Source organism: Limanda limanda, chromosome 4 (assembly GCF_963576545.1).
Source record: "Limanda limanda chromosome 4, fLimLim1.1, whole genome shotgun sequence".
Classification (NCBI taxonomy): domain Eukaryota; kingdom Metazoa; phylum Chordata; class Actinopteri; order Pleuronectiformes; family Pleuronectidae; genus Limanda; species Limanda limanda.
Window position 1 is genome coordinate 29326256 of NC_083639.1, and position 131633 is coordinate 29457888.

The 131633-nt window shown below is 43.8% G+C and overlaps 2 protein-coding genes and 1 pseudogene across 2 annotated transcripts in view; 1 reads left to right on the plus strand and 2 right to left on the minus strand.

Moving 5' to 3' along the window:
• Nucleotides 1–10407, plus strand: part of rspo4 (R-spondin 4) — a 15062-nt gene extending 4655 nt beyond the window's left edge. The window contains exons 2-5 of the mRNA XM_061070025.1: nucleotides 1435–1623; nucleotides 2331–2468; nucleotides 4927–5121; nucleotides 10292–10407. Of these exons, the coding sequence (XP_060926008.1) occupies nucleotides 1435–1623; nucleotides 2331–2468; nucleotides 4927–5121; nucleotides 10292–10407 (638 nt within the window). The remainder of the gene's footprint in view (nucleotides 1–1434; nucleotides 1624–2330; nucleotides 2469–4926; nucleotides 5122–10291) is intronic.
• Nucleotides 10408–17833: 7426 nt separating this feature from the next.
• LOC133000156 (cilia- and flagella-associated protein 251-like) lies at nucleotides 17834–21256 on the minus strand (annotated as a pseudogene).
• Nucleotides 21257–24728: 3472 nt separating this feature from the next.
• Nucleotides 24729–109310, minus strand: chd6 (chromodomain helicase DNA binding protein 6). The gene is made up of 46 exons (XM_061070027.1): nucleotides 109244–109310; nucleotides 96228–96277; nucleotides 72347–72971; nucleotides 70318–70441; nucleotides 66640–66793; nucleotides 65643–65792; nucleotides 63330–63395; nucleotides 62847–62908; nucleotides 60961–61078; nucleotides 60077–60163; nucleotides 59315–59452; nucleotides 58360–58481; nucleotides 58002–58245; nucleotides 56444–56620; nucleotides 55769–55912; nucleotides 55521–55619; nucleotides 54717–54873; nucleotides 54406–54616; nucleotides 54059–54254; nucleotides 51680–51844; nucleotides 51361–51540; nucleotides 51143–51253; nucleotides 49528–49730; nucleotides 48967–49047; nucleotides 48687–48805; nucleotides 48122–48281; nucleotides 47247–47336; nucleotides 47023–47126; nucleotides 46482–46611; nucleotides 43197–43275; nucleotides 42989–43046; nucleotides 41889–42267; nucleotides 41474–41682; nucleotides 41081–41178; nucleotides 40108–40923; nucleotides 38437–38691; nucleotides 37446–37773; nucleotides 35499–36800; nucleotides 34135–34283; nucleotides 33619–33900; nucleotides 31529–32128; nucleotides 31175–31414; nucleotides 30943–31083; nucleotides 29447–29551; nucleotides 28241–29329; nucleotides 24729–24797 (listed from the first exon to the last, which is right to left on the minus strand). The coding sequence occupies exons 2-46, from the start codon at nucleotides 96255–96257 to the stop codon at nucleotides 24729–24731; spliced, it is 10446 nt and encodes a 3481-aa protein (XP_060926010.1). The 5' UTR covers nucleotides 96258–96277; nucleotides 109244–109310.
• Between the last annotated feature and the right edge of the window lie 22323 nt (nucleotides 109311–131633).

Below are 131633 nucleotides of genomic sequence, written 5' to 3' on the forward strand. Positions count from 1 at the left end.
CTCATGTTCTCTCTCTGCAGTGCATCAATTAACTGGTTCATTTACCTGTGACCTTTATTCTATCAATGACAAGGAAAGTCTGTACGTCTGTGAATCCCTTTGTCCTCAGAGACTTGGAAACACTTCCTGAGACAGAAGGAGTGAATCTGCCGAACAGGAGACGACTCAGATGAGCAACAGATTCTCACAGATTGGTTTAGTGAGAATAGCAGCAGAGCTCAAACCTCTGGCCGGGAGCTCGTCTCCCAACGAGGAACAAAGACATGAAAGAAACATCTTAAATCCTGCTCTCTGTCCCAATATGAGCCAACATTTAATCACAGCAGCAGAAAATAGACCACACCCCCCATGGTAAGCTAATTTAAAGTCCACTCTATTGATGATGACTCATTGTCTCAACTGTCATTTCACTTTTTTCCCTGCAGCCTCAGACATTGAAATATTAGGTTCTGTCTCTGGATCCTCATCAGCTTCAATTTCGAAATCTCCTCTCTCTTCCTCGAACAAACAACAAACCCGAACTTTAATTAAGTTAATGAGCAGTTGGAATTCAAGGCTTCCTGTGGAGTGGGTCCTTTTCTCTCTAGGATCTGAAACACGGTGCCCGCTCTGTGCAGTTGCATGTACTCGCCTGCAGGTGGTTGTGTCAATCAGCCGAAGTCGGGGGGGGGGGGGCGGCTGACGGACAAACTGACCGTGAGAGGTTTTTTATCGTTCACCCAACTTGTTACTGGAAAGTTCAGCATCGATCTGTGATGTTCGATCTCTATTGAAACCTTTTCTGATTCATTCTGCTCGTTAGTGAGTCCGTGATGAACCTGGTGAACCGCTGCCTCATTAGCTACTATTTATTTTCTGCCTTTCCCAGAATGTCTTAAACTTTATGGGCTGTCGGGGGGGAGCAGCAGTAAAGTTTGGAACAAGCAGTAACGTGTATGTGTATACAGCGAGTATATATGTATTTATATATATGTAACATGAGCTTTAAATCAAAGTTTCTTCTTTTACCTGAGCAAATTTGTTGAAGTAAATAGTTTTGCTACTTAGCTCCAGTTCCAGTTCCTTTTCTTTCATGTGCATGTTTTAATATAAGAACATTTAAATCTTTGACATCAGTTCTCATCAGAAGAAGTAATGAACAGTACATGAGCTTCATGAACTGTGACCTTTAATGACCTCTACTGTCGATCTGGTTCCCTCAGAGGCCGACAGTCGCACACTTTGAGGAGCAGACGATTGTTTAGACTCACAAACACTCAGTGTGTTTAGTGTCTCCTCCTCTGCAGATTTAGTTACTCCTTCCATCCCTCTCTCCATCGTTCCATCCTTCTCTCCATCCCTCTCTCCGTCGTTCCATCCTTCTCTCCACGTACTGCAAGAGAAAGTCAAAGTGACCCTTGTCACCACATTCCTAATCCGCGGTGTGTCCTGCAGCTCCCAGAGAAACATCGGACGACTGTCGGAGCTGTCTGGAGTGTTCCCGTGACAACGGCTGCGTGCGTTGCCCCGAGCGACTCTTCCTGTTCCTGCAGCGGGACGGGATGTCTCACCACGGGACCTGTGTCCACGCCTGCCCAGCTGGACACTACGGACAGAGAGGGAAGGACATCAACCGCTGCACCAGTACGTTCTCACACAGGTCGTTCCACAGATCGGACTCTTTGAGACTCGAGGTCCCGCCCCCTGCAAGTGCTCGACCAATAGCAAGCCGGTTTCAGCCGTCAATCATTGAACATGAGCCGTTGATCATACATCAGTCTAATCTGTATAACAGGACCATCTTTGAGAAATATATATTTAGAGAAATTACTTTTAACAATCTGTTCTTTTTTCTTGCTCAAATCAAATCTTAACCTGAAATCTTATTGATATAAACATGGAATCAGAATCAGAAGCAGAAGCAGAATCAGAAGGTATTTATTGCCAGTTAGGTTTACACCTACATGGAATTTGCTCTGGTTATTGGTGCATACAATGAACACAGAAACATAAAAACACAATAAATACACCAAACATAAGCAAAACAAAATAAAACAATATATATTTACTCCCTGTTTACTTCTTATTTAATCACTTTTTCTAATATTTATACAAAGTAACATTTATTTAGACATAAACATATCTATATAAAAATATATATATAAAGATAAAAGATATAAAAGTGAAATGCAAAATGCAACATGCAAAACAGTGAACTGTGTCAAATTGCAATATGCAATGTAATGCAGTATAATATAACATGTGTAATATAATAAAATCTCCAGAGTGACAGCTGACGATCAAGACTCAGATTTATGATGTTTAATATTTGTTTCTCTCCCTCCTCCCAGAATGCCGCTCTCTGGACTGCGAGCACTGTTTCAGCCGGGACTTCTGCACCAAGTGTAAATCCGGCTTCCTGCTGCACAAAGGAAAGTGTCTGACGAGCTGCCCCAAGGAAACGTTCGCCCACCAAACCGACTGCGTAGGTGAGTCGGACACGTCACGGCCGACCACCGGAGGACACAGAGTCGAGAGAATCCCCCCCGACAAGCTGCAGCAGCTCAGAACGTGTGGAAGCTTCTCCTCGAAAATATTATCTAAAGGGCGTATTCCTGTCCTGCCACAGTTTCATAAATAACCAATAGATGTTCTGCTCCATTCCCGCATCGTGTGGCTCAGTGCAAAGCAGCCTTTCACCCAGAAAGTTGTTGTCATCCATGCAGATGACGTGAAAGCAACGTTCTGGATCTGCATGGACATGTTAAGGGGTTGTTTCCTGACCCATGTCGCATCCCTACAAATTGAACTGTAAACCATTTTGCTTAATCCTGCAAACTATGACAAAAACCAAAGTGGAGATAATCTTTTTAAAGTACAGTTTTCTGTCAATGAAACTGTGCTTATTGTCGTTATGCCGATCAGAGGCACATCCATCGCTCTGTATAACAGAAGAAGCAACGGAAACCAGAGCAGATTCCTTCTCTCATGACGAGGAAACTGGGCAGAAACGACCGACACAGCAAGACACACAGATAATAAGAATGATCTTGTCTCCTGGAGCACGAACAACCCGGTTCCTTGTGAAATGCCGCTCTCCACACACCTCAGGAAACCAGGTGTTTGTACACCATCGCCCAACCCACAATTCACTGCCTAACACCTGTGTGACCTTTCGTGACTCGTGTCCCGTCTTAATGGTCGTGTCAGGTTCCCGTCTGCCAGGAGGAGAAAGCCCGTTGACCTCAGGCAGCATTAAAACTCTGTGAGCTTCAGGGGAGAACGAGTTTAATGAGCTGCAGACCTGCTGCTTTTATCTGCGTGTTCACGTCTCCGCTGGGTTTCATGTGGAAGTCCAGGGTCCCACTCGGTTGGTGTCGGAGGATTTTTCTTTGCTTCACATCGAGCTGCAGTTTTCTTTGGGGGGTGAAATAATGGCTGTTGATCGATCGCACCTGTTTGAGGAAACTCGGTCCAGGACAGACGATGAAAGAAGAGACGCAACCTTGAAGTAATTCAGTCATTTCAGATGTTGGCTCTGGAGGAAGTGGTTTTATCCAAGTTTAAAGCGTTTGTAGCTCAAACGCTGATGATGGGTTTCTGGCGTTTATTCTTTATTTATGTTAAATGTGTGTGACAGCGGTTGGATGTCAAGGTTAAAAAGAAACACAAAATAAACTCTACGCACATCTAAGCTCCAAATTCTGACTTGAAATATTGAAAGGTTTCTTCTGAGAACTGTAAAGAACGTATCTCTCTCTTTCTATTTATCTTCCAGGTAAATCTTTTCAGATACGGAGCCGAACTCTCAGTGAAACACATCGATCTTCACATGTGGTTGTGTATCAAGTCGAAGGCAGTGAGATCTATGGTTGAGCTCCTCTGTAGGTGTAGATCTAGCGGCCCCGGTTGTTTCTGATTCTCTTCTGCTTCACGGTGACGTTGAGGAGTTCCACATCCGACCGGTGCTGCAAACCTCCAGCAAAATGTATTTCATTCGAGCTCCGACCACGATAATGATGATTATCTAAGGATGATTTTCTGATCTTGGCCGAAAGCCGCTGGTTTTTCCTTTGTGGAAAATGTTGCAGTGGCTGATTTCTCTGTGGGTGACATCACTCATCAGCAACCAGCCGGCGTAATGTCCCGTACGGTTCTTCAGCTGACAGGCAGATGGAACCCGGACAGCCTGGTCGCCGCGGGTCTGAAGGAAAATAATTTGTCTCAATAGAGTCTGGGCTGTAATTTATTGTTTTCTTCATTTCTCTGAACTTTGTATCCCTGCAGGGAAAAGCACATCAGGCCAGATCCTTACTTTCAATTAAGAGAAAACTTTCTCCAGTTAAAGTTCAGAGTCTGAACACTTTCCACCAGAAAAGGGTCAGGACCAGGGTATTGTTTGATTTTTACTGGTTTATACCGGTGCTAGATGATACTTTTAAAACAGTTGTGGTTTCTAAAAGGTGTTAGAACCCAGGTCCGGGACCCCCAAGCTGCCGGCCCATGGGCTCGACTTGGGGGCACACACGATGTCGAGTGTCACTCGTTGGAACCAGATTTAAAACAACCAATAACCTTGTGAGCCAGGGACAAAAAATCACAAACTCAGTGCAGATTAGGTTAATATATCGAGCTCAGGTCGGGATTGGACCCAAAGAAACACAGGAATTGCACCGAAATCTAAATTGGGATTCGATCCAGTTTACATTGGCCGTGTAGGAAGCGCTGACTTGATCCAGATTCTGATCCACAACTCTCATCTGGACCTGAAAGTGCTCGAGGCCTTTTCCTCTTTCCCGATATCATCGTCTTCTTCATCCTCAGGAACCTTAATGCTCCCTAATGGATTCAGAACATGTGAAAGGGATTAAAGCGTTTATGCTCTTTAAAAAATTTGGTTTTGTCAGATAAAGTAAATGTGGGTCTGTTGTGTGTTTTCTCTCTTAGACAACTGTCTCTTTGCTCCGCTGGGAGACTGGAGCGAGTGGAGCGTCTGCCTCCGGGATGGCGCCCCCTGTGGCTTCAGGTGGGGCAGGCAGACCAGGACTCGGGGGGGCAGGACGCCGGAGGAGAACGCCGCTCTGCTCTGTCCGTCGCACAACGAGACACAAAGGTGCAGGATGAAGAAAAAGTGTCCCACAGGTGAGAAGGGGGGGGACGGACGGGTTCAAAAGATTCAACAGCTGCTATTTATCATTTCAAAATGGAAGCTTCGGCAGAAACCAGTTCTAATCAGTTCAGTCTGATACAACCGATCATCTAGTTGATTTATTCTTTATTGTGTTGGACGGCCGACATCTGTGGATTCCCTGCGTGGTTGTGTCTCGTGTTGTGAGCTGGTCGGATACACGTGTGTATTTTATAATGCCAAGCACGAGAGAGAATGGATCATATAAAAAAAAAACAAAAAAAAAAACATGCCCCACTTCCAGTTGTGGGCGGAAGTTTCCACCGTCCAGTAACATCAGAGGAGAGAGTTTTCAAAAGTCCAGGATTATTGGTGATAAGTGAGAAAAATCATGTAACCAAACTTCAGAAGGACTTTTAATTAAATCTAAAATCATAGATATCATGATATCAGCTGAGCTCCACCAGGAATACAGAGACTGGAGGAGACTGAGGAAGAGGAGGAAGATGAGGGTCACAGCGAATCACTGAGAGGACGACAGATTTAAAGTTTGACAGCAGCAACACGATTGGCTGATCGAGCTCAAGGTCAAATCTGATTGGATCTCCGTAAAATTGACCATTTGAAAAGATGCATCAACATCCCGAGCGGTCGCTGAGGTCATCAGAGGACACACACCTCAAGCGTTTTTATGATGCTGTTTAATTTGATCCTAAACAAACGTCTCCACTCCCATCAAGACTTTGTCCTGAGATCTGAAGATGATGAAGAGCTCACCCTCGTCCTCCTCTCTCCGCTGAAAGGGAGGACTTGCATTTCTTTGTGTTGGCGGCTCCGGGGCTGAGATATCATCTTAAGCCATCGCACCTCCTGAGCTTCACCTCGAGGTGGAAGCGTTTCACGTTACCTCCGTCCAAGGACATCCAGCCTCAAGGATTTTAGTTTAACTCGCAGAAATAGGCCGAGTCGTGTCAGGGGCGTAATTCTCATCATGTGTTCTGTGTGTTTCTCGACCTGAAAATAGACTCTGAGCTCCGTTGTGGAGATGCTGATTTCAGTCCCTTATTTTTAGAATTTGCTTCGTCAGCAGTTTGTGTCTGGATCTTGTTTTTTAACTCTGCGTTAAATTAATGATGAACTTCTTTGCGAATTTAAACCCTAAATTGGCGGCGATTTCTGCTCCTCCACTAAAACCCAGTCGTTGTTTATTGTTCCATTTCGTTCCACTTTGCACAAACAGCGGGAGAAGCTGATAAAAGAATTTGAACGTGCAGAGGAATGTACGCAGACGTGTTCTATTTCACTTTTTCCAAAGTGGCGAGAAAGCCAAACGGTAATTTCTCTTTAGAGCTCCGCAAATATTGTGTGTGTGCGCTTGTGTGCTTGTGTGTGTGTGTGTGTGTGTGTGCATGCCTGTGTGTTTTCCACAATGGAAGCCATGTCATTTGAAGTAATCATCATTATCATTGTCAGATCGTATGTCCGGTGGCATTAGCGCAGGAAGAAATCCGATCCAGCGGAGTCTGGCGCTGGGATCAGACCCGTGAACCTAATCGCACACATGTGGGATGAAAGGCTGCTGTGGCATCTCCTTGACATTCCTCCGTTGGTCCCGATTAGACGACTCTGCCCGGGTGTCGTCTCATTGTTTTCAGATGACGAGTCTTATCTCTCATTCACTCTCTTTTCTCTCACTTGTCCCATGAGAGCGAAAACCCGGCCGAGGGTTCGTCGCCCGATTTCCAGAACAATTTGGCGTTTTCAGAGCTCAGCCGTTATCTTATCAGAGATGTTTCATGAGCGGGGGGGCCCAGCGGTCACAGGTTCAAGTCCCAGGGTTGGGAGGTGGTGGAGTTTCAGGTGGTGCTGCCCCGGTTCCCTGCAGAAACTCTATGGCTCTGGTTAGACGTGCTCAGTGTTAGCACATCTTCATTCAGTTTGTCAGCGTGCTAACATCGGGGGGGGGTCGTAAAGCAAAGTACAGTTACAAAGAACAAAGAACAGTTCAGAGGTCAGAGGTCACCGAGGGGATCACCATTCATCCCCCAGAGAGAGACTCGCGTTTCTGCAGAAAAATCTCATGGCAATAAATGTGATGGACGAGCTGTTTGTCTGCAGATGTTCACCTCGGGGGGGCAGTAGAGGGACAGTGGACAGATCACAGAGGTCGTTAGGACACATCGCCATGGGAACCGTTAACGTCTGGACAGGAAGATCACAGCGAGGGAGACATTCAAATCTGAGCTGAAGACAGATTTGTCCCCATAGACTGGAGGAGAGACTTGAGAGGACATGAGGAGACTTGAGGAGACATGAGGGGACGTGAAGAGACATGAGGAGACGTGAGGAGACTTGAGGAGACATGAGGACACGTGAAGAGACATTAGGAGACGTGAAGAGACGTGAAGAGACATGAAGAGACATGAGGAGACGTGAGGAGACTTAAGGAGACATGAGGAGACATGAGGGGACGTGAGGAGACATGAGGAGACATGAGGGGACGTGAGGAGACATGAAGAGACATGAGGAGACTTGAGGAGACTTGAGGAGACATGAGGAGACGTGAGGAGACTTGAGGAGACATGAGGAGACGTGAGGAGACATGAGGGGACGTGAGGAGACATGAAGAGACATGAGGAGACGTGAGGAGACTTGAGGAGACATGAGGAGACGTGAAGAGACATTAGGAGACATGAGGAGACTTGAGGAGATATGAGGAGATATGAGGAGACTTGAGGAGACATGAGGAGACGTGAGGAGACATGAGGGGACGTGAGGAGACATGAAGAGACATGAGGAGACGTGAGGAGACTTGAGGAGACATGAGGAGACGTGAAGAGACATTATGAGACATGAGGAGACTTGAGGAGACATGAGGGGACGTGAGGAGACATGAAGAGACATGAGGAGATGTGAGGAGACTTGAGGAGACATGAGGAGACATGAGGGGACGTGAGGAGACATGAGGGGACGTGAGGAGACATGAAGAGACATGAGGAGACGTGAGGAGACTTGAGGAGACATGAGGAGACTTGAGGAGACTTGAGGAGACATGAGGAGACGTGAGGAGACATGAGGGGACGTGAGGAGACATGAAGAGACATGAGGAGACATGAGGAGACTTGAGGAGACATGAGGAGACGTGAAGAGACATTAGGAGACATGAGGAGACTTGAGGAGACATGAGGAGACTTCAGGAGACTTGAAGAGACTTCAGGAGATATGAGGAGACATGAGGGGACATGAGGAGACCTGAGGGGACGTGAGGAGACATGAAGAGACTTGAGGAGACGTGAGGAGACGTGAGGAGACACAAGGAGACATGAGGAGACGTGAAGAGACATGAGGAGACATGATGGGACATGAGGAGACATGAGGAGACATGAGGAGACATGAGGAGACATGATGGGACATGAGGGGACATGAGGAGACATGAGGAGACATGATGGGACATGAGGGGACATGAGGAGACATGATGGGACGTGAGGAGACATGAGGAGACATGAGGAGACATGAGGAGACATGATGGAACATGAGGAGACATGATGGGACATGAGGGGACATGAGGAGACATGATGGGACAGGTGAGCAGGATCACAGAAAACACCAGATCGGAGCCTGGAGGCATCGATCAGGATTTGGTTGTTCAGCATTTCCCCTTTTAGCTCTTTGTTTTTGTTTCTGTGGAGGTGGAGGAGACCAAACCTGGAGCTAAGAGGGACTGAGATGGATCAGGAGACACTGGCATCACTCTGCTGAGGAGGTGTCTTGTGTGAACTGGATGAATGAAAAGGGCAGAAATCGACCAAATTATGAATCAAAGCAGCTTTAAAAAAATCGTTTCATTTCAAGCGTTTCCTACACGTGTGCATTCGAACAGAAAGAATACGACTAATATGAAATCAGAAGAGAATAATGTTCGGTTCTTAAGGAGACATCTAGAGACTTGAGGAGACATGAGGAGACGTGAGGAGACATGAGGAGAGATGAGGAGACATGAGGAGACATGAGGAGACGTGAGGAGACGTGAGGGGACATGAGGGGACGTGAGGAGACATGAAGAGACATGAGGAGACGTGAGGAGACATGAGGGGACATGAGGGGACGTGAGGAGACATGAAGAGACATGAGGGGACGTGAGGAGACATGAAGAGACATGAGGAGACTTGAGGAGACATGAGGAGACATGATGGGACATGAGGAGACATGAGGAGACATGAGGAGACATGAGGAGACATGAGGAGACATGATGGGACATGAGGGGACATGAGGAGACGTGAGGAGACATGAGGGGACGTGAGGAGACATGAAGAGACATGAGGAGACGTGAGGAGACGTGAGGGGACATGAGGGGACGTGAGGAGACATGAAGAGACATGAGGAGACGTGAGGAGACGTGAGGGGACATGAGGAGACATGAGGAGACGTGAGGGGACATGAGGGGACATGAGGAGACGTGAGGGGACATGAGGAGACATGAGGAGACATGAGGAGACATGAGGAGACTTGAGGAGACATAATGGGACATGAGGGGACATGAGGGGACGTGAGGAGACATGAAGAGACATGAGGAGACGTGAGGAGACGTGAGGGGACATGAGGAGACATGAGGAGACGTGAGGGGACATGAGGGGACATGAGGAGACGTGAGGGGACATGAGGAGACATGAGGAGACATGAGGAGACATGAGGAGACATGAGGAGACTTGAGGAGACATAATGGGACATGAGGGGACATGAGGAGACGTGAGGGGACATGAGGGGACATGAGGGGACATGAGGGGACGTGAGGAGGTGTCTTGTGTGAACTGGATGAATGAAAAGGGCAGAAATCGACCAAATTATGAATCAAAGCAGCTTTAAAAAAAATCGTTTCATTTCAAGCGTTTCCTACACGTGTGCATTCGAACAGAAAGAATACGACTAATATAAAATCAGAAGAGAATAATGTTCGGTACCAAACGTTTCCCGAGACACTGATGGGATCATTAACAAAGCAGACAAACACCAGATCGGAGCCTGGAGGCATCGATCAGCATTTCACCTTTACTGCAGTTTGAAAACCAGGGTTTGGTCTCGTCCACGTGTGGCTGCTTCCCCCGGTCTCGTCTTCGGCTCCTCCACTTGTCCCACGCGGCAGCAGACACATGCTTGGTGTTAGTGTGAACGCTTATTAAGTTGTAGTTTACGGCGGTGATAATCAGAACGGACTGATTCACTCGGCTCCCGGCCGCGGCGCCGCAGCTCTCACTCAGGACGCCATGCGTTTCCTCGGCTATAAAAGAGAGGAGGCTGCATAGCTGGTGTTTTACGACTCGGAGCAACACTCACGCAAACAGGAGGAGAAGAGTTCAGCAGCATCTGTCTCACATCTATATTACACTCTGTCAAATAATCCATCCTTCATTATTACTCCATTAGTGCAGCAGGGGATTGTTTTAAAAACTCTGCTGAGTAGAAATGACACAAGTCACAACAGGAATCCAAATTTCCCTTAAAGCCTCTGGAAGCTGCTCATTCCTCTCGGGAGGAGAATCCTGCTCCGGCCGAGCGTCAGCGTCTAATGAAGTAAATGAAATAATAAAAAGTTTCTGCACGCTACAGGCAGCTCGCCAAGAACCAGCTCAACACACACACAGGGCTGAGAGCAACACACACAGGGCTGAGAACAACACACACAGGGCTGAGAACAACACACACAGGGCTGAGAGCAACACACACAGGGCTGAGAGCAACACACACAGGGCTGAGAACAACACACACAGGGCTGAGAACAACACACACAGGGCTGAGAACAACACACACAGGGCTGAATGCAACACACACAGGGCTGAGAGCAACACACACAGGGCTGAGAACAACACACACAGGGCTGAGAACAACACACAGAGCTCAGAGCAACACACACAGGGCTGAGAGCAACACACACAGGGCTGAGAACAACACACACAGGGCTGAGAACAACACACACAGAGCTGAGAACAACACACACAGGGCTGAGAGCAACACACACAGGGCTGAGAACAACACACACAGGGCTCAGAGCAACACACACAGGGCTGAGAACAACACACACAGGGCTGAGAACAACACACACAGGGCTGAGAGCAACACACACAGGGCTGAGAGCAACACACACAGGGCTGAGAACAACACACACAGAGCTGAGAACAACACACACAGGGCTGAGAGCAACACACACAGGGCTGAGAACAACACACACAGGGCTGAGAGCAACACACACAGGGCTGAGAACAACACACACAGGGCTGAGAACAACACACACAGGGCTGAGAACAACACACACAGGGCTGAGAACAACACACACAGGGCTGAGAACAACACACACAGGGCTGAGAGCAACACACACAGGGCTGAGAGCAACACACACAGAGCTGAGAACAACACACGGAGCAGGACGCTGCTCAGTCAGAAATCACTAACATCCCATAATACCACCAGGAAATGACCCGGTGAAATGTGAAAAGAAAATCAGTGATATTACCCAGATCAGTTTTTTTATGGCCGGTGGGAATGAGCTCATTTTCTGCTTTGGAACCTTCAGCAGAAAATATGAACTGAACTTTACGGTGAAGACCTGAGCTGAGTTGTCCTGTTGGATCTCCAGGTTGTGACCGGGATGTTTGACTGATCAACTCCTGCTGTGAAGGGACAAACGTGACAATTTACATTCTAACAGTTTAGAGGAGAAGGAAAAGTCGGAAAATGGACGTAAAAAAGAAAGAAGCCGATGAAGGAAGTGGATGAAATAACTCAGAGTCTTAATCTCTGGTCCTGTTTGATGCATCCGATGTTCAGACGAAGGAGAGTGAGCCTGTAGTGTCACACAGGAGGAGGGGGTGAGGAGGAGGAGGAGGAGGAGGAGGAGGAGGAGGAGGAGGAGGAGGAGGAGGAGGAGGAGGAGGAGGAGGTTAGGAGGAGGAGGAGGAGGCAAGGAGGAGGAGGAGGTGAGGAGGAGGTGAGGAGGAGGAGGAGGAGGAGGTTAGGAGGAGGAGGAGAAGGAGGAGGAGGAGGAGGAGGAGGCAAGGAGGAGGTGAGGAGGAGGTGAGGAGGAGGAGGAGGAGGCAAGGAGGAGGAGGAGGTGAGGAGGAGGAGGAGGAGGTTAGGAGGAGGAGGAGAAGGAGGAGGAGGAGGAGGAGGAGGCAAGGAGGAGGTGAGGAGGAGGTGAGGAGGAGGAGGAGGAGGTGAGGAGGAGGGGAGGAGGAGGAGGAGGAGGTGAGGAGGAGGAGGAGGAGGTGAGGAGGAGGTTAGGAGGAGGAGGTGAGGAGGAGGAGGTTAGGAGGAGGTGAGGAGGAGGAGGAGGAGGTGAGGAGGAGGAGGAGGTGAGGAGGAGGAGGTGAGGAGGAGGAGGTTAGGAGGAGGTGAGGAGGAGGAGGAGGAGGAGGTGAGGAGGAGGAGGTGAGGAGGAGGAGGTTAGGAGGAGGTGAGGAGGAGGAGGAGGAGGTGAGGAGGAGGTTAGGAGGAGGTGAGGAGGAGGCAAGGAGGAGCAGGAGGTGAGGAGGAGGAGGAGGAGGAGGAGGAGGAGGAGGAGAAGGAGGAGGAGGAGCAGGAGGAGGAGGAGGTGAGGAGGAGGAGGAGGAGGAGGAGGAGGAGCAGGCAAGGAGGAGGAGGAGGAGGAGAAGAAGCAGGAGGAGGAGGAGAAGAAGCAGGAGGAGGAGGCGTGTGTTTCTCTATTTTCTTTGGATTTTGTCTATAAAGTCCTTTGAAGAAACACAGAGACTTCCTGTCCTTATCAACGCTGTTATACATAATTAATATATATATATATAATGTAAACATCTATAAGTTTACATTGCCTCTATAGAGCAGCAGGTGTCTTTGGTCCTTGAGATTTATTCTGCTCAACGTCTCCTCAGCTGTGTTTATTATCATTCAGATATTTATATATATTTTATTATGAATATATAACGCCTCCCACTGCACCTGATGCTTTATATTTACTTTTACCTTCGGTGTCATTTGGTCAGAGTATAGATAATATTGATATGATGTGATTATTTGTGTGATATGAGACGGAGGTGACTCAGGGGGGAGACTGGGGTTGTTGTTGTTGTTGTTGTTGTTGTTGTTGTTGTTGTTGTTGTTGATGGCAGGGTTGGCAGTTTGACCTCTGGTGACCTTCAAGAGTCTTATTCAGTATCCTGAGGTAAAATCTTCAGTTATATAACTGATCCACTCAATGGGATTCAGCTGTCATTCAGAAACATTTATCTGTAGCTTATTATCTTTTTTTATATTTATATATTTATAATCTATCTATCAAATATCTTACTCATCTTTAGAGACTGAGAAACAAGTGATTCGTTTTGTACTTGAATTGAAATTTCATTCAATAAATATATGATATTAGGAGGTAAAACATTTCTCGTGTGACTAATATTAGAAGATTTCGCATTTCCGATGCCTTGAGAGAGAGAAATGCAATTGAGGCTTAATCATTATATATAAATGAAAAGAAAACACAAATACAACTACGTATAAATACATCGTCAATAAAATAATAATTAACACTTTTTACATGAAGTTTAATTGCACATAACTGTTTCTGGTCTGAGGCTCCAATTGGCTGATTTCTATGAATCTCAATCATCTCAACAACCATCGGACAGAAAGTCGTGATTTGTTTCCTTTCGTTGTCGCCAGAATTCAGAATTCAGATGATCTCATTTCCTCTGTGATGAAGCAGCTTCACTCTGTGGATCATCTCAGCTTCTAAGTGATTTATTGAAGCCAAACGTTGCTCAGACGCTAACTTCTGCCAGAGGACGAGTCCCGATGCTCTCTGTGATTCTCTGTTTCTCCTGGAGCTCAAACATCAGGTTCACGTTTACGGCTCCGAGTGAAACGCCGCGGCGACTCGGATGGATTCATATGAAACGTGTTATTGACGTTCGCAATTCCTCGGGATGAATTCAGAAACCCAGTTCGTCCTCGTGGTGTTTTCCATCCGCGTCAACGTCGGGACAAGATTTTTTCACTTTGCAAGCAAAATAACTGACGACATCTGAATCAGCTCCGCGTCATTTAGCATCAGCTAACCATCAGCGCGTTAGCATCGTTGCTATGTGCACGTTAGCACGACCTCCAGGGCTTTTCCTCTGAAGTGGGACTTCGTGCAGATGAATCTTTTTCAGTCAAGGTCGTCCGGTGAAACTTTGGAATTGGTGTTGTGTGTTTGTGTTTCCCGTCAGGCTGCATGTTTGTTGTGTGAGTCGGCCCACATGGTTCCACGCTGCTTTGTAATGCTGATTTATCTCCGTCATGCTGATACACACACACACACACACACACACACACACACACACACACACACACACACACACACACCCCTCTGCAACATGTGGTTCTGAGCGCAGCTCCGCGTTGTGCAAGGAGCCGGTTCAGGCTCAAGAGGATAAGGCCGACATTTTTTGAAAAATCTTGCAGCTTTTCGTCTTTGTCGAGTAAATGTTCGGCTGCAGAGACGACAAATATTGTCTTGATTTAAAGGGTCCGTGGAGTCGTATCAGATCCTCTAATGTTTTCCAGCCACACAGAGAATCAGAGGAAGATAGAATCGTGCTGCTGATGTTCACAGCTCGGGAGAAACTGAAAGTCAAATCTTTGTGCCTGCAGTTAAAGACAGAAATGTTTTATTGGTCAAATGTTTTAAATATAAAATAAAAAAAAGAAAATCTATTGTAAAATTACAGTCTTTTCTTAAAGACAGTCTGTCCTTGGTTTTTAAAATGAAAAAAAGGCTGTGAACTACAAATACAAATTCTATTCAATACCAATATAGTTATTTCGGATTCTGTAGTTATTGTATAATCCCTTTACATTTATTTATAATGTATGCATTCCAGTTTGAACCACTTAAGTTAAAACAACCATGGAACTCTTGTTTTTTCAAATTGTTTTTTATATTTCTGCGATTCACCTCTAGTTGTCAAAGCTGTTAAATGTTACGTTTGAATTTTATAGAATTCTATCCATGTGTTATGGTTGTAAATACAGTTTTATACTCGTTTTGTAAGGTCACGATTTAATTCCATATTCAGACCTGCTTCAGGTTAACGTCGCGTTCACAGTTAAAAATAAATTGCTTTTCAATAATTTGATTAAAAAACTTTGATGAATGTCGCACTTTGTTGGTGAAGATCTCCGATGTTTCCTCAGCACGAAGGAGGAAAGTTATCTGCGGTCGCTTGTAGACTCGGACTCATTGTGTATTTTTAAAAGCCAATATTCATATCTTATAATATCTGTTTTTCATTAAAGTGAGATTATCTGACTTTTATAAAGAAGAAATAACATTTTTTCCTCTCACAGATGAAAAGTGGATTTGGCTGCTGCCGTCGTGTTTCGTCTGGTGATGCAGAAAAAAAAAACAGTTTTCAGACTTTTCATATATTTTTCTACCTTATAACTCATTAAACTGCAAAGTGCTGTCGAGGGCCGCGTGCACTTACTGTTGTGTAATCATTTTCTGTGCGTGTGTAAATCGTCTTTATGAATAAAATCTGTGTGCCATTATTCCTCTAGTTATTATTATTAACTGCCCCATAAACACTGGACGTCTGCGGCAGCGACCCGTGACTTCCCGGGGGAGTCGCTCTCTCTCTTCTCGTTTTACCGACATCACGTACGATTTCTCATTAGCAAATTCCTGTCGTCACGAAAAAAAAACAAAAACACACAAACGGGCCCACGAACAAACAAATGTAAATGTACGTCACCGTTTCGGAGCGGAGACGTTTTGAAACGAAGACACAGGAGACACATGGAAGAGCTCAGCGCCTGTGTGTGTGTGTGTGTGTGTGTGTGTGTGTGTGTGTGTGTTTGTGTGTGTGTCTGTGTGTGTGTGTGTGTGTGGTTAGAGCCGTTTTCCAGCGCAGCACTTGATTCAGTAAAGATGTCCGAGGGATGTTCTCTCTCACACGGCAGCAAAGAGTGATAAAGACTTAAGATGAATTTAAGTGCAATTAAAACGACTGAACACATCTACACATCTACACATCTACACATCTACTCATCTACTCATCTACACATCTACACATCTACACATCTACACATCTGCACATCTACACATCTACTCATCTACACATCTACACATCTACACATCTACACATCTACACATCTACTCATCTACACATCTTCACATCTACACATCTACACATCTACTCATCTACACATCTACACATCTACACATCTACACATCTACACATCTACACATCTACACATCTACACATCTACTCATCTACACATCTACACATCTACACATCTACACATCCACATCTACACATCTACACATCTACACATCTACACATCTACACATCTACTCATCTACACATCTACACATCTACACATCTACATATCTACACATCTACACATCTACACATCCACATCTACACATCTACACATCTACACATCTACACATCTACACATCTACTCATCTACACATCTACTCATCTACACATCTACACATCTACACATCTACACATCTACACATCTACTCATCTACACATCTACACATCTACACATCTACACATCTACTCATCTACACATCTACACATCTACAGATTTACACATCTACACATCTACTCATCTACACATCTCCACATCTCCACATCTACACATCTACACATCTACACATCTACACATCCACATCTACACATCTACACATCTACACATCTACTCATCTACACATCTACACATCTACACATCTACACATCTACACATCTACTCATCTACACATCTACACATCTACACATCTTCACATCTACACATCTACACATCTACACATCTACAAATCTACACATCTACACATCTACACATCTACACATCTACACATCTACACATCTACACATCTACACATCTCCACATCTACACATCTACACATCTACACATCTACACATCTCCACATCTGCACATCTGCACATCTACACATCTACACATCTACACATCTGCACATCTACACATCTACTCATCTACACATCTCCACATCTCCACATCTACACATCTACACATCTACACATCTACTCATCTACTCATCTACACATCTACTCATCTACACATCTACACATCTACACATCTACACATCTACACATCTACACATCTACTCATCTACACATCTACACATCTACACATCTACACATCTACTCATCTACACATCTACAGATTTACACATCTACACATCTACTCATCTACACATCTACACATCTACACATCTACACATCTGCACATCTACACATCTACTCATCTACACATCTACTCATCTACACATCTACACATCTACACATCTACACATCTACACATCTACACATCTACTCATCTACACATCTACACATCTACACATCTACACATCTACTCATCTACACATCTACACATCTACAGATTTACACATCTACACATCTACTCATCTACACATCTACACATCTACACATCTACACATCTGCACATCTGCACATCTACACATCTGCACATCTACACATCTGCACATCTACACATCTACACATCTACACATCTACACATCTACTCATCTACACATCTACACATCTACACATCTACTCATCTACTCATCTACACATCTACTCATCTACACATCTACTCATCTACACATCTACACATCTACACATCTACACATCTACACATCTACTCATCTACACATCTACACATCTACACATCTACTCATCTACACATCTACACATCTACACATCTACACATCTACACATCTACACTCGGGTTCTGAGGAACACACGAGCAGCACATGTCCCGCTAACACTCTAATGTGTAGCAAATGTAAACGTGCACCAGGAGCATCCAGAGTGAAAGTGACAGCCAGTGAAGGAGGGATCGTGATGAGGAGGAGGAGAAGGCTGGAGAGGAGGAGAAGGCTGGAGAGGAGGAGAAGGCTGGAGAGGAGGAGAAGGCTGGAGAGGAGGAGAAGGAGGAGGGACGGCCATGGAGAAGGAGAGAAGAGTTTGACTTGAGGGCGAGAGGAGACGGGCGCTCGTCTCTAATGAAGGACAGAGGAGAGGAGGTCTGGTGTGAGCAGAGCTGAACCTCTTCCTCCTCTTCTTCCTCTTCCTCCTCCTCCTCTTCTTCCTCCTCCTCCTTCTCTTCTTCCTCCTCTTCCTCCTCCTCCCCCTCTTCCTCTTCCACCTCTTCCTACTCCTCTTCCTCCTCCTCCTCCTCTTCTTCCTCCTCCTCCTTCACATCATTTTTCACCTAATCCTCCTCCTCCTCTTCCACTAATCCTCCTTCACCTCCTTCCTCACCTCCTCTTCCACCTAATCCTCCTCCTCCTCCACCTCTTCTTCCTCCTCTTCTTCCTCTTCCTCCTCCTCTTCCTCTTCCTCCTCTTCCTTCTCCTCCTCTTCCTCTTCCACCTCTTCCTACTCCTCCTCTTCCACCTAATCCTCCTTCACCTCCTTCCTCACCTCCTCTTCCACCTAATCCTCCTCCACCTCTTCTTCCTCCTCTTCTTCCTCCCACTCCTCCTCTTCTTCCTCTTCCTCCTCCTCCTCTTCCTCTTCCACCTCCTCCTCCTCCTCCTCCTTTTCTTCGTCCTCTTCTTCCTCCTCCACCTCTTCTTCCTCTTCCTCCTCCTCTTCCTCTTCCTCCTCTTCCTTCTCCTCCTCTTCCTCTTCCACCTCTTCCTACTCCTTCTCTTCCACCTAATCCTCCTTCACCTCCTTCCTCACCTCCTCTTCCACCTAATCCTCCTCCTCCTCCACCTCTTCTTCCTCCTCTTCTTTCTCCCACTCCTCCTCCTCCTCTTCTTCCTCTTCCTCCTCCTCTTCCTCCTCTTCCTTCTCCTCCTCTTCCTCCTCATCCTCTTCCACCTCTTCCTACTCCTCCTCCTCCTCTTCCACCTAATCCTCCTTCACCTCCTTCCTCACCTCCTCTTCCACCTAATCCTCCTCCTCCCCCTCCTCCTCCTCCTCCTCTTCCTCCTCCACCACCTCCTCCTCCTCCTTTTCTTCGTCCTCTTTTTCCTCCTCTTCCACCTCCTCCTCCTCCTCCTCCTCCTCCTCCTCCTCTCAAATATGATTCAAAGCAACGTGTGAGAAGCAATCAACAAACGACCTCCAGCCCGGAATTAAGTTCATGCGTCTGGCTTGAAATCATGATGTCACTCTGCACTGGTTTGTGGCTGGAACACATTGTGTGTGTAGATATCAACACAACATCATGTGTTTCCTTCACACGTCACGTTGCTCAGCGCCACAGGTTCGATACCTGAACACACGTCATTCTTTCCCTTATTCTCTCTGGAGATAAATACAGAAGTAGATGTGAGGGAAGCTTTATTTCACAACATGACACAGAGGGAAATAAAATATTCTTAAAAACGAGCAAATGGAATTTACTTCCAGATCCAAACAAGGTTTTAAAAGTGGGCGTTCACGGTTCCGCTTCATCAGAAAGTCCAAAGCTCTTCCAGTCTTTGGTTCTCCTCCTTCCTCTGTCTTCTTCTCCTCTTTCTCTCTGAAGTCGATGGACGTCTGAATTCAACTCGCTGCTTCATACACAAAACTTTTAAACTCCGGCCAAAACTACTGAAGCTCTTCTGCATCAAAAGCACATTTTCTATCATGAGACAGTTCCACACACATGCATCACCTACGTGTGTGTGTGTGTGTGTGTGTGTGTGTGTGACCTGATGTCATTGTGTTCATGTTTTCACTGAATTAAAAAAGCCACAAGTTTTGTTCTAAAACCTCAGACTTTTTGAAAAACCCGGCAGAGAATCCGATGCGTCCGGGACTCGGATCCGTTTCGTCACGTCTTCGCTGACCAGAGTTTAAAAGCGTTTTCTTTTTCTCTCCCTCTTCCTCAAACTCGAGGCCCAGTTTCCCGTCTCCCAGCAGCAATACATCAGTGAGAATATTTCACTGACACTGAACCATAAACCTGCAGAATCCAACGTTCAGCTCACAGGTTTCATCCTGGATCAGAACCTGAGGATCACAAACACCTCAGCCACATTTTCCCAGCTTGAAACAAAAAAAGCTTTTCTCTGGTTTTACACATTTTTCCCGATGTTGTTTTGATGAAACGTGAACGAAGGAATGTGTAACTCCCAGAATCTCGGTTGTGTGTATTCGAACATGTGAAGCTGGAGGAGCAGAGCAGCTGTTCCAACACGACTCAGGTCCGAGGTCGTTGTTAGTGTCAAACTAACACAAGACAGAGTTACTGCATTTGAAGGTGAACACATGTGATGTGTGAGATATGAGGTCACTTCTCCTCCTTCACACTCGGAGGGTTCTCACACCAGCGATGCTCCTTCTCCTTCCAAAGTTCCCCCCCCCCCCCCCGAGGAAACAGAACTGAAACACACAGAACGAGCCTCAGGAGGAACAGGCGTCCTGACCTGGAAGAGCTGCGAGTGGGAACAGAAACCGCTGAGTCAGCAGCTCCTCTACATTCTCTGGAACGTTTCCTGCTGCCCCCTAGTGGAACATCTGGGAAATGGATTCACAGATAAATAGGAAATAAATACAAACACCAGAAAACTCTCAATGGTAATAAAAGACTCTTGGATCAAACACTTTGTCCTGACCCCCCCCCCCTGAAAGTGTCAGAATTCTGTCATCATCTAAATCTCATCCTTCCAGCAAGTGTGATGTGTAATCCACCCAGGAGTGTTGTTGTAATCCTGCTCACAAACCAACAAACAGACCAACATATGGAAAAGTTCTTTGTATTTGTTGAATGTAAAAGCTTTTTAGCTTAGCTCTCCAGCTTCAGTTATTTAAATCCAGAATTTATTGGACCTGAGCCACAAAACAAAGCTGGGATTCAAACCCACAACCCACCTTTCCCCCAGAGATCCGAACAGGTACAGATCCGGGGTCAGCGGGTCAGCGGGTCAGCGGGTCAGCGGGTCACAGACCGAATGTAGACGAGCAAAGACAAAAACAAAAGCATTTTCACCATTTAACGTTTTTCTCTTTCGTTTTTTCCCTTTAATCTTTTATCCGTCAGAAAGAAGACAGAATACAAAAGGCCTTGGCAGAAAGCGGGAGAGGAAACGCCTCCGGCTCCTCGGCGGCGCCGGTGGCGACTCGCCGGGAGGAAGCTGAGCAGGTGACGGGCGAGCGGCGAGACGAGCGGCTCAGCGCGACACGTGTCGGCCATTTCAACCTGAGACCAGATCCGTGTTTGTGGATGTTTCCGATCAGACTGCTCGTTATTAAAAACATCAGAACGTTGTTTACTGGAAACTTCAGTCGATGCTATGACTAAGAGATTCTGTGAGTAACGATTTCCAGAGACGCTGGTGACTCGTCAGCAAACATCCGCCCCCCCGAGGATCCAGAGTTTATCTGGAGTCCGACCACGGAGACGGATCCCGGTTCCCAGTCACAGAATATTAAAGTTTGATCCGTGCGTTTGTATTTAAAAGAGAGAAAAACAAAGTTGTGTGAAGAACTTTTCCTGCAAATCAAACTGTAATTAAGTGGCTGATGTGTTTTATTTCAATGTTAAAGTTTTATTTCCTGATCTTCTTTTTCCACCGTTTGCTTCTGTCCGTTTTATATTTAACAATATCTCTAAGACGAAATGGGATTTTATTCCACAACATGAATGTACGTGTCACTAAATGTAAATATGGTTGATGAGCTGACTGCAGATCTGTAGCTTCTTGAATTTGTAACTTTCTGTTTGTGACGTTAAGATTGTGAGTAAAACGCTTCCTGTGTGTTTGTCTCCGGGTTTCGTGATTCGGCCCAAGAGGGATCATCGTCTTCGAGTTCGTTAAAATATATATATACACGTATAAAATATGATCCCCCCAAAAAAATAAAATATAAGTCAGAAAATCACATTATTCATCGTTCTTTCTGAGCAGAGGTTTAAAAAACAAAAAATGTAAGTTTATATGAAAAAGGTTTTAATGGATTTATACCCACAAATTTGTATCTAATTATATTAACGAGTTTCTAAAGAGTTGTTGTTGTGTTTTTGGTGAAATATCACAACTTCAAATCCCTTAAAATTTGCATCTCAGCAGCAAACACAGAAAACGAGAGAGTGAACAACATGATGACGTTTATAACTTTTTATAAAAACTCTGATCAAACAAACGGAGCTAAAAGTTAAAAAATGAAAAAAAAAGGTCGATATAAGTCGAGGGAAAGTTGAAAGTCATCTTTTATTGCACAATAAAAGATCACACATACCATGTTCTGACTCATGATTGGTCCACACGGGAACACAGAGAGATATAGTTACAAAGAAGAACCAAAGAAAGAGGGAAGGAAAGAAAGATAAAAACCAACCACGTGAACGTTTCCACTTTCCACATTTTCTTTTTGTGTTGAGGTCGATTCACAGACACGTGATGAAGCGTTTGTGTTGAAGGACTGAGATCTGTGTGTATTTGTATTTAAAGGACTCAGATCTGTGAGTATTTGTATTTAAAGGACTCAGATCTGTGTGTATTTGTATTTAAAGGACTCAGATCTGTGAGTATTTGTATTTAAAGGACTCAGATCTGTGAGTATTTGTATTTTAATGACTCAGATCTGTGTGTATTTGTATTTAAAGGACTCAGATCTGTGAGTATTTGTATTTAAAGGACTCAGATCTGTGAGTATTTGTATTTAAAGGACTCAGATCTGTGAGTATTTGTATTTAAAGGACTCAGATCTGTGTGTATTTGTATTTAAAGGACTCAGATCTGTGTGTATTTGTATTTAAAGGACTCAGATCTGTGAGTATTTGTATTTAAAGGACTGAGATCTGTGAGTATTTGTATTTAAAGGACTCATATCTGTGAGTATTTGTATTTAATGACTCAGATCTGTGAGTATTTGTATTTAAATGACTCAGATCTGTGTGTATTTGTATTTAAAGGACTCAGTTCTGTTTGTATTTGTATTTAAAGGACTCAGATCTGTGTGCATTTGTATTTAAAGGACTCAGATCTGTGAGTATTTGTATTTAAAGGACTCAGATCTGTGAGTATTTGTATTTAAAGGACTCAGATCTGTGAGTATTTGTATTTAAAGGACTCAGAACTGTGAGTATTTGTATTTAATGACTCAGATCTGTGAGTATTTGCTGTATCCTGATAGAATTGAAGAGTTTTGACGTAGGGAGGAGCTTCGTTTCTAATTCTATATTCACGTCTTTCACCAGGATCATATCTTAGTGTCGGTGAAACCAGGAAAATTTCGTACTCACACAATTTTCTCGCTTTTACAAGATTCTCTAAACGAAGAAGTCAATCCTGTTTGAGGCCGTGCACGTGTGAGAGGTTTCGTCCGTCTAAGGTCAAAGGTCAGCAACAGATCAGCTCTTAAAGCGACAGGAGCTAAAACCAAGAGTTTGAGACAGAGGCTGAAAAGAGGAGCTGCAGCGATGGACAGTTTGATTAAACTGATTTTCTGAACTTCAGTGCATGAAAACATAATAATAAAACAATAATCTCCTTTAAGAATATGTGACAGGACAATTCTGGATGTTGAAGACAATTTAAATCCAATGGAACTGGATCTATGGGAGAAATGATCCAAATATTCTAATGGAAAAAGGGAAAACACAAAGAAAAACAAAGCACATATTTGCTGTATTATATGAAATCTGTGTGAGTTTCTGCTGTTGTTCAGCTTCTGTGTCTGTTTCAGAAACTTTTAGTCAAACTTCAGTCAAAAAAACAAAACATAAACGTACTTTTTTTAATTCGGAGCGACTCTCGGCTCGTTGACAGAGACACTGCAGGTTTATTTCAGCCCGATAATCTTCAGGTCACATTATTGTGAGTCTCAGACGAGTCGTTCTCCGGACTCGTTATCGACTCTGAAACCAGACGAGCAGGAGACGAGGGTCACAAAGAAAAGGTCGATTCTTGAACTTCCACTTGAACCAAAACAAACCATCGATCCGTCGAGAACTGCACAAGAAATACGTTATTTAGGATGAAGGTTTACATTTTGTTTCTTTTTTGTTGAGGTGAACGTTTTGAGAATCATGGAACCAAAAAAAACCACTGTTAGAGAAGGCTCGTGACATGAGAACGACCTCCACCTGCGGCTTCCATTCAAGTTCTGACAAGTTTTTTAACTTTTAAAACTTTCTGATAATTGAGCTGTGGGTTAGACGGCCGGCTCCCCCTAATGGCTCAGTGATGGAACAGCAACCAACACGCGAGAACAGGCAAATACTTAAATAATACGTGAATAAAGATGGACGACATGGCGGCTCGCAAAGTGAAGCCAAAACGTCTCAATCCCCCCCTGGTGGCTGGTTGTGGTATAGGTCGTATGAGCCGCCTCCTCCGAGTTAGTGGATGAGACGAACTGAAGAAAAAAATGTAATCAAAGTAGTCGTTAATTAAATGTTTCTCAAAGATGATTTGTCATTTTAGGTCGTTCTCCTCACACTGATCATGTTTCCGATTAGTTTGGTTTTAATTACGTGTTAATTGACAGCTGAGACCGACTCACGATTGGCCGAGGGCTAACGAGGCTCCACGATCACACCTGCACAGAATTAAAATGACGTCACTGGTGTAAGAGATGTTGGCTTCATGTCTGGATGTTGGGAGGAGGTGAAGATGCATTGTCCATCTTCATGTCAGTCTATGGATTTAACAGCCGTCCACTCAGGCAAATGTAAAGTTCTCCACCTTCACACGAGAACGTCGTGGATGAGCGGAAAGAGCGTGAACCTCCTGAAAACACCAAGAAAAAACCACAGAAGAAGAAAGTTCTCTGGATATTCCTGCCGCTGCCGTCGCAGAATCTGTCTCCGTGTTGTGGATCTTTTCACTCAGAACATTCTGCAAATTGTGTCACTTTGTTATTTCAGATTTCAGTCAGAGTCGAGTTCATTTGAATGAGCAACAACATTTTCTACCAGTTTCAGAAAAATTAAAGATCGGAGTTTCTTCCAGAGACACGTTCGACCTCAACATCAACATCCAGGATCCTTCAGGTCATGTCCGGCGTCACGTCGGAAAGGCTCCAGAGAAAAAACACCGTGTGTTGAAGTTAAATTTCTTTTAATCGGGGGTGGGGGGGGGGGGGGGGTTATTTATAAAACAGCTACAACAGTCACATGATGAACAGTGGACGACAAAGGGGGGGGGGGTTCAGTTCAAATTAAAAAACAGCTGGAGGAGGCTCACACCCTTCGCTCTCATCTTTAACGTTTTCCCTTTAACGAAACCGCGATCTGCGAAGAGTGAAAACCCAACGAAGATCGCTTTCCCACCAAGGGGCGGGGGGGGGGGGTGAAGTTTACGTCTTGTGCAGGCCACGCCCACAACAAAGAGGAAACTCATTTAAAGTCATTTAAATCGAGGCACTGATAAGGAAACAGTCACTTTTCTTTTTTTTTTGTTCACTCTCCGTTTTGTGCTTTGAGCGACGACTGATTGACTTCAGGTGGGTAGGGGGGGGGGGTGTGGGGGGGGCGCAGTGGTTGGGCCAGTGGTTCCTTTGCTGTTCAACACAATGCACATCACCTGTGAACGCTTAACGGACCGAGCACGAAAACACACAACATGACGAGATGTAACAGGACATCGATACAAAGAAACACTAGCTAAATAAGGCATTTTTACTTTTATTAATACATCATGAAACTAAGAGAGAAAGAACAAAAAAAAATAAAGAACAAAATAAAGAAAAATAAAGAGTCATATTTGGTGAAAGTTTGGCAAAGCAAGAAGAAAAGTAGAATAAATTATATGGAGCCACAAACTTGTGACAAGGCAACAACCATGTTTGTTTCTTTTCCCAATGAGAAATGTGACCTGTAGAAACACAATGAGACGTGTGCGCATGCATGCACACAGACACACACAGACACACAAAGACACACACACTCTCCCATCATCACACACTCGCTCTCTCTCTCACAAACACAAACACACACACACAGACAGACAGAAACACACACACAGGGGGGGGGGGAGAAAAGATAGAAACAGGTGAACACTCACAAAAAAAAAGACATTGTGCAAAAATGATGTTTCCATGTATGAAAACAAAAGTTGTGAACGTTGAACCATGTGACGCTCGGACCCTGTTGTGTGTGTGTGTTGTGTGTGTGTTGTGTTGAAACCAGCCACTTGCCTCCATTGAATGTACAGTGCAGTCTGTGTGGTGGACGACACGGGGACCACACAGTGCAGTCTGTGTGGTGCACCACACGGGGACCGACCTCAAGTCCTTCTCGCATGTGTCAAGTATTATTTTTTTTTTTTTTCCCATCGGAGAAACAAAAAAACAAAAAGGCGAAAAAAGAAATAAATGGTGCACTTAAACACATATATATATATATATAAAAAAAAAAAAAAAAACTGAAATATACAGCGATAGATTTACATATTTAGAAACTCTTAGTATGAACTGCTATTAAAACTAATCGTAGGAAAAGAGACGAGACAAGGACTGAGTCACACCACTTTGTTTCCCTTCCTGTGTTCTCTGCTGCTCGTCCCTGGAGACAGACGTTTCCCTTTGGACAGATGGAGGACACGTCTCACACATTGTCACCGTGGAAACAAAGAAGACGACGTCTGGTCAAACATCAAAAAGTATAAATGTATATGAAGTGAAATGATGCTACAGGTCATGATTGGAGTTGTTGTTTCATCTGATTCACGGTGAGTTGATGTCATTTGGGACTTAAAAAAATTAAAAACACCTCCTTTCCTCTTTCCTCCCTCTCTCCGTCTCAATGTGTGATGGACAGCATGGAATCAAACCGGCCTCCTACTGCCCCCTGGTGGTTTGGCTGAGCTCCTTAAAAAAAAGAAAAACTCTAAAGGGACGTTTCTCTCAAAGTGACTTTGTGTCTGAGCTAGAAAATCTTAACATGATCTTAAAAAAGGGATAAAACAACTTAATCTCATTAAATTAATCTCTTTTCAACACAAAAGAAAATAAAAAAGGTGGTGTTCTTCTTCTGAAAATCTGTTTTTACACAACATCTCCTCCTCTTGGATTCTTCTGGAGTGAAGGTGAAATAAACTTCTTAAAAAGAAGTTAGAGCAGCATTGATTATAGATAATTTATAGCCAAAATAAAAGCATGAAGTAGATCTAAAGCTTAAGATACAACATCCTGGCATTTTGCATTGTGGCTTCAGGTCCCTTTAACGGCCACAGATCTTTTGACTTTAACACGTAAAAAACGATCAAAACATTTTAGTTTTTCTGATTTGGCGTCTTTCTGACGTCTACCTCATGTACTTGTTTTCTTAAGAGTCCCATCAAGATAATTTAGGGATTTTAAAAGTCTACGATTCTGTACCGTTTCATTTGAACTCTTAGGCTACATCCATTTTTTATTTCCAAACATCTCAGAAGGAGTTTTTTAACTAAAACGGAGTCGGCAAAGTTTCCAATCGTCCAGAGAAGATCGGACGCTGCTTGTGTAGCAGATATTAATGTCACGGAGATGTTTAAGTGTTTCTTGGGACACCGCTTAAGATTCTCTAAGGTTAATTCGGCCGAACAGTTTTCCTCCGCTCGATCTTCTACGAGTTTCAGAACGAGTTAAGAAAACCACCTCCTTTAAATCTTGTGTTTGTGCAAAACACAACAAACTAAAGCTGTGCGTCCAAAACATCAACAAACACTCCCTTCTGGGTCAGAGGATCTAGCCTGCTGTGTGTGTGTGTGTGTGTCTGTGTGTGTGTGTGTGTGTGCGTGTGTGTGTGTGCGTGTGTGTGTGTGTGTGTGTGTGTGTGTGTGGACTCAGTCTCGATGCAGAATGAAGGGGAAGAATACACAGAAGAATCGTTTCTTACACTTGTTTGTATACAAGGAGGGAGTGAAGAGGGCGGGGGGGCGGGGGGGGTCTTGGTTTATAAACATGACCAAGTTGAATATAATCATCATCATCATCATCATCATCGTTATTATTAGTCATCGTCATAATAAAAGTCTTTACATGGACATTGACTGACAGACACGGCACAAACTTTACACGGTTGCTCAGTCGAGAGAAAAGGAGCGACAGAGCAGACGGAGGAGAGACGGAGGAGAGGAAGTCTCTCAGTCTGTCTCCTCCTCCTCTACACCCCCCCCTCCTCTCCCTCCTCCTGTCTCTGCTCCTCAGCTTCCTGCTTCTCCTCCGATCCTCCCGCCTCCTCCTCCTCTGCTGCTGCTGCTCCCTCGGGGTGGGGGTGCGGGTGGGGGGCGGAGTCTGATTCCTCCGGGTCTCCCTGCCCGGCCGGGGGGTCTTCAGTCGGGGGGGGTCCGGGGTCCGGAGCCGAGGTAGAGGGGGCGGAGGGAGAGACGGAGGAGGCCGGGTGGGAGGCGACGCCGACCTTAACTGTACTTTCTCTCTCCTCCTCCCTCTCCCCCTCCTCCCTCCCTCTCTTCCTCCTCCTCTTGGGGCTTCCCGGGGAAGCGTCCATCACGCCGTGCGGCATGGCGGGCAGCGCCATGATGCCCCCCCCGTGCTGCAGGAACATGTGCGGGTACAGCAGGCCGTGGGACATGCCCGGGATCAGGAAGGGGTTGAAGGTCAGATGGCTGCCGGCGCTCGCCCCCCCGAGGTGCATGGCGCCGAGATGGGCCCGGCTGGTGGAGGTGATGATGGCCGCCGCCTCCATCGCTCCCGGCCTCTTGTTGGCGTCCGCCGCTCCTTTCTCCTCCTGGCTCCAGTCCTTTTCGCCGCCGGCCGCCGGAGAGGCGGAGCTCTCTCGGTCGGCCGGCGTCGTGGAGGAGGGGCTGGCCTCAGAGGTGGAGGGCGCCATCGTCGTGGTGACCTTCGGCGCTGACAGAGAAGAAGAGGAGGAGGAGCTCGGGTGAGGCTGCGCGTGAGCCATCATCGCTCCGACGCTGAACAAGGCGTGCTGAGGGATCCCGGCGCCGTGGGGGTGCGGGATGCCGTGCAGCATCATGGGTAACATGCTCATCCCGTTCTTGGCGTCCTCCGCCGACCCTCCGGCTCCGCCCCCCTGGGAGGAGAAGCCGTGAGGGAATCCAGCCGCCATGATCCCCGAGATGGGGATCCCAGAAATACTGCCACGGAGGTTCTGCATGGCGACCATGGAGTCCATGCTGCCGATCAGACCGCCGTTCATGAAGAGAGGGGGGCCGAGGCCCGAGGAGGAGGAGTCAGAGACGGAGAGGAGGGGCTTGGGCATCTCGCTGCGAGGCCGACGCCCACGGCGACGAGAGTTCGGGTCTCGGTTAACGGGTTCCGTCAGGATCCGAGAGAACTTCCCTTCAGGGAGGAAACCCTGCAGGTCGAAGAGGAGCAAAGATTAGAATCAAGGTAAAAGATAAAAAACTACAAAGTAAAATCATCTCTCAATGTTTTAACGTCATGATCCTGCAGGTTTTTAAGTTCTACTCACGGAGTGTTTGACCACGTCAGCCCAGTCCGGAGCCACGTAGTACTCCGAGTTGGCGTCCAACCACCGGGACAGCTCCTTGATGGCAGGAGCCATAGCGCCCCCCAGCTGTGAGGTGAGGGAAACCAGAACAACAAATCAATCACGAATGTGGGAGTTCTCGTGTTTATCTGGTTAACTATACCACAGCGCCACCAGGCTGCAGCAAAGTGTAACGCAGCAGGACACTGATGTTTGTCTTTGTCCAAAAACACAGTAAAATGTAGATGAACTGATGGTTTGAGTCAAGGGTGTTCAACTGGTTTTGTCCCAGGGACCATTCTGACTAGAAAGTAATCCGCGGACCACTGATGTGCCTACGTGTGTGCGTGTGCGTGTGCGTGTAGATAGAAGGAAGTTTAAACATTTGGTTTTCCATGTTGGTTTTGTTTTAAAACCTCAAACAAATATTACGTTACTCAGATTAGTTAATGTAATGGAATACGTTACAGATTACATTTTTGGGCATGTATTCTGTATTCTGTAACGGAATACGTTTTGAAAGTATCCTTCCCAACACTGTGTGTGTGTGTGTCTGTGCGTGCGTGTGGATAGAAGGAAGTTTATTTAAAAACCTCAAACAAATCCAGAAAAATCTGTGAAAACAACAAAAACGGTTGATTTTCAGTGCTTAAGAACTGAAAACTAAATTAAAATGCAGTTTGTAGTTGTACTGCATCTCAGAACCATATGAACATCAATATATAACGTTCATGACTTAAATGTACAGACATGTAGCTGACATGTCGAGAGAACGTTAAAGTAACGGTGATCGATAACAATCAACATAAACTGGGGCTACAACTGAAGAGGGAAGATGACAAAGTAATGCAGAATATGTCACAAATGATAATCATACAATATCACACAAACAATTGAGGCCTACTGAAGTTTAACCTCATGATCACCAGCACCTTTATATTATTTTAGACATGTTTTTCTTATTTAAATATTTTTCACGATATTCAAGAGTAATCTGGAAATGTGTTGAAATATCAAAGCAAATTTCGCGGACCCCCTGCAATGCCGTCGCGGACCACCAGGGGGCCGCGGACCCCCGGTTGAACACCCCTGGTGTAAGTGATCTGTGTGAAGGTGTGTGTGTGTGTGTAGGTGTGTGAAGGTGTGTGAGTGTGTGTGTGTGTGTAGGTGTGTGTGTGAAGGTGTGTGAAGGTGTGTGAAGGTGTGTGTGTGTGAAGGTGTGTGTGTGTGTGAAGGTGTGTGTGTGTGTGAAGGTGTGTGTGTGTGAAGGTGTGTGTGTGTGAAGGTGTGTGTGTGTGAAGGTGTGTGTGTGTGTGTGAAGGGGTGTGTGTGTGTGTGAAGGGGTGTGTGTGTGTGAAGGTGTGTGTGTGTGTGTGGAGGTCTGTGTGTGTGTGAAGGTGTGTGTTTGTGTGTGTGTGTGTGTGTGTGTGTGTGTGTGTGTGTGTGTCTGTCTGTGTGTGTGTGTGTGTGTTGTGTACCCTGCGTCCGGTGCCGCGGTGCACCACGGGCACCCGCTCCTCCCCCGTCAGAGAGTTGATGTCCAGCTTGGTCGGGTCTTTGCAGCGATGCCTCCTCTGCTTGGGACGCTCCACGAAGCCGTGCAGCAGACCTGCTCCGGACTGAGGAGAGGACATCAACACACACGAGCGTTATTTATAAACACACAAACAAATGTGGCGTTGTCGTATCGACGGCGTGTTCCTGACGTACGTGAGCGAACGTGGGCAGGTCCATGCTGTAGCCCGGGTTCTGCCTCAGCCACTCGATCAGACCTTTGTTCGCCGCCTCCCTGTCGATCGCCACGATCTCCGGCTGAGGAGGCGTCTGCGTGGGGGTGGGCGTGGAGGAGGTGGAGGGAGTGGGAGGAGCCGCGGGTCTCTCTGAGGGGGAGGGGGACGGCGAGGAGGTGGAGGAGGAGACGGAGGAGTGGCTGATCATATCCACCCGGCCCTGCAGGGAACACATACACACAGATGTTTTAGCTTGATGTTGAACACTCCCTCTTTCAGACTCCGCCCCCCGCCCCCGGTGAAGCTCCTCCTCCTGAGGCACACGCTGACCCACCTGTGTCTCAGGGAGGTGCAGTCCTCGGCTCTTGGTGAACTCAGAGTACAGCGCCTCCACGTTTCTCCTCCTCCCTCTCCTCCTCCTCAGGGAGTCGTCTCCTCTCAGGCTCCCGTTCACGATCTGTCCCGTGACCGGGTGGATGAGCCCGGCCTGCAGGATGCCCGCCATGTCCATCCCCACGGCGCCAGAGAGCGGCGCCGTGATGGGCGGCGGCGGCAGCTTGTGGCCGCTGCTGCCCGACGCCGCCTCGCCCGGGCCGCTCGTGGTGCTGATCTCTGTGGACGACTTGGTGAGATCGATGGCGGCGTCTTGCCAGCCGTTCATCAACATGGTGCCCGTGCGGTGAGAGGGCGGAGCCACCACCGGGCCCTTCTCACCGCTGGAGCTAGTGGCGGCGGCAGCGTGGCACGCCGACGCCGACTTCCCGGCTAAAGCCTTGGCGGCGGCGGCGGCCGCGGCCTCGTAGTCGAACGACCTTCGACCTCCGGTGCGTTTGAGCTCGGGGAGGTAGGGAGGAGCCACCAGCCTCTCCTGTAAGAGAGGCAAGGAGGTGAGGCGCCAAGCTCCGCGCCCGCATGCGCCGCCCCGAGGCAAGTACTGTCAGGGTGGGCAGGGTGGGTGAGGGGTGGGTGAGGGGTGGGTGAGGGGGAGACAAGGATGGGAGAGAGATGATGGCTTCATTAAACACACACATGGACTGAGACACAACACAGTGGCGCCTGGCGACCGGACCCGGGGAGAACCACCTCAACTCGGTAGTTCATCAGCTCTCGGTTCTGATGAGTCATCGTAGGACCTAACCTGACATTAATGAGTTATTTGATGCCATAGAATCAGGTGGAACATCGTGATTGACAGCTCAACTGAAGTCTGAGCTGTCAATCACGATGATCACTACTGCACGAGAGCAGCTTTCAAATAACAGATACTTAGGCTTCACTGATGGCTAGCAGGAGGAGGTGGAGCCTCAAGAGCAGCTCGGGCTCGAAAGATGATTCAAGCCTAAATAATATTATTTTAAACTTTTATTCAGAGGGCTCTGGTTTCCAAACCCTTTATTTACCATCTGTGGTTCGTGGCATCACGTGATTAGGGTTAAAACAATCAGCTGAGTCGACAGAAAAGTTACTTTGAGCTGTTTGAACTATTCCATGTCTATTGTTCCAAATTCTTTTAATAATAACTTCTTCACAAGCGATTTTCTGACTCGTTCACCTCAGATTATGAGATATTAGTCTATAAATATGTCGCACGCCGTCAGTCCCCTGGTTTATGGTGTGTACAATTTTTTAAGTGTGATAATCAGTTAAATTGGCTCTAAAATAACAAATAATTTTTGATTTTTCTCTTAATCTCTCTCCCTGAGTAAAAGCAAAAGTAATTTCCCTCATATATGAGGTTTAAATCAATCTTTAGCTCTATGACTACATGTCCAGGTCTGATATCCACATGTATAATATCAACAGTACACAATACAGACACTTTACGAGAAAGCAATGATGAATCTGTGAAGTGAACCAGAGGTGCCCAGTGTCATCTGACAAACCTCATATTGTACAAATTAGAAACTAATCAGATGATTCTTACTCACTCAAACCAACAAAGATAAATTACATGCTTAATTTGTATGTGAAAATTAGGGCTGGGCAAGTTAACTTGTTTTAATCGAGTTAACTCAAGTGATGAGTTAACTCGATTGTTTATCCGCCAATTATTTTCTTTTTTCCTGTTCTGCAGCATTCAGCAACAGACTTTCACAAAATAAAAGCCTGACTTTCACAATAAAACAATAAATAATCAAACCTGAGTTAATGGGAGATAAAATAATTAATCGAGTTAACTCATCACTTGAGTTAACTCGATTAAACGAGTTAACTTGCCCAGCCCTAGTGAAAATACTTTATAAACTGTAATTTAAAGTTCTCCTTTGAGGAGAATGAACCTCATCAGCAGTTTGAACTGGACACCACTCGTATGAATCGTGATATGAGACGATGGAAGTCAATGTAGACGGATGAGAGAAACCCTGATGTGGACAGAGAAGGGTTGAGAGCTGTTCATTCATCAGGTCACAGGTTCATTCTCACCTTAGGTAGTCTGGTCAGAGGCGGAGGGATCTGGAACGACAGTCCCGGGTTCGTCTGCTGACCTCTGACCTGTCCCTGGCCGGAGCTGGAGGCCGTGGGGGGGAGGAACGCCCCCCGGTGGTGGTGCTGGTGCTGGTGCTGGTGCTGCTGGGCCAAGCTGCTGGCCAGGCAGGAGTTGGCGCTGAGGGAACCGGGCGCGTCGTGCTGCTCGCTGGGCCACGGCCACTTCCCCTTCAGGATGGCGTGACAGATGCTGTCCAGGCGGTTGATGATCACCCGGTCCTACAGGGGCAGAGAGAACGAGACGGGAATTCAAAACCTGAGGGAGGAACAGTGAGGAGAGGAACACAGAGGTGCCACAAATACACAAGAAAGAGAGGGAGAGAGAGAGGGCAAATAAACAGCAACAAATCTGTACAAACTGAAACGACAACTCGAAGCAACCGAACGTTCACAGCTTTGAAATGTGTCTCGTGTTAAACTGATTCCGTTTGGACGGAAACGACCACTCGGTACCTTGGGCCATTCTGAAAAGGAGTAGAGAGCTTTCTCCTGGAGCAGCTGAGCGATGGTCGGCTCCCGGGCGTCGTGGAGGTCAGGAAGGTCACACATGGAGATGGGGGCTGCAAACCGGGGGCTGCCGGCGTACCCTTCCACCACAGAGACTAGAGGACCGAGGAGGACACGTGTGAAAGCAACAGTTTGTCTCACAGGAAACATGTCGTGTGGATTTAACATCATCAGGATTCAAGCAGTTAATCAAGCAACTGATTAGTCGACAGAAAGTGAATTATGAGATATTATACCTTGACTTCTTCCAGGTCTGTTATTCTAAATTCTTTTGCCCTCTGAACCAAACCAAGATTAAGGGTCCTCTGGTGTGTTATTAAGGTTTTTGTGAATTAACAGCACTGACACACTGGATTCTAAAGGTCTCTACAGGCATCAAGTGAAGATATTGGAAGAAACGTTTGTCTAATTAATACAATAACCTCATAGTTAGTTAATCTGTAGACTTCAAGCATATTCTCAAGTATTAAACATGTATTTAAACTAGGGATGCACCGATCCGCTTTTTTCACCTCCGATAACGATACCGATATCTGAGGTTTAGTATCGGCCGATACCGATCCGATACTAATTAAACAGTCGGATTCCCCTGGTCCGCACCAGTTCTAAGTCACCCGCGGGCGAGTTCACCAACTTTGCAGCTCCGCCTGTTCCGTTCAAACTGAGCAGGGCGGGAGATCCGGACCGGGAGCCGGACCCGGACCGGTAGCCGGACCGGGAGCGGCACCGGGAGCCGGACCGGGAGCCGGACCGGGGTTCACAGCCGCCCCGGGGAAGCTAGCCGCGGCGGCGGGCGGAGTGGGCAAAGTTCCGGCTCCCGGTCCGGGTCCCGGTCCCGGGGCAGCAGCACCAGCAGCCCGGCTCCGGGGAGCCCCGCGGCCCCGGTGGAGGCGGCTCGGCTCGCACCGGGGTCGCGGGGAGAGGCGCCGGACACTGTCGGCTCCGCACGGCGTGTTGCTTGCGTATGACGTAACTCCCAGCGCACAGCATAGAATTACACTGAATAGATCAGCCGATATGGATCGGCCCATTGTCACCGATACCCGATCTAGAAATTTCTTCAATATCGGTACCGATACCGATACAAATATCGGATCGGTGCATCCCTAATTTAAACTCTTGTCATCTACCTCAGAGGTCTCTTCCCCAATATATTTTATAAAAGGCAAAGCTTGTACCACACCAGAGTGTTAAACGCACCGTTCAAATAAACTGTTTCCTATATTTTGTCAGTGTAAAGCATGTAAACCTTTTCAAGTGAGAACACTAATTAAAAGCAGGAGCTATATATCTTGTTTGAGGATTCCTACCTGGAGAACTGGGCCTCTCCTCCTTCACCTGGCCTCTCTCCACCAGGCCCTCGGACGAGTCCACCAGCCCGTCCGCCTGCTCCAGCTTCGGGGTCAGCACCGTGCTGTCGGCCTCCAGCGGCTCCTGCTTCGTCTCACATTTGATCTCCGTGAACTCCGGGTCCTCGGGCTTGGCCTCGGGTTTGACCTCCGAGCTGTCCGGGTAGGCGTCGAGCTCCAGGACGTCCGGCTTGGCCTCGGGTTTGATGGCGGACGTGTCGGGGAAAGCCGCCTCGCTCTTGAGCCTGGAGACGTCCGGGTAGGAAGCGAACTCCAGAGCCACGGGTTTGGCTTCGGGTTTGACTTCCACGCCGTCGGAGAAGGCCGCGAACTGGAGAACTTCCGGTTTGCGGTCCACGCGCTCGGGCTTCATGGAGAAGCTGAGATCTTCGGGTACCGACTGCAGCGTTTCTTCTTTCAGGGGAAAATCCAACTGCTCTGCTTTGGTCACCAGCTTCTCTGACTTGACGGGGTACGAGAGAAACTTTGCACGCTTGACTTCGGAGCTGTCGGGGTAGACGGGTAACGCCTCCTCAACGACCTCCATCTTCGTCTCCTCCACCTTGATTGGCTGCTCCAGTTGAGACAGTTTCTTCTCAACATCATCGTCTGGAATCGGAAATTTAACATCGGGTGTTTCGGCGTCCACGCTGTTTTCAGGCAGAGCGGCGACAGGTCGGATCTTGTTGTGTTGAAGCAGATTGTCTTTGCTGTCCTGATATGAGAAGCTCTTACAGTCTTCACCTGGACCTTCGTAATCTTCCTGGTCTGTGGAGACTTCAGTTTTCCCACCGTTCTTTGCGTCGGAAGTTGATGTGTCCGAAGGGAGAGAAGCTGAAGAGCAGCTCGACTGTTTCACTGGAACGTCCTCATCCACTGGATCTGACGGATCCGTGGGCTCCATCGAATCATCCCCTCTGGAGTTTTCTGCTATTTCTCCCGCTTGCAGGAACTCTTCAGATTCATCTACTATCAAAGCTCCAGACTTTTCACTCGTCTGATACAACATCAACCCGTCCACCTCCTCCACCTCCTCCTCCTCCTCCTCCTCCTCCGGCTCTTCAATGGACTCGGGACACTGCTCGATCTTCCCCAGATAAGGAAGCTCGACTCGGGGAAAACCTGATTTACTCTCTCCTCGCTCAAAGCTCTGCTGGAAGTCTGAGGACAGATGGTTGGACACCTCCATCCTCTCGTCCTGATCTTCTGGATCTAACTCGTCCATCTGTTCCATGTGTGGATTCAAGACTCCCAAACGTTGGGCTGCAAATACAAGTCAGAAGGAATTCAAATCAGGAGGAAAGGGAAAGCAGGAAGTTTATTGTGTAAAGCCCAGGTCACAAGATCACAGGTCCCACTTACTACGTACTTACTAAGTATATATTCATATTTTTTAATTTAATATTCCCCACTCCTTCACCCGGTAAACTGCTGCTTCATTTTTCTATGTTATATGTTATATGTTATATGGTTCTTTTTTTTATTTTGTAAAGCCCGTCTACTAAGTAGATGTTTCCTGCCAGGTCACAAGATCACAGGTCACACTTAACAGGTCCTTACTTCACATATATTCATATTATTTAATTTAATATTCCCCACTCCTTCACCATGTAAACTGCTGCTTCATTTTGCTATGTTATATGTTATTTTTAAATGTTTTGTAAAGCCTGTCTATGTCGTAGATGCTGCCCGCCATGTCCCAAGAATTTCACCTCCGCTGTCATTGGTGCATGTGACAATAAACTTTGATTTGATTTGATTATAGCATCTTTATATGTTTTCTGACGGCTCATGTTTATTAGAAACTGTCTGGATTTACCCACATGATCTGAAAGTAGAAACATCTCGTTCCCACACGTCTTCCAAACCACGAGACCAATAAAACCGTCATAGTTTTATGTCAAGTACCTTGTTGTGCGTCTCTCTGTTCTCCTTCCAGACTCCGACCTCCTGCTGTGCCGCCGCTCGCCTCCATGTTCCCCCCCGACAAGTCCTCCACATCTTCCTCGTCCTTCTCATCGAACTCAAACCCAGCGCCTCCGTCCCGCTCCTCCTCCTCCTCCTCGTCCACGGGATTGGTCAGGCTCTCGGCGACGTGGGCGTGGCCCAGCCTATCCTGTGGCTCGTGGGCGGTGATGTCAGACAGAGAGAGGGGTGGGGGGGGGACGTACGGCGGAGGGGGGCTCGCTGACAGGTCGGTTTGATCTGCGCTGGGTTCCTCGCTCACACCGATGTCCTAAACAAAACAACAACACATTAATGTTTAAAGAACTTCCTTCTAAAAATCTTTCAGAGCACTTGTTCTGTGTGAGTTGTGGATTTGTTACAGCCGGGGATCGTGGGTAATATCCGTCTGAATTGAGACTCGTCATCTAACGGAATGAATCACCACGTGTGCCAGCAGGAGGCGCTGTTGCTCTGTCAAAGTCACATAGTGCTGCTTTAAAACTATATTTACTTCATGAATATTTCCACTGATCTTTAAACAGCTTTTAAAAGACGTGTTCTCTCATTGGGTCGAAACCGGAAACATTGTCTGTTTAATAATGATTTCAGCAGCAAATATAAAGTAGTTAATATATGTTCTTTACAATTTAATGGCATTTAATTGCTAAATAGTAAAGTAATATTCCTCTGGTAGACGTCAGTAACAGCTCGAGTGGGCGTTTTGAGAAAAGGAAAAAGGAAAAAGAAATTAAATGAGTTTCAAAGTAATTTACTCGATGTTTGTCCTCGGCCTGCTGCACTGAAAACATTAAAATACAAATGGTTTCAGATTAATGTTTCCACAGGGGTTGTGATTACACAGCCATGTTTTTAAAATGCTTTTTGAAAATCATCATTATTTTCTCTGCGAGCTGCTAAAGTCGTCCTGAAGGAACCGGACGGTGAACCTCACCTTGAAGAGCATAAAGCTGGAGGACAGCGGCTCCACCGAGTCTCCTGCAGACGGGTGGGAGGGGGAGGAGGAGGGCGGGAGGCCCAGACACTCCTCCAGGGTCCCGCCCTCCTCCGCTCCTCGGTCTCCCGCCTGCGTCTCCTCGTCCTCCTCCTCCAGGAAGCCGGCCTCCAGAGCGGAGGGACCCAGGATGGGGTCGGACTCGTTGAACATGTGGTGAGCAGGACTGGAGTGATCGGTTCCGTCCCAGGGAGCCTGCAGGGACAGGGGGGGGGGGGCGGGCGGGGTAAGATCATATTGTTGATTTTATGTTTTGTAACTGTTTTAAACATGTTGATACACTTGTTTAAATTGTGTGACCTAACTTGTTTGTTTTATAGGGCTGCTTTAGCAGAATAGTTACGGTCCCGGTTTTTTCCCAACTTTAGATTTCATTAAGATAACTTATATCTTACTGGCACTATCACCAATCTCTGCACCTTAGCACAGCACCTGCCCATAACTCTTTTACTCTGTTACTGTATATATGTATATACTTTATTCTACTGTATATTCAAAAAGCAAATAATGAAACACTTGGGTACAACATACTTGTGACACTAGATGGTGCTGGACTGTACATAAATGTGTAGGACTCCATTACATGGTTTGACGTTTTCACTTCTATGGAATTACCTATCAGTATTTTATATCATGACAAAGGTAAAACTGCATATAACCACTAACTTATTTTTGATATTTGTAACATATAATTGTATGATCATTATTCAATGTATTTTAACTTTTGATATTTGTAATTTAACGTATGTTTTAAATATTTGATATAGGTATTGTAATGTATGTTTTAAATGTTTGATATCTGTATGTATGTCTTCTATGTGGACCCCACTAAAAGTAGCTCTGTCTTAGGGTAGAGCTAATGGGGATCCTTCTAAATAAACAAATAAACAAATAAACAAATACTTTATTCTATTTTATTTTATATTATTCTATTTCTTATATATTGTTGTTTTTTCTTATATTGTTGTTTTTATGTTCAGTGCACCAACGACACCAAGTCAATTTCCTATATGTGCAAACATACCTGGCAAATAAAAGAATTCTGATTCTGAAGATTACTTGGCCTTGTTTTATTTTAGTTTCTTTCTGGTTATTTGGTTTGATTATTGGTTTCTTTGTTTAATTTAATTTAATTTTGTTTTATGGCAATGTGCAATATTTATGGTTGACTGGGACTGTGCACTCAGGGTGTAAGGACTTGAATAATGTTTGATTATATATCTCTTGCAGTGTGTTTTAAACTTTTTTAAAAACGTTTGTTTTAATGCATGATGTTTTAGCGTTGTATAATTGGGTCTGGAGCCTTTAATTTCTCTCCTTTGAATCTGTTATTTATATCAAGTCCAGGCCAGTCCTTCAACCTTTGCACATGTCACTGTCTTTTAAATAAATAAATTGTATATTTCTGAAATCTCAGCCTCCCGTCCTGGTTATTCTGGATAGAAGCGGTGAACCACGTTGACATTTAACTGTCACCTGTGAACCATTTTAAACACTACAGAATTCTCTAGCAGCCCAATAAAAAAGAGATCATATTACATGTTTAGATTTGATTGTTTGTTTGTTGCTGTCACTTCATATAAGACCTTCATTGAAAAGGAGAACACGAACCTGCAGCTGGTCCAGCTCCACTGACGGCGCCATCAGCCCAGTTTCCTCAGATGAACCCTGCTCGCCCACCAGCACGTCGCTCCTCAGTTTTGAATCCAGGTCGGCTCCGCCCACTCCGTACGAGTTGAGCATACTCTGACCTCCTGCGGCCGAGTTGAACGGGAAACCGTTGAGGGCGTCTTTGGATGTTTTCCCTCCGTGCAGAGCGTCTGCAGACATGGCGTCATGCTGCAGGGAACTCAGCTCCAGGGACTCATCCAGGGGGGGGCAGTCGAGGAAATCTCCCCGAGACCCGGGCACCAACCCCAGGCTCGGGGAGGCAGAATCGTGGGCGTCCAGCGGCGGAGGCTGGAGGTGAGGGTGGGAGGAAGAGGAGGAAGAGGAGGAAGGAGAGGGAGCGGACGGAGGCATGATGTGGTGCTGGTGGTGGTGCTGGTGGTGGTGGTGGGAGGACTGGTGGGGGTAGTCAGGAGGCTGAGGGGAGTGGCACCCGAGGCCCGAGTCGTACAGGCAGCAGTGGGGGTGCTGCAGCTGCGGGTGGGACGAGGAGAAAGAGGAGGACGAGATGGACAGGCCCGGGTGGTGGTGGTAACTCTGATGGAGGTGGGGGGGCTGCCGTTTGACGTAGTTCCTGTGAGCCTCCAGGAAGCTCAGCTGCGGGTCGTTGAGGATGTAGAAGTCGGTTCGACTCAAGCCGTGACGGGCCGCTCCGATGAGGAGGTCGCGGTCGTGTTTGCCGGTTTCCCACCAGACCGGGAGGTAGAGGGAGGGGCGGCACAGCTGGAGGCGGGCGGAGAGCAACGGGTGACGGAGGACCTGAGAGGAGGAGGAGGAGGAGGAGATTTAGAGTGTGAAGGTCGTATTTGTGATGCAGATTAGTTTAACAAGTCAGTTGGATGAACACATTCTTCAAGTTCTTGATCTTCCTGTTAATCTGAGTCTTAGTTTAAATGACAGAACTTTGGTTCTTCACCTGCTCTCTGATTTTGCGGAGCAGCTCGATGCGATACAGCGTCCGGGCGGCTCGCTCCTCCGTCAGAGGCTCCACGAGCACCACGGGGTCCACCAGCCCTGGAGTGAGAGGAGAGGAAGAGGGGGGGTCAGACGTTAGCATGAAGACGAGTTTCACAGATGAAGAGCGTTCGACCCCTGAGCTGATGTTTGCATCACTGAGGTGAGGAAACACGTCTGTAATTTATATCGAAAATCTGAGATTATATACATGACACATGAAAATGGCGAGCTCGACCCTCTTACATCCCAGTAAAGATATTAACTTGTAGATTTATATATTGTAAAAACCAGCCAACTGCAGATACAAACGACAAGAGAACGTTTTCTGTAACGCATGAAGTATAAACCACACCTTCTTCTTTCCTCAGCGGCAGCTTGCAGGCCGTCCTGCACATGTTGACGAAGGAGTTGAAGTATCTCTCCAGACTCTCGTCCGTCTTCCTCTCCAGTCGGGCCAGAGCTCGGAACTGGGACCAGTCGAAGGTTTTCCTCTCCGGGTCGTAGACCACGCCGTAGGACGACACCGTGCGGTAGAAGTCCGCCTGCTCGCGACGAGTCCACCTGAGGACAAAGAGAAATGTTCAAGGAGAGAAAAGTTCATTTTATCATCTTGGTAAAAAGAAATTTGAATTAAATTATCATTTCGGTCAGAATGAAAATCTATGGTTTTGCGGATCTACACAATAACAATATCTAAACTTAAAATGAGCTGATTCTGACGATCCATAATCAGGATTTATTGGTCTGTTCATCTCCAGAGTCCTCACCTCCTCTGCCACTCCAGGAACAGAGGGTCCGGCTCCGTGGCGACCACAGAACACCTCCTCAGCTCTTCACCCAGCTGCCACGCCAGCGGCCCGCCGGCGTGATGGCTGTGAGAGGATCCGCCTCCTCCCATCCCCATGCCAACCAGGCCGTCGTGAAGCAGGAAGTCGTGCCGGAGCAGCGGCTCGCGGCGCAGCGTGAAGCGCTGGTAGGCGGTGATGAGGCGCCGCACGCGAGCCGTCAGGGCCGGGCCGGTGGGCCACACGGGTCGGGCCTGGACCACGTGCAGGGACGCCACGCCCGATCCGGTTCCGGTTCCTGTGGTTGTCGTGGTGACCAGAGGCCCGTCCTGCACGCAGACGTCAGCCGACATTTGGGAGTCTGGGAGGAGAGAGACACATTTGGACCATGAAAGGTGGAACTGGCCTGAACCGCAGGACGTCTGGAAATTAATAAAAACTTTAGGTCACGTTCTGATTTCTCACTTTAAACCAGAGGACCTGTGAGCTCGGAAACTCGAATCAGTCCCAGCAGAGCACTTACAGCAGCAGGACGTGAGGTTTTTTAATCCCAAATATCCTCTTTTTACAATAAAAATGTTTTGAAAATAAAAAAGGACTGACGGAGTTTCTAATATTTTCTGTTAAGCTCCTCCCTTCCCAGCAGAATCCTTTGTTCCTGAGGACATTTGCGTGGACGTCTCCCGTCTCTTTCTCCAGAGGAACACTCAACAAGTGGATGTTCATTAGATTTACCCACAGAGACCCGAACACTATCAGAACCATCAGAGCTCATTTTGCTCTGCTGGTGAAATGGGTTGAGAAAAGGAAGCGTCGGGGGGAAGGAACCTCTCGTGTTGAATTTGAGATTCAGTCCGGAGGAGAGAAACGATATCACATTGTGTTAAAAAGGACGTCGCAGCCATTACAGGGGAAATTGTTTTTACGACCTGAAACATCTCAAGACGCTGAACAGCCTTCGATCTCAGGGGGAACGTGTGTGTTTGTGTGTTTCTGTTTCTAATTTCACATCCAGGACATTAGACTTCAGTGCAGGTCTGAGTTCAGGGACGTGTCTGAGCAGCAGGAACAGCGAGTCTCACCTGGACCGGTGCTGTCGGGTTTGTCCGAGGTATCAGTGCTGGAGCAGGTCTCTTCTCCCTGTCAATAAGAAACACACAAAACTGTTTAGAAAGAATTAACACAACAGCAACAGTTCTATCACACGACCATCTGACAGTCCTGATGCCTTGAAATCTCAATGACACGGCCTGATTGAATAAAGAGTGAGTGAAGGATCTTCCTCTTCACCTTGCTGCTCTCGTCTCGGTCCTCTCCTCCGTCAGCTTTGTTTTCAGCTTCATCCTTCGTCTCTTCCGGTTTACACACACTACAAGAGAGACAACAGACGAGAGAAGAATGAACTGACAGTGTTGTTAAAGTCTTATTGAGCTCCGGAGGTGAACGTGTGAATATGGAGAGAGCGGGAAGAGAGCAGGAAGAGAGCAGGAAGAGAGCGGGAAGAGACGAGAAAAGAGCTGGAAGAGAGCGGGAAGAGTTCAGGAAGAGAACAGGAAGAGAACAAGAAGAGAAGAGGAAGAGAACAGGAAGAGAGCAGGAAGAGAATAGGAAGAGAGCAGGAAGAGAGCGGGAAGAGAATAGGAAGAGAACAGGAAGAGAACAGGAAGAGAACAGGAAGAGAAGAGGAAGAGAACAGGAAGAGAGCAGGAAGAGAATAGGAAGAGAGCAGGAAGAGAATAGGAATAGAACAGGAAGAGAACAAGAAGAGAACAGGAAGGGAATAGGAAGAGAGCGGAAAAAGAATAGGAAGAGAACAGGAAGAGAACAGGAAGAGAACAGGAAGAGAGCAGGAAGACAACAAGAAGAGAACAAGAAGAGAATAGGAAGAGAGCAGGAAGAGAACAGGAATAGAGCAGGAAGACAACAAGAAGAGAAGAGAACGGGAAGAGAGCAGGAAGAGAATAGGAAGAGAGCAGGAAGAGATCAGGAAGAGAGCAGGAAGAGAAGAGGAAGAGAACAGGAAGAGATGAGAAGAGAGCAGGAAGATTGCGGGAAGAGAACAACACGAGAAGAGGAAGAGAGCAGGAAGACAACAAGAAGAGAACAGGAAGAGAAGAGGAAGAAAACAAGAAGAGAAGAGGAAGAGAGCAGGAAGACAACAAGAAGAGAACAGGAAGAGAACAGGAAGAGAACAAGAAGAGAATAGGAAGAGAGCAGGAAGAAAGCAGGAAGAGAATAGGAAGAGAGCAGGAAGAGAGCGCGAAGAGAACAGGAAGAGAACAAGAAAAGAGCAGGAAGAGAACAGGAAGAGAAGAGGAAAAGAAAAACCCGGGCCCCCAAAGGAATTCCACAGGAGGAAAATCACTCTTCAATCAGCCCTGAGGCAAAGTGAAAGTTTTGTGCAGGTGTTTGTGTCTCTCCCTCTGTGTGTGCATGAATTTAATCCTTGTAATCTGTCGCTTCTTCTCGGTGCATTTGAAACGTCCTTCCCAGCGTTAACGTTTACAGACGAGATGTTTCTGCAGCGGAGTCGGAGCTCAGCTGGGAAACGGCTCCGGGTTCGAACAGGTAACAAAGACAACTCCAATCACCCTCAGGAAGACGATCAAAGCTTCCCGCTCTAACACAGCTCCGCCATCACTCCACGGAGCAGCATCAGGAAAATGAATTTCCTCTCCATGCCTTTACTCTCTCCTCCTTTTCTCCCGCAGATTCTTTCGCTCTCGGTTATTCTCTCTGGCTTTCGTCAGTCAAGGTTGAACGGTAGAGGGAAAAGGGTTTGAGTTGCTGTTTTCACACGTCCTCCGAGGAAAAGGCTTTTAGAATTCAGTGGTCGACTGAGGCTAACATTGAGCTCTGTATGATTTCACACCTGCAGCTGTTCAGAGTGCGTCTCTCTGTTCATCATTAAAACATGACCTGGTTGTTATTCACAAAGTAACGACCTCGATATCAGCCGTTGCATTAACGTGTGTATTTCCATGTGTTTTTAATCTTGTTCTTCACACCCAGAATGTAAAGCATGCATGTGTGAGAGGAGGTGGTGGTGTCAACACAACAAACACAGAGGACAAGATGTGTTTTTAACACCAGTGTTGGCTCCTGCTGAGAACGTTACTGCAGAGAGTGAAGAGCAGACGACAGGAGGTGGCTCCTGATAAGGGTTGCAAAGGGGCGGAAACTTTCCGGAAACTTTCCATGGGAAGTTTAGCTCGGGAATTTTGAAAAAAAAAAAACTACGCAAATTAAACGCTGAGCAATAAAAACATCATACAAAACGTGCATCCACAAAAGATGTATGGATGCATGTTGAGTTTCAACCCTCCACTGTGTATTCTTCCATCACATGCACAGATAACTCCCAGCATCCTTCACTCTACAGCAGGGCTATTGAGGCCTGCTGTAGAGTGAAGGACTAGTCAGGTAAGTTTCCATGATATTACTGGGGAAATATATTAGCATGCTGATTGAGGATTGTTCATCTGTTCATCTAGCCTATTTCCATTCATTTATCCATCAATTGTAAAATATGTTTCCAGACGATTGCAATAGTTTGTCTAACTATTTATATCTCTGGCATTGCATTAGTGTTTTTTTACAAACTTTTTTCTCATCTTATTCTACAGAACAATGCCACGTGCACTCTCTCATGTGTGGAGACATTTCACCTCATCCAATGTAGAAGGAAAGGCTGTGTACATTTGCAAATACTGTGCAAAGACCTATGTTAAGAATGACACAACGATGCAGAAGCATATAGTCAAGTGCCCAAAGTTTCCTCAGGGCTCAAATCAGCCTGTGACACAACAAAATGTTTATATTTATGTCTGTATATGACAAGGTAAATACAGTTAGTATAAATTACCCACAACATTTCCAGTGTATTCCCGTTAATTCCCGTTAATTCCCGTATATTCCCGTTAATTCCCATGGAAAGTTTCCAACTTTGAATATTCCCGGAATTTTGCAACCCTACTCCTGACGAAGATCATCGGTGTTCATGTGGGTCACAGACGTCTCCAGGTTTTCCTGTGCGTCCAGAGCAGGTGGAGGACACTGAGGTGGACTCTGCTTCATCTCCTCGTCTCAAAGTGACGATTTGTTTTCACCCTTTTCCGTTGGTTTGTTTTTTGGCAGAACTACACAAAAATTGCCTGAACATATTTCTACAAAACACGGCAGAAGGATGAACCACGGGCCATAAGCAAATCGAATAAATCCTGGCGTTGATCCAGTCAAGATTCAGATCCAGATTTTTTTTTTTTATCTCTTTCTCTAACAGCAAGATAAGACTTTTTGGAGATTTTCCAATTTCCCAGATTATTCCCAGACTTCCCAGGAAATGGTTCATGGATCTCGATGAAAAGAGTCAGAGATATTTAGGGGAGTGATATCTATAAGTGTGTGTGTGATTTGGTTCAACTGGGTTTAAAGCTGTCTCTAAGTCATACATTTAATCAAACTACTGTAAAACAGATCTGGGACTGTGTAACTTAAACAACTGCACATTACACAGAGAGTGTAACACCACAGTTGTGATCTTTGTGTGATACACACAATGTGTGTGTACCCTACCTGTCAGCCATGTCGGCCGGCCCCTCTCCTCCTCCCTGCTCAGCCGTCAGCGCTGTGACATCAGGCATCCCGACCCTCTCCAGGAAGCACAGCTCCGGGTCGGCGCGCATGGCGTGATAACGCTCATACCCTGCGACGGGAGAAACAGGGACGACAATCAAAACACAGACAGAGACATGAAGTACACAACCACAGACACACAAACACTGCTGCAGCTTTGCAGAGTCGCCTGCCGACAATAATTTGTGTCTAAATGGAATGTGATGGTCTGATGCTGTTTGTAGAAGCTAAAACTCAAGTACATCTGGGTGCGCACACACACACACCACACACCACACGCACACGCACACACACACACACACAACTCATGCCAGATGTGTTCCTTCCATGAGTGTTCACATCTGTTTAAACCCGTGGAGACAATGCATTTACACTTCTGGAAACCAAAAGTATTTATTTCCTTCATATCCATAACCCTGATGGAACCCTGTGGACACACAGGTGATTGTTAGGAGCTGTGTGAGATGACATCACTCCTCACCGTGCTTGTGGACTCCGATGAGCAGGGACTTGTCGGCGTCGGTGTCCCACCACGTCGCAGGAATCTCAATGTAGTCGATGTCCGGCAGCGGCACCTCAAGTTTACTGTGGAGACGCAGGAACATGTGAAAGAATATCACTACTGTTGTTTTGTTTGTGTATTAAATTACCGGATGAATCTAACAGTAATTCAGCAGAGGGTAATGTGAAGAGGAGGATTGGTACCTGGCATGTGTTCCCTCCTGAGCCTGATTGGCTGCCTCACCCAACACCTCCACCTTCAGGTAGTACAGCATCCTCACCCTCAGCAGAACCCTGAGCACAGACAGGTGGAGACAGATGGAGGTCAAAGGTCAGTTTCTGGCTCTACATGGTTCCAAAATCGTGTCGCCCGGCTACAGGATCTGAATATGAATGCTCAGAATCTGTTTCCAGAGATTATGTTTATTCAGACGTGGTTAATCCTGACGTGTGCGTGACGGCAAATTGTTCCACGGCTGCTTCTTCCTCATGTCTTTTCCTTCATGTCTCTCTCTCTCTCTCTCTCTCTCTTCTCGTAATCTCTCCGCTCTTGTAATGAGAGATCTTCTTGTCAACAGGCTCTGTGAGAGCTGAATTAATTAAAAGCCACCGCTCTGCCCTGCGACTGAACTGATCTACAGGAGTAAACACTTCACCTCGTAAACAAACAGCTCCCGGCTTCAGGGTGGAATTAAAGTCCTCGAGCGTCGATATGTTTAACAACCACTCACAGGTTATTTCTCTGCACTTAAAATGTGTTGTTGTTTTGTCGGAGGCTTTGGTAATACTGTTGTTGTCGTCATGTTGAAGCACCTGTAGCTTCCGGGCAGGTAGACATCACCAACAATTACCCACTAATCCTCACACGCTGTTATTCTGCAGCTCAGAAAATCTATAATCCATCTTCTATACGGCTTTTCCTTTTGAGGGCTTGCAGACAATCCCCATCTAAAAGATATCTCTCCGATCTGCATGTCTTTGGACTGTAGGAGGAAGCTGGAGTGAACACTGGGAATGGAACCAGGACAGAACAGCAGACGCTTCCTGTTAACGGGAGCTGGTTTTGGCGGAGGACTGACTTGTTGCAGTGCTGTTTGAGGTGTTTCTTGTAGCTCTCGTCCTGCAGAACCACCTCCGGGTTACAGTGGGCCAGCCAGTCAGCGTTCTTCCCATCAGGAACGTTCGGCAGATTCTTCAGCTTCTTCCCCTTCCGACCCCGAGGGACCGGAGCCGACAAGCCTGCGACAGAGAGGGAGAGAAGGAGCGCTGGTATTTTAATGAGAGTAAACAATAAAGCAGCCAACAGAGGGGGAGGTTCTGAGGGGCAAATTATTTTCCTCCTGCAAAGTTATTATGATGTAAATTAATAGACGTGGAACGCCACCAATTTTACACATTAAAGTAATTTAACAGGGGAGGAGGGAATCCAATAAACCAAAAATCATTACACGCCTGAATCTCCAACCTAACCGAAAGTGGATGAGCTGCATTCTGGGTAATGTAGGTGCTACGTTTTTGCCAAGAAATGAGAATTCAAGGAAGGAAAAAAGGCAACGTCTCAATTCTGCTGCATAGATATATATAATTTCATGTCCTAAATGCTAAACCTGTGAAGAACGTGTGAGTGAACAGTGCCGTGCTCACCGGAGTGGTTGAGCAGCGTCTGGTCCTCGCCCTCCTTGGTCGGTGCGATCAGATCCCAGATGAAGCTCTTGATCTTGTCGTCCCCCTTGTAGTGTCTCAGGCAGTAAACCAGCAGAGCTCTGCAGGACAAACAAGAACATTCTTTGATTTCCACACTTCCAGAGCGGTTATGTTTGCAGGTATACGGCGTCAGGCCGAGCCGACCCCGGTGCTGCTGTTGTTATTATTGTTGCAGAATTTCTTCAGGGTAAAAACCTTAACAAATACTTGCTCTCCTTACCTACAGATCGCCTCCATATCTCTCTCTGCCAGGTGCCACTTAAAGCGACCGTGGTTGAGGACGTCCTTCCACCGACCCCAGCTGGGAAAGACAGAAGACATTTAGATAGAAAGAAAGAATGAAATAGAAAGAGGAAATGCAGGATGTCACGGAGAAAGACTGGGACTCGGTTTATTCTCTTCACCTCGAAACACAGTGAACCTTTTGCTCGGTTGTATTTTTTATATTTGTCACATTTATGCTCAGAGCTGAGTTTGCATTTGAGACCAACTCTGTAAACAACAGATTATGAGCTCACAAGCTTTTTATTGGACTGAGAATTGAAGGTGTCATCCCGCAGGGTTCGGGATCCAGGCTGTTAGGTGCGAGGGATGAGTTTATTTATCATACAGGTTAGAAATGAAAAGAATATAGTCAGTTGTTTATGTCATTATGAAACTGGAGCTGTCTCTGTATCTCTGACATTGTGTACTTCCTGTCTCCCACACACTCCTGCAGCCCGGAGAGAACAGACCAACATGCAGGCAGATGAACATTATTCTCCAACGTCTCCGTTCGTACCCAAAGATGAGCAGATTCTTTTCCACCCGGAAGCACTCGGCCCGGAGGTAGCGTCGGCTGCGCTCGCCCAGGCGCCGGCTGCGGCTCGGCCGATCCTCCGAGTCGCTCTCCAGCTCCGAGAACTCCATCAGCTCGTCATCCTCGAAGGAGTTGTAGTGACGGGTCTGTTTCCTCACCCGAGGCGTGTCGATCACCAGGGACTCCTGCGTCAGAGGGAAACAGTTTGAGTCTGAGTGAGACCACGTTCATGAAGTTTATCGAAATCTGGCAACACTTTAATCCTCTTAAGAGAAGAGAAGAGGAGAGGAGAGAGGAGAGAGGAGAGAGGAGAGAGGAGAGAGGAGAGAGGAGAGAGGAGAGAGGAGAGAGGAAAGGAGACAGGAGAGAGGAGAAGAGAGAGGAAAGGAGACAGGAGAGAGGAGAGAGGAGAGAGGAGAGAGGAGAAGAGAGAGGAAAGGAGACAGGAGAGAGGAGAAGAGAGAGGAAAGGAGACAGGAGAGAGGAGAGAGGAGAGAGGAGAGAGGAGAGAGGAGAGAGGAGAGAGGAGAGAGGAAAGGAGACAGGAGAGAGGAGAAGAGAGAGGAAAGGAGACAGGAGAGAGGAGAGAGGAGAGAGGAGAGAGGAGAGAGGAGAGAGGAGAGAGGAAAGGAGACAGGAGAGAGGAGAAGAGAGAGGAAAGGAGACAGGAGAGAGGAGAGAGGAGAGAGGAGAGAGGAGAGAGGAGAGAGGAGAGAAGAGAGGAAAGGAGAGAGGAGAGAGGAGAGAGGAGAGAGGAGAGAGGAGAAAGGAGAGAGGAGAGAGGAAAGGAGAGAGGAGAGAGGAGAAAGGAGAAAGGAGAGAGGAGAGAGGAGAGGAGAGAGGAGAGAGGAGAGAAGAAAGGAGAGAGGAGAGGAAAGGAGAGGAGAGAGTAGAGGAAAGGATAGAGGAGAGGAGAGAGGAGAGAGGAGAGAGGAGAGAGGAGAGAGGAGAGAGGAGAGAGGAGAGAGGAGAGAGGAGAGAGGAGAGAGGAGAGAGGAGAGAGGAGAGGAGAGAGGAGAGGAGAGAGGAGAGAGGAGAGAGGAGAGAGGAGAGAGGAGAGAGGAGAGAGGAGAGAGGAGAGGAAAGGAGAGAAGAGAGGAAAGGAGAGAGGAGAGAGGAGAGAGGAAAGGAGAGAGGAGAGAGGAGAGGAGAGGAGAGCAGAGAGGAGAGAGGAGAGAGGAGAGAGGAGAGAGGAGAGAGGAGAGAGGAGAAAGGAGAAAGGGAGAGGAAAGGAGAGTGGATAGGAAAGAGGAGAGGAAAGGATAGAGGAGAGGAGAGAGGAGAGGAAAGGAGAGAAGAGAGAGGAGAGGAGAGAGGAGAGGAAAGGAGAGGAAAAGAGAGAGGAGAGGAGAGAGGAGAGAGGAGAGAGGAGAGAGGAGAGAGGAGAGAGGAGAGAGGAGAGAGGATGGTCGATATTTTCGTAAAGAAGCTGTGATTCTTTTGTTTTTTTGTTTTCCAATATTTAGTAAATAAATGGGCTGCATTTATACAGAATTTTACTCTTCAACCACAAACCATTCCTAATTGAATACACCCATTCATACACTGATGATGAGTCTTTTTAGTTCCTTGTCTCCTCTCCTGCTTTTCTTCCTACCTTCTCAGATTTGGAGTCGATCTCCACTTCAGCGATCTTGGCCCATTTCTGCCAGAAGTTGGGGTCGTCCAGAGAAATGTCCGTCCTGTTTCCAGCGGAGGTGAAACTGGCCTGAGGAAGGAAAAGACAAAACTGAGTCAGATTCTGGTTTTGACGGATGATTGGATCCAATTAACAGCGTTTCACTCAAATACTTAGAATCTTAGGTTAAATCCTACCTTAGCGAATGTGGATCCTTTGCCCTCAGTCTCGATGGTGATGGTCTGAGTTCGTCTCTGCAGAATCTGATCGATGTCTTCCTCGCAGAACTTGGAGCCCTCGTCTTCGTCGTCCATCAGGGCGCCGTACGCTCCCTTCTTCAACAAGTCCTCCAGCTCCAGTTTGGAAAGCTGCTGCACCTGGAGGAACACTCTCACTCATAAGGACTCACGTCGCTTTGATCCGAAAGCTAAAGTCTGCGTTCGAGAGCCACAAGAGGATCTGATGAACATTTGACGTTCACAAACACTTTGGATCCTGTAAAACGAAAACCCTCACCCCGTTGAGGCTTCCTTTGCGGTTGATGTCTTGGAGAACAGCTTTATCCAGACCGAGCTTCAGACTGGCCTTGTCGAACATCTCCCTCTCGTACGAGTTCCTGGTGATCAGCCTGTAGACTTTCACCGCTTTGCTCTGGCCAATCCGGTGGCAGCGTGCCTGAGCCTGGGACACAGACATGGGTTATAAACATTTATTTTACTGTGACTGTTCGGTTGGATTTCTAAATGCTTTTAGGGGGAGATATATTTACCGTAACTTAAAAAAAAATGACGTGTATTTAGAGTAGGGCTGTCAATAGATTAAAAAAAATTAACTAATTAATCTCACATTTTGAAATTCATTAATCGCGATTAAAAGTTTGTTTTTCTTCTAAAGACTAAATCTAATGAATTAACGAGTAATCACTTCAGACAGCCTGTATTTTACACAATGCTGTGTTTTCAAAGAGACTCAGGCCTATAACACCTACCTATAAAGTGTCAGCCAGGTCGTTAAATATCATGTATGATAAATTGTGTAAAAAAAATATTTAAAAACAACAGCTGAAAATATTCCCAATGTCCTTGGAAACAATAACACTGCTTCTTTCTTCAGTGAAACATCCAGATTAGTAAAAGGTAAAAAAAAAGGTGTATTTGAGACACCATTACGAATACGTATTCTCCACATCGGCTTGAGTGGAGAATACGTAATTTACACTCCACACCCGACATTGAACGGAGCGAACAGCGGAGAAGTTCTTGAAGATGGATGACATTAAATTAATAATTGAAGTGGAGAAGTAAAGTGAGCTGTATGATCCTCAGCACATATGAGGCAAAAATACAAACGTTGGGACGCTGTTGCAGTTAATAATGGAGCAACAAGTAAGTATATGCTTGAAAAAAATGATTTAATGCGGTTTTTACTGCAGGCTGATAACAGCTAAAGTATGTGATATTATTGGCGCTTCGCGGCGCTTCAGCAGCGCAGAGTAGGACTACACACACGAACATGCGCACAAACACACACACGGTTCGAGGAAGATTTAAAAAATGCACATGAGAGGACGGAAAGAGTGGAGTTGCCTGTGTGACGGTCTCTGTTTGCACTGCTGCGTTCTTCATCCACTTCACTTGACTCATGCTTAGTGAAACAGTTTAACTTTATTTTCTGTAACATATAACGGGACACAGTCACAGTTATCTACAAAAGAAAAGTTGCATATTACTAAACCAGTTTCATGCACTAAAATAACCATTAGAAACTAACTAAAACACTAACAGACAGAGCGACACAACTCACTCAGACCGGGGGAATCTGCTTCTGAGATAGTAAAGGGTGCGCTGCTACACTAATCCCCAGAAGTTCCTGCTGTGGGCCTTCAAAATAAGACAAACACGGCAAAATAAAAGAAATACAGTTCAGCCAGCGCTGAGCCAGGGTAGCAGCGAGCGGACCCTTGTTTCGCTGGATCCGTTTGATAACCTCCAAGGCAGAATTCCACCGGGTGGCAACATCTTGAACTAGCAACTCTTCCTGCTGTCCTTGTGCAGTTTGCTGTGCTTTCATTCAGACGGGACTAATCATTTGACGGGCTGTGTTTGAAGGGCGACGCTGGCAGCTTGCTCGAGGAGCTGAATTTTCATCCGCACACCGGATGTAAACAAAGCTGCGTTAACTTCGTTAAAATATTTTATCGCATTAATCTAGGTCACAATAATCTCATAGATTAACGCGTTAACTTTGACAGCCCTAATTTAGAGACAACACTTAAAGCTGTGCATTTTACAAAGATCATCAAAACCAATATTAAGTTTGATAAAGATAAATGCATTTAACTAAATCTGTTTGCAACCATGTAGTTATTCCAGATTGTACACGCAGATTCTATCGTTTCTATTATTTTCTTTTCTCTTGACAAATAAGTGAATTTCTTTGTGAGGATTGAACAGCGAGCGTCTCCATGATGAACTCATCACTGACCAATCAGACTCAACACGCTGCACATGTAACAACAAACCACCTGAAAGCGAATCAGTCTCGACACTGGAGATATAATCTGTTTAGGGGACAGAATAAGACAACATGCATTGCATCACAACTGGAGGAGGAGCCTCATTGTCCCTGTCAGGCGACTCCGGGCTCTCACTTCATTATTCAAGACAGAGTCGCTGTGTGAAGCATTTTATCATCCGCTGAAGTCCCAGAAGGAAAACAAATGCCAGCACATATTAAAGAGCCTGAGACAAGCAGCAGCTTAGCGCGGTGAAAAGAGAACGAGTGTGAATTAGAGAGAGGTTCTCTGTTTCCTCACGCTCTGACAGCAGAGAGTCGTTCAAGTGACAGGTGATGAGCTCATCCCCGCGGCTCGTGGCCGGGCTCTGCTCTGCTCACCTGCAAGTCGTTCTGCGGGTTCCAGTCCGAGTCGAAGATGATGCAGGTGTCGGCGGCCGTCAGGTTGATTCCCAGCCCCCCCGCCCTGGTGCACAGCAGGAACACGAAGCGATCCGAGTCGGGCTTACAGAACCGGTCGATGGCCGCCTGCCGCAGGTTCCCTCGCACGCGGCCGTCGATGCGCTCGTACGTGTAGCTGCAGGAACACACACACACTATTTGATTTCTCCTTCCCGTCAGCTGTTGCATCACATTCTTTCTCTCGCAAAACCTCGATTCTAAATTTTGCCCCTTCCACCCGTTTCCTTCCGCTCATCCTCTCTCTCTCTCTCTCTCTCTCTCCTCACCGTCTCTGGATGAGGTAGTCCTCCAGGATGTCCAGGCAGCGGACCATCTGGGAGAAGACCAGGACCTTGTGGCCCCCGGCCAGCAGCTTGGGCAGCAGCTTGTCGATCAGAACCAGTTTCCCGGCTGCCTGGATCATCGCCTGCAGCTGGAAGTCCAGCGCATCCGGACTGTGGCTCCTCCGGAAGCTCTCCAGAATCTTCTCCTCTGCCCCTGAAGAAACCATGATAAGAAAAGGGAGATTTTAAGAAACACCTTTCTTTTACTCAGGCACTGTGTGTGTCGGTGTGTGTTTGTGTGTGTGTGTTCTGACCTGTGATCAGGTACGGGTGGTTGCAGCACTTGCGGAGCTCCATCATGGTGTTGATGAGGTTGGGCATATTGTGCTGGTTCGCTCCTTTGGACAGGAAGGAGAAGTTCTTCTCTAAGATCGCTCGGTAGTATTTCTTTTGCATGTTGGTCAACTCCACCTACGACAACACAAACACAAGAGTCAGACATTATAACTTCGGCTGCACAATAAATCATAAGTTGTGTTTAAGTTTCCATGGCAGACAAACAATAAAACCATCGGATCATTAATCTCCTCCTGCTCAGTGACCTGGAGCGAGCTCATACACATTACACACAAGCAAACAGATTCAGATTCACACCTTCAGGCGACTTCTCTGTTTCTAATTCACGTTGCATGTGTTTGAACCATCAGAGGAAATAACAAGGACCCATGAAGGACACATGAAGGACACATGAAGGACACATGAAGGACACATGAAGGACACATGAAGGACACATGACGGACGTGAGCTGAATGAAGCAGATCTGAAAATTGGCTGTTTTCCCTCAAATAAACTCCTTTTAAAACCATTTTAAATAACTTACAATTCAATTTGAATTTTATTTAGAATTAAGTTGTATTAAAGAGAATAAAAAATACTAAAGGCCAATAATTCTGATAAAAACAAGTCTCGTTTCTGGACTCATTGATGAGGCTTTAGTCGTGATTTTGTGGCTGAATAATTTGTGGTTTAATGTTATTTTAAAGACAGAAACAGTAGAAATATGAGGCGGCTGAAAATCGCTTGATTTGTGGAGCAGTTTGGTTTTAGTAAATCTTTACCTCGATGATTGTCTCTTCTTTGGGCGCCAGGTTTTTCTCCACATCGTCTTTAAGTCTTCGTAACATCATCGGCTTCAAAATGGCCTGAAGCTTCTTCACCTGTCGGGGAAAACAAGCGAGGGATGAGACATGAACACAAATGGCACATTATCTATTCTTGTAAATTTAAGCAAAGGTTTGAGATTCTTCTGATCATTTTCAGTGAATTTCCACAGTGCTGTCACGCGAGAAGAGTTTTCTGGACGAACCTGTTCTTCTGTTTTGAGATCTCCAAACTCGTCCATGAAGCTGCTTTCTGAGGGAAACTGCAGCGGCTCCAAGAAGTTCAACAGGCTGAACAGCTCCTCCACAGAGTTCTGCAGAGGAGTTCCTGTCAGCAGAACCTTGTGTTCCTGGAGGAAACATCAACAGGAGCATCTCTTTAGAAAAACATTACACATTCCTCCAAATGTTGAATCAATCGGTCAAAAGAAAATATCAATTAAAGTATTTCCCTACACTAGATTACAGCTTCAATCAAACTTCAAACTGTGAAAAACAGGGAAAATGAGGTGGAAATGTGGAATTTGGGTTTGTTTCCTATTTCAAAGTCTTCTAATGGCTCTCCACAGATCTGATGTTGTTGCCTGCAGCGAGTCATATGCTTCACATGTATTTCTTATTCATCTATTCCCTGTTTCCATTTCACATTTCAGTTATTTTAATTGAAACACAACCTTTACCACTGACAAACAAACAAAAATAGTTTTTGCAAAGGTTGGAGATCCTCTCTTTTTTCCATCCTGGTTTTTCAATGTAGACTCAAAAGCAGGTTGACGACAACCCAGTGTTCACCTTCACCATTAAAACGATGCACTCTTATCTTTCAGCGTCATGTGACGGAGGGAAACCGAGCAGATCTGATCCCTCAGCTCCAGACTCACCAGGTTCATGAGCTTCAGTCCCTCCAGCAGCTTGCAGTTCCTGTTCTTCAGCCGATGGGCCTCGTCGATCACCACACAGCGCCAGTGCAGCTTCCTCAGCTCCGGACAGTCGGCCATGATCATCTCAAAGGTCGTGATCAGGCCCTGGAACTTCAGCACGCCAGGGATACTGTTACCCTGTGGACAAGAGGGAAGGGGGGGGGGTGACCACGTTAAAATGATCGTATGAGGCGTTTATCACGGGCGACCAAAATTAGACATAAAGACAAATTTAGACTCATTCTTACTGTACATATTGTTGTTTTGTTTGTATTTACAGTGCACCAACCACACCATGGCAATTTCCAATATATGCAAATATACGTGGCAAAAAAAAAATAATTCTGATTCTGATTGTATATATTAGCTGCATATGACGTTGTAATGAGAATATTCTGTATTAATCTGAGACTGGAGATGCAGCAATAAGAAAACAGTTACGACATTGAGTATTTATATCACAGTGTTAAAAGATTATTTCATGCACAAGAAGCTGTTGAATCTTTTGGTGGAAACTCGTTTAAATATGTCTAATTTTTTTCATTGGGATCTTCCCAGTATTTCTTGAGAAATATATAAAGCGTTAAAGAAAAGTTACAAAAATTAAATCTGCTCCACACTGTGGTGGGAATTTTAACATTTGGGCATTGATTGATGGAAGGAACTACTTTGATGTAGAGAAAGATGAGCAAATGGATTCTCTTAGTTATCAGGGTGTTTCTCAAAGTAACTGATGTTATATGACTTCCTCACTTACAGGGTCACCTAACAAAGAGGTCACAGGAAAGGGGATGTGAGGGGGTTGTAAAATGTTGATAAGAGATGCTTGTAAACAGATGTTCACTCAAGGAGCCTGAGACCGAGGAGAAGACAGGATACTGATCACCTATTTCTCAAGATCAAAGAGGTTAATTGATAACATGTGTTCCTCTCACAGGAGGAGCTTGTGAAGGTTTAAAACTGCTGTGTCTCCTGTATGTCATTGCTCAGTGTATGAAATCCTTGCCATGGTCTTGTACGTTGATGCCCATCTGTTGATGTAGAATTAAAACTCCAGAAAGAACAGTTGCTGACTTGTGCTTGACTATTGGTAAAATTCCTCGACAACACGTAAATAGTTTCTTCTCGGCCGATGACTGACGCTTCCACCGACTTTCAAGAAAATCTGTTCGGTAGTTTTTACGTAATCTTGCATTCATTCAAACTGCAAAGAAAACATCACCTTTCTGGTGGAGGTCATTAATTAAACACAATTATTAAGGACATTGTCTGTCGGCTAAAGATTAAATAAGAAAATGAGAAAAAAGATATCTAATTTTCTAAGAAACTCAAAAAATTGCAGATACTGATTCACGGCAGATTAACCAGATACCAGAGAAACTCCTCTTAAGAATCCAAGTAACAGCTAAATGTCAACACTTGGGTGGATGCTCACTTTTAGTCCTTCATCGGATTGGATAGAAGTGAAAGAAAAGACAGACACACACTCACACACACACTGATACAAACACACACAAACCTGCGGGTCTCTGTAAAACATCTCGTACTGCATGATCATCTGCCGGCTGATCTGCGAGCCGTGGTACACGATGACGTTCATGTCCGTCCACGTGCGGAACTCCCGCTCCCAGTTGGTGATGGTGGACAGCGGTGCGATGATGAGGAAGGGCCCGCGGATCCCCATGTTGCAGATCTCGTACAGGAAGGTGATGGACTGGATGGTCTTCCCCAAACCCATCTCATCGGCCAGGATACAGTTTTTTCTAAGTCGGGACAAACGGAGGAAGTGTGAGACGGCGAGAGGAGGGGCCTCAGGATGGAAGAACACTGTACGAGTGGAAGATGGAAGGACGCAGCTCAGAGGTTTGTGCACTCACCTGTTGAACCAGTTGAACAGTAACCAGTTCATTCCCTCCAGCTGATATTCTCTGAGCTGGTTTCCATTCTTGTAATCTCTCGACCTGTCCAGCTTCTGCCACTTCTCTGAAGTCGGTCGTTCCTGTGACAGGAACAGATCAAAGTGGTTAGTTCGTTGTTATTCCATCGACTCACCGTGACGTGACTTCACATTTAGGGTTTCAGTACCATCCATCTAATATCTGTTCATGGTCGTGAAGGAAGATGGAGACTATCCCAGGTGAGACTGGATGTGACAACGTTTCTTTATCTCAACGGGATCATTCACACAATGGAGATTTCATCCAACGAGTCTGACAATCTGCTGCTGCTTGGGTTTCCCTCCAGCATCTCTCAAGCTAGAAGAGTTGGATTCAACACACGACTCTCACAGACCTAACGTCTCCGTCCTGCTCGTATTAACATCTCCTGTTCTTTGTTGCCCGGGCTTCAAAGCGACGCCCACACTGAGCCGTGAAGCCCAGATGTGCAGACGACTGAGGGTCAGAGAGCAGCAGATGTTTTCCATGAATCTGACGACGAGGGTTTTTTCAAAACCTCGCTTCTAAAAACAAACGCAGGAGGCGACGGTGCAGAAGTCCGGCTTGAAAAGAAAGTGAATCTCACTGATTTGTGTTTGAACTCATTAACACTGGAAACAGAAAACAACGCCCAGGGGGTAAAATTTGAGGGGAAGTGGAGATCGCAGTTTCTGATTTTCTCTGACTTACCAAATATAAATTAACACAATTTTAAAAGGTTTTCTTCCATTATTGACCCGATACAGACAAATTCAAGATGTCTGAATTCACCGTATCTTCTCAAATATTCAAACAGGTCTGGAGATGTGATGCTTCACAGCTGTTTCCAAGCCAATCGTCCCTTTGTAGACAAAATAAATAATATTTATCCATCTTCTGTCGTCTTTCTACTCACCATGTGTCGGAGGTCTGCCGGCATTTTCTGGATGTGCTCAAACTCTTTGATCTTCTCTGGATCCAAGTCCTCCTGCAGCTCCCAGGTCGCCTCCTCGTACGAGAGGCTGCACCATTTCACCAGGTAATGAGTCACTTCCTGTGACATCACACAGAGAAACACGGCGTCAGAGCGTGGCGGTGTCAACACTCGTACGTTTAAAACATGCATCACTGTTGCTGTGTTTTAGGGTTAGGGTTAATCTGCCCATATTTTAGTTTGCGTTTGGACAAACGGAGGAAACACTTTGGAAAATATGACGCGACTGCCCACTATTACTTCCTGATTGGTTCTTCTCAGTCACATGACTCAACTCCCAGCTGTGAATTCAAAGTTCTCCTTATACTCACTGTCAGTAACGTTCCAACTGCTCTTACATTTCACCACTGCCTTTCCTTGTCTGTAGAGTTTCCAGTGATTAAGCAACTAACTGCAAAGTAAACAATCTACTTCCTGTTTACGCCACATGGTCATGTGACATGAACGGTCATGTGACATGTGTTTTCAGGTCTGTTAGTCTGGACGGAGTTTATTTCTGATACAGAACTAAACTCTAAACCGGTCTGTACCATCACATTAATAAGGACTTTCAGTGAAAACTTTAATTTTATTAAATTTAATTTAATCGCAGATGAAGACTGTGTGTGTGTCTGTGTGTGTGTGTGTGTGTGTTTGTCTGTATCTGTGTGTGTGTGTGTGTGTGTGTGTCTGTGCATAACCCACCTCTCCAGTCTCAGTATCCGTGGTAACAGCCACCTCCAGGACTCTGTCTACCTCGATATAGTCCGGGTTAAATATGTCTTCATCAGGCTGAAAAAGAGAAAGAGACAGAAAGTAATTATTGTTTGTTTTTTACTGTTAATGGGGTCAGGAATCATTGTGATAAAGCAACAATCTCATAAAGTATTTAAACCAAAAGCTGTAAATTTATCATGAAAAAGTATTAATATCAGTGGAAACGTGGTGGTGACGTCATTTGTTGTCATAGTCCATTTATTATTTGATTATATGAATTCTGTATTTTACCGTTTTATCTCTATTATTGTGCCTGCTCCTATTTGTTATGAAATAATAATAATAATAATAATACATTTTATTTGGAGGCGCCTTTCAGAACACCCAAGGTCACCTTACATTAAAATAATACACGATAAAAATATAAAAGCATAAAAGATAGAAACAACATTAAAACAGAACTTCAAAAAAAATAAAAACAAGTGAAGAAATAGTTTCAATCTTTATCCTCATTATAATTCTATCTGCTATTTCTTCTGTAGAAACGCAGGCAGCTCATGTTTCTGGGATCGATACAAAATCACTTGAAATCAATCAATCATATTTTTATTTGCGTAGCTCACAAATCACAATTTGTCTCATTGACAAGCTGCTACATCCTGTTTCCTCAACCCTCAACAAGACAAAGGGAAAAACCACCAACAGCACCATTAGGTTTATTAATCACAGAAGTCAAGGCACATTTAGTTTCACCTAATTTCCAACTCAAGTCCCACAGAATGGTTTGGGTGAAGCATGAGTAAGATGATGAAATATGAAATGAGTTCATCTCTCCAGACTGAAGAGGAGCTGATGATGAAGGTGAGCGTTACCTCGGTGAACAGATGTTTCATCTGCGCCTGTTTGGTCCTGAAGCGTTTTATCTTCTGGTGGATTCGAGGATCTTTCTCCAGCTCCTCCAGCGTGGCCCATTTACAGTGTAGGTAGGAACTAACAAATATATATTTGGCCCATTTACAGTGTAGGTAGGAACTAACAAATATATATTAAACATAACAAATCAAGCATAAATAAATAAAGATAAATACAATCACCACAGTTTCATGGGCACACAAGGTTTACGTCACCATTTCAGTATCCAAACAAATGTCAAATATGGTCACTTTCCTTTTGTTGTTTTGAACTTTATGTCCTACGTATAAAATAAAGAAATATCTAGGAATCATACAACTTCCCTCTCAGCACAATCAACTTATTATAAAGCTGTGTGTGCACGTGGGAGAAAGTCTGTGAAACAAAGGGATGAGCACGAGCCTTTTTTTGTGTTTCTTCTGATACAAGAGGTCAACAACAGGTTTGGTGTCTATGAACAGAGCTGGTAAAACGAGCAGGAGCCACGATGTTCACACTTCACCGAATCCTAAAGACTCTTCTGGCAACGATATTCATCTCCATATAAAACCACTGAGTCTTACAGGATGTCCCTCGTCCCCCTCGGTGATTCACTCACTGACACATTGTTCTCTAATCGTTACCCTCCGGGAAAGAAAGTGCTACGAATGTTGTTACTATGGCTACCGTTTGACAAGCACAGATTAATCCATAAACCTGAATCTATATATGGACGGATGTGAATGTCACTGCAGCGCTCGGTGTCGTACTGCACCATGCACGGACTCAACTGCAGCTACTTATACGTCTGCTAATGAATTATGTACAATAATGATTTTCACACTACAAATACTACACTTTTCTCTAACTCTTTCATTTGTGAATACATTAGTCTAAATAAAGCGAAGCATTCACGTCCAGTCCGACTGAATTAACTGCAGGCAAGTCTGCCATGTTTTATTCATCACCCATGAGAGTAAATCACGATCATAAGGACGACTGTCTGTCTGTGGGAGACCTGTGTTAAAGACACAGGAAGCAGGACTAACAGGAAGCTCTCCAGAGAACCCTCGGACCGACGTGCCGAGCCGAGCCGAGTCTCGGTAAGACGGCGAAGAACTCTCCGGTCTCCCTCAAGGGCCGCGAGCACTTAACCGGCTCTGGAGAAAAGAAAGTGAAAAACTGTGCGTGTTTGCAAAGTCGACTTTCCTGGGAAAAGTCTACGTCGTGAAAGCGATTCATTAAACAGCTCTGACAAATACAAGGGACGGCTGATAGGTTTGCATCAGTCGTGACATTTAACACCTCGGAGGCTGCACACGTCTGTGAAGGAACTTCTTTCTTCTTGGTTCACCAGGGACGAGGTGATCAGGTGAGTATGCATAGACTCGTCAGGGGATTAGACTGAAGACGCAGTCCCTCAGGTCTCATCCTTAGTGGAGTCTACATGTCCTCAAGGTGAACTCCCAAGTCCAAGGCTCTGTGCTTCGGATTCACCGATAGCATCACCTGAGCATCGGTTAATAACGAGTACCGACCTGATACCAGTGTTTCATTGATAAGCTGTAAGCCTCCATGTGTGGAAGAGACTGGGATCATATCTATAACAGTTCTTTCTGTACCAAGCATAAAATAAGCTCCCTTCATAAAAGGTGCATGAACACAAACACGCTTCCATCACATGTATTTTACACAAGTTGCTTAAATCCATGAGGGGAAAGGTTGATTATCAGTTGATAGGGATGCGACAAAATATCTGCAAATCTCCTGCGTATTACAATCCAGTGAATCCCATAGATGCAGAGACGCCAAAATAACCAGCACACTGCAGAAAAACAAATACGTAAATGTAAAAACTGAAACTCACAAATTTCTGTACTTGACGTAAAACTCCTCGGTCTCCTCCACTTGGTCCTCTGAGGAGGGGGTCTAAGGACGAAGAGATGAAGTGAAGGGGGGGGGGATTCATGCACAAGGAGCAGCAGGACAGTAGATATTAGAATGAGGCAGAAATAAAAACATATCATCTATTCATTATTAATAAAAGGAATATCCCATAAGATTGTGTGTTTTTAAGCTGTGTCCCAATTTAAAGGTCTGCGTCTGAAGCTTCCACCCGCGACCCAATAAGATCGGCTTCTCATCGGTGGATCCTCACCAGACTAACCCATCCCAGACACCATCACATGCTGGTGATGAAGCTAACCAGCTACTACAGCGGCAAATAAGAAATTACTAAAACGTCTCCTTCCTAGATGCCTTGGCAGAGAGAAGAGTCCTTCGAAGGACACGGCCCCTTAATTATTAAACAGCGTTTGTTTGCACGCGCTCTTTTTTCTTTTGACTTCACCTCTTTCTTCGGCGTTCTGACGGAGAGAATCTTCTCGATGATGTTGGCCTCGTCCTCAGGTGGTTCCTGAGGGAGAGAAACACGGGAAACGTGAGCGACAGCCCGCACAGATGAAGGTCAGGTCACAGAGTTTCTGCACATTCATCAGTAACAGAACAAAGACTTCAAAAAGGTGCGTTACACAACATCTTCTCGATAATCATCACATGTCTCTGGCTGTTGGTGACAGTTTGTATCTATGAATATTACAGACTATTACAAACTCTGAGTACAACACAATACATTGTACATTAGGGCTGTTAAAGTTATTTCACCTCGATACAAACGTCAACAATCATGTGACGCAATACTAGAATATAGAAATCCAACACCACTGCTGCAGGTTCAGTCTGTGGATTTCTTATCGTTAATACATTTAAAATAAACCATGTTTCTTTTATTTAAATCATGAAATTGTAAAGTACACACTAACCAAAGTGTCACAGGACTTTAGTGTTATTTAAGAGTTTAGAAAATAGATTGTCTTCACATCTCTAAAGCTATGTGGACAAAACTGAACTTGCAAGCTGTTGCAGTGAAATGCTTCAGGTTTGTCGCTTCAGACGTCGACAACATCTACACAAAACAACGATTCTCTAGAACACGATACAGAATCAATTCACTTTCAGACGTGCCAGTTCAAGTGTTAGTGTAGATTTAACAGCAAGACACCACATGCATCCTTGTCTCCCAGATGTATTTCAGTGGGCAACACACTATACAAGACTTGGATATTATTCAAATCTAGTTAGTTAGTTAGTTAGTTAGTTAGTTAGTTAGTTAGTTAGTTAGTTAGTTAGTTAGTTAGTTAGTTAGTTAGTTAGTTAGTTAGTTAGTTAGTTAGTTAGTTAGTTAGTTAGTTAGTTAGTTAGTTAGTTAGTTAGTTAGTTAGTTAGATAGATAGATAGATAGATAGATAGATAGATAGATAGATAGATAGATAGATAGATAGATAGATAGATAGATAGATAGATAGATAGATAGATAGATAGATAGATAGATAGATAGATAGATAGATAGATAGATAGATAGATAGATAGATAGATAGATAGATAGATAGATAGATAGATAGATAGATAGATAGATAGATAGATAGATAGATAGATAGATAGATAGATAGATAGATAGATAGATAGATAGATAGATAGATAGATAGATAGATAGATAGATAGATAGATAGATAGATAGATAGATAGATAGATAGATAGATAGATAGATAGATAGATAGATAGATAGATAGATAGATAGATAGATAGATAGATAGATAGATAGATAGATAGATAGATAGATAGATAGATAGATAGATAGATAGATAGATAGATAGATAGATAGATAGATAGAGAGAGAGAGAGAGAGAGAGAGAGAGAGAGAGAGAGAGAGAGAGAGAGAGAGAGAGAGAGAGAGAGAGAGAGAGAGAGAGAGAGAGAGAGAGAGAGAGAGAGAGAGAGAGAGAGAGAGAGAGAGAGAGAGAGAGAGAGATAGATAGATAGATAGATAGATAGATAGATAGATAGATAGATAGATAGATAGATAGATAGATAGATAGATAGATAGATAGATAGATAGATAGATAGATAGATAGATAGATAGATAGATAGATAGATAGATAGATAGATAGATAGATAGATAGATAGATAGATAGATAGATAGATAGATAGATAGATAGATAGATAGATAGATAGATAGATAGATAGATAGATAGATAGATAGATAGAGTACTTTATTCATCCCCGAAGGGAAATTAAGTTGTCATAGCAGCCGGTATATTTGAATACAATAAAATACAATAAAATTAAAAATATTGAGGTAGAAAGAATAAAAACAGAAACACAAGATAAATAGGTAGATAAGGTGCAGTGGCAAGATGATGGTAAAAGTACTGATGATATGATGGTAATGGTATAGTTAGACAGTATATAAGAATAGTACAGTATATATAGTATATAATATAACATAATATATATTTATATATGATAGTAACTATACCAATATAAAAGCAGTATATGGTAATAATGGCAGCAACAGTATATATAATAGTAATGGCGGTATAATAATAGTAATTATAACATGTACACATGTATAAATATGTGTATATAGACTTACGTAAACAAGAATATACAGAGAGTATGATATGATATATAGTAGAAGTATGAATATGAATATAAGTATTTGACTATACAATAGGTAATATAATATACTATGAGTCTAAGAATATGTAGACAGAGTGTGCAAAAGACAATATTATTGTATAAAATGATATATAATGCATCCTACCTCAGCCTGCCACGCCAGAGCGGTGGCGTTGAGCGCCGAGATGCGACCGGCTCCGAGGACCGCGATCGTCTCTCCGTCGTCATCCACCACCTTGAAGTCCAAGTCCTCGTTGTACTTCCTCCTCTTGACTTGTCGCCCTGAACGCCGCTTCTACAAGATTAGACGGAAGATACACGTCATCGAGAGACAAAGTGAGATTAGAGGAAAAGGAATTGAGGCGTCAGAGTGAAGGAGGAGGGATAAAAGGAGAGTTAGGAAGACAATCCAGCAACAGAGGAATAGAGGAGAAGGCAGAATGAGATATTGGGATGAAGTGAGGGGGAAGTGAGAGGAGGAAGTGAGAGGAGGAAGGAGCAAATGAGACGTAGGAGGAAAGGTTGAGATATTAAAGAGAAAGTGCAATAATGTGACGTGAAGGTAGGAGAGAAGGAAAGAAGGCAAAAGGAATTGAATGAATGAGGATGAGCAAGAAACAAAAAAGGAAATTTAACGTCACGATAATAATAACAACAACATTCAGGAACATAATGGTTAAAGTTTAGTGTAATTTTCTTAATGTTTGCTGCACCCGGAACATGAACCTCTGCATGAACTCCTTGTGTTTCCACTGCAGGGACCTGGGTCGGAATTAAGTTTAAGTTAAATATTTTACCCACAAAAAGTCTCTGCTTGAGGTTAATTCTTTACAAAAGTACTGAAACCTTTGGGTGGAGCTTGTAGTGTTGAACATTTTATCTGACCTACTATTTAAAAACCTGTAGCTACATAAACAGATCAGGTGTGAACGGCTCCTCGCACCACAGGATCAAACTGAATCTTGGTTAAATAAGTTTTCAGTAATTCCGGTTGAATGTTTAATTTATAATGTAATTCAAAACGTTTTAGATGTGACCCTGCCCACAGCTTTAAATGAATTTGGCAGTGCTCATCATCTTTAAACACGCACGTCTACAGCATAACACAAGGTTACACCAAGTCATTCCCTCTATCCCCTCACCGCGATATCCAGGGGGTCTTGGCTGTCCTCTCCCCCCATGTTGAGGGCTGACGTTGAGGTAGTGTCGTCACTCTCCGCCCCCTCGTGGACAGCCGCTTCCTGGTTTCTCCTCTTCCCCTTCTTCTTCTTCTCCACGGGCGCTGCGCCAGGATCTCTGAGAGAGAGAGAGAGAGAGAGAGAGAGAGAGAGAGAGAGAGAGAGAGAGAGAGAGAGAGAGAGAGAGAGAGAGAGAGAGAGAGAGAGAGAGAGAGAGAGAGAGAGAGAGAGAGAGAGAGAGAGAGAGAGAGAGAGAGAGAGAGAGAGAGAGAGAGAGAGAGAGAGAGAGAGAGAGAGAGAGAGAGAGAGAGAGAGAGAGAGAGAGAGAGAGAGAGAGAGAGAGAGAGAGAGAGAGAGAGAGAGAGAGAGAGAGAGAGAGAGAGAGAGAGAGAGAGAGAGAGAGAGAGAGAGAGAGAGAGAGAGAGAGAGAGAGAGAGAGAGAGAGAGAGAGAGAGAGAGAGAGAGAGAGAGAGGAGGAATCCTGATGAGTAATTAGCAGCACGAGCAGCCTGCAGCGGCGGCGGCGGAGCACTCGCTGGAAACCCAACCGATCCCTGGAGGATTCACAGAGCGCTGGTTAAGATCGTTACATCTGGCATGAATATTTGATGCTCTCTTTCTCACAATCGGACCTGGTGACATCACGTCGTGAAGAACAAGACAAAGGAGCAAGAAGCTGCTGGTTTAAAGACATCGTGTGGATTTAATGCTGCAAACTCAATAACAAGACGAAGTACAGTGATGAAACTAGGGCTGCAACTAACGACTATTCTGATAGTCGATTAGTCACCGATTATTGAAACGATTAATCGACTAATCGGATTATGAATGACACAAATTCTCAATTGCTCTTATTTAGCAAGCAGCTTTTAAATTTAGCTTGAGGTTGTTCAAGGCATGTGATGACTGAAAATAAAGGCAATAAATATTGATTCTTCATTAAAAAAAAATGTCTTTTAATAAACTTTGTTTCATATAAGGGTACTGTTGACACAAAAGCAAAGACAAATCAAGTTTTTGTCCATTTAAAACCAAGGACAGGCAAAGTGCTAATAAAACAAATTAATTAAAAATCAAGTATCCATTTTTCCTGTTAACAAAAATGACAGGGAAAGTAACAGCAATAAAAACATCAACAAACGAAACTACAGTCTTCTTCTGACTAAATAATTGTGATTAAAAAAAGACATTTGTCAGGCAATAGGATAACATAACGCTTTTAAACTCGTTAATAAAAAGTTTAAACCATATTTTTGTAATGGATGCTAGAATCCTGTGCGCAGGTATAAACGTTTATATATAACATCTGACAGAGGCGAGTCCGCATCGTCTCCGTTACGAAGTCACACGTGACTCCTCCTCCTCACATGGGCGTGTCCTGCTTCCATGGAGAGAAGGTCCGCTGTACACATACTGCAGGTAGTTCTTTTCGGGCTGTTACGGGTGAAGTTCTCCCGAACTTTTTACTTTCTTATACGCGATGCTGCTGCAGCGGAGGACGCCATTGGTCCGTGTTTTGACGTATTGCACATGCGCGACTTTCAGAGATAGGAAGGAAGCGAGATGGCTCACTCCTCAGCTGCTTTCATCAGCACCTCCGGTAAAACGACTTTTAGTTCAACTGCACGGCACGAAAAACACGTGTTATGACGTAACCAACGAATCATCGACGAGTAAATTCGTCGGCGACTATTCCTGTCATCGATTTTTGTCGACGACGTAGACTAATCGTTGCACCCCTAGATGAAACACACTAATGCTGGTTTTAATATCACAGCTTTCAACAAATTCATAACAATTCTACATTACGCCACCGTGTGTTTCAAACCGTGTTGACTCTTGCTGGGCCAGTGCTTATATAGAGTCCACAGAGTCAGGACATTTTTAAATATACATACATATGAAGAGTTGAAGACGTTCACACAGACTGCTCGTGAGTGTGAATCTGGAAAGCAGTGCTCCATTTCAAATCTATGCTGAAACCAAACCTCGACATCACCACGTGGTCGACCATCGAGAGACGTCCCCTGTCCTCTCCTGACAGTTTAAACCTCTGGCTTGGACAGAAAGGTCAGGAAACTCCAGAGGTGAGAAGCTTTTACTCTGTAAAACATATCTGTCCCAACAGTTTGTATGTCCTGCTGCTGGAGGCTCGTGACTACACAAGCTACATAACTTAGCGTTAGTGAGCTACCAGGTATGTTGTGGGTAAAAATATCTAAAACACAAATTCTTCTCCCACCCGTTAGTCGCGAAACTGGAAAATCCTCTACGTATAGTTCATGTCAGGTTTAGAAAAGTCGCACCAGGGAAACGTGTGACCTGAGCTCTGACTTTACGATGAGAAGTCGTGCTCTTCATTAAGAAGAAGCAGCCGAGGCGTGAGCTGCACACAGAGGCTGGTGAAGTCAGGACTGTTGAGACGAGCAGAACAAGCTTCATGCTTTTCTCTCTCTCCCTCTCTCTCTCTCTCTCTGGAGTGAGCGGCGGGCGAAGGCAGAGACAAAGCGGCACATTCAGATGGAATCAGAACTGCACCCACACGAGGATTTTCTAAATCTTCTTGCGACTGTTGTTACACGAACAAAGAACGAGTGGAAACCAGAGCGTGACCCGGAAACGACCCCGAGTTAGTGGAGTTCACAAGTTCTCTCGTCAGTGGATCCGTTCTTCCTCCTCTCGTCTTATCTGCTCTCTTCTCTTTCATTACCTCTGTGGCTTCTCATCTCTCTCACCACAGCTGTGATAATCATCTCTTCTCTCTTCACTCGGCTGTAACTCCTCTGTCTCTTGTCAGTCGATTGCTTTTCTTAACTCCACATCAGTGACTCCTCTTTAATTTCAAAATCTTCCCACTCTTTGAATCATACAATTCTACTTATATCGCTCTACTTCTGTCTGAGAACACAGATCCTCTCTCATCAGTCTGCTCCTGTTATATTATAGAGTCACAACACAACATCCTGAAATCCAATCAAGCTTCACCGAATTACACTCACCACATCAGTTCTCTAAATATCCTTGCTCGTGGTCGGGTGGATCCTGTTTTATCCTTCAGATGTGTCTACAGTTTGAAAAGTTCAAACTTTGTCAAATTGAATTGATCGGTCATTGGGTTAAACACACACACATGTACACAAGTTCCAAAGACTCACACTGCACTTCCAAGTCATGAACTCCGTGTGGACCTGAGACCGAGATCCTGACCAGAGAATAAAACCTTTTCTACAGCTGTGAGAGTCTCATCTGTTTGTTCATCCGTCACTTGCAAACATCTCACATCCAAATTCAACTACATTTGGGGAGCCAATTATTTCCAGTACATTTACAGAATCATAAAAACTCGAGCTTCACTCCAAAAGGCTCATTTTGCTGAAGTGCTGAAGTATCCAGGTTGTCCTGGACCTAAATTAAACTATTTTTCAGACTCCACAAAACAGCCAGAAAGCCAGAATATCGAAATATTAACAAAACGAAATGTGTTTCCGAGTTTCCAAGAGAGCTGTTTTGCTTCGGCCTCTCTCTCTTTATTCCACCAGTGCCGACGTCTCGGGCTTTCCTAGCACAGCAGCTTCACTTCCTTTCATTCACGTGACTTCTCTCTCTTGCCTCTGCTCATCATTCCCAGTCAGAGCGACTCACCTGGGTTTGCGGCCCCTCTGTTTTGGTGCCGAGGGGACGGGGGTCTTGCTGGTGGCCTGGCCGTGGTTCTTGGTGTGGGTGCCGTGGATTTGCACCTTGGCGTGATGCCTGGAAGCAGGAGGAGCTGCTGGAGGAGAAGGGGATGGACAAGATAGAAGAGGACACAGGTTATGATGGAGTTTAAGGAAATTGATTGCTTTGATTGTTGTATTTCTAAGATGTTCAATAACTTAAATGTAAAACATAAATATCTTCTGATCGTTTCACACTTTGTCACCACAAATGTAATACACATAATTGATATATTATTTGATTTTACATGTTTTAAAGACATTTAAGCATCATCTTGGTTCACGACAAGGAGACCCACCCACCACCAAGCAGACTCAGTCACTCATTAATTATATCAAACTATCACATAATCAAAACTCATTTATCCCGACATGTCTGATCATAATTGAAGAACAGAACAGTCATCATCTGTGTCTCCGATTGGGAAGTGAAATGTTCAACCTTCAATAGTCGACACATTTTCACTGTTTTTATGTGGGTGCTGACTAGGGTTGCAAAGGGGTGGAAAGTTTCCACGGGAATATTAAGCACAGGAATTTTGGGAATTTTGAAGAAAAAAAAACTATGCAAATTAAACGCTGAGCAATAAAAACATCATTCAAAACTCTATTTTAAAGATGTATGGAACGTTGAGTTTCAACCCTCCACTGTGCATTCTTCCATCACATGCACAGATAACTCCCAGCATGCTTCACTCTACAGCAGGGCTATTGAGGCCTGCTGTAGAGTGCAGGACTAGTCAGGTAAGTTTCCATGATATTACTGGGAAAATATATGAGCATGCTGATTGAGGATTGTTCATCTGTTCATCTAGCCTATTTCCATTCATTTATCCATCAATTGTAAAATATGTTTACAGACGATTCCAATTGTTTGGCTAACTATTTATATCTGTGGCATTGCATTAGTGTTTTGTTACAAACTTTTTTCTCATCTTATTCTACAGAACAATGCCACGTGCACTATCTCATGTGTGGAGACATTTCACCCCATCCAATGTAGAAGGAAAGGCTGTGTACATTTGAAAATACTGTGCAAAGACCTATGTTAAGAATGACACAACGATGCAGAAGCATATAGTCAAGTGCCCAAAGTTTCCTTTAGGGCTCAAATCAGCCTATGACACAACAAAATGTTTATATTTATGTCTGTATATGACAAGGTAAATACAGTTAGTATAAATTACACACAACATTTCCAGTTTATTCCCATTAATTACCGTTAATTCCCGTTAATTACCGTATATTCCCGTTAATTCCCGTTAATTCCCGTTAATTCCCATGGCAAGTTTCCAACTTTGAAAATTCCCGGAATTTTGCAACCCTAGTGCTGACTCAACATAGCACACAGACACACACAGACACACACACAGACACACATCCGAGGTACTAAGGAAACACAAAACAAACGAGATGGACCAGAGATTCAAAGCTTGTGGAGGCTCAATTTGATCGATCTGCATCTAAAGCAACAACAAATTGTTAACTTCACCACGACCGTGTCTATATGAATCGTTACAACAAGATATTTCAAGTGATTTAATCTTGAGTTCAATCGTGTGAAATCCCTTTTAATACCCAGGATACAGAGAGAGCTATAAGGTTGAGTCACTTGTTTTAGTTTTTTAATTGATTGACTAATTACTTGGAAAATGTCACCACGACTTCCCCAGAGTCGTGTGGAATATCTATAGAATGACCCACAGAAAAAAATCTGTAAATCTTCCCACTTGAGAATCAGAGAATATTTGTCCATTGATTTTGGGACATAAACAATAAATTATTTCTGAAGTGTGTCTGTCCATCAGCTGGTTGGACCCAGACGCTGAAGAGAAGAGACATAAAGAGGAACTCCACGAGCACAGTTCACCTTTCACTTACAAACCATCAACACCCACAGGAAGACAACACACACACACACACACACACACACACACACACACACACACACACGTTACCTGGATTCGTGGGAACCGGAGGAAGGATCTTGACCTTCGGTTTCCTCCCCCTCCGTCCAGGCACCTTCACCGGCACCTGAGCGGCTCCGGCAGCCACGGCGGCCATCTTTCCTGCCGGAACACTCTTCACGTCTGCGCCGCTCTCCTTCCTGCCCTCCTTCCCTTTGCTCCGGCGCTCCCTCCGCTCTTTGCCCTCCTTGGGCTCCTTGCTCTTCCTCAGCGTGACCACCATCGCCTGCTTCTCATCCTTTCGTTTCTTTGGTTTGCTGCTGTCCCTTTCCTCCACGGTCCCTCGCTCCCATTGCCTCTTGTCCTTTTTCTTGCGTTTCTTCCTCACCCGGCCTCCGCCTCCTCCATCGTCCTCCTCGCTCACGGAGGACGGCGGCCGCGGGGCGCCTCCGGAGTGCCTGGTGGCGTGGGCCCCGGCGGCCGTGCAGTGATTGGACGTGGCCGTGCTGCCCACGGGGGAGATGAGGCGGAGCTGGTCCCTGGGGCCCAACACCAGGTGACCCCGGGGGATGGTAGGAACCACGGTTTGTGCGTTGCTGTTTTGGTCCGAGGAGGAAGAGGAGGCTGCTGACGCGGAGGCCGGAGGTGCCGTGTGCTTCAGGAGGCCAGTGAACATCTGAGAGAGGAAAAGGGTCACACATTAGGGTTATTCAGGGTTCATACACATTTTGACCAATGGATTTCCATGACTTTTCCATGACTTTTCCATGACTTTAAACCAAATTTCCATGACCGAACATTGCGTGAAATCTCGGTGTATACGCGAAAAAGTGACAAAATGTAGTATTCAAACTAACAATGAGAATTCCAAGGCATACAGCACACCTCAAATGACACAAACCCAAGTATGCCTGCTTATATTTTGAACATATTTCTTTAAAAATGTATGAATTATTTAAAACTCAGCGTAAATGAACTAGGGATGGGCATTCGATTAAATTGTCTTAATCGATCGCCGGAAGAATTAACAATCAATTTTTCGATTAATCATTCATATTTTTATATTAAAATTCACTATTTATAGCCTATATTAAAATGCAGTGAAAATAGAAAAAACAGCGTGTTTCCTCATTGAGATCTTTATTACAAGATGAACAACTCTTGTTGCAGTTAAACGGGATCCGTTCAATGTTACACTTGTAAATAAGCACTGCTGTCCTCCTAAGCCCCGCTGAGAGAGCAGCTAGCCGCTGAGAGCTAGCTCCATCTGACGGCTCTCGACCTCTCAGTCCGGTCGTTGTAACGCCCTCACTCCCGGAACCCCTCACCCAGACCCGGGTCTGTCCGGGTTACCCTCCGCCTGGACTGACGGTCCGTGTGCGGTCATGAAGCCGAGCAGCAGAGGCTTAGCTCCGGGCTGCTTCCTCCAGCTGCTAACAGACACGCTGTGCTGCGTTCAGGGCAACTCGGATATTCCGACCTCCTGCCACATAGCGAACATGCAATAGTTTATCGATGAAAACATGTCATCAATGAAATTCTTAATGATCAATTAATCAATAGTCGAGTAATTATGCCCATCCCTAAAACGAACGACATGAAAATAAGAATAGAACAAATTTCCATGACTTTTCCAAAACTTTTGGGAGATTATTTTTTTCCATGACTTTTCCAGGCCTGGAAAAACACATTTTAAAATTCCATGACTTTTCCAGGTTTTCCATGACCGTACGAACCCTGTTTATTGGTATAATACCATAACTGCTGTGTCACTGTTGCCAGCTCTACTTCAACAGAAATGTTTCGAATTAAAAGCTAATTAAGGTGAAACGTCTGCAGGAAGTGGAGAAAACAAAGGAAAAGGGGTTAGGGGCTGGAAAGGAAAGAAGCTGGGAGATGGGGAGGAAGAGGGAATGTAGACAAAGAAGGGAACAGAGGAAAAACAGGAGGAAAGGAAGAAGGTGAAAGTTGGAAAAGATAAAAGGGACTCCAGGACCTGTCAGAGGTTTCATAAATCATTTATTTTTCAAGTGTGTGGTCCTGCGTCTCTTCTGGATTAAAGAAACATGTTATCTGCTGTAGTGTGTGTGTGGTCTTTAAAATCAGTTCAGATTTGAAAACCCTCTCATGTGCAGTATGTTATGAATATGTCTGATGAGTCCAGTGTCGGTTGGAGGAGGAGGAGGAGGAAGAGGAGGAGGAGGAGGAGGAGGAGGAGGAGGAGGAGGAGGAGGAGGAGGAGGAGGAGGAGGAGGAGGAGGAGGAGGAAGAGGGTTATCCATGTGACCGAGCTGATTCTACATGAATCCAGCCAGGGAGCGGCCTCCAGCAGACACATACTTACGTCCTAGGGGAAGTTAAAAATAGACGCCGCTGCCCCTGCTGTTGTTCTTTTATGTTTCACAAAAATATTTAAATTATCACATTTCAGAAAAGCAAATGGCACGGCTGAAGACTTCAGACACTAATGAGCACGATGACGTTTAACTGTCTCTGAGCATCGAAGCCGTCGTCATGTGACACATCTGATCAGTCTGAGGCCCAGGCCCGTTCTCACACAGCAGCATTAATCATCATGTAACTGCAACACGTCAGGTGACATTACAGCCGAAAACATGAATGAAACGTTGCATTAAAATGTGTAACAAATTCATAAAGATTCTGCTCATTGGACATTAAACCTTCCAAATAAGAAGAAGACAACCACATAACCGTCTCTGCAGGTTTCAACCAGTTAGATGTCAGACTGTTAACGACCGTAATGAAAGAAATCTAAGACCTGTGTCAAGTAGGAAAGAGACGGAGGAAGCTCGGAGTCTCAGAGCGAACTTCATGATGCCTGGAGATAAGGTGAAGGAGTCGGATTGAAAATAACACTTGAAACACAACGTTGTCTCTCAAACTACAGACAGGGACAGAAGATGTGTGGAGTCCTTCCACAGACAAGCTGAGAGAACTGAGATCAACTCTGATCGAGGGGGGGGGTTATAGACGAGTTATCAGCTCCACGTTGGTCTGGTTTGTAGTTTTAGTGCGTCATGTTATTATCTGTATCTATGAGAAAGACCGACAACACACAGAGCTAGTTGTGGTGCAGGACTTCAGATCATTGTTTTAATCGCCCATAATCATTTGGATTAAGATACTGATAACTTTAAGATCAGGCACATTCAGGGTTCATACACATTTTGACCAATGGATTTCCATGACTTTTCCATGACTTTTCCATGACTTTTCCATGACTTTAAACCAAATTTCCATGACCGAACATTTTGTGAAATCTCGGTGTATACACAAAAAGTGACAAAAGTAGTATTCAAACTAACAATGAGAATTCCAAGGCATACAGTATACCTTAAATGACACAAACCCATGTATGCCTGCCTATATTTTGAGCGTATTTCTTTAAAAGCATATGAATTATTTAAAACTCAGCGTAAATGAACTAGGGATGGGCATACGATTAAAGAGAAGTAACGATAGATTTTCGATTAATCATTAATATTTTTATATTAAAATTCACTATTTATAGGCTATATTAAAATCGCTGAAAATAGAAAAAACACAGCGTGTTTCCTCGTTGAGGATTTCCTAACATCTTCACTGTGTTGCGTTCAGGGCAACTCGGATATTCAGACCTCCTGCCACATAGCGAACATGCAATAGTTTTCATCGATGAAAAAATGTCATTTACGAAATTCTTGTGATCAATTAATCGATTGCCTTTTAATTATGCCCATCCCTAAAATGAACGACATGAATATAACAAATTTCCATGTCTTTTCCAAAACTTTTGGGAGATTATTTTTTTCCATGACTTTTCCAGGCCTGGAAAAACACATTTAAAAATTCCATGACTTTCCCAGGTTTTCCATGACCGTACGAACCCTGTCAACTGTGACGCCGATGGAGGATCGAGGCAGAATGAGGAAACCTCAGCTTCCGATTCTCGCAGCAGGTTTTCAGGCACAAGGTTTAATTGCTGGATGTTATGTGAGAGTTATAATAATAAATATTCATGAGCAGTAGGTGGACCTGGAGGTCAGCGTAGCATGTGGGCAAATAGTACGATCCAATTCAATCAGAAATGCAGAAATGCTTCAATCCAAATCAGGTAGAGCGAGATTACAATTCCACAAGATTAAATTGTAAGTATTGAATCCGTGATTATTTGAGTCGGGAGTCTCCTCTCAGCTGTGTCCACGTCAGCGGGAAGCCAATTTTCATCACCTCTCTTGTATTTTTACTTTTGAGAATGTTAGTTGAAGTAGTTCCTGTTCAACGCCTCGTGCAGAGACCTGACTCACACGATGCTTCACCGAGGATCAGACGCTCAGACGTCTTCAGATATAAAGAAATATTACAAACAGTCGAACATGTTGCAGGAGAGACTGCAAAATAAAATGTGTTTTTGATGAAATGCTTTAATGATGGCTCATGATGTCATCTAGTGTTTCAAACCCTCTTGCTTGTGTAGAGTCATATGAACAAAATGAACACGACCACCTGACCAAAGGTGAGACGCTTCGACTTCATCTGACATTTCAAGTCAGTCTCAGTTGTCATTCATGAGGTTTAACTGCGTTTTTATATCATCAAATAACTAATTAAAGTCAAACTTATCAGAAACATCGACACTGAAAAATTCATACGTGTGATAACTGAGAGAAAACTTCTTTAACTTGTTCTTTGACGTGTTAGTGTGGTTCATGTCCCATCTGCTAACATGGAGGAAGCAGGGTTTATGATCAATCCTGCTGCCAGCCACCAGGGGGCGATCAAGATGATTTGGCTTTACATTCTTTTGGGGGTAGCCATCTTTGTATATACGGTCTATAGGATGAAGTAACTGACCAGGACGACAACATTTAACTGCATCATAGAAGCAAACTCCAAGGTGAAGTGTGTGTGTGTATCTGTGTGTGTGTGTGTGTATAATGAATCCTGCTACATCATGAATAATAATGGGCCACCTGATTGATCCCTGCAGGGAAATTGTCTCCACTTATTCAAACCACAGGAAGGTCAGAGCACAGGGTCTATTTAACGTCACGTGGAATCGGTGGAAGAACACTTGAGTGAACTCTTCAAATCTGAAAACCCCCCCAGGGCTCAAAAACACACAAAATATAATATTCTGACCCCGTTTTCAACTCTCGTGTTTTCCCACCACTTCTCCAACCAGACATTCGAGGACTTCTCAAGGGTTTTCCATCTCAGTCTCCTCGTGTTCGAGCACCCAAGCACCCAACACACGACGAATTACCAAGAAATGTGATGGTAAGAATCTGTGAATACATGTCAGTTGTGTTACAGCGGTGCACAGCAACACAATGCAGTGTGTACTTTGAGCTAAGAGATGATGGGAGACTTCAGGAGAGTCTAAGAATAACACAAGTATATAAATGCAAACACTTTCATTTACTAAGTTTCAAGCATCGCCCGTTAACTAACTAACAAACCGATGAAAACATTAGCTCCTGGTCTGAGGTAATTAAATGAGAATCCAGGACCTCGACGTCTTTTCAAGAGGGAAAGAAATCAACACTAATCCGTCACAAAAGCAGGAACATTGACAACGTATCCATCAAATGATCAAAGAATCAATATTTAAAACCAATCAATGCTGAATGACATCTTGGGGGGTCATGAAGAAATAGAGGAATGTGCCTGTATCTTCCATCTGAAGGTCGTATCAAGGACAGCAGTGTGTGTCTGTCTGTGTATGTGTGTGTGTGTGCATGTATGTGTGTGCGTGTGTCTGGGTGAGTGTGTGTGTCTGTGCGCTTCACGCTGATTTCTCCCTCGGGGTGCAAACCGAACACGAGAAGCTCTAAATCCACATTTACGCTAAAGAGCATGTCGCCGTCTGTGCTGCTGGCGTCAGGCTCACGTTAATCTCCGACTCACATTGGTTTGGTGGTATTTTAGTTTGTTTACTGCACATTATGGGATGCATCTGTACTCTGCAGGATTAAACGGCCACGTTAACTGTTGGCTGCAGATGCACGGTTATGATTTATAAGTGGGATGAAAGGAGAGGAACACACACACAGAGGAAAATACTGTACACAACTGGCACATTAAGGCCAATTTATGCTTGTAAGTATTTTCTAAAACGGACAGATAAGACCCGCCCTATCCGTCGTAGAACGCCCTCTCCGAGCGCTTCGGAGAGCTTTTCGTACACGTCTGATTTTTCTAACTGTCCGTCTTTATTTCGGAGACCCCACGGACAGCTCTTGGCTGTGATTGGTCCGCGAACGACATCATTTCCCTACGAGGTCATTTCCCTACGACGTCATTCCCGGACCTCAAACTTCCTGTTTCCTTCCCTGTCACATCAAACCCAATCACAACTACGATTCTACGATTAATGTGACGTGTGTGTTAAGCCAGCGGAGTTGTCCGGCTGACGGTGGCTCGTTAGAGCACTGAGGGCATGTGTGCACGGTCACAGACGGTTATAACGAGCTTTCAAAACGGCGCTAGCGGGCTAGGCTAGCGGGCTAGCCACCATGCTAACTGCGGTGGTAACAGTGCAAAAACCCGCCGTCACGACTTTAATTCCACTTCTATCATGACACTGTTTCTATAATACCGCCAGGTTAGAAGCAAACACTGGATAGTAGTAGTTAGTGCCGGGAGTCCCTGCTGACTGTGTGTGGAAGCTGGGGGGGGAGCTAGCTCCGGGTAGCTTCTAGCTACATGTAGCCTCAAGCAGATTCAAGCTGTGGAATCAGCAACACAGTTCGGAAACAAGACCGGGGAACCGCTGCGCTAAGAAACGATTACATCAGCATCTTGACACGCTGGGTGTCACTTTATTTAGTTCTGTTAGTTGCCATGGTTCAGTGTGTGGGAGGAGCTAACATGTCAACAGAGACACGTGGACTTCTTCTTCCCAAAATGGGGGTAGGCTTCTCTGAGCTCGTCTTCCGTTGCGCCACCTATGGGTTTGGCGGTGAATTTTTTTCGACGTACAGTGGTCGGATTAGTAAAAATCAAAAAGACTCTTCGCCCCCGTGGAGCCCTCTCCGAGAAACGGAGAACGAAGAAGCATACTGGAGCAAACTAGTGATGAACCTCTCACACCTTCGATCAGCTGTATTTTAATATCTGAGCCTGAAGTCTTCATGTTGTCCTGCAGTGTCTCCTTAGCTCTTCTTTGACTGAGATGCTAAATCTAGCAAGTCGGTTTAAAAGTTTGGAAAAAGAGGAGAAAACCCCTTCAAAGACGTTGAAATCAACAGTTACATATCAAATAAATGTATTGAGAAAGCTGGTAGTGGAGCAAACCGACAAATAACATTAAATCTACTATGTCTATTAATCCCTGAAATTAAGCACTTTCAAGGTGCTTCTTGTTGCCACCTCTCGTCTAGAGAAACAGATTCACGTAATTTTTGTTCTCAAGAGTAATGGGAAATTCTTGTTTTCAAACAAATGTAAAAAATTTAGTTGAAAGAAGCAACTTTTTAAAAAGTAAAATGAAAACCTCTGCATCCAAACAGTTGGTTTGATCCAGATGTTACGTTGTGATCTCATCTCATATTTACATGATTGTAGTGAGCTGCAGAAACACTCATAAATCCCAAGCTCTCGACAAACCAGTTCAATTAAAGCAGGTTTAGTTTTTGGTATCATTTTCAGTCACGTTTGGTTCACACTCTCACCTCAGTGTGAAAGTTTACAAGACATTTAAAATGCTTCATGCGTCATGTGGACACACGGCATGCACTCTGTATTCCTGAGTAGGGTTGCAAAGGGGTGGAAAGTTTCCGGTAAATTTCCGGAAACTTTCCAAGGGAAGTTTAGCTCGGGAATTTTGGGAATTTTGAAAAAAAAAAAGAAAATACGCAAATTAGACGCTGAGCAATAAAAACATCATTCAAAACTCTATTTTAAAGATGTATGGAACGTTGAGTTTCAACCCTCCACTGTGCATTCTTCCATCACATGCACAGATAACTCCCAGCATGCTTCACTCTACAGCAGGGCTATTGAGGCCTGCTGTAGTGTGCAGGACTAGTCAGGTAAGTTTCCATGATATTACTGGGGAAAATATATTAGCATGCTGATTGAAGATTGCTCATCTGTTCATCTAGCCTATTTCCATTCATTTATCCATCAATTGTAAAATATTTTTACAGACGATTCCAATTGTTTGGCTAACTATTTATATCTCTGGCATTGCATTAGTGTTTTTTTACAAACTTTTTTCTCATCTTATTCTACAGAACAATGCCACGTGCACTCTCTCATGTGTGGAGACATTTCACCCCATCCAATGTAGAAGGAAAGGCTGTGTACATTTGCAAATACTGTGCAAAGACCTATGTTAAGAATGACACAACGATGCAGAAGCATATAGTCAAGTGCCCAAAGTTTCCTCAGGGCTCAAATCAGCCTATGACACAACAAAATGTTTATATTTATGTCTGTATATGACAAGGTAAATACAGTTAGTATAAATTACCCACAACATTTCCAGTTTATTCCCGTTAATTCCCGTATATTCCCGTTTATTCCCATTAATTCCCGTATATTCCTGTTTATTCCCGTATATTCCCGTTAATTCCCATGGAAAGTTTCCAACTTTGAATATTCCCGGAATTGTGCAACCCTATTCCTGAGTGACAGATAAAGAGTTCTTATCCTTCAAACATGAACTGGATCAGACCACAGAGTCACAGGAGGCCTCAGACAAACACTGAATCCTCCGGTGCTCAGGTTTATTGTAGTGGAGAATAAATCTGTAGCAGAGACTGAATGAGCATCTGCAGAGCTGCAACTTTATATGATTTGTGTATGTGATGCTTGTGAAGTGTAACAATAGAATGAAATGAGGTTTTAAAGGGAAAAAGAATATGAATGAAGAACTGTGAGTCGATGAAATACACAACTGGTGATATAGACAGAAGTGCAATAGATGCGGTGTGTAACTGAACGCATCAACAAAACAACACCATAGAAATACCTGAAAACAAATCAACACTGGTGTCTGAGTCTAAATCCTTCGCTGGTTCTAAATGAGATTTTAGCTGTGACCTTTCTTCCTGCAATGGAACAAAAATGCGCTGCGGCTTTAATTATTAAATAGACATTAAATTCATCAATTAACAATACAGTGAGCTGCTGCTTGAATACAAACCTGCTCTATGACAAAAGACAAAAAGTGGAATTCACACCCTGTGGTTGTACGCAGCCGTGATGCAGTCCAGTTTCAGTCCACATGCATTCACACTCATGAGGTCCCTGTGACCTGTGACTAGGGTTGCAAAATTCCGGGAATATTCAAAGTTGGAAACTTTCCATGGGAATAAACGGGAATATACGGGAATGAACGGGAATAAACTGGAAAAGTTGTGGGTAATTTATACTAACTGTATTTACCTTGTCATATACAGACATAAATATGAACATTTTGTTTTGTCATAGGCTGATTTGAGCCCTGAGGAAACTTTGGGCACTTGACTATATGCTTCTGCATCGTTGTGTCATTCTTAACATAGGTCTTTGCACAGTATTTGTAAATGTCCACAGCCTTTCCTTCTACATTGGATGGGGTGAAATGTCTCCACACATGAGATAGTGCACGTGGCTTTGTTCTGTAGAATAAGATGAGAAAAAACTTTGTAAAAAAACACTAATGCAATGCCAGAGATATCAATAGTTAGCCAAACAATTGGAATCGTCTGTAAACATATTTTACAATTGATGGATAAATGAATGGAAATAGTCTAGATGAACAGATGAACAATCCTCAATCAGCATGCTAATATATTTTCCCAGTAATATCATGGAAACTTACCTGACTAGTCCTGCACTCTACAGCAGGCCTCAATAGCCCTGCTGTAGAGTGAAGCATGCTGGGAGTTATCTGTGCATGTGATGGAAGAATGCACAGTGGAGGGTTGAAACTCAACGTTCCATACATCTTTAAAATAGAGTTTTGAATGATGTTTTTATTGCTCAGCGTTTAATTTGCTTAGTTTTTTTTTTTCAAAATTCCCAAGCTAAACTTCCCATGGAAAGTTTCCGGAAAGTTTCCGTAAATTTACTGGAAACTTTCCGCCCCTTTGCAACCCTACCTGTGACCTTTACAAACTAATACTTTTATTCTGGGACTATAAATAAACGTTAGCACAGAATCTGAAGAACTTCCCTCAAGGTGTTCCTGAGATGCTGCACTCACAAGAAGAACAATGATTGTTACTGAACACCCAGCGGCCTCAACCTTTGACCAGGAAATTCTTGAAGAGTTCATCCTCACGTTCAACTGAACCTTCGAACCACATTTGAAGGAATTCCCTTCGGGCCTCAGAGATATCGTGCTCACAGTGACGGGACGAACGACCTGAGAGCAGAACGCCTCTCGCTGCTGTTGCCGTCACCAACGCACACAAAAGACTCATCAACACACCACGAGTAGATCTGCTCCGGAGAAACAACAGCTATCGAGCAGCAGCTGTTTGATTTTCACAAAGCCCTGTGAACCCGATGGTTCTCCCTTGTTAACGGTGTGTATGTCGTTCATATGTTCGCGTCCTCGTGTCACCGCCACAAACTGTCGCTCATTTCGCTCTTGGCAGACAAAGTGATTGTGCGTCTGACAGCGAGCCAGCTCATTACGGTTGTGTGATGTGGACATTTGACTTCTGAACAAATTTGAGCTCTGATTAGGGTTGCAAAGGGGCGGAAAGTTACCGGGAAATTTCCAGAAACTTTCTGGAAACTTTCCATGGGAAGTTTAGCTCGGGAATTTTGAAAAGAAATTTAAATACGCAAATTAAACGCCGAGCAATAAAAACATCATTCAAAACTCTATTTTAAAGACGTATGGAACGTTGAGTTTCAACCCTCCACTGTGCATTCTTCCATCACATGCACAGATAACTCCCAGCATGCTTCACTCTACAGCAGGGCTACTGAGGCCTGCTGTAGAGTGCAGGACTAGTCAGGTAAGTTTCCATGATATTACTAGGAAAATATATTAGCAGCTGATTGAGGATTGTTCATCTGTTCATCTAGACTATTTCCATTCATTTATCCATCAACTGTAAAATATGTTTACAGACGATTCCAATTGTTTGACTAACTATTTATATCTCTGGCATTGCATTAGTGTTTTTTTACAAACTTTTTTCTCATCTTATTCTACAGAACAATGCCACGTGCACTCTCTCATGTGTGGAGACATTTCACCTCATCCAATGTAGAAGGAAAGGTTGTGTACATTTGCAAATACTGTGCAAAGACCTATGTTAAGAATGACACAACGATGCAGAAGCATATAGTCAAGTGCCCAAAGTTTCCTCAGGGCTCAAATCAGCCTATGACACAACAAAATGTTTATATTTATGTCTGTATATGACAAGGTAAATACAGTTAGTATAAATTACCCACAACATTTCCAGTTTATTCCCGTAAATTCCCGTTTATTCCCATTAATTCTCATGGAAAGTTTCCAACTTTGAATATTCCCGGAATTTTGCAACCCTAGCTCTGATACAAAAAACGTAGCCCGACCCCAAGCGGCCACAATCGAAAGGCGTTTGACGAACCCTCAATTCCTCACAACACTTCCTGTCCTGTCCTGTCCCCCCCCCCCCCCCCCCCCCGTGGAGGGACGAACACGCCAGGGCCGGCCAGTACGGAACGGACAGAGTGATGCCTGCACACGTTTGTGTCTACATGCAAATCCTCGTGTGGCAGGTGTATGTTCCTCAGTATAGATAGAAGGGGGAAAAAAGTGTGTGTACTGTTGTGTGTAGTGTGTCTATTGTGTGTAGTGTGTCTATTGTGTGTAGTGAGTCTATTGTGTGTAGTGCCATGCTAGTGTACGGGAGACGTGGAGCAGGTGCATGTGTGTAACTGATGGTTCGATGCAGTGAGAGCGAACACGGGGGGGGGGGGGGGGGCACGTGTCGTGAGGCAAATGCAGATGCGCCGCTAACACACAGGTATGAGGAACCGTCTCAATGAATCACACACACACAGACACACACACAGACACACACACACAGACACACACACACACACACACACTTTGCAAGCTCAACGGCCCGTTGGTTTGGGAGCGGGAGGGGGGTATCAGGGCCGTTGCCATGGAAACTGGCTCTCCGTGCTGAAGCTGCGGGGAGGCGGACATAAACACACCGTCACCATGGTAACCCTTTCGTTGCCAGTGGCTGCCGGCTGTCTGTGTGAGGGATGGATTGATTCGTCCTTTGTGCGTAGCAGCAGTAGGGGGGGGACAGACGAAGGCAGGTGAAGCTTTGGACACAGACACACACAGACACACACACACCTACACACAATGTCTGTGTGTGTCTGGCAGAGAGACACACAACCCGTCCCATCTGAAGACGCTATAACAACATCATCCAGCATGTCCTCTTATGACCGTTTGCTGTGTGTTTAACTGTTGGACTTCAATGGGACATTCAAAATATATATATATAATATTTGAAGTCCCTGTGGGTCGTGGGTCCCCATAATGTGTTTTGCTTGTAGGTCAATATCAACACAACAGTTAAGATCAGAGGTAAAAACACAAATCTGCTTTTTCTTTAACAAAATACAGTCAGAAGTCAGAATATTTGCGTGTGAGGAAAAAAAATGTTCCTATGAAAACAGCTCAATGCTTAAAGAGATACCGAATGATTTTTCTGTCAATCAATTAATCAATATTTGAGTTAAACAAAATGATGAAGTTACACATTTTAATGTCTGATATGGAGCACAAAGCGTTTGCTGTGGGTTTAACCAGCGATGGGAGAAGCTCTCATCCAGTTAAAGGTCACACAGGAAGTAAGACCCACTCTCCTGATCGTTAGTTTAAATCACAGTAGATAGAGAGATGGATACTTTATTAATCCAGAGGTAAATTCAGATCATCCAGTAGCTTCAGGTCGATGATTTAATCTTCACGAGTTCAGACGTGAGAAGCACAGATACAGAGATCATCATTTCTGTTGCTTCACTTTCAGATTTTTTGTTGTAGACAAAGACAAAATGTCAAACTTTAACCGCGAGACGGATTCCTGAAATGAGCCTCCGCAAAGCAAACACCAAAGCCACAGTAAAGTCGGTAAAGTCAACTTTTCCCTCCGTGGTTTGGAGAAAGAAAGCTGGTTGTAGGTGTGATCCTGGTTTCAAGCAAAGGGAGAAAGAGCCGGAGGAACGAGAGGAGGATTCTGTCGAGTCTCCACCCGACACGAGCAGCAGAGCAATGAGACTCAATCCCAGGGTGAGAGAGAGGAAGAGTCAGAGGAAGTGACCAGAGGAGGAAGAATGGAGGTGAAGACAGTCATCAGTCTTATTCTGTATTTATTGGTCTCGTATGTATTTGTGTGTTTTTCCCTTTTCTTTGCATCAATTGGAAACATAACTGTTCGGATGACATGTTTGTTTCCTCTGTCTGATAAGTCTCCAAATACATTTTTCCTCTACGATATAATCTAAATAATTTAAAATGTAATATAATCATAAATATAACATCTTTAAAAGTAATGTGGATGTGATTTATTGGGACATAAGTGCATCATTAGTTCTGTGCTGCTCCACTTTTGCTCCACTCACAGTGAGGTCAAAGGTCAGAGTTTCAGAGCGTCCCAGAAGCTGACGCAGACTCAATGTCTCGCTCAAGGACGTCTTACATTTACATATAGTTCTAGTTAAAGAGCCTGAGGCAGAGTTTTTTTTGTTGAAGGTTTAAAAATACTGTTGGGTTGTATTTCACACAAATGGACGAATACAGAACGAACTATTTGACGGATTAAAAAACAAGACCAGGGAACAAAAATAAGATTAAATCACAGCTTCTCCCCTAAAAGACTCTTTTGATGACGACTTTAAATAGACTTTAATCTGGATGTGGACACGTGACCACGGGGAGATCAGAGACCCTGGAAACATCCGGCTGGTTCCTGCCGAGGCCGAGAGGGTCTCACCGGGCTCACTGAGCACCCCCCCCCCCCCCCCCCCCCAAACAGGGCGGCACACAGCACCACGGACGACTCATCATTTATTCAGCTTTCCACCGGACCAGTGGATCCACACTCTCACCCTGCTCAAGTGTATTCTAGATACCAACTCATAACTGAGGTGCAAGATGTGAATGGGTGGAACCACATGTCTGAAACTCGGGGTCAGAGGTCAAGGGCTGCGCCGTTCAACCGCATATTTAAGACCTGTTTCAACAAAAGCCCAAGTTTCACCATCGACAGTCTTTTCACTTTAAATGCACGAGAAGAATGGCACGGTGAAGGACAAGGAAGTGAACTAGGCCAGTCGCAGCAGAATGAGCAACGCCTCAGAACCGCTGCGCGCCAACTAGGCCACATTTGCATGATGCCACCGACTTCACCTGACACAAAGAGCGAGCTGAAGCAGAGGCCGCATCACGTGACTAACATCTGCACGCCGCGCCGTCCACGCCACACATCCGACAAACTCTTCTGGCTGTCCAGTTAGAGGGGGAAGGTTTTTATTTCATTGATTCTCGAATCCAAGAAGATTGTGGTACTTAAATTTCCATCCATATTTGCTTCTTCACTGCAGTAATTGACCCAAATTCCCAGCAGATCGATGACATTCCTCTCGAGACCGTCCAGCAGATGTCACCTCCCAGTTTTAAACACGTCTGCTCCGCGTATGAATTTCTATTTTTCAAAAAAACAATGGCTTCAATCCGACGCTTCTTTGTTGCATCGTCTCTGATTGGAGTTACAGCATTCTGTGTTTTCATCTTTCTCTGTTTTAGTTTCACCCGGTTTCACCATGCAGTGTATTGCACTGGCGCTACAATCTCTGAGTACCTGAGTTGGTTTCACTTTGGAGGAGGAGAAGCCAAACTTCTCACTCGTTAACCTGATCAAATAAATTAAAAAAACACATTTGTAATTAGAAACTGTCAATAACAACAAATCAGTAGAGCTTAAAACTAAGGCTGGGCGATTTTTCGATCCCGATTCGGGATAATTTTGATCGATTTCGATTATCTCCTCGTGACATGTATTCGATCTCACGTGGCAAAAGTAAGCGCAACAACAGTGTCTGAGTCTGCCGTCTGCCGTCTGCAGTTAGGACACGACACGCCCCCTTCCCATCGTGAGAACTGCTGCAGTTGCGAGAGAGAGAACAAGAGAGAACGAAGTTGAAAAAATGAGTGAAACTGAAGTCGGGGACAGCGAAAATAATGCCGAATGTGAGAGCGACATCACTACATCACCCGGAACCGAAGACATTGTCGGAAAAAAGCGTAACGCGACGTCAGTTGTGTGGACGTGGTTTGGATACGGCTAAAAGGACGAGGAGCAGACGAAGCCGGCGCTCGGTACCAGCCAGGACGGGAAACACCACAAACCTTTTCAATCACCTGGGACGGCTCCATCCCAGTGATCACACAGAGAGTTTGACTCTGCGGGCTCAAGTTTGCACGACACCAAACAAAGAGACAGGCAAGACCACTACGTCTCCCGTTAGCATCGCAAACGTTAGCGATGCCATGTTAGCAAAACAACAGTCCATCCAGTCGTGTTTTGCAGCCATTGCCCCATATGAAAACAATCGAAGCGGGGAAAAAATATAACGAGCGCTATTACTTATTGCTTAGCTACAGATATGATGCCCCTGAGCACAGTGGAGAGGGACGGCTTCAGGAAACTGATCAAAAAACTACATATCGTGTTAAGAATCGAGATCGATCAATATGGAAAAACATATCGTGATAACATTTTTTCCCATATCGCCCAGCCCTACTTAAAACCCTTAAATTCAATCAAGCTGCACCAAATTACTCACACTGATGAATATCAGTTCTCCAAAACTAGAAATTGGAATTTAGTGTTTGCATAATTCTGCTGAAAACAAACCAACAAATACACAAATGGACACGAGTGAAAAACAAACCTTTCGACAAATGTAATGAAAGTAGAAACAGAAACAGTCGGGTTCACACTATCTCTCAAATCTGTTTCAGCACCGACACCTAATTGCAGATATCGGCGATGACGTGATGGATCTACTGTTACAAAGAGTTTCTTCATCAATACCTTCAGTGCTTCCACCGTCACTTTAATTCAGGTACAGAACCTGGGCCTCGTGTTACGTCACCGAAAATGATTCCAGTACATTTGCAACATCAAGCCTCACAGATTACAGAGAGGGGTTCGCAATCGTTGGGTTAAGGTTGAGCTCAGAACCAGGAAGTAGTGAGGTTTAGTCTCAAGCCTGAAGAGTCCACATGCTCCTAAACAAACCGGTACCTCGTGGGTTAAATCATGCTTAGTTGTCACATTTGATCCTGACCATTGACGATCGCTCATTTCGTTTAGCAGGTCTTCTGTGAGTGAGCTGTTGATTCAACTTAAAAGCAATAATAACACGAGCTATTGCGCCTTTATATTATCACGGTCAGCGTCTCTGGAACAGACCAGAGGGCAGCAGAGGATGTTGATATTTTTAAAAGCAAACTCAAGACCTGGCCTTTCCACTCTGCTTTTTAATTTAATTATATTTAGTTTATTTAGTCTGTTTTACTACTTACGGTATATTTTTTTTATTCCATTTACTGCCTTTTAATACAAGACTTTTTAATTCTGGTTTTACTCACTTTTATAAATCCTATCTCTTGCAGTATTTTATTATCTTAGATATTTAGTTTTCCTTTTTTCCTGATCATTAATCGACCAGTATGGATTTAATTACCAGTATTAGGGAGTGAACATGTTATTGGCAAATATGTGTAAATTGGCAATGACTCCAGCGACGTCATTATCAAACCAAAGAAATGTAATTGAGGCTTGATATTTTACAGATTAACCAAAAATAAAACACCATTACAACCAAATATATAAACATTTAATTAATAGAATAACAAATGCACATCTTTTCTTCCATTTTATAAAATAAAAGCTTTCATATCGGCAAACACAGACGCTGTTAACTCAAAGGCTCACTCGTAATTTAAGATGCTGCGTCGACATCGAAATCATTGAATCATTGTGATAAAACAGAGCGAGAACTCAGACACACACACAATGTGATGCAACGTACTCTTCACACGAGAGTTGGTTATAATATAACAGACTATGATGAATTACGCTGAACAGGATCTACTCTCTCAAGTTACTTTGAATAAAGAAACAAATCTATATTTGGCAGGAAGTGCAGTGACCTCAGCACCTTTAAGAAGAGATAGACTCACTGGGTCTGAACCTCGGTGCTGATCACCTTTGTTTACATGTCAATCAGCTCTCACCTACGATGATGATGATGATGATGAAGATGATGATGTATAGAACCATGATTAAGAACTCAGAATGAGAGAGAGGCGCACACAGCTCACCTCGCTCCATCTTCACTTCCTCCTCGGAAAGAAGAACGACTCAGACACAGGTAAACTACCAGCTAAAATTAGCATCCAAGCTAACTCGAGCTCGGTAATGACCTGAGCCGCTGCCATCCATCTCCACAACAACAGAGCAACTGCAGCACACACACACACACACACACACACACACACACACACACACACACACACACACACACACGCACGTACAGACACACACGCATCATGGTTGAATGTGCTTACATGACCAACTACAGAGGCACACACGCACACACACAGTTTCTCCCTTACTCCCACACCAACACTGCATGGCTCAATGTGCTTACTTGACTGACTACACACACACATACATGACTTACAACAGCCCCACTTAAAACACACACAGACCCACACATGTACACACAGACACACACACAAGCGTCACGGCTAAATGTGCTTACATGGATGACTACATGCACAAAAAAGAAAAAAGCAGTCTCTCCTTCTTGCCAAGACACACACCATCTCTCAGACACGCACGTATAAAAACACACACAGACAGACACACACACAGACACACACACAGCCTCCAGTGACGTACTGCAGTGGAGCCGGCTCGGTAAAGCCGACCGAACACAGCTGAGGGAGGCTGCCTGCAATCACGCTGCCTATGAATCAATAAAACAGCATCACACACAAAGACACACACAAGACACACACACACACACACACACACACACACTCACAGACACACACATCTGTCTCGAATATAGAGTGTGAGCACTGCAGTCTCATCGATGCTGCTGCTTCCTTTCACAGCTACAACAGCAAAGACAATTAGAGAGCGTGGCTAACACCGATGCTAAGCTAACACCCTTCACACCGCTACCCAGGGATGGGATTTGTGTAATTTGTAATTGATTGGTTGATCTATAAATGTATCCATATATTGTACCAAACTACTGTAGTGTTTTGTGGTTTTTTAAAACACACGACAGTGGATGCATGCAGCCTCTGATTGGCCAGAACATCGAAGGTTCAACGATCCAGCACGAAGCCGGAAACAAAGAAGAGGAAGCACAAGGTGAGAAGCTGCTTTTAGCATAAACTGCTACAATTAGATAGATAGATAGATAGATAGATAGATAGATAGATAGATAGATAGATAGATAGATAGATAGATAGATAGATAGAGTACTTTATTCATCCCCGAAGGGAAATTAAGTTGTCATAGCAGCCGGTATATTTGAATACAATAAAATACAATACAATAAAATTAAAAATAAAAGGTAGGAAGAATAAAAAAACAGAAGCACAAGATAAAAATACAATAAAAAAGGTAGATAAGGTGCATTGGCAAGATGATGGTAAAAGTACTGATGATATGATGGTAATGGTATTGTTAGACAGTATATAAGAATAGTACAGTATATATAGTATATAATATAACATAATATATATTTATATATGATAGTAATTATACCAATATAAAAGCAGTATATGGTAATAATGGCAGCAACAGTATATATAATAATAATAGTAATGGTGATATAATAATAGTATTATAACATGTACACATAAATAAATATGTGTATATAGACTTATGTAAACAAGAATATACAGAGAGTATGATATGATATATAGTAGAAGTATGAATATGAATATAAGTATTTGACTATACAATAGGTAATATAATATATTATACACAGTTTTGTGTGTCATCAATAGAGACAAAGTATATCTGGAAATGTGACTTCCTGAGATTTGCTATTTGTGAGCCTGGACCTGTTGGTGTTCACTATACGTGTGATTGTTTTCAGAGATGGTAACAGATACTCGTGCGTCAGCTTCAACCTCCTTGACTCCCGTGCAGAGACTCCTTCTCCCCTGGTAAATCCTCATTTAATAATTCAGTCTAAAAAAAAATATGATCATTCTATTTGTCAGACCAACACTCCACGTGCAATATTAAACAGACAAAAGCAGCTTACGTTCTCCTGTGAGGAGCTGGAACCAGGAAGTGTCGGGTGTTTCACTTGATAAATGACTCTGACACTCAGCAGTCGTCTGGTGGGCCGGGGGGGGGGGGGAGGGGGGGGTTACTGCATCGTCCCCGTTACACAACTGTCTGTGGACCTTTGTCTCTGTTCCTCTCCTCATTTCTTGTTTGTCTCTATTGTAATAAATAACAAATAAAAGCATTAAAAAAAGTTCGCTCTCTTTTCCAATTGACTGAGCATCTCAACGCTAAACTGAGGACTCACATTTACTGCGGTGCTTTAAAAAATATGAAACCATTTTAACTGCGTTTATGATGCTTGTGTTTCTATAAATCCATTCTGGCAGTTTTTTCAACATGTGATTAAACTCTGTGACCTCTTCCTGCTCGTTTACTACCTCGTAAAGAAATATGAAGAACCTGCTGTAAGGAGGCAGACGAGTTTCACCTCTCCACTGTCACTCTGATGAATTCTGACATAAATCTTATCAAATGGTTCGAGGGAAACTTCCCAGAGGTGAGAAGCAGCGACTGTTCAGTTGTCGAGGAGAGATCGGTTAATGTTTAATCGTCAGCTAATCTTCAATCTTTTTATGGCATCAATTTGTTTGTAATGTGATGAAGAAGAGATAAGTGGAAACATGACATGATTTACAGTCGGCTGAAAAAGACCAATCCCTCCTTCACTCTGCTTAATGCAATCTAATTAAAATGAGCTAGATGTTTACCTAACATGAGAAACAGATGTTTCTATGTCCATATATATATATATATATGTCATTTCTGAGGAATGAGAAAAATGTGGGGAATTCTGAATGTGGAAAAAGGACGAGTCCACCAAACAAACAAAGAGAAGGAACTCCTGCTCAAAGGAAAGCTACTTCCTGAACAAAAATTTAAATAAAAAGGCGAGGAGGCGGAAGCGGAGGCGGCGAGCGACAGACGGACGCTTCCGCTGCTCAGGTGAGAACAGAGAGATGATCAAACAGAGAAAATCAAAGACTGAAAAGAATTCACTTTTTTCTCTGCTTTACCTTGAAGTGCAGAAAACCCAGTTTCACTCAGCCGCTGCTGATTCATGGATTATAAAGAGAAACATATTGAGCAGGGAAATGAAATTCCCTGTCACCGTTCAGAGCCGTTTTCCTTTATATGCATTCATTTCTTTTATAGTGTAGCTGCTGCCACTGCAGACATTGATGTGAACAAGTTTGATAATCAATGAAATGTTTCGTTATTTAATATGGAAATATGCTGACAGCATGTGATGCTTTTCACTGTTTTATATCATCGCCGTGTGTTTATCTTATCACCGACAAAAAACATGTTTCAAAAAAGCCACTTAAAGGGACTCTTACCTTTGTTGCATTTTTACACTTTTTTTGGATAAGGTTAAATTGGTATTAATAAGGTAATGACACTCTAAAATGCAAGACAGACCCACCAGGAGTAAAAACAAACAATTATTTCACTCTCATAATATTTAGTGAAAACTTCAACCAATAAAATTCTTCGCACCGAAGGACCTTATTGGCCGACAGACCTGTCTGTTTGCTGCATGGACATGCAGGTTTTCCGTCTGCTTCTTGTGGCGCATTCGGGCCCGTCATCAAGGCATGTGAATGTAAATGTATATAACTTACCGAATCCATTGCTTTGGTAAACAAAAACTCACGTGCGTGCGCGGAGGCAGTAGGTTGAAAGTCTGCTTGTAAATAAAGTTTCTTAAAAAAAACACCGCGGATGGGAACGAGGGGGTGGGGCATTGGAGGAAGGCGGGATGATTTGAATGTGCTGTAATTCTCAAATGCAACAAAGGTAAGAGTCCCTTTAAGGTGACAGGACATGGACAGTTAAATTAAAGTATGAAAGAGTATGAAGATGAATTATTAATAAAAGTATATAACGGTAATTTCATTTAAAAAATGTTAAGTATCTGATCTGTATCAGATACTTTAAACTCTAAAAGTCAATAAACTGGAAGTACCTTCAAGATAAATATATAATAAACGAGTTTGGGGGAAATCGATCCATGTTTTTTTTAAGTTATTTTACACACAAGGTTGAAAACAATCGTGTTCTTCCCATGTGCAGGACGAAAAACAGGCACCATCGATTTTCTTTAGCAAGATAAAAGAAACTGAAACATCCTCTGCTTTCACACACAAGTCATTTCCCAAACACTTCTGATTTCTGACAAAGAAAAGTGGACAAAGAGCTGCGATCATATGACACCAGTCTGTCCACCGCGTCAATCAAAGCCCAGAAAGTGTCAAACATTGACAGAAGCAAAAGTCCAGCAGCTGCTCAAACAGAACAACCGGTCAGAAGTGACCTCACCGTTTGGAAAAAGGTTCTTCTTTGGTTGCAGGTTGTTCAAATGAAGGAAAGAACTGTATTTGTTTTGTCATATAAAAGAGAGTAAATGCGCCGTCACTCTTCCAACAGTTTTCTCTCAACATTACCTGAGAGGCATCGGTTCCCCTGATGATGTGAACACTGTTTTGTTTCGGGTCGTGGTTGCCCTGATAACCAGATAACTCGGCCACTTGAAAAGAAGGTGAGATACCAGACACACCCTCAGTGAATCAGTGAAGACATCCGCTATGTAAACCAGCTGATGCAAAACCCTCAAATCACACTATCGAAATCATTTAACTACCACAGACGTTCTTTGTAAACATCAGGTTTTGATTCAGCACTGTCGTGGTTGGAACCTAACTTTCCTCCTGCCGGGATAATAAAGCTCATGTGACTCCGGAGATGATCGATACAAGCAGCATCACAATGAAGTAGAAACTCACTTGTTATGTTATTGATTAAGGAGTTTGTCCTTTGAAGGCTTCGACAAGTCAGATAAACACACCAATTAAGATGCAATCAAGAACAACATTACAACTCTTGAACCAAAGGGTAATGAAGTGGATTGACCTTGAAGTGGTTTCATCAAAGAGAATGTGACATTGGAGGTTTTTCACGTCCGAAAGTCCAAATCAGGGTCGGAAACCACGTTTAGTTTTGGTTTCATGTTGTTGTTTCGCAGCCACACTAAAGTTTGTAAGATGCACCCATGTCCAGTCGTCATAAATCAAAGGATTGATAATGATGAAGGCACCGGATGGAAACTCACAACTGCAAAGTCTTGTCAAGTCACGCACCCGGCCGCAGATTAAAAGAAAAAAATCATGTGTTGGATTTGTATAAATGTGTCGTTTGTTGTGAGAGAATAAGAGACAATGAGCTTTACACAAACAACTCCTCCGGGGGGTTTGCTCCAGGCACATGACACTGTGGGAACACTTTCATATCTACACCCATAACTAACTCTTACTCTAATGTTGTGTCAAGTTTCACTGGACGTGTGATGATAAAAAACAGTTGGTGTCCATGATTATTTCTCAAAAACAACAGATATCTACAATTAGTAATAGTTTTTTTTACTGACACTAATTGGATTTAGAGACATTTGGGGGGAAAATCTCCCAATCGAGCGGCTGACAGAATGAAATAGTGATAACAACAAAGAGGTGATTGTGTTTTGCTGTTGTGACAGTGCTGACACCCTGTCTCTACAGTGAGGAGTCCTCGTGCTCAGCCGAGACACTGCTGTGTCACCTTGCACTTACAAAACTCTGACTCATCACTCTGCTCAGCTTCACTCATGAATATTACAAACAGTAAGGCATCGTCCAAGCGCAGTAAAGACTAACAACATCACTAAAATACCTGGAGCCGAACGACTCCACGTGAAAAGCCTGAAGGTTGCACGACACGTGACTGAGGATTCACGGGACAACATGGTGGAGTAAAGACTAAGAGTCTGTTCACACCTTCCCTGTTTGGTTCAGACCTTCGAACTTCTCACTTTAGTCTGAACCTTAATATCCGGTGTGAAAGGTTCCTCGGATCACGGTCCAGACCACTGCACCAAAGTTTAGTCAGATCAGAAGAGGTGTTCTGGGTCTGGATCAAACTGAACCATGGTTCTGTTCGTTTACAGAGTGAAAACACTGTTTTGAAGGTTTTGGATTTTCTGACGAATCACAGGAAGCAGAGACAGCATTAACTGACAACACGCCCAAACCAATCGGAGTCAAGTATAGGTAGACTCCGCCCAGGTAGGTGATGACAACAAGACTTCATTAGGTCAGACAAAATTCTGTTTCCCTAAATTACAATGTGAAACCAAAACTAACCAGATCAAATGGAAACAAACACATGACACGTGGTTCCCACTCTCAGCTGCTTCTGCATTACACACTTGTGCAGCAATGTGTGCAAGATAACTGGTCTCAGAGCAGTGGAAGCTGAGTCCAGGGCGGCTTGACAACCACAGTGGTCTGCAGCGAGCTATAGTTTGTTCCCATCAGAGAACTATCAGCAAGGCACGTGTGCAAAACTCTCTCTCCTCCACTTGACTTGAGCCCTCGACTTGGTCAATGGGAAACAGTCGAAAGTGACAGAACAGAGGCAGTAAGTTACAAAATGAAAGCAAACATGCAACACAACCCGGTTAGTCTGTATTATAGTATTAAAAGGTGTAGGTTTGTATAAATGACCTACTTGTGTGTGTGTGTGTGAGAAAGAAAACAAACCTGCTGCTTGTCCTTTTTGTGTATTTTCATCTTCTAACCCTTCACTGCATCTGTTAAAAGAAAAGGACAGAATTCACATTAGTTCCAAAAATACACACAAAACAAATACTGAAACCTTTTCACGATGCAATACAATACAAACACACAACGGCATAAAGTTGGGTTTTGATTTGCACTAAAATCCTGTAAAAGAAAGACGCATCAATCTCCTTAAAGACAGACGTTCAGGTGAGGGAAGCTGCAGCAGCGGCAGGAAGTAATGTTTTATTTTACTGTGATCAGATGGTTTTGTGTAAAGCTCATCATCACCAGCATCAGCTCTTATCACCAAAAGCTCTCCTGACATCTTTGTCAGTATCTTCTACGCGTATGTCTCCGCTTTTTCATCATGAGGTATCCTGTTTTCTTTTGTTTTTAAATCAGTAGTTGGGCCTGTCGCGTGTTCGTCAACACTTGCAAACGGTGAGTACTGAGGAGGATCTCCTGCTGGGATCCTACAGGGGCTCCTCCACACTTTCTGAAGACATTTTACCAGACAAGAGAATGTCTGCAGAGATCCTGGAGGCTTTGTGTTGACCCATCCAGCCTTCATGAGAATGTCCAGAGGACTTCCAGAGTCCAGTGCACGTCTGAAAACAGCTTCATTCACACACACACTCATTCGTTGAACTTCTCATCCCAGCCGCCGCCATCAAGGGGCTCGAAACAGAGTTACGGGTGAAGATGGAAGATCTCATCTTCATGTGAGGACCACAAGAGTAAGAAGAAAATGGAGCCGTATTGTGTAACTGTGCCTCAATTCAAATCATGTGTGGAATCAGATTTGCAAATGTCTTGAAACTGTGGCCTGTGGTGACTTTTACAGCAGAGCCAAAAGTCTATCCCCACCACCACCTTCCAAACCACCACCTCCCTGTGCAGGTTCACCACACCATTAAGAGAAATATATAGAGCAGACTACCAAACACCTATTCATGACAGCAGCGGTAGAAAAACCTGCTAAATTCTGTGCCTGTCCTGTCTCATGATGTTGTGCTGCCCGTCTGTCCTGAGCTGAAACTCTCTGCCTGCACGTTTTCACCGTTCTGCACTTTCCAATTTCTTCAGACTTACTGTAAATGTTTCAAATGAACAATAATATTAAGAGATTTTGTCACATTGATTTGGAAACGCTGGTTTGAGCAAATAACCAAAGAATATATTGATCTTGCAATATGAACTAAATTTGCTGCAGTCGATCTCTAATGGTTCCATTTGATCTAGAACTATATAAAGTTACATCATGAACTAAGTTACTAGGGGTGCAACGTTTAGTCGACGTCGTCGACAAAAATTGATTACCAAAATAGTCGCCGACTATTTACTCGTCGATGATTCGTTGGTGACGTCATAGCGCGTGAACTAAACGTCGTTTTACCGGAGGTGCTGATGAAAGCAGCTGAGGAGTGAGCCATCTCGCTTCCTTCCTATCTCTGAAAGTCGCGCATGTGCAATAGCGACGAAACATGGACCAATGTCGGCGTCCGCTGCCGCGCGCAGTCGCGCACCAGGAAGTAAAAAGTTCCGGAGAACTTCACTCTTAACATGGCCCGAGAAAAACGACCTGCAGTATCTGTACAGAGGACCTGCTCTCCATGGAAGCAGGACACGTGCATGTGAGGAGGAGTCACGTGTGACTTCGTAACGGAGACGATGCGGACTCGCCTCCGTCAGATGTTATATATAAACGTATATACCTGCGCGCAGGATTCTAGCATCTATTACAAAAATATGGTTTAAACTTTTTTTTAACGAGTTTAAAAGCTAAATGTTATCCTATTGCCTGACAAACGTCTTGTTTTAATCAAAATGATTTAGTCCAAAGAAGACTGTAGTTTCATTTGTTGATGTTTTTATTAATGTTATTTTCCCTGTCCTTTCTTGTTAACACGAAAAATGGATACTTGATTTTTAATTTATTTTTAGTACCAGCACTTGGCCTGTTCTTGGTTCACAGTAAAAAGGGAAACTTAAATTTAAATTAATTTTTTTTATTAGCACTTTGCCTGTCCTTGGTTTTAAATGGACAAAAACTTGATTTGTCTTTGCTTTTGTGTCAACAGTACCCTTATATGCAGCAAAGTTTATTAAAAGACATTTTTTATAATGAAGTATCGATCTTTATTGTCTTTATTTTCAGTCATCACATGCCTCGAACAACCTCAAGCTAAATTTAAAAGCTGCTTGCTAAATAATAGCTATTGAGAATTTGTGTCATTCATAATCCGATTAATCGTTTCAATAATCGGTGACTAATCGACTATCAGAATAGTCGTTAGTTGCAGCCCTATAAGTTACACATTAAAAGGTGTAATTTTCTGGAATTTACTACATTAAATTAGATTGTGTGAGTTTCCTTGCTGTATTTTTTGGTTTCTCATTAGATCCTGCAGCTCAAGAAAAACCAGATGAAATACAGGAAGTATTTATATAACCTGCACTCGACAATACTGAAAACAGAGTTAACTAAAACTGAGCAATAGTGAAGCCACAGTCCAGTTAAAATTTAAATTTGTGTCACATTCGTCAGAATCAACACTGAACAGGTGAAGTCACCCACCTGCCTCCACATGAACACAACTCCGAGCCTCAATAAACTTTAGTAAACAGCAAATATATAACAGTTTGGTTTAGGCTGAGTTCGGCTTCGTGGAGACCGGAATTTACACCTGAAAATAAGTCTTTAAAAAGCTCCAACCAACTAAAACACGTGTTGATGAGGGATGGCTGACGATTTACTGTTTCCACTCCCTGAGGGCTTCTAAAGAATCTGGTTCTAACCTGCACTGGGTTTATTTATTTGTATCTGAAGGCAGCAGGTTTCCCATCCTCCCTCCAGATTCCTGTTTCTGCTGCTGAGAACAAGTCCACTGCAGTGAATGATCAGATATAATATTAATGAACTTTTTACCACAACAGTCCTGCGCCACGGACACCTCCGAGCCTTTTCGTGTAGTGAAACCCATCTGAAGATGAGATGGGACTTAAAACCAGGTCGGGCAGTCGGACAACAACTGGTTCCACGAGGCGACTCAAGAAACTTCCCATTCTCACTTCTGTCCCTTCAAGGCAAATACCACCATGTTCCACCAACACACGATGAAAGTATTTCCTCACAAGCTCCAGGTCTCTGACTAAAGCACCAGTGCAACTGAAACAACAAAATACTTTCAATAATTCAGTCTGAAACTGCATTTTACAGAGGTTGTTAACACAGACTCACAAGGGCATAACAATTGATTACATCCATTTTTCATACACGTCTTTCCTGGGATGAAGAGGGTGAGTGATGCCTGGGTGACTCCTAGTTGTAATCTTTATCAAATCTCAAAAAGCAAACTCAAATGTCATGGCTGCTGCGGAGAAAATGAATTCAACACACAAGAGGCAAACCCGAGGATACAAACAACAACAGATTCATCGTAGATTGAGCTTCACTTTGTGCCATCGACTCTAAATCAGAGTCTGGTTTTCCAGCTCTGCAGAATAAACACGGCCAGCGTTTTCCATACGTATCCAAAACTGAGGCTGATCGCCAAACAGCCGCCCGAGTCAGGTTTGAAAAACACAAACACAACACAGCAGCACACAAAGACAAAAGCAGACAGCAGACGGCAGACGGCTGCATGCTATAATAAGCCGTTAACGCAAACTCCACATTTCATTTACTGGGCAGCTGCTTAACAAACTGGATTGAATCTAGAGAAGTAGTTTGTTACACCAGGTTTCTGCTGATTATCCAGTTAACTAGTCATGTGAGGATCTACTCTGTAGGTTTGGATGAGCTTAAAAACACATATATGCATTTTTTTCCATTCATCATTCTTGCCTTCATCATTCATTCATTCATTCTTTTCACTTCCCTGGGAAGATGAAGCAGATTTAGAACAGGTCATTGTGTCTCCAGCGGGTCACACCAGCCTCACAGAGCAGCTGCTGCTCATGATTTCTACACGTTCAGCAGAATCGCCCTTTTTGTACATGTGGATGAGAAAATGGCAACTGTGGTACGCTACTCTGCAGCAGCAGCAGCAGGCACAGCCGGGCACCCCCACCACCCGTCTCTCACTCCCACCATCCGTCTCGCTCCCACTCGTCTCACTCCCACTACCCGTCCGCCACCCGTCTCTCACTCCCACCCCCGAGGAGAGCTGCAGCATCAGCACAGAAGTTGAGACCAGACTCATAACTGCCATCTTCACACAGGGTGACACGTAATCCTTGCACCAAACACTGGATTATGTCAATGAAGACATTTAGCTGCAGCTAGAGAAGAGAGCGAGAGAATATCTGTGGACAAATTGTGCAAATTTCATTCCTTCCCACACACCTGTCATGCAGAACACTGGGCACGTGTATGATGAATCTCAGCTTCATCTGCATCTAATCTGTTAAACAGACAAACTGTTCATATTCAGGTTGATCATTTTAATAAGTGTTATTACTTTAAAATGTTCACATGTTCACTTTCCTCAAACTTGTCCATCGCTGCAGCTCCTCTATTCAGCCTCTGTCTCAAACACTTGGTTAAACCTCCCGTCTCTTTAAGGCCCGCCTCCTAATGAAGCCCAGTTTGCTCTGATTGGCCAGAGGTGTTGTCCAATTAGCAGAGGCGTGTCTATAAACCCAGCCTCTGGATTTCTACCACAGGAACACAAAGAGTTTTTACAGAGTTCACTCCGACAGTTCAACCCCGGCTGGGACATCCTGAACGAGAACGGAGCCAATTCATAAAAGCTCCAAACATCTGGATCTGGGTTCTTCCAGCTGGAGACAAAATCTCAGACACGCAGGAAGTGAGCTGACAGTTCTCACCTGTCGCATCAGCGTTTTAATCTGGAGTTGTGAAAAACAAGTTGGTGCTGGCATGAGCGGTTATAAAAACCAACTCAGACACAGAGTGAACGCTGATCAGCAGCTGGACCGGCACCTGATCTCCGGGAGAAACACCGCAGACAGCGAGCTGACAGAAACAAGACGGTGAGTCTGATCTGTTGATCCCCCCCCCCGACACCACCATGCTCCGAGCTGCACCCTGGGAGGCGGGGCCTGCGCGATGAGTCACGTGCCACGGAGAGGACTTGGAGCGAGACGGTGAACACGGCAGGAGAGTGAACCAGAGTGAAAACACCACAATGCAGCATCTCACCGGCGTAACCTCATCTCCTGTTGCCATGGAGACACTAAATGACTTTGCACTTTGTCAATCAAGCAAGCAGTGAATAGTCTGAAAGAGATTATTTAGAAATAAAAAAGTGACGTCCGGTCAGAAATCTGCTTCATATTATCCATGGGATACAAAGAGCAACTATAAAGAACAAATAATCTGCGATATTTGTTTTCTTTCTGCTGCTCATCCTGACTGACAACAAAGTATTTTATTTTAGATGAGATAATAAATATGAAAACCTCACGCAGGTTAATATTCAGTGAACAAACTGCTTCACATGTGGCTCAGGTCATTTTCAGGTGTTAAAGGTAAAAGGAACAAGCGTCACACAATAATCTGAACCACAGAGTCGGACTGGAGCCGGGTCAAATGAGCCCATTAGTGCTTTTTATTGGAGGTCACTGCTCCATCCGGGATTATGTTAAACCCGTTAACTCTCATTAAAATGATATGAGGCTTCTTATTTGACAGATCATTTTACACAGGACTTGTTTTTTTACATCAGACTGAACAGATGAGAAGTTTTAGGGCTTTATAAAAAAATCTCATGTGTGAAATATAAGAGGATGAAGACAGAACACCCGGTCTGTTTGAGCATGTGCCCTCGACAACCCCCATTTGAATTCTTAAACAAAGTATACACTGTGGTTTTGTGGTCACAATAAAAAGTGAACACGGTGTATTAAAATATCAATATGCAAATATGATGTAAAGCAGCATTGATTTCATGGGGGACAATTGGGATCAGAGAAGCAGTCGTCAGTTCCACTTTGTTGGCAAATGAAACACTGCCTTAAATAATGTGTCCAGTGTTTACTATTAATTATAGAATATGGAGGTCGGCCTTTTTACTAATGTGCCCCTCCACAATTTTAAGATGAAGCAAATATTATTTTACCCTTTTTTTTAAATCAAGTAAGAGATTTCAAACTCTGTGTGTTGCTCCATTGTCTTTGCAGCTAGACTGAAAAGTTTCAAACGCAGTTGTGCGAGTACCTGCATGTGAGGGGCAAGCGATGAAATTACCTTTAAATAATCAAGATATTATGGTGTGGATTTGTTGTTAAATGTTATCTTATATGCAGTGTTCAGTAAAACATTTAAACATACGATTATTTGGACATGAAATCTGTAAAACGCCAATACTCCAATGCAGGAAATCCTGAATTTCAACGTCGGTGACAGCAGAGCTTCTTCATCAAATGCTTCATTATCCTTTATAATTTTGGATCCTTTTCAATTGTTGAAGATGACAGAGGATTAAACGCAGTTATCTGTACGGACTCATGTAGCTGTGCGTCGCCACATCCTGACCTCATCTTTCCGGTCACTATGTAAAAGGCAAAATCTCCTATGGTTTAAATGCCATAAAATGACCTTTAAAAAGACAGAAGAGGTGAGTGAAACCCAAACCCACCTGACTCAAACATACCCACATCACCTCCTCTTCCCACTCCACATGCTCCTACATGCATCCCATCAAATCACCAGAGTTTCTCATCTTCCGAAAAGGTGAAACAAACGGATATCGCAGTCTTACGACACCCGATCCAACAAAACGCACATCATTACCAATAAATTCAAGTAAGAGACAGCGAGAGCCCTTGTGCCCTGACAGCAGATCTACTACAATACTCCTGAGGCCTTGAAGTCATAACGTACAACAGAGAAGTGTAAGAAAAGGGGAAACGGCAAGGTAAAGACGACGCTGACTTCCTGTTCTTCATGACACTTCCTCTTGAAAAGACAGAGCACATGGATTAAGTCGAGTGGAATCCTCCTCAGAGTTCTGTGCCAGGTGGATTTATCCAGACGCACCTGTCGGCCATGAACACAGTGATGCCAGAGCAAGTCCGTTTCAGAAAGGACACAACTGTCTGCGGCTGACGCTTCCTGCAGACTCACACACAGGAACCCCACAAACACACACACACACACACACTAAACTAATGTGTACAAGGAGGGGCCAGATGTGAAACAGGTTTTCAGTTCTACGTTGGCTTGGAAAATCTCACCATTCACTAATATGCACAAGCAACTATGGCTCAGCTTTTTACTGAGACTCATCACGATCTGATCCAAACAATAAGTTACCTCCACCACGGAGGTCAGGTTTTAACCCCCGTTGGTTCGGGTTGTGACGGCTCGGTTGGATTCGGACAGAGCATTGTGGCCCGAGCAGCACTCCAATAAGGTTCTATATATATCCTTTTTGCAGTTACAATTATTACCAGAGAATTTCAAATGTGAAAAAGCGGGTGATACGACAGACCAGACCCAAATCGTCCCCGTCTCAGTGGACAGAACTTATTCCCTTCACTCAAACACTCGCACAAAAGAGCAGAACTGCTGCTGAGGGACGAAGGGGAGCGGCCGGCTGCGCTAAATCAAACCAAATTCAACCCCGTTCTCCCAAATGTGTGTGTGTGTCTGTGTGTGTGTGTGTGTGTGTCAGCGTGCACAAAGAGGCGAGTGCGTCTTTAAAATGGAACACGGCTCCTCCTCGCCCGGTCCCTGCTTCAGCTGCACAAAGCTCCTGCAGGGGAACAAACAAAGGAGCGGACCAGAGGCAGCCGGGCCCGGGTTCCAACACAAGAGTGAGACTCTCCGCTCCCGCAAACGAATCTGATAAATCACCGAATCGCCTCCGAGTCTCAACCTCGGAAGCGTCTCCTCGTGACACAGTTTTCATCTTCTCATTGACCTCCTCCGCGGCTACACTCATGTAACATTGACACAATTACACCACGACATTAAGACTAGAGGGTGAAGCTTTCTGCCGCTCACTGATCTCCATCGACAGGCTGAGATCGAAGACACTATAATCATAGACACAGTTGAAGCTTTGAATCCTGCTGGGACAATATTTAGATTTTAAAATGTCTGTATACTGCACCAGCATAAATAGGCCATGGTCTATAATTAGCATTTCATGAGGATGTCCAAGCTTCTTCTTCTTCTGCTAATGTTCCCTTTTAAAAAAGGGTCAACTCCCGAATATTTGTATTCTTGATAAGTCTGTTTGTGTATTTGTTTAATTTCATAGTCGAGACATCAATCACAAATTCTTTTTGAAAGTACTTCCCAGGGAGACGTCCCCAAAATTGCTTCTTTTGCCCGATCAACAGTCAGACACAGAAACAATATGATTTAAAAACAGTTTAACCGTCTGAATATATTTATGGAATCAACCTTAAAGAAGATTAAAAAATGTTTCAGCACACACCCAATGATCTTCTCATGCTTTCCATATGCTGTGTCTGTATCAGTAGATCAACCAATCAACACTATGACAGTTCATTTGATTCATCCAACAATGTAACTGACATCACGATGGCAATAAACAAAAGAAAATGTTATTTCCTTCAGGCAAAATCCGACGTCCGCATATGTTAAACGTTTGCATCAGAGCGATGTATGCAGACTTTACAGAGAACAGATTCCACTTTAGCGGTTTTCAGAAATGTTCTGGAGTTCGTCCTTCACATGGGGGGGGGAGATTGACCGGGTCAGTTGTGTTCACAGCAGGAAAGTCTCTGGAGCAGGAAGCAGGACATGACGTATTCATTCTGCTGTGGAAAGCTCAGTGTTATCGTTCCCAGCAAATCCTCATCACCAAAAGATCTGCAATCTGGTTTTAAACGCCTTTGTCTGCGTCTTGATCGGCTCCTCCTCTTTTTAACCCTGAGATATATGTGTTCCTTCAGTTTCACGTTCGTCACTTGTTAGAAACTTCTCACATGGACTCACTCTGACATTCTCCTCTGGAGCAGCTGATCGATGCGAGCCCTCACAAACAAACAGTTTGTCGCATCATATTATTATGAACTGTTTATTTCCCCGACCATGCAACAACAGGATGGTGCCTGCGAGCGAGCTGAGCAGAAATAGAAACTAACTTTTTGTTTCATGTAATTGAAATAATTGTTTTACTTGTTTTACAACATCCCCACCCCCGTTTCAACTGTTTATTAAAGGTGTCAAACAATTACCATTGACTTAAGCTTCGTTTGATGAGAACGTATCACTCAAAGAAAATGATTAAAGAGGTTTTAGACAAACTGGGGCAACTGTTCAATTTTCCGGTTGGTTTAACATAACTCATTGATTCAACGCTCAAACATCAATACAGGCTCGACTTGCCTTTGTAAAGATCTGGAGCAACAAAGTGAGTTTGTGTACGACTGCCTCACATCGTTCCAGTCTAAATCTACTAAACACATTACGGGTCTGCTGAAAGGTTTTTCCTTTTGATATTAAAAGACATGAATCGACACAAGACGTGACGACAAAGTACCTGATGTATTCTTAACTACATGGCTTTGGTATTATACCTTCATTTTGATCTATACAGTGAAGGAGAGACAGGAAATGGGGCGAGAGACATGCAGTAGGTGGTCCGAACAGCCAGGAATCTAACCGGGGGCCGGCTGCTCAAGAACTATGCCCCCCTGTGGTGAGCGTCCTCAGATCGCTCGACTACAGACTATTTTAAGCTGATTTTGAGTCGGCAGTACGGGTCCTCTGGAGAAGTGACGACTCTTAGTCATCGTCGTGACACTAACCAAAGAAAATTGTTTTTGGCGTGGTGTTGGTATAAAACTCTCTCCCTCAATGTAGTGAACGGGAAATGAAGGGAAAAGCTCAATATGGTAAGTTTACCCTTCAGTTCTAAAGTTGGAGATGGACTAATTCCTGTTTTATGGAACTGAGACAAAACTTCAGCTTCTTTTTCTTGTCTTACACATTAAAAACTCTGCTTTAAGAATAATTGACTAATCACTGTGCAGGAAAAGCATATTTAAAAAAAAAACTAACTAAAAGGTTATTAAGTTGGAAGATGAAAAAGTTTTACTCTTGAGATTAGACGTAAAAAAAAAAAGCAGACTTGTAGTTTCCTATAGCCTAAAGCAGCAAAGTGGTAATAAGCATGTAGTCCATGGATTTCATTGTTTGCAATGTGTCTTGATCAGCCCCTAAATAAATTGATTTTCACACAACCTCTCTGACCACTTTGTTACTGAAGCAGTGAAACTTACACCTGTAAAATCTAATTCAATCGTGTTTATTACAGAGTGTGTAGTTTACAGATGTGTTGAACTAGAGCTGTGACATATGAAGAGAGGATTGTGATCTTTGAGTCGAGTGATAAATTAAATAAAGATGAACAGATCAATTTTTATCTCTGACAAATGTGGATGTTTTGTTGTGACCAATACTGATAAACATACCGAAGCTCTTGATTATTAGGTAATATGAGTAAGTAACTAAGTAAGAGTAATATTCAGACTGTAGATGAAGTACACTTCACATAACAGGTGTTGAAAGAGATGTAATTTATGATGACACCTGCTTTAGTGTTTTTAAAAACAGAAATACATCAACTACAAGTGAGATTCACCTTTCAGATCTCGGTTTACTCAGAGGACAGACTTTATTTGTTGTGTAAAATGGGTGAAACGGAGAGTGAGGTTTATTTCTTCTTCTACTGTCCTGTCTGCAAGGACATAAGGGACAAATGGTATTAGTAAAATGTCCTCTGTTGATTTCTTCTGACTTGATAGATTATGAAAGGCTAAGAATGTGTTTCAGGGAGGGAACTCACTTGGGATAATAGGCTGAATATTTTGTGTTAAAGTTGTGTTAATTTTCTATAAATCCAACAGAGCCTTTTGGTGTCTTATAAACACACGAGTGTGTGGCACTATGTGCAGGAGTCATAATCAATGGGAGACTGGGGACTATTAGATGTGTTTGTAGAAGTGTAGGATTAGTTAATAATTCATAAGTTAACTAATTTGTGACATTTTAGTTATGGGCTTATAGATGCATTACTACGCATTTATAAACTATTTATAAAAACATAACACTATGTCCCTTAGGAAAGATCACAAAGATGTTTGTAGAAAGGCACAGAGAGTTATCTGAGCTATTGTCAAATATGCACAAAAATGACCTAATATTGAGAACAAAAACAAAGTTGTGATAAGGAAACGAGACACAAACTGTGTGAAGTTGTGTTGTTAGAGAAACGTCACGTGTTCAGTGGCAGCTCCGGTGTTTCGCTCTGTGTCTGATCTGGTTGTTTTCTCTACAAACAGCAGCTGGACACATCTGCCTTCGTGTGTTTATCTGACATCACAGCAGCGCCGCGGATTATTCTTTTACTTATGTTTTAATGAATGTAAGAAAAACGTGAAACGAAGTTAGCGTGCTGCACCGGACACACAAGCGGCTCAACTGCTGCTTCGGCAGTCAGCTGTCTCAACAACCGCCGCGCCCCCCCCCCCTCGCCACCCGTGCAACTTCTTTTGATGATGGAGTCAAAGTGCAGCAGCGGTTCTGCAAGCCGGCAGTAAAACGTGTGACACGGCGGTTGAACCAGAAGACACGCACATTCAGATTCGACCCTTCAGATGGTCTCGACTGCTCGTCTACTGGCTGAGGCGGAGGGGGGGGGGGGGGGGGGGGGGGAGACACGCCAACACAAGGTGAGCATGGAAACTACACAACAAGAGGCGAGGGAATTTGTCACGGGGAACTGACAAACCAAAGCACCAGGACCAGAGGAGAGGAAATCCACTGCCTCCACATTCCTGACGAGTTTGGACCCAAAACACAGTGGATATCAAACCGACTTCTACAGGAGAACCACGACTTTGTTTCACGGCCTCTTAGCTCGCGACAAACGGTTCTTGGTCGTTCTAATATCACGATCAAAATTTTCTAGTCACAAAATGAACGGGACTTCTACTTCTCGAACCACGCTGTTGGGCTCTATTGTCTTAAAGGCTCAGTGGGCAGAATGTAGTGACATCTAGTGGTGAAGTGTCATGTTGCAGCTGAACACCCCGCCCCCTTTCCAAACAGGAGAATCTGTGGTATCTTCAGTTGTCATAGAAACTTAAAAAAAAGGTTGAGTTTGTCCAGTCTGGGCTACTGTAAAAAATAAATAAAAACATGGCTGCCTCCGTAGAGAGGACCCGCTCCTTATGTAAATATAAAGTATTTAAATATAAAGTAGCTAAATATAAAAGGGCTCGTTCTAGAGTCAACTTCTGCCAATGGATTCCGTTTCACCTAAAGTCGTACACCCTGATCCTTTAAGTTACGATTCCCTTTGAATGGGCTTGTTTTTCAAATGTGACTCACTTGCATCGAAACTTAGGTAGACAAATAAATCAAAATCCCGATAATAAATCAATATCAAAATTGATGGTGGGGTTAGCATGCAGCCGGGGCTCTGGATGGAGGTTAGCCTCCTGCAGCCTTTGTCCTGTGCCCGGGGGCAGCTGCACCTGGCCCGCTGGAAGTCACCCGGTGCCCGGGCAACTCGCTCCGGCCTCCCGCTGCACCACATCCCCGCACAGACACACACTCACCCCGGCAGACACACACCAGCACCTGGCTGCCACAGCTACCAACCAGCGGAGGAGTGCAGATTGGGGGGGCTACCAAGCTAACGAGCTAGCTTACACGTCTGTGGGGTTTTGGCTAGCAGGCGCAGGGGCTAGCGCGCAGCTAGCTTAGCCGTGGGAACTGCCACAAGTTTATCCCGGGTAAAGAGAAGTTCCGGGGCTAAACGGCGACGTGTGGCGGACGCACACAGCCCGGCGGGGACCCGGAGACACCGTGTCCCGGGTTAGGGTTAGCAGGCTACACGGCTAGCTTCCCCCAGCTAGCTCCGTCATGTCCCCGCATCGCTGGTAAGTAAACACACGACAGGCGCCGCGGCGGCTCGGCACATGTGGACCGCGGCGGAAAAGAGCTCCTTCTCGGGCACAAGGCTCCACGATGCACCGCTCACCTGCTCCGGGCACTCGCTCGCTCTCACCGGGGACACGTCTCCATCTCCTCCGCTCCGGAAAACCAAGAGAAACCCCCCCCTCCCACCACCGCTGGAGCTTCTTCTTCTTCTGCTTCTTTTATTTCCAAGGACACAAAATCGCCATGACAGTTTAGAAAAATGCATAAAAAATTAGCAGGCAGGGGAGGGAGGGGAGAGAGGAGAGAGAGGGATGAGGAGGTGAGGGAAGGAGGAGGAGGGAGGGAGGGAGGGAGGAGGAGGAGGAAGAGGAGTTCAACCCACATAAAGGAGGCAGATCCACCGGGCTCTCTCACTTGTGGAACCCGGGGTCCCACGCCTGTCTCCCGGCAGGACGACCTCCACAGACTCGAGCCTCCTCCGCTCGCTTCTCACCCCAGATGCCAGCAGCTGTCCCCGGCTCCGGTGGAGCTTCCTCCCGGTTCCTCCCGGCTGTTCCTCCCGGTCGCTGCGGCGGCTCCTGCAGCCTGGCCTCACCCCCTCCGGATCCGGGAGCTGCTCCGCGGGCTCCCATTGGCTGCGGCGCGCACGCAGCTGGCCCCGTGCACGCTGCCATTGGCCCGGCAGCTGTCACGCAAAGAGCCGAGCGGGTCTGTCCCGGGTTAGTTAGACTGAGAGCTGCAGCCGCGGCAGCCCCGGGCTACACCATTGTGTGATTGTGTGATTGTGTGTGTGTGTTTTTTAATGGATGTGAGGCTCGTGCACGCTCATGCACGCGTGTTGTTTATTCTAGGAGCTGTTGTTGTTGTTGTTGTTCTTACCGCAGACTTGCAGGAGGAAGCTGCTCCGGTTCCTCCTGCTCCTCCTGCTCCTGCTCCGGTTCCTCCTGCTCCTGAACCGGTTCCTTCTGATCCGGTTCCTCCAGCTCCTGCTCCGGTTCCTTCTGCTCCGGTTCCTCCTGCTCCGGTTCCTCCTGCACCGGTTCCTACTGGTCCTGCTCCGGTTCCTCCTGATCCGGTTCCTCCTGCTCTGGTTCCTCCAGCTCCTGAACCGGTTCCTTCTGCTCCGGTTCCTCCTGCTCCGGTTCCTCCTACTCCTGAACTGGTTCCTTCTGATCCGGTTCCTCCTGCTCTGGTTCCTCCAGCTCCTGAACCGGTTCCTTCTGCTCCGGTTCCTCCTGTTCCTGAACCGGTTCCTTCTGCTCCGGTTCCTCCTGCTCCTGAACCGGTTCCTCCTGCACCGGTTCCTCCTGATCCGGTTCCTCCTGCTCCAGTTCACCTGCTCTTGTCATTGAAGGAAGGATAACAACACAAAGAGGGGATGCACACACACACAACCAGGGGTTCACACTTCTCCTCCGCTGCCTCCCTCCACCAATCATGTCGCTTTCTTCTCCTCCATCATGCCCGGGTGTGAAGGACAGAAGAAGACAGGAGACATTCCACGTCCTTCTCAGATCAGATCTCGTCTCCCTGGTTTTGTTGAAACTCTCCTCCGCTCCTAACTTCACCTCAAGTCTTTCACCTGCTGCTGCTGAACTCAAACTAAAGGAAACGACTGCTATTTACTGACACACTTAATGCTGCTTTTAAAATATAGATATTATATAAGACGCACAAGGTAAGTATATTTGATTTCATTTCATTCACTCAAATCCAAATTTGCAGTCAGCTCATGACTAACAACTCTCTGCACATCTGGTTTCCTGCCTGTTTGCACTTAATTTGGGAAATGTGAAACAACGGATACACACACATGGTGCAATAACTACACACAGAGACACACACATTCCGTACAGTTAGAGTTGTTACTTCATTTGCACCTTTGAATGAATATAGTTTGTATTCTATTTGACTTGTGTACAGGAAGCTCTTTCTACATCGCTTATATTTTAATTTAACCATTGTACTTCTTTGTACTGTTCCCCCTGTGTTAACTTGCATCTGACAAATTAAACTTCAAACCTTGAACAAAATTGATTGACTGTTATTTAATAAAACACTTTTATTATGAAATGCATCAAAGAAAAAGAAAAAAGAAAATTCTCATCCACACTAGTGTTTTAGCTCAGCTTTAGAAATAATACCTGTGCATCCTAACACACCTGGAAACGTGCATCATGTGACCTTTCACGCACCCTTAGCATTTGTGTGCAGGTGTAAACAGGAAATGGATTGTCGACTCTGCAGTTGGTCGTGTGTTTACAGAAAATACTACAAACGAGGAACAGCGATGGTGAAAAGTAAGAGCAGGGGTTTCTTTATCTTGGAGCAACAATGAGGCGGAACTGAGAGTTAGCGTTAGCAGCACTTTGTATTCACGATGAACTCCAAGTCATGTGACTGATAAGAACCAATCAGGGAGGGAATACTGGTGACTGGCAATCTTTTCCAGATGAAAGCGATCGAGACTCAAACGCAACCCTGGAGTTTTCAAACTAAAACGCGCAGTGTGGACAGCAGAGTATTTTAAAAACTCAAATGCAGTAGAGTGTGTAGAGTTAAGCATATGTGAAAAAGTTAACATCCTCTAATCAAAGGTTGGTGAAGACAACTTAGCTTAACTTTGCTTCAAACAACTGCTGTAAAATAAATAAAAAACTGTTTTAGTAGAAGTGTGAAGAAGCATGAATTGGAAATAATTCCGACCACAACTCCATTGAAATCCTTTCGAACTGCTGTAGTCGTTGTTTGAAGTGTAAACTCTCAGCTGTCGTAAGGTGGGTGTGATGTTTGTGAACCTCACCTTTCACACAATGCTTACTGGTACATACCATAGACTGTATATAAAGGTGCATACATGAGGAGCCAGTGTCACGCCTACAGGAAGAATTTACACTGCTATATAATACATGGACTTTTTAATGTTGTTTAAATGGAGAATTAAGGTGGAAAATCAAATTAAAGTAGCAGGACGTTTGCAGGACACAAATGTTGTGGTTAAGCATCAGGACATGAAAAAACTATCATAATGTGGAGAAGATATTTCACTTTTACTGGCTGTGGATTAAATGTTTTTAAGCCTAATGCTGTACAGTGTTTACTGACCCTGTGACCTTGTGACCTTGTGACCTTGTGACCCCACCATCCACATGAACCAGTGGTTATCAGCTTTAAGTCGACACGTTTACATTCGAGACATAAAGCTGATTAGGTTATAGATCAGGTTATAGATTATTAGGTCATAGATCAGGTTATAGATTATTAGGTTATAGATCAGGTTATAGATTATTAGGTTATAGATTAGGTTATAGCTTATTAGGTTATAGATCAGGTTATAGATTATTAGGTTATAGATCAGGTTATAGATTATTAGGTTATAGATCAGGTTATAGATTATTAGGTTAAAGATCAGGTTATAGATTATTAGGTTATAGATCAGGTTTTATATTATTAGGTTATAGATCAGGTTTTATATTATTAGGTTATAGATCAGGTTATAGATTATTAGGTTATAGATCAGGTTATAGATTATTAGGTTATAGATCAGGTTATAGATTATTAGGTTATAGATCAGGTTATAGCTTATTAGGTTATAGATCAGGTTATATATTATTAGGTTATAGATCAGGTTATAGCTTATTAGGTTATAGATGAGGTTATAGATTATTAGGTTATAGATCAGGTTTTATATTATTAGGTTATAGATCAGGTTATATATTATTAGGTTATAGATCAGGTTATAGATTATTAGGTTATAGATCAGGTTATAGATTATTAGGTCATAGATCAGGTTATAGATTATTAGGTTATAGATCAGGTTATAGATTATTAGGTCATAGATCAGGTTATAGATTATTAGGTCATAGATCAGGTTATAGATTATTAGGTTATAGATCAGGTTATAGATTATTAGGTTATAGATCAGGTTATAGATTATTAGGTCATAGATCAGGTTATAGATTATTAGGTTATAGATTATTAGGTTATAGATCAGGTTATAGATTATTAGGTCATAGATCAGGTTATAGATTATTAGGTTATAGATCAGGTTATAGATTATTAGGTCATAGATCAGGTTATAGATTATTAGGTTATAGATCAGGTTATAGATTATTAGGTTATAGATCAGGTTATAGATTATTAGGTTATAGATCAGGTTATAGATTATTAGGTTATAGATCAGGTTATAGATTATTAGGTCATAGATCAGGTTATAGATTATTAGGTTATAGATCAGGTTATAGATTATTAGGTTATAGATCAGGTTATAGATTATTAGGTTATAGATCAGGTTATAGATTATTAGGTCATAGATCAGGTTATAGATTATTAGGTTATAGATCAGGTTATAGATTATTAGGTTATAGATCAGGTTATAGATTATTAGGTTATAGATCAGGTTATAGATTATTAGGTTATAGATCAGGTTATAGATTATTAGGTCATAGATCAGGTTATAGATTATTAGTTTATAGATCAGGTTATAGATCACTGACCTGGAAGAAGAGACTGTGAAGTTTTTAGTTATTAACTGGAATCTAGTATCACTATATCAGAAAAAGCAGGATCACAGGTTTAGAAGTTCCCACGAATAGAATCTCTGTGGCTCTTCTCACATTTTATAATAATCTCGGTTAAAAACAGCCATGAAATTTGTGTTTGCAATGTAATGCGTACAAATTTGTGTTAACGTGTGTGTGTGTGTCTTGTGTTTTTCTGCAAATGCAAAATCAGTTTGCTTATCGTAATCTAGACCTACGTACTTCACCTCAATAACAGACAATACTGTACAATGTACCACTCATACTTCAACAGCACACAACAGACTGAGATTCGACAAATAAAAAGACACAATTAAATCTGATTCACTGACTTACAATCATCTTCTTTCTTTTGTTTCCGTGCTGTTGAGCAACACACATCTTGCCGCCTCATCCGGATTTCGTAATGATGGATTTCATTTTGTCTGAATTTGTGTTGTTGCGTGTGAGTGATGGAAAAAGTAAATGTGTTCAGCAGATGATTTGTTTTTTGTGTGTTCGACAGATCTCAGACTCGTTAATTCAGCACAGAGTTTAAACTCAATAAGATCACATGTATTTAAAACTGATTTTAATGATTTCTGGTTTTACCAAGTGTCTAAAAAGCATCTTCTTCTAACTGAACCTTTTTGTGACAGTATGTTTTCAACGATATTCATTTTTAGTAAAACATCATTTAATGGAATTGAATTACTTTTGTTTCTGAAAAAGAAAAGTTTGGCAGTTAAAATATATTTTCATTTAAAATTCTTCCTCAAATCTTCTCATCAACTTTGGTTGAAGTCACAAGAGGAAACTAATCATGACACTTTAGTAACTAACACCGTTTCAAGGTAAGTATCAGTTACTATCATGTTATTATGATTATTTTAGCTTTATAATCCACAACTTAAATTCCCCTCAATGTTTGGATAACAAAATAATATGTTCTGGTTATGAGATAAATAAGAGAATCAAATTATTTTTATTTTTTATGAATAATGAACAATAATAACTTAAATTAAAAAAAAACGGTAAGTTGATCCTGTAACAAGTCAATTATCTAAAACGTCTTGAAAAACTTCTCCTTCTTTCGTATCTTCAGTTATTTTCCTGCTTTCTCAAACTGAACCTCAGGGACTCAAACTGTTTGTTTTCAGTCAGGAGCGAAAAACTGGAGCAGCGTTAAACTCCTTCTTATATTAAACATTAAAATAAACTCTTCTTCATATTATTTTTCACGATTTCTCTTCATTCATCTGAGAACTGGCGACTGACACGAAGCAGAAATAACTGTGAAGCATCAAGTCGACGCTCCGGCAACAAAACAAACCGACATCACCTCTCGGAGCAGATTCAACGTGGAGGTTTAACAGCGACGTTAAAAACTCCACCATGTGCAAAACATCGCCTCGGTCACATGATGGATGACGACTGTCAGCAGCTTCCTCTGCAACACACAAACAGAAAACACACAACATGAGCGAACACTAACCCGTATACAGAGAATCTGATGACTTCCATTCTGTTAATCGACTCGATGACAGCTGGAAAAGCTGAGTCATGATGCTGCGTGTGTTCTGCAGACGGATGGATGGATTGTATGCGAGTTACAGAAAACCGTTGATTAGAGTAGAACCACAGCCGAGTCCTACGAGTCAGGATGAAGTGAAATCAACAAACTTACTGCAACACAGACTTTTTTAAAAGCAGACGTCTCGAGCTGAAAAGGAACCGGATGAGGTTTTTAAATCACAGCTCAACGTGTGGAGGTGCAGCCTCAGTGCAGCAAAGGCTTCATGCAGACGAGCAGCCATGCAGATATAACGAGTCGTCAGCCATCGTGGAAGTTTACCTCTTCTGGGAGAAGGAGGGACAAACTCAGGTTCCTGTTGAGCCTGTGAAGGTCAACCACCACGTCGCCGGCTTCAGGCCTTTCAGACCCAATGTGATCGCGGCAGTAAAACGTGTCGGAAAAGCTCCACAGCCTCAAAGCATCCTCCGCTCACACTGGAAGCAACTCTGCAGAACATCACTTAGTGAAGATTTTAGAAAGAGATGAACGTGCATCCAGGGATTTTCAACTCTCATCTGTTGAAGCACTTGTTCGACTGTTCGTCTGAAACCTTTAATCGTGAGGAGGGAACACAAATCGAGATTTTGCAGATGTAGTTTGGAGTTAAACGCTACAAACACATACTTTGACAGAGAAAACATGACCTAGGCTGTTTCAGACCTGCACTGAACTCTGGAGAATCTCTGGGACTTCCTGCGGAGTTTCTCCAGTCAGCCCTCCAGAGTAAAACCTCTGCAGAAAGTCGGAGGGAGAACACAGGATTCTATTTATGCCTGTTGTCTGTATCCTGCTAATAATGAACAAATACAGGGAGGAAGTGTATATGTACAACAGGGATTTCACATTGTGGCCAATAATATGTTTTTGAGAATGTGAACGTAATGATTTCAGCCTTTGTTGTTATTTAACGTTAACTGTATTTTTTTGCTTTTTTTTTTTTACTTATGCCTAATTGCAGACATGCATCAATCAGCTTAAAGTATTTTTGTCACAGTACTGAAATACACAGTCATGTATTTTCATGACTCGGGATGCGACCCATGTATAGACACCAGCAGCCGCCGCAGGTTCGATTCCGACCCGGCTCTTTGCCGCACGTCTTCTCCACTTTCTCTCTCCCCCATTTCACACTCAAGTTGTACTAGAAATATAAAAAGCTCCATAAAATATATTCACACTAAATTATCACAGAGAGGAGGATGTCAGGCACGAGACGACCCAGTTATTTAAGTCATTTAAATACAAACAGTTATTTTCTCTTATTCTGTGCTTTTATTCTGAAAAGCCTTCATATATCTTCACGTGAGGAACAAAGCCCTGAGCTGTTTCTAATCAGCAGAGCTGCAGAGCCGCTGGGCGCCATGCAGTTTGGCTGAGGACGAGTTCTTCTGCATCTGTTCCACGCACCCTGCAATCCCCACAGATCCTGCTTTCCCTCCCTCCCTCTTCATCCCTCCTCCTCCACCCCCCCCTTCCTTCCTCCCCTCACTTTGGCCCCGAGCCCAGTTTGAGCTGGAACAGATTTTTTTTCCTCTTTCCCCCCTGAAAATAGTTCAGATCTTGTGTTTGTGGAGTTTTTCTGAGTCTGATGTAAAGAGCCGGTTTCCTTTGATACTTCCAGCGTCTCTCGTGGTCGAGTCGTCCCGACCTGCAGGAAACAAGCTGCAGTGTGAGGTCTTCTCAGCATCTTTGTGCTGTGGAAGGGTCGTGAACTCTTTGGCCTGCTCTGCCACACGTCTGCAGAAACCACACGGTTCACTGAGAATCCACAGGAAGGTGGTGAAGCTCCACTTTCTGCTTCTTCTTACCTTCGATATCATCCGTGTCTGTTCTGCTCAGAGTATTTTCTTCCAGTGTTGATTCAATGATCGTAAACTAGAGAACCAGATTGTGACAAACCAGATGAGGTGAATCTACCCGACGGCCGGACTCCGCCCCTGAGGCTCCTGCTCACGACACCAAATCCAAAGCGTCTCCAGTTAACCCCGACCTGCAGGACCTTGGTCTGTGGGACGAAGTCAGAATCCCAGACACGGGGAGAACATGCAGAGTCCTCAGAAATGGCCTCGACCGAACCGGTATTCATACCAAGAACCTTTTTCTGTTCTGCGTCAGTGCACCTTCTCCTCCCAGATCATAGTCCTCATGTAACTCATTCTTTACTATCATCCTGATTGTCCACATTATTATCTTTTATATTTCAGTCCACAACGGTTGCTTCTGCTGTAACAGCTCTTCCCCGTTGCTTCTCTCTTTCTCCTTGATAAAAGGTCAAAAGGCAAATCAGACAAATTTGTGACCTTCGAGCTTCGTTTGCAAATACAATTATTAAAAGTTAAAAGTCATTCAAAGTTTCATGTTTCCTGTGGCTGGAGAGACTCAGCCAGACTTCAGCCTCATCGAAGGGAGACGTGAGTGTGTGGAGTCAGAAATTTAGACGCAGTGAAAAACAAACCTTCTCTTCATTAGACTCATGTGATGAAGTTGTGTTTTGACCTCATGTGTCACAGCAGATCAGCGACATGTCAGCAGAGGGAGGATCTCAGCAGGCCTCCGTGGACCAGACGCTCCAGTGAGGACGAGTTTCACACCTCAAAGCTGCAGGTTTTAAATCTGTGGCCCTTTCTCTTCATTAGAGAAGAAGCTGCAGAGAATCAGTGAAAAGATGACTCGGCTAAATCAGCTGTGTTTATGTCTCACGTGTGCAGAACGAAGCACAGACACACTCAGAGTCCAAGCTGCTGTGTGCATGTGTGTACAGTGTATGAACATGTGGCTCTTGTGATGCAGTGATGAGCTCTGACACTCACATGCTAAAAATGTTTGCGCCCGTGTTACTCTGACGTGTATTTTTAGAGCTTGAGCTCCGAGCTTCCATCACGTGGCCAACGTTTATTTTCTGTCTCAACGAAACTCACACCACAACCCAAGATCCTTTTATATCTCCTGATCAAGATGATTAAAGATACAATTAAGCAAGTTTTCACCTTCAAATATTCAGTTCACGTGTAAAAGTACTCACTTCAACTGGACTGAACCATGAGTGAGTGAGTGAGAGAGAGAGAGAGAGAGAGAGAGAGAGAGAGAGAGAGAGACAGAGAGAGAGAGAGAGAGAGAGGGGTGTTGGTGCTAATCACATCAATGTATTTTGTTTGGAGTGCTGAGTATTTGATATTAAACTCCCTATAAAACCGATATAATTGTTATATAACAGTTTTCAGTTTTTTGATTTATTGTACAATTGCATTTCTTGACATTATTGTTTATTCTTTTCTTATTAGCGTGGGGGGGGAATTAAGAGGGAGAGGGGAAGGAGAATAAATACCAAGATGTGGATCAATTACTGACGGACGGACAGACACACAGACACACACACACACACACACACACACAGACAGACACGGGTCGGCTGCTGCTGTTTCCCCCCCTCCTGGCGGCCATGTTGGCTCCGCAGTCTGGTCCGTGCTTGTTGCCATGGTAACAGATGCTGCTCTGCTCATCCTGGCTCGGCTGCAGATGAAACTGTCTCAGAAGCAGCAGCAGCTGGTTTGTCTGGAAACCCTGAACCACAGAGAACTGTGGTTCAATGGGGAAATGATGAGATGTGTTTTCACTCTGATCCAGTGTTGACACGTGAACAGTTGATCTGAGGAACTTTCTTTTGAAATTCTCAAAACAGAAACATTTTCACATTCAACCCGAGTCACATTCTAGTCGGATTAAAATGGACAATTGTATTTTTCTGATGTTTTACTTATTATTTTATTGATATTTTCCTCAGCAATTTATTTTATTGTTTTTCGTCTCTTTCAGTAATTCACCTTTTTATCTTCATCTTTGTTTTCCTGCCTCTCGTGTTACCTCATTTTAAATTCATGAGACAGCATTTCTTCACTTCCTGTTAATATTGTTTTGCTGTGTTTGTTGATAGATGAGAGTTTGGGGGGGGGGGGGGTTGTTGCTCCTGTTCTTTAATCACGTTGTTTGTATGAGAATAAATAAAGTCGGTCTATTCTTCTCTAAAGAGGAGGCTGTGATTGATCACCTGAGTTCTGTGACCTGGAAAACTGTAACTGGGTCAAACATGCTTCCCGCAGTAGCTTCCCAGTAACAGCAGGGGGCGCCATGCTGCAGCAGGAGAGTACCACGCTCTCTTCTCTCTTCACCTCCACACATCAACAGTCTGAATAACATCAGCAAAGATCCAGTGTGGAAGATTCAGGGGAAGAAACTGAATGTAAAATAATCCTGATGTTTTTACGACTGTGTTTTAGCTCGATTGTAAAACGGAAGCCCAGAGTGGACAAACTTAACCTTCTGAGTTTCTATGACAACTGAATCTGCGCTTCACGTTGGGAAGGTGAGGTCATAGATATATATATATAAGCCTTATATATATATCCAGAGGTGTAAAAGTACTGAAATATTGTACTCAAGTAAAAGTACCTTTACTTTGATGAAATTTTACTTAAGTACAAGTAAAAGTACCCATCTAAAAATCTACTCAAGTAAAAGTAAAAAGTAGTTCATTTAAAATGTACTTTAAGTAAAAGTGACTTAGTAACTTCCAACAACTTGATGGCTGCCGCTCCTATACAGTGCAAAAAAGGACAAGGGGTCATAAATCCAATCCAAAAACTGTTATTTTTAATTAAAGGAGATCTTTACAAATTTAAGTGCAATGACATTAAACATGTCAGACAATAAACATTTAACATGTCAACACAACATTTAAGAACGTTTGGGAGGACATGTCAAGACATGAACCACATGACAGCTAAAATAAAAAGTTAAAATGCCGCTGTCCCTCTGTATATTTAAACTTTTGGTTCAACTTTGGTCCACCTTTCGAGTACTAGTCTACAAACTTCTTGTTGAGTTTGAGCAGCAGCTGATTTTCAAGGTGAGTAGAGCTCATCCGGGCTCGCTTTGCAGTGAACAGCAATCCAGCACAGCTGAAGAGTCACCCGCAGGCGGCCGAGGCAGGTAGGCCAGTAGGCTATTGTTAGGAATTTCAAACTTTTAACTATAGCCTTTGCTGACTGAACTCTAAACAATAAAGATAGGTTGGGACAGAAGTAATTTTAGCTAGACATTATGCCTTGTACAAATGATTTAATAATAACCTTTTCCTCTCCTAAGGTTTAATCTACAAGAATTGTGTGTGTGTCATATTGATGTAAGTCTCACAGCTGTCTTGATAGGAGGTCAGACAGAGTGACGTTGTTGACTTAATGTTGTATGTTGCTTTGGGTTCAGTTGCTGCGAATGTTTACACGGTTAGGTTTGTTTTGATGAATCAGAAATCATAATAATCTTTTCTCCAATTGTAAACACCTTTGGCCCATATTGCATCTGTGGTTCAAGGACTTTTTTGAAGTTAACAGGTTGCCTAGCAACTATAGCGTCATTGGAAGTGTCTCCCTGTTCACTTCCGTATTCCAAAAGCCAGGAGGATGGATTACGCCTGCGCACTTCCGAGGAGGAGGAACGAAGATCTACTGTTATAAAATGGACAGATGTCGGATGTTCTGGGCGCTCTGATACACCTAATGTACTGGAAGCCCATTGTCTTTTGCCGTAACCTGTTCATTGCTTTCCTAAATAAATACTTTGATTGATCAAACCGAGTTCGGCTCGTCTTCTCTTAAAGGATAAAAGAACACGTTTCCAACACTATTGAGTTTCAGGCAGTGCGTTCACTGTGCATGAACCCAAGAACGCGTTCATTGAACACGTTCATTTTTATGAGAACGTTGAACTGAACGCAACTTAATGACAAATAATGAATTTGAACGGAGAACACGTTCATATTATCTGAGGTCTAGCTCAAACGTTACGTAATGTTTTCCTTCTCCTGAGGAGAGACGCTGTCTAAAACGAATGCTTGCACCATGTCGTTGCAATCGTTGTTGTGTTTATTTGAAAAGAAATGCAGTCTTACAGGGCAAAATACCGTCTGAAAGTTGCAATTCCGTTTTTCAACTTTTTTTTTTATGGGGGGGGGGGGCAGGAGTGAAGCTTGCATAGAGCACCAAATGTGCTAGGTCCGCCCCTGTGTAGCGCAGTGATTCTCAAACTGTATGGTGCACCCACCGGTGCGGTGCGGAGGCATAACAGATGGGGCGTGCGACCGGGAGGAGAGAATGCGAGGCGGATCTAATATTATAACTAATGTTTTGACGTCCTCATCTCTTTAACGGCAGAGCAGTGTTGGGACTGAGGCCCAGTGATCTGAGTTTTCAACAAAGGCCCATAAAACGTGAGGCCTAAACGCGATCCTGAGACCAGCCCTAGAGTGTTCCGGGGTGTCGACACTCCAACCCCCCCCAGCAGCAGGGCCTGGTGGGAGATGCTGCAATCAGCTCTGCTGAGATCCAAATGAAACCTGAGATGTCCGCTGAGGGCGAAGCCCGCCCCTTGGGGCCAAATTCTGATAGTTAATTGGCCGGGGGCCACACTGACCCCTGACCCCTCCTCCCAGGGGGGAGTCACCTGGAACATGACTTAAAAAGGCTGTGCTCCCAGAAACCTCTCTCTCTTCACCCAGATGCCCAAGCAACAACAGAACCCCTAGGGGTTCTACTAGTTAACTCGGTATTTTTAAGAGACTCTCTTTGTCCTCCTCTTTTCCACGCTGCTCAAGTTGTTTCCTGACCTCAAGAGGTCTAACCACACGACTCAGTAACTAAGGAGGCGATTAGACGTTTGTTTAATATCATTTTATTTGAAGTCGTTTCATTTTCTTCTTTTATCTCAGTCAAAGTTTTATCTTGATAGGACCTTTCCTGTTTTAACTTGAAAGACCGAAACAGGAAGTGCCCCGCTGGACGGACTCCGACACTTCCATAGACTTTTCTTTTTTCCAACGATCCACAAACGGCTTCCACAAAGCCATTCCCTGCAGAAGCGCGACGTTCATCCCGCTGAGGAGTAAGAGACAATTCACTCCGTTCCTGTAAACCAGCACGTTCTCCGCTGTTACAGAAGAAAGACGAAGTTTCATTCCGTCAAGACAGCAGGAATAATTCGCTTCCTTTTCCGGTCCAGCGGCTGAGCTCCGGAGCTCCGCTCGTGAGAGAGACCACGTGATTCACTGGCCCCCGACACATTCGCGCTGAGGCGCAGACACACCGCGAGGGTGGTACAGTAAGAGACTTGATTATCTGGGCAGATGTTAGTTTAATACGTAGCGTATTGATTTCATACTTGAGTGTATTTTGTGGGTGGAACCTCCATGTTCCATTGTTTTAGCCGGCCACTACTCCGAGCCGCTACTTCCGGTTTCCGGTTTGATCGCAATGTTTTGTGTTGCAGTAAATAGGGCCGCGAGAAGCGCCTCCGCCCGCACTGTTAACGTCTGTGTGAGTCTGCAGTGATTTCACCGATCAGAACCTCGGCCCACAACGCTCGCTTGAGGGCTGAGGGGTGAATCACTGTTAACTCATCTCAGGCGTATTTTTAAGAGCTTCTTTGAACTCTCCTTACATGTCTTCTCTTCTCTCTCTCTCTCTCTCCTTCTAAACCGACCTATACACCCGTTCCGATCTGTATTTAGAATACAGTTCATGTAACAGTTAAATCTATATTTAAAGGGCCTGAAAACATCTGGCCGCCATTTTGAAGCCAAAGCTAAACCAGAACAAAGAATCCTTTGTTCCACCTCCTCCTTTGTGCCTCACACGTGGTCCGGCGGCCATTTGAGATTATTCATCGGTAGACCCGCCCTCAATTCTGGCTCTAAATTCATAACGAACCCGCCATTTTGTTTTGTAGTTTTAAGCCTAACATTGTAGGCCTCCATCTTGGATGTGACGTCACTACGTGACTGCGTCACCGCCACGCCCCCTCCCTTTTCTCTCTCGCTCTCTCACACACACACACACCCACACACCCACACAGACACTTTGATAGACACAGACAGATGCATACACACTCAGATACACATAGGTGGATACATGTGTCTTCTAAATCGTGATAAATGCTGCTGCTGTTGTGATCTTTGAAATATGGGAGTTTGTTAAGATGATGAATCATTAAATAACACTAACTTTATTTCACACACAGACACACATACACAGAGAGACACTTTGACACAGACACACACACACACAGAGACAGACATACATAGGTAGACCGCAGGTTGTCCATGTATTTTCTGAATTGTGATAAGTGCTGCTGCTGTGTTTATCTTTGAAATATCGGAGCTTGTTAAAATGATAAATCATTGAATAACATTATAACTTTATTTCCCCTTTTTAATAAATACTTTTGTAATTAAAGAATCTGTAGTCTGTGATTATTTGTGCATAAGTGTGTGATTGCAGCTGGATTATGATTGCCTGTGCTCGAACTTAGAAGCCTTCACTGTTTATTAAGTAATCGTTAATATTAAAATATTGACATTATTAATTTGACATTTATCATTATGAGACTGATAATTATAGCTTGACATCGTTGGTCCCTGGAAACCAGGGTGGTGCCCCCCTTTCTCAATTATTAATATAGATAGTATTATTCTTAAATTGATAATTTTATTGTTTTTGACTAATTATTTTCATTATTCTTGGTTGATAACCTTATCATTGTTAATTGATAGCTTGTACCTTCTAATTGATAATTCCTCTTTTCTCATTAGTGGTTTTATTGTTATTTGATTACTGATCATCTTCAATTAATAATTATTTTTGATAAATAATTTTTATTTTTAATAATCATATTTCATGATTATTAATAATTAGCCAACGTCAAGTCTACTCCTATTGCACAACAGCAGTAAACAAATCACTCTTTCGCAGTAGTCAGGGGTCTGCAACCCGCGGCTCTGCAGCCCCTCCGCAGTGGATCCCTGTGCAGTGTTGTTCATGTCACGCATATTTTTCACGAACAGGGAACTTTACGATCAGTTTTCATATGTTGAACGTGCACGTTAGGGAACGTCATCCACTCTATGCGGCATCTACCACTGCAGTGAGAATTGCCTTGCGCCCTGAACTATGTTTTTGTTTTACTGAGTAACGGATGTAATTTTCAATGTAGCGAGGTACAATACTTCGGTTAAAATCTACTTGAGTAAAAGTAAAATTACCCATTTCAAAAACTACTCCAAAAATTACAAAGTACACGTAAAAACTACTCAATTACAGTAACGTGAGTAAATGTAATTCGTTACTTTACAACTCTGGTGATACTGGACTCAGTAGATCACAGATCTATTGAGTCCAGTATCCATTCTGTGACACTTTGGGCCTTGTGCTGAAATAATATTGACGTTTTTCTTATAACAAGGGACAATACGATGAAAGTCAAAAATGATCAATAACAGAGTTGAATGCACAGATTCATTTGTCTCTGATATTTCTTTGAGAAAAAACAAGACCCATTGAAACTCGCTTTTATCGTCTGCTAAAAAGGCATAAGGAGGCTGATTGGAGCACGGCAATAACTTATCAATGATCAAACATGACACAGTCATCCAATGAAACTCTGCTTTAGTAAATAAAAAGACCAATGTTGAGGAAAAGTTAAGAAGAAAATAAACGTTTGCAAGAAGCAAATAAAGCAAATTCTTTGTTTGATAACATGTACAAAAGTATCTCAACAAAATAGCAATAATACCTACAAATCCCTTCAGAGAACACATAATGAATATGTATCATTAAGAGCTGATTGAGACACATTAAAAACATTGTGAACAGCAGCTCGAGACAGAAAGTTCAATCTGTTACCTACTGCCGGGACAATATGTCAAGTAATGTGAAGTATTTTCCAACAATGCTTCTATAACAAGAGGGATAAATCTTTATACAGCATTTGAATCTTCCTTCAGAACCCTGTTCAGTACAATCTCTCAAATCTATAAGATGAGACAACACACGATGGCTTCAGATAATCATAAGTGCAAATGTCTGTCTATAAGATGAGCGGATTTATATTATAAAAAGTTTTTACAGCATCTACTAATGTGCTTGTATTGAGAAGAATAGAGGAGCTGATACTCAGTGTATGTAATGATCAGTAAGGCTTTGTATTATTTACAGTACAATAAGGATTAGTTGCCAGTTGTGTTGAACACTGTGTTGTGTTGTTTTGTTGATAGATTTCTTGTAGTGCACATGCAGAAGAGTTTATGATACTAATGATAAGGCCTCCAGGTCAAAGCCTCAGCATGCAGAATAAAGACAAAGACAGAAACTGCAGATATAAAGAAATAAAAAATGACCCTGTGTCCAAGTTGCCTGGTTTTAAAACACAAACTCTTCTTTGACTTCATCCTCCTCTGACCACGATTTCCAAAAACTGTAGTTCAAAAATACTTCTATCCATCTTCAGAGTCAAGATCGAATCCAAACTTTAATTTGCGTCGTGAAGAACAAGACTTTTCATCTTCACTCAGAAGCGGAACCAGCCACTAGTTTCCTCGGAGCTGTCAAAGTCGATTCCTTCACACAGGGACTCCTTGAAGAGAGAGGAAACGTCACTGACACTCACAGATTAATGCCTCACAGCAGAAAATACTATTAGAGGAAACTAATAGAGTCTCAGGAGTCTTAAGTTCCTATTTGGAAAATTGGGTCATTCATGTGGAGTGCTGTTTAACGGCTGCAGCACTGGAGACTGATCATCAGAACATTGTCTAAGAAGAAGTTATTAATTATTAATCACTTTTCTGAACCTACGTGTGATTGCTTCTCTTTAATCAATACTGAGAGACTCTTAAATAACCATCTTATAATTATTAATACATTATATATGTGCACAGCAAAGTATAGTTACTTGTCTATCATTTGACCTCTTTAAAACATATCTAGGTGTATCATTTCATTTCATTAGCTGAGCTGCAGGCAGGTTCAAGATTCAAGGGACATGGATTAAAAAGAGGGAGTTAAAGAAGCAAGGCTTCACAAACCAGCATTAAACTAGTGGATACAACAAACAAGAGCCTGTTAGACTCTGGATTAGATGTTGTGGTTTCGCTGATTAATTGTGAATTATTTTTGATGAAAGTCAACAACACAAACACATACTTTACACATGTGATAACTTCGGATGGAGTGAGAGTGCACGTGGATGTTCATGAGGTAATACACGATCTTGCTCTGGATGTAGTCCTGCACCCGGTTCACCAGGAAACACCGGCCCACGTTTATCACCTTGATAAACGACAGGTCCCTGCAGGTGGTGAAGGATCATGGGGGGCTGAACTTAAAATCTGCTTACTGACGCCATCTAGTGTTTATTTGTTGCAAACTGCTATAAAACCTTTTAGGTTCACAGGAGCGTAATCCAGATATTAAATGTAATGACCTATTGAGATAGAGAGAAGCAGATGTGATCAGCTCTTACTTGTCGTAGTTGTCAGGATCTAACGGTTGATAAGTGACCTTGTAGCACTCGATGCGTTTGAGGAAGTCGTCCATTACTCTCTCTCTGTGTCTCTCAGGGTAGTCGGGACTGGACTCCTTCACTTCCTGTGGCAGGTATGCAACACAGTCAGACCATGTGAGCAAGCAGCATGGTTCTTACATAACTAAGCAGACACAGGGAATATTTATAGATTAAGGGTTTGAGTGACATACCAGAATATTAGCAGCTATCACCTCAGGGTCGTCGCACACCGACTCCACCAAGAACACCTGTTGGAGAGAGGTCAGAGGTCAACGTATGACTAACACGCAATCAAACATTAAAAAGTCTCACCTTCATCATTTCACGTTCAACGCTACATAAACTGTGAATGTTTGAATGTGAATTTCAATTAAGTCCGATTTTCAAAGACAAAAGAACAGCAGAATATAATAGAAACACTTCCAATGTTACCTTGAATGCATTCTCCTTCACAAAGCTTGAATGAGGTCTCTACGTTCTCTAGTTGTGTTTGTTGCATCAAAAACCTGAGAAAACAAGTCAATGTGTGTAACTTGGACAGTGTCAGCTTCATAGTGACAGCAGCAGCCTGTTTGATATCTAGGTCACAATTTAGCAACTTTTCAGTCCTAGAAATAGTCGTTTATTTTAGTTTTTACTGTCCGAATTATTGAGTATTTCTACTTCACTGTCTTGTACTTTTACTTGTAATGGAATATTACTTTACTGTCTTGGTACTTTTACCTCTGTGAATGATCCAAATTCTTCTTCCACCATTGGTTAGGTTTATTTTGTTGGTTATGCTTTAGTACTTGTTTAACAAGTACTTGTAACCGAGTATTTCTACTGTGCAGTATTAGTAGTTTCGTTTCCTTTTCGTCCTCTAGTCCAGCAGGGGTCGCTGCTGGCTCGGAGCTCGGAGTCTCTGTTTCCTGTCTTTGTCTCTTTGTCTCCTCAGAGACTCAGCGTGAGGAGGAAGGAGCAACATGTCCGCCATGCAGCTGCTGCGGGAGTCGGTACATGAGCGGATCCGCGCTGCCGCTGAAGACTTCCTGCTGCAGGTGGAGGAAGGAGGAGGAAAGGCTCGAGTCCCGGAGCTGAGAGCGATGCTCACCGAGCGGCTCGCGGCGGCGGTGGAGCAGATCCTCGCCGGGCTGGAGGAAACCGTGGCTGGGTACGAGGAGCGAGTGGAGCGGACAGAGCTGGAGATCTGCCGCCAGAGGAGGCTGCTCGATGCCGGGATGCAGCCCGAAGTCCGGCTGCACAGAGCAGGTCAGTCCCTAGAGGAACCGCTAACAGGCTAACGTTAGCTAGCATCATATCTATCTATATCTATCTATGCTGCTCAAGCTCTCTGAACTAGCTCCTCTGCTAACAGCTGTTTCTCTGCATCACTCCGGCTACAATCACCGGTCTGTAGTTAAACAGCCACACATCCCAGCCCCTCCTCTCTGGTGCTCCGTGACTCTGTGTTCTGTGTGAGCTCAGCCTCGTAGTCTAACAGGCTGATACAGCAGCGATGGCTTCTCTCTCTCCCTCTTGCTCCGAGTGGCTCATGTTCACTGACTCCTCCGCCTCCATTAACAGTAGAGCTACATGTGATACATGCAGTGTGTTGGTAGCGATGGAGGCGAGAGGCTCCGCAGCCTTGAACCTCCGTTAGCTGTGGTTAGCTTAGCCGCCGCGGAGCTACCTAGCTTAGCACGTAGCTTAGCTTCAGCTAGCTCTCTTATCAAGGAATATTACCCAGTCTATAACATGACAACCCAGAGTTGGGACCAGTAAGCAGAGCTGCAGTGCTACACACTTCTCTGCTCCCTCTGGATCAGTCACACAACCCCATAGAGACTGTGTCTGTCCACCGTCCGATTAAATGATTTAAATCAAACATTTACAGAGCGAGAATTCCACACAATAATCTAATAAAAATTAACACAACCTCTGCAACAACTCAGGAAACTAAGACTTTTAAATGTGGTCTTTTAAACATGAGATCACTGTCATCAAAAGCTATTTTAGTTAATGAACTAGTCTCAGATTACAACATAGATTTATTGTCCCTCACTGAGACGTGGCTGCATCCTGATGAATCAGAATCAGAAAGGATTTATTGCCAAGTAGCTTTACACCTACCTGGAATTTTCTTTGGTAATTAGGTGCATACATTTAACATAAAGACACAATAAAAACACAATAAGTACTTCACATAAGAAAGAAATAACTGTTTATAAAAAAATAATATCCAAGATATAAAAAGTTAAATAAAGAGTAAAATGCAAAACAGATATATACGAGATATAAAAAGTAAAATAAAAAGTAAAATGCAAAACAGGAGAGAAATGTGGATGTGCAATTTGCAATAAACTGTTATGTGTGTTAATGTAACACAGAATTGAGGCGTGGGTGCGGGATAAGACTCCAAGCCAGGTGGGGGTCCCGGTGTCAAATAACCAAATAACCGGTGGCCAAATTAACTCCCGCCCAAATTAAACCAAACTATACCCCGGGGTGTAAAACAGCCTAGGCCATACTATACCGCTCCAGGCCAGAGTATACCCCAGGGGATAAACTGTCCAGGGCAAAACTATACATGGTGGATATGTGGTTGATTTAGCTCTAAGGTCAGGTAGGCATAGTAGTTGTGTTGTGATATCAAAGCATTTGAATCTTCAAAATCTAGGCTGGATATTCTCTTATATTTTAATGATAATTTACACTGCATTAATTGGAATTCAGTTGTAGGCATATACTAGGAGTATCAGAGACTAATTGTATCCACAATTTAAGTAATGCAAGCTAGACTATTATGCAGTTGTAGACACAACACAGGGGGTCCCTGGGCCTGAGAGGGGAAGGAAAGGGGTTAAATGTGGCTATAAGATGGATTATTAAATGTGACTTAAACTAGAAAAAAATTAATGAGTTTTCGTCGACTAAAACTAGACTAAAATGTTCTGAGTTTCCATCAACTAAAACTAGACTAAAACTAAGAAGGATAAAAATGACTGAATGTGACTAAAACTAATATGCATTTTCGTCTACAGACTATACTAAATCTAAAATAGATACCAAAATTAACACTGGTGTCATGAAGTTGAAATTTGAGTTATAAGAACAATGTTAGTATTGGTGTAGCGAGCTAGAGAGTTTAATCAGACCGGATTCAACTAATCAACAGCTATCTTGGAATGAAAAACGTATGTCAGGCTGTCCAAATACACCAAAATGCTTAATAACTAAATAAGCTGGCCAAGGAGTTAGACATTTTACCTTACTGGCCATCAAAGAGCATGACAACTCTTTCATACATGCAAAGCAGCTCACAGAAATATATCCCAACTTGTGTATTGCTCTGTGGATCAGAGCAACACTACCAGTAACAGTAGCTTCAGCCGAGAGGAGTTTTTCTAATTTCAAACAGTTGAAAACGATGTTTTGATTGATGACTTTGCAGCAAGGAAGGCCAGAAGGATTGCACTGTAACCCTTGAAGTGTGATGCTAGGGAGTGGAATGTTAATAGTTCTTGAGACAAAGTTAAATTATACTATTTATTTATTTGTTTGTTTATTTTGCTTATTCTATTTTGATTATTTAAAACGTGTAACATATTATACAATATATCATTTAAATTGAAAGCAAACTTGCATATATCATTTAATTTCTTGTTATTATAATTATTATTGTTTGCTAGCTAAGTTGTCATTTGTCTTGATTCTTTAGTGTGAACTTTGCATTTCTTCTTAGCTCTCGTTCTTGTGATAAATAAAGGTGCAGTACTTTACTGTAGAACTGTTAAGAAGTTTTGAATTTTTCATTTTTGGGGGGAGGCTCCAGGGGTGAAGCTTGACTTTATAAGCCCTGCTTAATGCAAGCAGAGGAGTAGAGTTTGTTGAGGCGAGATGGGATAGCTGATTCCTCTAACACCATTTTTTTATATATATAATAATTAACTTTTATTATATTATGTTACTATTGCATTATGTTTTGGGTATGTGCTTTTATTTTAATGTGTAACACTACTGAGAGGTGTTTTGATCTTTGTGGATGTTTTGATATCAGTTTTTCTGGTTGAAGTAATAAAAGTCTATGTTTTAGAGTTTTAAGATTTAAGTTAGTTAGCTTTCTCCCTTAAATTTACCTGACAAAGCTGAACCCCCAATAAAATGTTGAAAAATTAAGTAATTCTTGTGTATATCATTCAACATGACTGATATCATGGGGGTATAATCTGGCCTGAGGGGTATGAATTGACCTAGGCCATAATATACCCGGGGTATAATCTAGCCTAGGTCCCTTTTAACCCCGGGTATAGTTCGGCGGGGGGGTATACTATGGCCTGTTACACCGGGCCTTGTTAATAAGGCCAACTGCAGCCGGTAAGAAGCTGGTCTTGTGGCGGGAGGTTTTGGAATATGTCAGTCTAAATGAATCTACTCCCCCCAGTCACATAAATTCACACGGTCCCAGAGAATTTGGACGAGGAGGTGGAGTTGCTGCTATTTTTAACTCCAGTCTATCAATTAATCCTAAACCTAAACTCAGCTACAACTCATTTAAATGTCTTGTTCTTAGTCTTCCACGTCAATCCAAGAAACACCAACAGCCAATCATATTTGCTGTAGTACCGTGCTCCTGGGGCTTATACTGAATATTTAAAGGAATTCCCTGAGTTTTTTTCAAACCTAGTCCTAAAGACCAATAAAATTATTATTATTGGTGACTTTAATATTCATGTTGACCATAATAAAGATAGCCTTAGTGTAGGGCTGTGCAATTAATCAAATTTTAATCGTGATTTCGATTTTTGGGTCAAATGATCTCCAAACTAAATTAATCGAGTTGAAACTATTTTCTGAAATTACATGCACAATTCAGTCCTTCCCCCAAAGCATTCAACACAGCCCTGCTGACTGGCACTCACTCTCAAGCAGCTGTAAAGTAAATGGTAAATGGATTTGTATTTATATAGCGCTTTTCTAGTCTGATGATGACCACTCAAAGCGCTTTACAGTACAGTTTCACATTC

What these genes read in the sequence shown, in the direction of transcription:
- chd6 (XM_061070027.1), bottom strand. Translation starts at nt 96,257, where the DNA reads ATGAAAATACACAAAAAGGACAAGCAGCAG. An exon ending in ACAAAAAGGACAAGCAGCAG is followed by an intron (nt 72,972 to 96,227) that starts GTTTGTTTTCTT and finishes TTCCTCTCTCAG; the next exon opens with ATGTTCACTGGCCTCCTGAA. An exon ending in TGCACCTCCCTGAGACACAG is followed by an intron (nt 31,415 to 31,528) that starts GTGGGTCAGCGT and finishes TGTTCCCTGCAG; the next exon opens with GGCCGGGTGGATATGATCAG.